The sequence below is a fragment of the Electrophorus electricus genome, chromosome 19, assembly GCF_041902795.1.
Source record: "Electrophorus electricus isolate QZ-2024a chromosome 19, ASM4190279v1, whole genome shotgun sequence".
Taxonomy (NCBI): Eukaryota; Metazoa; Chordata; class Actinopteri; order Gymnotiformes; family Gymnotidae; genus Electrophorus; species Electrophorus electricus.
In genome coordinates this window covers 6,195,922-6,318,837 of record NC_137515.1, presented here as the reverse complement: position 1 = coordinate 6,318,837, position 122,916 = coordinate 6,195,922, and the positions used below count along the sequence as shown (strand labels likewise).

Below are 122,916 nucleotides of genomic sequence, written 5' to 3'. Positions count from 1 at the left end.
TATTCTCGGGTCAGGCAAAAACAGACACTTGCGGATAGCAGGTTGGTTTAATCATTGTTCAGGGGTTGTGCAATAATCCAGTGTGATGACAAAAAGGGAAGTTAAAGGGATAATCCAAATAATAGAGATCTTAACAGTCCAAGTCAGAAACCAGAAGAGCAATCACAATATAACCAGGCAGACAATCCAAAAGGGGCAGGCCAAATACAACAACGAGGAATACTAAGAAAAGGTACAGTACACAAAAAGACAATCCAGAATAATGGTCAGTATGCTTCTAGAGACTATTGGCAATACTTTGCAAAGACTTAGAGTTAAAAACAGTTTTATATAATCCAATAATCAGGACATACAGGTGAATTCAATATTCTGGAGACACTGATCCGATTGGACGCCTCCGTTTGGTTGAGTCATTGACTGGGTGATGAATGGGTTGCTGGGTATTGTAGTCTGTCAGGGGATTTGGCCTTATGACAGAAAGGCTATCACTCTTTGGTGGTAGTAGAACTGTTTTGGCAATATGGGTAAATTTAGAAGAATATGTAACCATACTTTCTCTGAATTAAATAGACATTTAAATATAATTACAAATACAAGGACTGCAATATAGATTTATTAAAAACCAGTGCAGTAGGAGCTTTTCAAACTTGAGCTGGTGATGGCTAAGGGCCACCATTTAATTGGCAGTGGAATTTGTCAGCCCTGGAGTTCCCCTGCCCGGTGCATTTGCAGTTTTTCACTAGTGATAACCCCTGTTTTATCTGGCAGTCAAGTGCCATAATAAACTTCTGAATAACATGTATCTAGAAAAACATTTTGCACAATGCTTATTAAGATGTTTAAATATATTACTAATTGCCTATAATGTAATGATTCAAGTAAACTAGTTCAATCAAGTATTTATAAATGTAGTAAAAGTGAGTGTCTACACCAAAGCGCTTAAAAAAATACAAAAGTCTCTTTTTCTTTGGTTAGGGAGTGTTGGAATGTGTGAGCAGTGAAATACCGTAAAATCGCGCATGTGGGCGCATTTGGCTTTAAAGTGCAGATGATTTGACCGTGAATCGGTAAAACACAGATAGCTTGGCCTTTTCAGGTACTGGACTGATATGAAGCTCATTTTGAGGAAAAAATACATGCAGGTATGCTTATTTATAGTTGTCAATTAGTCTTGAAAATTCACCGTAGATATTTTTTTTTTTTTGAAACACTGAAAATAAAACAATACAAATATATAATGTTTGTTTATTTTGGTTTTTGCATACATTTGATTCAACAGAATTGGTACTTTACCAGTCTAATGTACGAAAAATTCTTGTCATAAACATTAATGTTCGTTGATCTTCGCATGTTTTCATGTATCGTTTTCGTTTTATAAGTCATTTACATTTACGGCATTAAGAGCAGACGCTCCTATCCAGAGCGACTTACAAAAGTGCTTTGTCATTTACTTATAGAATACATCCTAGTAGAGTAGGTTAGAGTCCAATATCTAGAATACTGTAGAAATACAGGGATCAGTGCTGATGCCTAGAAGTACAAAATACATAAGCTCTATCTTAGACAATGATAAGTGCAATAAACAATAAGTACTAGAGTTTGTTAGTCAACATCAGTGTAATAAACAATACAATAAGTACTACTTTCAGCCGGGTCAGTGCTCATATAAATATTCCATGAATATATGGGTCTTCAGTCTGCGTTTGAAGACTGCAAGGGACTCTGCTGTCTGGACAGCAAGCGGAAGTTCATTCCACCATCTACGAGCCAGGAGAGAGAATAGTCTTGATGCTTGGCTTCCATGAGACTTGAAGCATGGTATTGCAAGCCAAGCCGTACTTGAGGTTTGAATTAATCAAAGTACAGATTAGGCTTTGACCATTGAACTCATGTATGGAGAGGCTGGTCCATTTTTGACTTTGTAGCTTTTAAATTTGACGTGTGCAGCTACTGGAAGCCTCAGTTTTAGAGCAGACAGTGTTAATGCAAACGTTTGCTTTAGCTGCAGACTTTGCTTGTGGAGCTACATGAACACAGTGAGGACTACATGAACGAAAGACAAATTATTCAGATCACTTATTTTTTATTTCAGTTTACATACGGGCTGGTAGTTCTGTTGAAATGTAACGGTTTTAAATCGTATTTATAGCATCTGATGTCCAATATCAAATAGGCCCACTGCCTATGGTAGTATAACTTATTTTGCAAATTATAACAGTGGTCCTGGAATACAAAAGCCTGAATGATGGAAACTCTGCCTGAGGGTGGCAGTTATTAAATGCATAGTAATATAAACAAGAGCTGTGTACACCCTGCTTTCGGTATTTTAAAATGAATGTTAACCACTGGAACAAGAGAAGCTGAAATCTCCTAGCACTTAAACGCCTGCAGTCCTATCTGGGGCTGCCAGGTATGCATCCAGATCCTCCCTGGCACTAATACCATAGACTGTCCTTTGGCACCACCTGCAACTCATAATACCCTTATGACACAAACATGCCGTTGGTATCAGTATGTTGCCATGTGGGGTTTACAAAACCTTGCCATACTGGCACATAGTGGCTCATGGTTTACTTTTTATTTGCATGAAAATTATATGATGCAAAGCATTGACCTGTTATCAGGATGTTTACAATAAAAGTTTTCTCTCCTCTTTGCAAGTACCTACATCTTTGTTGCCTACAGGCTACAAGTAAAATTACTGAATGTTTAGCAATTTAATCCAAAAACATGCCAATGATGCATGCTGTTTATACACTTAAAATGTAAGCACCACTGTCACAATATCAGATTTTATTCCATAGACAGGACAGACTACAAACAGTTTACAATATCATTTTCATGCACTCAGACAAAGCAGTCTTTCAAATGAAACTCACGAGGTATTACATATTTTACTGCGGCACACTGATTCAAGGAAGGATAGCAGGAGAACACCCAAAATCCATGGCACATACAAATAAAATTAAACAATGGTGAATGTACATAACAAATAAATACTGTATTTATGAAATAAGTAAACATTATTCTGTTAATTAAGTGCAACATAAAAGTTTACATTTACACAATGAAACTCTTTCATAAAACTGTCCCAACAATGTTCAGCCAATAACCAAAGTACAAAGCCAGGTGAGCAATACAGAACGTGTAGAAAGTTTTTTTGTTTGTTTGTTTTCAAACCAACTAAACAAATAGTAATATTGCTCACTGAATTTTTAAAACCTTTAAAAGATGTATACAGCCCCAACATTTGCAAGTATTACTGAACATATGGCTTCTCTACATTATGATCTATGAAAAGGACAATCACAGGGTAGAACAAAATCATAGCATCTTGGTGGTAATACTTGTAACATTAAGAGGAACCACTGATGTTAGCTGGCACATTTGCCAGTCAGTGAGATTAGGTCATAAAGAATTTACATGCAGAGATTTTTTTTTTTTTTTTCCAAATCTAAGACAGCAGTGCTAAAATTAGTGTTGCTTTCCAGCATACACTGTAGTCCAGATTTTATGATTGGCAACACATCCACTCTGTCCACAAAAGGACTAAAGGTTTCCTCTAGTAAACTAATTAGTCACAATGTTATTTTACACATAAGGCAGCACATCTTATTACTGCAGTGTTGCAACAATTTTCACAACAATCTTTACATTACGGTTTGGCTACAATGACATAATGACCAAAAGCAGAGAAACAGAAGCATGAAATACAGGATCAAGACTGAGAGGTCCAGGTGTGAGTAGCACAGGTTGAGAAATCTGAGGGGGGGGATTGAGAGAAGCGGTGTTGAGACCAGGAGAAGAGAGGCTCAGTGCTTGGAGTCTCGAGGATAGAACTCTGCCAGCATGTTCTGTGGAATTCTCTTCAGCATCTCTTTGGGGAAGATTCGCATGAGCTGCCAGCCGATGTCTAGAGTTTCATACACACTTCGGTTCTCATATGCACCTGCAGACCAAAGCAGCATAGTGACAGCCATACATCAGATGACAGCACTGATTAATTTTACATTACCTGTGCCATAATACACACAAATACAGCACTATGCAAAAGTTTTAGGCCACCCAAGAAATACGAAGCTTATCATCATCATGACAGCAAGTATTTTTGGATGTGAAACACTATATAGTCTAATTCATTAAACTCTAATGTGATGGACATTTATTGGAAATAAACAATACAAATTAAAAAGTAACAACAATTAGATCATTGACATTTTATGGTTAGAAGACAAAGTTTATTTCCCCCAAACATCTCCTTGAACTCTTTGAAGACAACCCTTACCTACAGATAAAAACAAAAACAAATCCCTCACAGACTGGGCAGAACAGATCCTAGCTTTCAACATACCAACATGCCAGAAGATGGGTAAGATTACCTGAAACAGCTTTTAAACATAATTTCCTTGAATGGTCTGAGATATTTAAACAATACTGTTCTTTATCACAGAATCTCATCAGAAGGTCTCTCACATGCTTATGCCACTTACCTTGAGATATGAAGTTCTTCTCAAACTTCTGGAGAAACTCCAGGTACAGTAGGTCGTCGGCAGTCAGGGCCTCCTCACCTACCACAGCCTTCATGGCTTGCACATCTTTCCCAATGGCATAGCAGGCGTACTGGCAATAAAGGAGTATCATATGGCCTTAGCATTGTTCTACAGCATGTCTCCCATGTAAAAGAGTATCATACAGCCATACCATTTTTCTACAGCATCTCTCCCATGTAAAGGAGTATCATATGGCCTGGCCTTAGCATTGGTGTACAGCATCTCTCCTGTGTTGCCCTGGGCTGTTTTAAGCAATTTATTTTTAGAAAACTGCAGCACTTCATCTTTACATACTGAAAACTATTACTGCTTTTAGGCAAAGGTTGCTGTGAAAGCCAAATGTCTCTTGGACTGTACTGTTCTGTGATAAAAAACTTCAATGCAGTTCAGCTTTACTGAACATTTAGAAAACAAGGAGTCGGCCTGTCAGGTTATTCTGCATGTGTACACCGCATATATAGAAAAGTAAGTGTGTGCATGGTTTTGGACAGAGGGTCTTTAGAGAAAGGTTTGGATAAGTCCAGGTTAAGCTGGACTCCTTATGTGGCTTTGTCGGCAGAAGTTAGTAAGCACTGTGAAACTGACTGCAGCAGCTTTAAAAGGGAAGTTCAACCAAAATGCAAAAATAATCTGACAGTTATTAAATATATTGTGGATGTTTTCTAGTTGTGTTTAACAGTTTTTGTATCACTATAAAGTTAAGATTTGTATTTAACCATTTTTTGTTTGGCAAAGGAAGATCAATTTATATTTCTATGCATGCTAACTGGCTTGTTAATGTTAATTTTTTTAAATCTTAAAAAAAAAAAAGTAATACATTAAAAAACAATTTTCTTTGCAGCAAATTGTGTGATTGGAACAAGCTCACTGGTGGCATCGGCAACATAAAGGAGTGTCACTGTAGGTTGAGTAAATTTTCCATCAAGAACAAAATTAATTTTCACCTGGTCCCATTAAGAGAGCTTTGTGGAAATTATATCTAAAAACAATATGACCCCCTGAAAAGTGGTCAAACTGATATGGCATGACAACTCCACGTTTAAAGTGACCCATAATCAGAATTCACCTCATAGTCATACTCTTCAGCAAATCTAAATATTTATATGAATATTTTTTGCCTAGCAACTTGGTGAATATTATTTACTGTGTAAGCACAACACATCGAGGAAGCAGCATGAATATAGTAACTAAAGTGCAAAACTGCTAATGTTTTTGCTAAATTTCTGACAAGATAATTAGCTTCAAGATGTATTTGTGTCCCAAGACATGTGTATAACTTCTGTAATAAGCTTTTTTTTTTTTAATTAACCTTAAAAATGTATTTAAGTAATTGATGTAAATACTGTCTGAGGTGCTGAGAAATCATGCAATACATAATTAGAAGGTCTCAAATGTGAAATAAGTCAATGTGAAAAAGTTGAACTTTGTTTTTGTTCCCCTACAAACTTAAAGTAGCATTAAACAATGGAAGAAAAATATGACAAAATAATTCTAATAGAAACTGTGTCTACAGTACTAAACATTTAAAACATTTAAAAGCCTGTAGTCCAGGCTTGAAGTCTTGCTGCCACAAAACTCACCAGCTGGTTGGACACATCCGAGTGGTCCTTTCTCGTCATCCCCTCACCAATGGCTGACTTCATGAGTCGAGAGAGAGAAGGTAGAACATTGATGGGGGGGTAAATCTGCACACAGAACACTTTATATTAGCACATAATAGTGATCATTCATCTATGAAATAAATGAGCATGTGGCCCAAATTGTGGCATCTTGAAACATCATGAGAGATCATGGATGTATACCTAGTTGAGGGACATGGCCGTGGTTTCCATGGGGAATAAACCACAACTTTATCCAAGGGATCTGTCCCCATGACTGCTGGCCAAAAGGCTAACGTAAGTTGCTTTGGCTAAATGCTTCAAGCACCTACAAATGTAACAGGTGTTGACACTGACCTGTCTGTTGTGAAGCTGTCTATCAACATAGATCTGTCCCTCTGTGATGTAACCAGTCAAATCAGGAATAGGATGTGTAATATCTGTGGGAAGATGTAAAAGAGCTCACATTTTAAATTAGACTCCTTTACTGTCACTGCACAGAGTACATTGAAATTGAGTACCAATACTGATGGTGAACTCACACATAGCAAGCAACAATTAAAAACAGAAACAACTGTTCAAGTGTCCAATTCAAATTTTAAATAAATAAATAAATAAATAAATAAATAAATAAATAATATATATATATATATATATATACACACACACACACATAAAAATAAATACATCTATCTATGATAGATAGATAGATAGATAGATAGATAGATATAGATTTTTATATCTATCTATCTATCTATCTATCTATCTATCTATCTATGAGAGAGAGAGAGAAAGGTGTTTAGGAATGTATAAATAATATATAGGTCTTATTGAAACATTTCTAAAATATAACTATAAGCTGTGCAGATAATCACAGGTCCCAAACTGTCAGAATCCATATTTGCGGTGCCAGTTCTTGAATGGCCCTGGGGTTGAAGCGGTTATTAAGTCCATTTGTCCATATATGATATGATGGGCATTTAGTGTCTGCCAGAGAACAGCAGGTCAGATAAAAAGAGTGTTTACAGGGAAAACAGATTTAACATTGCATTATACATATTACATTGCATTATACAATAAGCCAAACTTGATTAATAACATAAAACATAAGGGAGTATAGAGATTCTGTGTCCTTTCAGAATGATTTGTGTACAGAGCAGATCTATGTATGTATGTATGTATGTATGTATGTATGTACACACATATATGCATACAGAGCAGATACAGATGCAGATGTATGTATGTATACATACATACACACACAGCTCTGGAAAAAAAAATGAGACCGCTACAATTTTTTCTTATTTCGGCTTCTCCATATGTACAGCAGCCATTCCATTCAAGTGTTTGTTCTTCACAGACACACCTCATTCTACTTAATGAGATGCTGAATAGGTGATCACCTTTACAAAATCCTATTCTAACATGCAACAGTATAAAAACCATTGCTGCTGCCATCACTATTCTCTTGTTATAGAACCAGCTGGATGGGGAAAAGCAGTGCTAGGACTACCCAAAAAGTAAATGTAGTCAAACTACCGCTACAGATCATGACAAGCGTTGAAAAGAATGGTTCAATTGTAGTTTTACTCTCAGATGGATACAGTGAGCATCAGGTTGCTTCCATCTTGCAAATTTCAAAAACTATGGCTCATAAGAACAAGGTTAAGCAGCAAACACAGGGGCCAACAGCAGCTACAGACTGGCAGAGGTCGAAAACGATCGCCACCTCATTTGAATGTCACTTAACAACCGTAAGATGACGTCAAGTGACCTACAAAAAAAATGGCATGTGTAATTCACCCCAGCTGCTGCAACAAGGACAGTTTGAAACAGGCTTCTAGAGGCAGGGCTGAAGTCGTGCAAAACTAGAAAAAAGCCCTTCATCAATGAGAAGCAAAGAAGAGTCAGACTGAAGTTTGCAAAAGACCATAGAGGACTGGAGTAAGGTCATCTTCTCTGATGAGTGCAATTTTCAGCTTTGTCCAACACCTGGTCATGTAATGGTTAGACGGAGACCTGGAGAGGCCTACAAGCCACCCACTGTGTCTCGCACCCACTGTGAAATTTGGTGCAGGATCGGGGATGATCTGGGGTTGTTTCAGCAAGGCTGGAATCAGGCAGATTTGTCTTTGTGAAGGATGCATGAATCAAGCCACTTACAAAACTGTGCTGGAAGAAAACTTCCTTCTTCTCTGAAAAATGTTCCCCAACTCTGATGACTGTTTTTTTTCAACAGGACAATGCTTCATGTCACACAGCCAGACCTGAACCCCACTGAAAACCTCTAGAATGTGATCAAGAGGAAGATGGATGGTCACAAGCCATCAAACAAAGCCGAGCTCCTGGAATTTGTGGCAGGAGTGGCGTAAAGATACCCAACAGCAATGTGAAAGACTGGTGGAAAGCATGCCAAGACGCATAAAAGCTGTGATTATAAATCAGGGTCATTCCACCAAATATTGATTTCTTGACTCGTCATAAGTTGAAATATTAGTACTGTGTTGTTTATAAATGAATATGAGCTTGGTTTCTTTGCATTATTTGTCGTCTGAAATTTCTGTAACTGTTTTATTATTTTCATAAAAAAACATGCTCTGTAAAAATGTGAGTTCTGTTTGATTGTTAGACATTCTCCAGAGGGTGCCTCAATAATGCTTGTTAACACTGACCTGCAATAAAGGACGGGACCAGCTCTTCTCTTTGACTAATTCTGAAGTCTGCATCTTTATTTTCTATTTGAATGTTTAACTTTAAAACTAGCTGACTGGGGACTTAGGAACAACAGTGGGATGTGTCTTATAACATGTTGGCTGCTCGGCTGATGCAGCAAGAGCTGAATAAGTTCCCCACAAAGGGAAGTGAGCACCTGATGATCTCCTGGGTGGTGTTGATGACCCTCTGAAGGGCTCTCCTGTTCACTGTGCAGCTGCTGTACTAGTACATCAGCACATGCTCAATACAGCAGCTTCAGGACAGTATTCTTGTACTTCATCACACTCCTAATAAAGCAACTGGAATACCATGCAAAGACATTACACCAGCATACACTTGATAGAGCAGCTGGTGTACCACACAGATACAGTATGTCAGCACATACAGTGGGACAAGGACAACACCAGCTTCTCTTGTAGGTTGTTTTTCCTGAGAATCCTCAGAAGTAGAGTAGCTGCTGTGGGGTTAATGGGGTTAATGGTGCAGGAGAGGTCTTTGTGATGTACACACACCCCCGGAATCTGAATGTAGGAACTCTTTCCACACAGACTCCGTTGATATGTAGTGGACCAGGGTCTGTCCTGTTCTTCCAGATGTCTAAGTGCATTTTCAAAGGCAGTCCTCAAGTACTGCTGTGAATGCGAACAGATGGGGAGAGCATGGGCTGTGCTGGCTCACCGTCGTTGGGCATAGTGAGGATGGGGATCTGGGTAATGGAGCCATTGCGGCCCTCCACACGCCCAGCTCGCTCATAGATCGTGGCCAGATCGGTGTACATGTAGCCCGGGAAACCTCGGCGGCCTGGAACTTCCTCTCTGGCTGCCGACACCTTTGAAGTTGGTTAAAATTATGTTTACAAATCACAGAGTTTTATACATATTTCTAACCCATGATGTATGACTGACATAAATGACTAGTCAATGATGGATGCAGTATTTTTTGTTTTATCTGAAACTTTAAGAAATGGGATGAGAAAAATAATAAATCCTGGGCATGAGACAGAACAAAGATATCATCAATGACTGAAGCCCTTCAATCTTCATGTTATACCTAGGATTGAGATTAGGATTATATTTCGGATTGTTTTGATGTTTATGGTGGTGGTCTGGATTAGAATTGGGATTGTGTTTATGGTGAGGATCAGTGCAAGGCAGGGTAGATAATTTGTTTAAGATTATCAATGTGGTTCATGTTGCAGTTCAAATTGGAGTTACTTCCAGTAGCAATGATTGACTCCCCACACCTCTCTTAAAGCCTCTGCGTAGGAGCTCATGTCCGTCAGGATTACCAGCACGTGTTTCTCACACTGATAGGCCAGGAATTCTGCAGCGGTCAGGGCCAGGCGAGGGGTGATGATGCGTTCAATCCTGCACATTAATCCCAGTTTATAGTGCACTCACTTTTGAACATCAAGGCCATCATTAAAAACAGTATGAAAAAAACACCAAAAGGATTTTTGAAGACTGAACCCATTATTATGACTATAGTAATATCTGAACAGATTCTGACTGAAATATTGGAAAACCTCCATATGTGTTTCAGAGAGCACTTACGTGGGGTCATTGGCCAGATTCAGGAACAGGCACACATTGTCCATGGAACCATTCTCCTCAAAGTCAGATTTAAAAAATCTAGCTGTCTCCATGTTGACCTAAACACCAATTTAAGCAGTTAGAAAGAGTCTAATCTTCTAATCACACTGTAAAAACAGCATTTTAGGATGAATGTGACCCTCTATTTAAGTTTTCCCTCACCCCCATGGCTGCAAACACAATGGCGAAGTTATCTTCATTGTAGTCCATCACATCTTTGGACTTCTTTACTAGGCCAGCCTGACGGCAGATCTGGGCAGCAATCTGAATTTACAAGCAGATTCACAAATATATCTCTGGTGCTTTAGACCTTTGGAGTGTCAAACTGCAGATAGGGTAGAACTGTATACTATATTGTTTCTACTCAGCTCATTATCAAATAAGGTGACAGAGAAGGGAAACAATTTAATTATGCAGTGTTGTGCCAATGAAGGGCAGATGAATTATAGAAGAACTACTGTAAACTGGACATCAATAAAAGGCAAAGTTTGGAAAGGATGAGGAACTTTTCTGATTTAACCCAGATTCTAGTTTTCTTTTGATTCTTATGGTAATAAAGATGCTCAAAAATAAACACTGTGAATAAGACCTCATTATGAGGGAGACCAGCTGCAGAGAAAATGGGTATTTTCTGTCCCCTGGCAATGCTGTTCATGCCATCGATGGCAGAGATGCCTGTCTGGATCATCTCCTCAGGGTAGATACGACACTGTGGGTTGATGGGTTGGCCTAGAAAAAGCAAGAACATAATTTGGAGAACAAAAATAGGTATATTTCAACACTGAAAATGCAGAGTAAACAAAAATATAAATATAAATTTCTCAGCTGGAGGCTGAACATCACTCATTCTGATATCTTCTGATAGAAATTTTAGTTTGCATTTGCTGTTCTATATATTGTCCATACAGCTGTGAGTTTCAAAACTATTTATATCAAAATCACCAGTGCTGAATTAACATATACAGTAAAGTGTTCATTATATTCATTTGGACACGTCACTATCAGAGGTATTTCAACACATGGGATTTTGCAGGGAAGTCCACAAAGTACAATGACCAATCATATCTTCTCAATGGACCTGCTCTTTAAGTGCTCATTAATCTACAAAAACTGAATAAACATCTCAAATTGAAGATAAAACAGGCTTTGTGTTTACCCATGATGTCTAAATAGTCCTCTGCCAAAACAGCAGGACCCCGATCAATCGGCTTCCCTGAGCCATTGAAGACACGACCTGAGAACATATAGGGTTTGAACAAAATCTTATTTTTCAATTATTTTATGTAACAGCTATGATGATTGACTATTTTATTGTTCTTACCAAGCATATCCTCCGACACCGGTGTACGCAAAATGTCCCCTGTAAATTCACAGCATGTCTTCTTTGCATCAATGCCTGATGTTCCCTCAAACACCTAAACCATGTTAAATTAAACATAAGATGACGACTTACATCATGTACAAGCAGTTTCAGTGCTGGATTACCCATATGCTGCAAAGCTCCATAGCACTCTCTGATGCTCCTATATCAAGTCAACAAGGACTTGAAAATTAGCTGGATAGTTGATTAAGCCATATTGTAATGAACTAAACTGCATCGGTGTAAAGACAGAAAACATACAGATCATGAAACATACATTAACACCACAGGTTAAATGTAGGTTATTCATCACCTGGACTACAGCTTTGGAGCCAGTGACCTCCAATACCTGCCCGCTACGTTTGGTGCCATCAGGAAGGGTAAGGTGGACAATCTCAGCATACCTGGGAAACTTCAGCAGGTAAACGACTATCATTATCAAAAGACCAACTTTTAACATTACTTTTCATATACAATTAATTCTGACTGCTCAATAACTGAACTGAAATCAACTACAAGCATGTAGACTAGCACCAATTGCTGGCCCCGCAGATGTAGCATAAAAATGCCACATGGCCCATATACCATCAAAATTATATGAAGTCATTCAATCAGTTCAGACATGAGATATATTCTAGTGGTGAAAGCCATGTTACTATCATCATCACTGTGAAGCAGAGAGCAGAGCAGGGTACTTAGAATAGCAATTTAATCATAACTTTTACCACTTTTCCACCAACAAAGTGCTGATGCTTATGCCACAGCTGACAGTTCCTGCAAACTAGTGAACCTTTTAAAGCAGTGGAAGTGTGGGTCTGTTCTTAAAAGCCCAATATTTACATATTTGGATGTGTTCACGCCATCATCCAGAAACAGAAGTTGTAATACTTTGTATAAACTACACAGCCGTATCACAAGTAATGAGTTTGTTTCTTGTATGGACCACTGATGATTCATTATTGCTGTATTTGCTGCAGTTCTTGTGCTTTTAGTTGTACATTGCAGTAAGGCGGGTAGAGGTAAACAACTTTACAAAGCGATACTAGGATCACACCCTTCAGCCACTTGCATCACAGGTTCGTTGGTTTCACACCAGCAATATAATGGTGCAAGAACGATAAGATTTTTCTGGCTGAGAACCTGTGATTTTGCAGTGGAAAGGCGCAAGACTATTTGGGATTTTGGCAACAGCATCATGCCAGTGGAAAAGTGCTATCTGAGTACTAGCGGAATTGCATTATTTCTAATGCATAAGTGCTTTAAAGCAAGTTGGACCAATGCATCAACTTGGAGAAATGTTTCTCAGCCCAGTTCTAGATAGAGCATAAATGCAGACCATCTGACGGACTATCCCAGCCATTAAGAATACTGAGTAGCCTTGTAAGAGGATAGCAGGGTGTGGGATCAAACAGAGTGAGATATAGGTGGTATTTATGCAAATGATGGGCATTTTCCCAAAAGTCCACTGACAGAGGGGCATCATGCCATAAGCAGACAAAAAATAAATTATATTTCAAAGGAAACTACCAAAGAAAAAATAAATTATCATTGAAAAACAAAACAAAACAATACAAATAACCCAAAGAAATGTAGCTCAACATGCATTCCAATTATAGCAGTACATCAGCGCTTATCTACCAGCTACCTCAGAGTGCTTCTTATATATACTCTTTGCCCCTTGGACCAGTCCATTTACAGATAATATTATCGTAATATTTCCCCCATATTGTCCAAGATAAAAGGTGTGTCATTTAAAACATTTTCCAGTTATACAAAATTTTCTTATTAAAATAAATATACACATATCCAAATATATAGAGCCGTTAACCAAGATATTGTGCTCCTTATTCTGCTTGGGAAATTACCTGATCTAACCTGGTCCACATTATCACTCTGGCTGTACTGTCTGTCAGCATGGAAGGGGAAGGAGTCCCGTTACAAGCCTGTAAAGGTGTGCTGCGGGCTGGGGTTGAGCGTATATGGTCTGGTAGGTCCCAAGAACCAGACTGAGAAACATGGAGTAAGGATGCTGATATGTAATAAGATACAACACCATTGCACAATACCTTTACTTGGTCCAAAATCACCAGTGGGCCATTGACACCAGACACTGTTTTATACGCTGTGGACACAAAATGCCAGTAAGTTCACAGTGAACACCCCCACCGCTTATTTGGTTCCAGTGTTACATCAAAATCAATGACCAGTGAATTGTGTGACCATCGCGAATGTTTTTCAGTAAATTTAGAGACTTTTCTTGTGCACAAGCTGTTTCAGCAGACTGTGCAAACTTATTAGTTAGTTTTCATAAGTTCTTGTTTCTCATGCTGTTTCAACGTGAGTATCATTTGAGGTGTCTTGTTATCCTGCTTTATACCTTACATTTCATTGAATACCATTTTATGGCAAATGGAATTCAAAATGATAAGCTTCACATGGAGAAATCTGCAATAGCATGTTATGTTTAGAAAAACAATCCAAATCTTTTTAGAGGACTCATCCTCCTTTCACTTTTTTAGACAAAATTACATTTATGAATACCATTTTGAACAGCTTGTCAGAAAATGTGACCCCGAGGAAGATTACAAAAAATAACAACGAAACACTAACCAAATCTTTTCAGATGATGTACCATCACTTTACTTTATCAGCCAAAAAGACTTACCTGACAATAAACATGCTTACATGAGTGTACAGAACAGCCTTGGCAAAGTGCTCACCATTTTTGACAAGAGAAAAGTATAATTTGACTTTAGTTACAAGTTAAACTTATAATTTTGTATATATACAAACAGTCAAGAGGGGTTAGAATATGTGATCCCAATACAACATATCAATGATACATAAACACAGATGAGTCAAAGCATTACATTCTTACTGGACCTTGCTTAATGGTGAGAACTCAATGCAATGCACATATCTATCTCCTGGGTTTCAACACCACTATAAAACACTTGGTCAAGGAGGGAAGGAAGGCTGCAGGAGTAACACACAGAGCTTTTTAAATTTACCAAAAGAAAACCAAAACAAAAAACAAGCCCAAGATAAAAGATCAACTTTTCTTAATCTTCTTATCAGCAAAGATAATTCACATTGTAGCCAGGCTCTCCATGTGTGTTCTCAGACTGAGGTAGCCTAAAGAAGGGAGAGTTTGAAAAGGCTACCTTCAACTAGACAGAGGTGTGACCAATTTTAACTACCCACTGGTTCACCTGATTTCTCTCTCCACCCTGCAGATGACGCTCGGTCTCACCCTGCTGCAACATCACATATTCTAACATTAGCTGACAGAAATAGTGACCCCTGTGACACCTTGTCTATACACCTGCGTCACAAATGCTTTTTTGGCTCAAGAAGTGAAGAGATGTCAGGTCATCAAAATTATTTGTTGAGTGTTTTAATATTATTTATTGTAATCTTTCTGCAGGTCACATGTTGACCCATGAGCCTAGGCTATTCCGTATACTCCTGTCATGAACTCCTTTTAGGATGAAAAAGTGAAAGGACAGTAAGTTGTGTAAAAAGATCTGATCGTTGTTTTGCGTTTGATAGCTGGTATTACAGTGGGCTCACATATTCAGATGAATGTCAGAAATAGCGAGCCCAGTGCCATGGCTGTTTGAACTCGTCATTAATTATTTTTTGTGAATGTGAAAAGATTTAGTCAATGTTTCAACACAGATATCTGGTGTACAAGTCCACCAATGTTTCCTTTCTTAATGCTTTTCTTCGACAGTCTCAGATTTCGGTGTAACCAGATCCAATCCGTTCTGTGTCCTTAAATTAGTGAGCTAACAGACTCTAAACCCCATCGAAATGCAGTCGTACCGATTTGCATGTCTGATTGTGACTTACTGAATCAACACCAATGTTAATACCAATGTTATTGCAGTAGCCCAATAATGGCATAATAATAAACCACGAGGATGAACATATCAGTAACTCCTAAACGTAAATTAAGAAAATGCTTAAAAAAAACCAGCAAACATATATTCTTAGCAGACGTGTCATTTATTAGCTAGCTAGGCTTACAGTGCCGCTCATGAAGATAGATTACTGTGGTTTTGTGTTTTACTGGGATTATTCGCAAAAGCAGAGTCTCGCAGCTTTCACCATGTATTCTGCTAGTTGTACTAAACAGAAGTGTGGAGTGTGGTAGCTAGCTACCTTAACATGATTACTTGTCTTGACGCTTTATCTGATCTACTAGCTAGTGAAATGGCTGAGGTGCATAATCTCGGATGAGGTTCGATACCCATCTTCTCCCGCTAGCTACAGAGCTGTCAGATTAGTAAAGGACAGTCTTCTGGGGCACATATGAACGTCACATAGCAGCTGCTCACAATTATACGTAAATCCATACAAACGTCAACAGGACAGTTAGCTAGTTAACCTAGCTACTTACTAAATCGCAGCTAAATTGGCTTCCAAGCAAGCTATCTAGCTATTTAGTTATGTAACCAGATGATGCTCTTAGGTTTACCTGCGTCCTCATGTTGTCATTCATTCATTCATTCATTCATTCACTCACTCACTCATCACCGATAGCTAGCTTGCTAGTGTTTATCGGGTCGCTTGTTTCCCACTGTAGCTATCTTAGCTGCTTGGCTGGCTAGCCAGCTGGCTGGCTACACGTTTTTGTAATAAATTCGCTACTCACTTAGTCTCGGTTGAGAGATGTAGTCACGACTCACGGCAAATGCATGCTCTCGAGCAGCAGGAGTCTTGTGCCCACTGACAGCCGATGAAATTTCACTTACGGCTCCACTAACCATTCCTCGGAGAGCCTTCATGATTAGCTAGCGTTAGATAGCTACGCTGGCAGACAGCAAGCAAGTCGTGACACTTCTGCGCATGCCCAGTCGTGCCTGACTTTCTTACCCTTCCCCTAAACTAGAGACAGTTTTCAGGCACCATTTAGTGGAGCCAAAGTATTAGAAGCAGATTTAATTGACCTTAACAATATTTTATGCACACATTTTAGAAGACAGACAAAATATTCAAATTTAAATTTCATACGCGTTAAAAATAGGTTCAGGAGTTTATTGTCATATGTACTGTACATAGTTACATTGCACACTGAAATGCTTACTTTGCTTATCCTCCAGACACCAGCAAGAAAATCAAGGAAAATAGAAACAGAAAATCTAGGTAATACACATCTAAACAACAAACTATATATACAACAAATGATAAATAAAAAAGGCACCTGTACAGAGTTAAACAGTTACTAGTCTATAGTGTGCAAAAAGGCAAGGAGCAGCATTCATAGGTGTAATACTGCAATGTGGTGTGTGAAGAATTGTGTTCAATGAGTAGAGTATGTATGTGCATGTGAGGAGTGAAGAGTGCAGTTCAGTGAGTAGTGTGTGAGCCTCAGTATTGAACAGCTTAGAGCTGTGGGAAGGTAAAGTGGTTCACAAGCCTGACTGCCGGTGGGTATAAGCTGTTCGCCAGTCTTGTTGTCCTGGCCTTCACACTTATATAGTGCTTGCCTGATGGTAGAAGAGAGAGAAGAGATAGTTTTTGGGGTGTGCTGTCCCTGATGATGATGTGGGCCCTCCTGATGACCCTGGTATGGTAAATGCCCTGTAGTGCAGGGAACACTGTTCCAGAATAAGCAATGCAGGTTTTATTACCTGCTGGATTGCTTCCCTGTCCTGAGCAGTACAGTTTCTATACCAGACTATAATGGTGCATCATCAGTGGATGAGTTTTGATGATATGCAAACTGCAGGGGGTCTAAAGTGTCTTGACTATTCTTTCAAAGCACTTCATCACAATCAGAGTGAATGCAATGGGACAACAGTTATTTAGGCAGGTCACTGTGATTTGCTTTGGGAGGGGTACAATGGTGGGGGTCTTGAAGCTAGAATGAAGGTAAATCATAAATCATAGTAATAAAAAAATCCCACCACTACACAACCCATGTAGTGGAACAGTGATCAAAGAGGTGGTTCTTAGATGCATGAGTTACTATGAACTGTATTCATTATTGTTTACAACCCTGGAAAAATGGCCACATCTACTCTCTAGAGAATAAACAGGTGCATAACTGGAAATGCCTGCCTTAATGCTGACCAGTTCAACAGAGATTTAAAGGTGCAATAATCAGGATTGATGAAGCACTATTTCTAGGGGTGAAGTAATTGGACACAATAACACTGGAACATTTTTTTTTTTTTTACTTTTGGCATCTGCCCTCCATTTCTGCCCATGAACACAGTGATGTACAGTGGCCAGCAGAGATCATTAAGTTTTCTACCATCACCAAAATTGCCATGAGTTCACTTTTGACATTGACATAGGCCATTTGAATTATTTTATTTTAAAAAGTTGTTAGCAAAAGTTAACTGTGTGGTAGCTATTATCTCAAGGAGGAGTGCTTGTATACAGAAGCCTATATAAATGACAAGCATCAGGTGAGGACTACAATGCTGGTCTATCAACAAGCAAGAATTGATTTATAATATTTGGCAAGTTATGTTGGCATACCATTACATTTCTAGAATTAGAAACCCATAAAGATTTATCTACTCAATTTATGTAAAGTCACTTGATACAGATCACATTTACATAACTGTCCAGGAGGAATGTTGCTAAATGTATGTCCTGTGTTCATCCCCTTTGCATGCGATAAAGCATATTAGGGTTTTACTAATTTAATTACGTTTCTTGTCATGAATTGTTTTGGCAGCATGGCATGTTTTTTTGTTTTTTTTGCCCACAGTACTTGTTTAAATAATAAAAATAAAAATTACCCTCAACTTCTACCTCATAGCAACCACCTGGAACATAATAGCATCCACTTTGCTCCACCAACAATCTTTGATCTGACAGCAAATGGTTAGCAACTACCCAGTAACAACGTAGTAACCATCTCGCACACCATAGCAACCACTAAGCAATGGGATAGCAGGTACCTGGGATACCTTTTTGTTTAACTTTTAAGTATCAACATCAGCTTTAATCATTTTAATAACAATGAGATGATGTTACATTTATACAGCAATTCATTTTACATTACTTATGTGTTGTCAACATTAAAACAGCCAGCCAGCCATTTATTCATTTCTAGCTGCTTTGTCAAGTTAATTCACAAACTTTGCCTTTCAAGTTATTATATTTATTATTATTATTATTAGATTATTATTCTTACTTTTGCAGGAATACACACATTAAGTAAATGTCTTCTATTAGTGCATTTTATAAGTTATTCTGGTTTCTTTTGTACAGTTTATAGATTATTACACATCAGAAATATCTGATTCTGACTGCAGATATGGAGTCTCTTCCCTAAAGATGGGACTGTGGTTTTCCTGTGATTCTTATCCAGTTGTTTGAAGTTACTCTTCTGTTTAGTTCATTCATTCATTGGTTATTCCAGTATTGTGACAACTATTATTTACTGACTTTTTTAGTCCAGCTAATAATTAATTTAGTAAATAGATTGGACTTGCTCTTTTGTCAATTATGACAAATGTTTACTGTTAATGTGGACAAAGCAGTTACAAAAACCATCACTATCAGTTATACCATGTATGACTATGTACATAACAAATAAACTTTGAAGTAAATATTTCAATATTGCAGATGCCAATTCACTTCAGAAATTATGGTACCTTTTCTTATATTAACTAAATGTTCATTTCTAAAGCATTTTAATGGAAGGTATTCCTTTCACATGTCTGCTCCTTTAGGGGTGTAATTAATATGGAATATGGTCCAGACAATTCTTTTGGAGTCTATCACCACACTACTTTTAATTCATGCTTGACTAGACACTAGACCTTGTAAAGCCTCCAACGTGATTTAAATCTTTTTACCTAGTGACTGTATATAATACATTGGAGTCAAATTAATAAGGATTAGCTATGTGCTAGGTCTTTGCTGCTCATTTCACTCATTGGTCCTCCACCAGATCTCTTCATCCCCAGACCTCAAATGACTGCTGATAAACAGTATATGGCCCATAACGTGCAGGTACTGTATTCAAGGTTGGGAGTACCCTACACCCTGGTACCTTTATTTACAACTATGGGTCTTTTCTGTAGATTTTGTGTGATGTTACTCAGAACACACACAAATGTCTTTGAAAGCACACTACTGAATGAAAAATGTGAATGATGTACTTTCTTAGAGTATCAGTTGAGGCAGTTGTGTTAATCATGTCTTTGCTGACTAAGATCTTATATAAAATAATTATTTACCAGTTGACCACTAAATGTACATTCAGAAAAACAATATAATACCCCAATTTCTCTTTGCGAAATTATTATTGTAGGGAAAACAGCTACATTTTCACAGCAGTTCTGCACTCTGTAACACTCAACCATGAAAACTGATCATATTTCAAAACTTTAACTTCAGTCAGAATTAAAAATGGGGAAACAACCAAAATCCTTAACAGCACACCATACCATACAGAGTTCATCCACACTGAATCCATAAACAACTGACATAGGCACTGAATCTGTACGTGAAGTTCAATCTGTAGGTGATATGACCTGCAAGTCTGTGTCACACAATATGTCCATATTTGCTGTCAGATTTGATGTATGATTGGGTGATGTAGCTGGTGCTGCTGGAAGGTGACTGCTTTTTGTGGGTTTGGCTCATCTGGCTATAGGCCACTCCGGAGCTTGGCCCACGGCTGGTTGAGCGGTTGTTTGGAGCTGGAGCATCCTCCCTAAAGGACATGGCAAACACACTGCATCACTTATCTAGAAAACAGTATAGCTCAGTATAACAGCAGCTTTGCACTGCAGGATTTAAGATTTCCTACACTGTAAACAATTTTTGCATTTTCTACTATTAATTACTATGTTTGTTTGAGTGAGTATAGTACTTTAGTATTATCGTAGTAAAGTAGTAAAGTACTATAGTATAGTAAATGTGATTTACAGTTTTATACAGGATCCTGTGTGGCATTATGAGAAAATATTTACAGTAGCGGCACACTACAGTATACAAGGTCATACTGCATGGCTACTGTAACATCACTGTGAGAATATAGCAGTAATACAGCAAACAATACAGTATTATCAGCTTTACATATAAAACCAAGGTACCAAATGTGTTGTTCTGAAACAGCAATGAATGCTTGTCTCTACTCGTCAATAATATTTGTTTTTCCCCCATTCCCTTGTCTTTCCATAATTTAGTTTTTTCAAACTTCTAAAGTGATCAAAAATTAATATTAGTGAACTAGGGCAAGTTTAAACTTAAAATGTAACAAGGGGTGGCTAATTTGTTTAATGTTAGTTGGGTAGCTACCTAGTCTGCTAACTGACCCAGTATCCTGCTGTCTATGTAGTAGAATACTAACCTTTTCTGATAATTCATATTGCAAACTGTTGCATCTTAATTTTACTTACATGTGAACATTTTAAACAGATTTTCTTTGGGCTGTGACTGATATCCCTCTAGATGTTTCACCTTTCATGCGTAAAAACCAGAATCAAAGACAATAGCTGAGCTAACGTTATCGTAGCAACTGCCTAGCTAGTTAGTAGATAAGAATAAACACATTTTATTGCATTCTTTTGTTAAGAACTTTGACTCTTTAAAATGGTATTACATGTATCTTATAAATTAAGAAATAAAATAGTTAAAATAGCGGGACAATTGTAAAATTGCAGTAATGGCCAAAAATGATTAACATTGGCCACTCCTGTAAAAATACAGTTTTACTGTATTTTTACAGGAGTGGCCAATGTTAATCATCAAATACAGCACAAGAATATCACTGTAAACAAACATTAATGTACAGTGTTGTAAATACTAATTACAGTACAGTGCAACACTGCTGCCTATTAGTTACTTTTAATTTAAAGGTTGTTTTTTTTTTGTTACAGTGCATGTTCTGTGACCTTCAAATATAAGAGCTAGAAACTCCTACATAACCAAAAGATAGAAATCTCACACCTACACATGAACAAGGATTAGAATTACAAGGTGTCAAATTTGTCTTTCTTGTAAAATGTCTGCCACCCCAGTACATCCTATACAACATTGCTGATACCTGATATCATTGGAAAGCTCTCGCTCATACTGTTTTCTTTCCCATCTGAAGACAATGAGCCATATGACAATGAGAATGATTATAATGAGCAGCAGACATCCAGACACAGTGCCAGCGATGACCCCAGCCCTGTTAGGAGCTACACACACACACACACAGACACACACACATACACACAGACACACATACCCATACACACACACACACACACACACACACACACACACACACACACATAGTGAGAGCAAGAGAGACAGAATATAAACACTTGCTGTATAAGTAATAGTTTATGTTGTGGGTGCTTGCACACTTACACTTTATAACTTGCAAATTGACTCTACAGTACTGTTTCCCAACAGCATTGGCTACCTCACATGAGTAGGTACCAGCCCAATCCATAGAATAATTGTAGATTAAGAGCTCCCCCAGGAAAGAGTCTGAAATTAAAGTTTGCAATTAAATTTATGAATTATGAATAGTTATTGTGAATTCAGAATTTTAATTTAATTTTAATTATCTGGAAATCAAATTATTTCTGATAAAAAGCACATTTTCATATAATAAGCAAGTCATATACTACTGATGCTAATTCTAACAATTGCATCTAAATTATTTCTTCTGCAGCAGTAACCTGCAACTATTCACAAAGATGTAGTAGTCTCCTGTTACGCCACTAGAGGTCGCACTCACTTGGATTAACAGAGGGAGGAAGGGGTCCACCGCTCTCTCTTTTCCACACATACTGAAGAGGTGCAGATCCCTCATCAGACTTGCAATGAAGTGACACAGGCTTACCCACTGCCTCATTTCCTTCCACCCAACACTTGGGCACTGATGGTCTCTCTGACAGAATAGCCACATGGAAACTTAAGATATGTAAACAGAGCCAGCCTGCAAAACTCAAACATTCAAAATTAAATTAAATTAAAAAGCACTGTAGTACCACATTTATTTTAAATTTAGTAACTTTCTAAATTTTCTAAACATTCTCTAACAGAGCTCGCCTATAGGGTAGAGACTAACCAACTAATAACCTGGTGCAGCCAAATTAACCTGCAGCTCAACACTTTAAACAGTGGAGATGATTGTTGACTTCAAAACTACACAGCCCCTCCCACCCCTGTCACTCTGGGTGACTGCCCAGTTGTCACTGTGGAATCTTCCCGCTTTTTGGGCAGACTGCAGCGCATCATCGGCTCTACTGACAGGGTGACTGGCTGCAACCTACCATCCCTCCAGAACACTGAGGTGAGCAGGCGTGATCATGACTGACCCCTCACACCCTGGACATAACATCTTCAAAACACTTCCCTCCAGCAAGAGGTTGAGGTCTGTTCTGACCAAAACCTCTTGCCACAAAGTCCCCCCCCCCCCAACTCTATTAAGCCTCATCAATAAGACCCGTGTCCCCCACTGACAAACTCATTGTACTGTGACTATATTGCACATCTTTTATCTATTACATAGCACATTTGTTAGCACATTTACAAGGCATATTATTAGGCATATAGCGAACCCTGCTGATCTAATTGAGTCCTAACTGAATAGTATAGTATCCCTCAATTGTGATTTCCTGAAAGATTCTTTGCTAGAGCGAGTCTCTTGTGCAAAAAGAACATTTAAAGAACAAAAAGGTAACAGACTTTAAAAAGAACAGGTGCTGTAGAATCTACAGGCAGAAAAAAAACAAACAAAAAACAGAAAAACGTCTCCCTTAAGGGATAAGAGACTGAAATACATCCCTGTAATGGAGCGTATTCTGCACTTTCCAACACCCCATTAACTTTTTAAAATCTGCTTCTAGTGACCAAACCCCGACAGCACGGCTTTTCTTCTCTCTCTCGTTGTACACATGGCCGTAGTGCTTCTCATTTCCAACCAGTCCTTTACTCAAATCCACTCAAATGCAGACAGCGAAATCTTTGGATAGTGTCCCAATTTCATTCTTGTGGGTTCACTCTGTAAACTGGATGATTATCTACCATGTATGGTAAGCTTCTTTTTTACCAATTGGGTTCACCGGTGGGTGCAGCCTATTCCATGTTCCATGGTACACCTGGCACCATCTTGCAGAGCAAACTGCTTTACTTCTCTTGTAGATGTCTTCATACCATTTTTCTTTCCAGTGTTTAATACAAAAGTTCAAATGCCTTTTGGTATGCTCATATTCTGCAGATCTCACTCAGCTCAATTATTGTTCTTTCAAGCCTTGATATTGAGCCATGCCCTGTCTTGTTTGCACTGATTCAGTTCTTGATAGATTTCAGATTATACATACCCCATTTCCAGAAAAGTTGGGACACTTTTTAAAAATGCAATAAAAAGTAAAATCCATAGTTTGTTAATTCACTTGAACCTTTACTTAAAAGACAAATGGACAAAGAAAATATTTTCAGTATTTTCACTGCAAACTTAATTCTATTTCTTAAATAGAATTTTTAAAAAAGCATCTGTATCAATGTTACCTTCACATATTTGTAGATCACCCATATCAAAGATGCTAGTTTTTGAACTTTTCGTTTGCACCGACAGTCTGGATGGTCTTTTTCATCTTTGGCACATAGAATCTGACATCTCTTTTCACCCCAAAGCAAGCTGAAACGTGGACTCGTTTGACCACAGAATGTTTCCACTGTCTCTCAGTCCATCTCAGATGACTTCTGACCCAGAGAACTATGCAGTATATCTGCGCAAATTTAATATATGGCTTCCTTTTTGTATAATGCAGTTACTGATTGCATTTCTTGATGTAGCAGTGGACTGTGTTAAGTGAATGCTTTTCCGAAGTACTCCCAAGCCCACATGGCTATTGTCCATCATGGTAGCATGATGGTTTCTCAAACAGTACTGCCTGAGAGCTCAATGGTCACACACATTCTGCAGTGGTTTCCACCCTTGACCTTTACACACAGAGATTTCCCCTTACTTTTTTTATGATATTATCAACTCTAGATGGTGAAAGACCGAAATATTTGCAATCTTGTGCCACGAAATGTTGTCTTTGACAACTGACAATTTTCTGGCACAGAGTGGTGACCCACAACCCATCCTTGAAAAGACTAAGCCTTTGGTAGATGCTCCTTTTATATTCAATTTTGATGACCTCACCTGTTACTCAACCCTTCCAGAACAGTGTTACTTGTATAACCTTTAGTCTCTGTTACAACTTTTTTGGAGTGTGTTGCAGGCTTCACATTGTATTGGTTTTTTTTGTTTGTTTGTTTTTAAATCTACAAAATACAAGTAGGTTTGTCAGTGAAAACACCAAAATGTTTCTGTACCCTTATCGGTGAAATAACAGTTCAAGCGATAAATTATAGTTTTTCTTTTTTTTGTTGCGTTTTTAGAAAGTGTCCCAACTTTTCTGGAAATGGTGTTTGTAGAATAGCATTGTTCCATCTTCTTTGAGAGCAGTTCTATGTTTTCTTCCTGCTCATTACATCGCTTGATGAGTGAAATTGTTTCTAAAACGATGGTGTTCAAAACCTCCTCTTCTTCCTGCTCAGAATTAAGGAGTATCTGGTGGAGTGTCTGTATCGCCAACCTCTAAGTCGCTTACTGCTGACATGCATCACCTCCATAACCACAGCAGTCATGTTCCTTTATATTTTTGGATGAGAGGAAAGATTTGGGTTTCTTCTTTATGAAAAAGATGTCAGCTAAAGAGAAGAGTCTGACAAGACTTTTGAGCATTGAAAAGGTTAAACAAAATTTGGAACCTAGCCACTAGAGCTCAGAGTACCATCTTCATCCCATCTTGCATGGTCCTTAAAGGCACTGTAGTTATTATTTTAAATCTGTGAAAGATTTTTCACAATTTAAAATAGCTGCAGTGCCTTTAAGGACCATGCAAGGGGGAAGAGATTATATATTCCAGTTACCTTCCCATTTTCCCCGTTAAACGATATTAAAAGGAGCATTTTGAATTTTCTGTTTGCTCTATCGCCTTTTAGCGTTCTTCTTTGTGGGCGTGGACTGCAACATATTGACTGACAGCCTCAGTGTCAAACGTAACCGCCCAGTTAGTCAGTATAAAGCAGGCTGCGAACTTGAAGTTTAGGGCTGGGAGGAGTCTCAGTCAACAGCGGAATCAATGCTGTGTTTAAACAGAGGCATATCAAATTATCTAGTTAAATTAGAGGACGCCACCGTTCATATTTAAGAATGTATTTAGCGTGCATTTACTACAATTCATTTTTACATTAAAGTCATTAGCTAACATTAGCTAGCTAGCTATCTTATTTTTCTGGTTAACCAGGTCTAGCTAACAGGCTTTGACTATAAAGGACGGGAGCTAAACGTGGGTAAGTCAGTGAATATTGGCAGTTTCAAAAATGTCAGTGTATCGGATTATATAACGCTCTAAAAATAACTAGCTCAGCTAAATTACATAAAATTAGCTAACTGTAGCCGGCACGTTATATTTTCATTGTTAGCTAGATTAGTGTCAAATGAAAACAATGATTGCTATGTAAAAATAAAGACTTAGACCATCCACATTGCAACCACTAACTGTCGGGAAAGCTTTCAGCTCTGGAACTGCGCTGAGCCCAGTTTTTAAACGAATATGCAGTAAAATGTTAACTGCAAACTCTTGTATTGGGTGTCACTTCAACCCCAGAAAGAAATTTGAGACGTCTCTTTTTCTGGAATAAAATGTAGAGAACAACCTTCTGCTTGGACGCAAATCAGCATTTGCATACTTTTATCATCTCTGTGTATACTGGAGTAGAGCCATGCAGAGTGAGTCAAGTGCGGCAGGGTCAGTGGATGACTGATATTCATAACTAGCTAATGTAGCTAAGGCAGTGCTAATGTTATTTAAATTAGCTGTTGCTGCTAAGGAGCTACTCCTACGGAATGAGGCCAAACATCCTCTTTGTCGCTGAAATGGGTTTTTGCAGGGTGGCTGAACACATTTGTATAATCGCTTAACCCGCTTCGTAATTTGAGATTTGACTTTCCGTTCCAGCGGCCTCTACAGAGAAAAACGTTACTCAGGTTGAAGCTCAGATAAACGTGTCACTGATAAGTAACTCGAAAATAACCGCAATGGTAAATTTGCAACTCTTTGATAGGCTAAAAATCCGATGAATCAGTTTGTCTGGAAGCAGAAAATGGAGATCTTCGATCCATGACGAATGTTTGTAAAATATGATGTATCTTCTTAATACAATTCTGTAGCATTACAAAGAGATACTAAAGAAAGGTCTAACAATCCGAGGAACTTTGTAAAACTTGCTGAGCAGCTTACAAGTTGAGTAACTTGTTCTATTGTGTGGTCAGTGTTTTTCCACCACCACAACCCCCTTCCCCCCAAAACAAAGCAACACAACAAAACCAAACAAACAAAAAACCCAACTGTACAAAGTACAAAACTGACAGGTCCTGTTAGTACCCGATTAATTAAAGTCCTTCATTTACAAGAAAATCTTTCAACAATTTTGTTGTGCACTCACATGTATAGAATTACATTTTCTGCACTCCTAAAGCATACAAACCAACAAACAAAAAGCACTACATTACCCATAACCACAAGTGACAGTTTCTGCATATCCACGCCAGGAGCTTTCTTCACTTTGCACTGGTATGTTCCAGCATGAGTAACTGTCACAGAACCAATGACGAGAGATGCGTCACCCTGAACTGGGTCGCTGGCCAAAAAGTCCACAGCATTCATGAATGATGGGTCACCGTGGAAATATTTATGGCTACCTGAGTAAGATATGATCTGGAAGAAAAAAAGACATACTATTGCATCAAAATTCTGTGCTACTTCAAATCTCTACTACTGAATATTAGTAATGTATATTGCATAATCTTTAAAAAAAAAAAATTCTGAGTATGCAACGAAAGTGTAAGATTCCCCCCTAAAATGTTTAATTTCTGCCATTTTGTTAAATGCCTTGTGTCCTTTTGTGCTTACATCAAATTGCAAAGACAAGAAAATGATTACAACAGATTTTTTAGATTATTTTTCAATTCGAGTGTGACATTACATTTACCCTTTCAAAAAAAAGAAAAGAAAAGGTATTTACAGCAAAATCCTAATTTTCCCCACATTCCAAATTTTCTCGCGTGAACCACCAAAGAGGCGCTTGCCTGGAGCCACCCAAACTGAATATTGTTAAGTTTTCCCTCTACTCACCACCTGGTCTTTCCTGGTAGTGTCTGGACAGACCAGTACCCACTCAATGTCCAGTTCTCCCATGTCTTCAGGATCAGGTGAGTAGATGCAGTTCAGTGTTGCCTGTTCCCCTTGGGCCACCTGCAAAGTTTGAGGCCCACTGGAGGTCACCGTCATTGCCAGAGTTACATCTGCACACCATGAATAAAGACATGGTTCAATTTCAAACATAAACTTAATGCTGTGTCTACAAGGCCTCCGGGTATAAGAATGTGCTTAAAGGACTGGCTCTCTGTTGTTTACATAAATGTGTGCATCAGGATTTAAAATAAAAAGAAGATAATGTGTTTATTGTAGGCTCTTTTTTGATGCAAGGCCTGAAGGGTTTCAGAGCCTCATTCTATTCTCTCTCTGCAAAGTAAAACCAGGTTCTATTCAAAATTTCAATCTAAGAATACATGTTTACTTATTGAACAAAATCATTTTCTCACAGAAAACAGAGGTCAGAGTCAATGGACGTGGGCTTAGCCAAAGTACTAATAAAATGAACAGCTTTTGCTAGTAACACTAATATCATTTAAAACCCACAGACACGTGCATGAGGAAATTAAGGATAGAGACTGCTGGGAATGTACCTGTACTGAGATATACAGTTACTGCATACAAGAAGGCAAAAGAGGACCTTGGAGAAAACCATGTGTAGTTAATGCTGAGCCTTCCTAGATATCTGTGCAAGATAAAAAAGTGAGAGAGAGAGAGAGAGAGAAATAGAATGAACAGAACATTTGGTAGCTACAAAAATTTCTGTGATGCTTGGGTGTTCTTTTTCCTTAGACTTCATCCCACTCAATCTCTTGGGGAACAGTTATTCCTGAGAAACTGAACAACAGAATAAAGAGATCATGTTCAAGTGTTCATTTTCCAGCATTACCCAGAGACACAGTGAGTCAGCATGCACTGATAATTAGACAAAAGGCCTGTCCAAGCACATTTCCATCAAGATGGAGAGCTCACATTAGCATGACAACCAAGCATCAAAACATACTTAGAACAGAATCTCACAAGAAGACTCCATCTACAGGGTGACTTGGCAGTTCAGGTGTTAAGAGCAATTGTCTAGCTATGAAGACATTTTACTGAGATGTGTCAGGTAACTATGTGCTGAGCATCAGAAGTGCACTTCTACATTGTGTTTTGTGGGTGGCAGTAAAACTATACACACATGCACACAAACATCACCCATATGCAGATACAATTTTATCCAATCGGCAAACATATGTAAAGAGACACCCAGAAAACAGAAACTAACCACAAAAGAGAGAGATCAGTATATCTGGGTGGAGTGAAAAAACAAGTTACCTGTTCATGTTCACAAAGATTTGATTTGAAGCCATTTTGTATAAAACCAAACCTTCTGCGTCCTGCAGTGACACATCAAAATCATTCAGTCAAATTTCACTATATTCTCCGAGCTGTAGTTACAACATGCAGAGTCTCTGTGGATCTGTGTAAACTAAGCTTCTTAGGCATCACACAATTAAACAGCAGAAAAGAAAAAGGTTTGGGCTCCTTTTAAACAAGTTGCCTATGTCTCCAAGCTTCATTGCAGATTATGTTACACACAAATGATTTATTGAGGGAACGTGGGTAGCTATAGTTCTTGAACAGGTGTGATACAAAACATGAGTGCATTTTTTTTAATATATATATTTCTAACACGGAAGTAAAGTATCATAAATAAGGATACTCACTGTACAGTTCTCATGGGTATCGCTGCTATAGACAAACAGACCTCCAAATACTTTGGCTGGATGCAGGAGCAACGTGCCACCTGTAGCTTAGGACGGAAATAGTACCATGACGATAGGCTTTGCTTTTCTAAGACAGGTCTCAGGTGACTAACTCCACCCAGGCAGCACAAAGGTAAGAAAACATCAAAGACAAACTATTAGATGCCCAACACATGAACAATAGGAATTTAAAATAGGAATGATGAGTTTTTCAGTTGTAGAAATGTAGAAAAAACTACATTTCGAGACGGTACACTTTCCGTAATTTGATATTACACAGTTACTCTTGCTCGTGAAGCCGACTATCGCGCTGCTGAAAATACGTGATTCCCTCCACAAAACCACCAATTCCATAAAGGTGGGCAGGCCTAAGCGAATGTCTGTCGGCTTACAGTCTTTAATAGTTATTGTTCAACACACGAATGTAGGAGTTCAAATAGAACGAGGACAAACAGATAACGCCTACCACAGGCTAGTCGAACTTTGCCCTCTAGTTTGTGGCGTTAGCAGCAAAGCATTTAGAGAAATTTGCAGAAAGCTCGCCTGAAGACTACCTTTGGTACACACACCCAGCAGCCGCTTTAGCGATGTCCGAGGAGAGCTGTGATGTTGTTGTAGTTGGCGCGGGGCTGTCAGGGTTCAGTGCGGCTCATCTTCTGAAGAAGAGACAGGAGCAGTGGAAAGTGTTAGTTTTGGAGGGCAAAGGTGTGGTCACTCGAGTATTTTTTGTGAAATATCTGTTTACGTGATATAATGGCGATATGCATGTTTAATACTCATGTTTTTAATCATCGGTAGGCCGCGTAGGAGGACGAACCTTAACGCAGCATCTCCCCGCCGCCCACGGCGAGGACATGTGGGACATGGGAGGTCAGTGGGTGAGCAGGTGAATTGAAATAATCGGCGGTAGCTCACACTACCCTACAAGAACTGGTTCGCTCTATACCTTTGTTTCAAATTAACAAAGACTTTACTTATATATTTTTACTTATATTTTATAATTTTCTACATTTTTATAGTAACTGAGAACCGGAGCACTGGCTCCTCAGCTGGCATTTCAGCGTTCATTCAGTGTTGAATCATCGTTTTGTTTAGATTTTGAAAAGTGAATCAAGGTTGTTTCAACGTCTTAAGATAATACTTTATTGATCCCGAAGGAAATCGCAGCATCACGGTACTGTTCAAATTGTACAAGATAAGGCATGCATTAATCAGAATAAATTAGGGCAGGGTTGAAGATGTGAGTTGTCGGAGTACAAAAATGCAGGGTTGTAGAAATGAGTTACAAACTACAAACGTGCAGTACACATGAACCAGCGGCTAGATGAGAGAAACCTTCACTTTCCGTGAATCACACCAAAATAATTTTAAATGTAGTTTATATTGAATAGGAGTATTAGAGAACATGCTGTCTTTCACCATCACTGTCCTCTTTTGACCTCTTCTTTCTTCAGTTCACAGACTCATGTTATGGAGCTCATACGAGAGCTTGGCTTGGAGGTCTCCCGACAATTCACAGAGGGCAAGAAGATTCACCACATGGGTGGAGCTAATGCTAAAATCAGAACCTACACCTCCAGCATCCCCTCCTTCTCCTTTCTGGCCCTGCTGGACTTCATCCAGTTCCTCTGGAAAGTAATTGAATGCAATTACTTTAGTGTCTCTCTATCTCATGGGGTCATGCTTCACAGATGGCATTAATTTCATATGGGGGAGATGTCAAGCTCTATTCCTTTCTGTAAGAACCAAGACTGTCCTATGAGCAGTGGTGCATTTCAGTATATCTTAACTCTGACACTCAGGTGTACTAATACAAAAACATGAATCAGGAATAGCTGAAATGGCTATCCCTGGATTAGGTCTACATATTATTCTAGAGTTTTACTGCTATAGTGTTTCAAAATGCCATACTTAATGAAATGAATCCCACTTCTTGCTTTTGCCAGTGTGTTTATCCATGCCAGTGTGTTTAAACAATGTTTTATTATGCAATGTATTCTGTTCATCAGATTGAACGTCTGTGTAAGACAGTATCTGTGGAGGATCCTATGACGACACCCAATGCCCAGCAGCTCGACAGCATGACCCTCCAGTCCTTCATGGACAGGAACATCTGGACCACAGGCAAGCCACCAGCTCTAAAGCAGGCAGTGGACAGGAGTGTGAGATCACTCAAGATAACATGGAGGGGAAGGAAAAATGCACATGGTTGTCAAGTTATCTGTAAATTTAGAAAAGTCATGAAAGCTGCTTCCTTTGTGCAGCACAAAGGCATTTATTGCTCAGTACATTTTTTTTCTTTGGCATGAAAGGAAGTATGGTGCCCCCACACTGTGCTGCCTAAAGGGATGTGTGCTCTTAGTGTGCACTGCAGAAACAGGCAAAAGCTGTGGGTTTTACATATGCTGCTGAAAAATGAGGATAGGAAAAAGCAGTGTTGCATTTATTTAAAAAGTATAAAATATTATACACAGGATAAGATGTAAAATATCCTGTGCCAGTCCATTAGAACTTCACATGACAAGCTCTTCTTAGGGGTCATCAGGTAGGCACCTCTGTTTTTTGGAGTTTTACTGAATGAATCCCACAACACCTCCAGAAGGCTCAGCAGTGAGATCTGGTGTCTCAGCCCCACCCTCCTCCCAGGTTACTTTTAATCCAGGCTGCACCTATTTAAGCATAAACCTAAACTGGCCTCCATGGTGCATAAGGCCAGACCCAGCCCTATTAACACCGCATGCTCAGTGCCACCAGTTTCATATGGGCTTTACACTCCTAAGTGCACACAACTGTGCTGACCGCACACAGCCAGTCACTTCCTAAAAATCCATCTTGGCCTCTCCAGGGACTAAGGCCATGCACAGCTGCACTGGCACCGTTAATGTGTACTCAATACCACCAGTTCCACATGGATTTTACCTAATGCATCACCAAGATTTCCACTTTGCTGCAGATCCATATTGACCTCCTTGGTGACTAAAAACATTGGCACCATTAATGCATGGTCAGTGCTACCAGTTCCTCCCCCACCTACCCAGACCTCCATGTTCAGCCACCTCAGCCATTCCACCTTTTATAGTCCATGTCCCCAGCTAATCTCTGCTCTCCTTGTCCACACCTACTTCTAATAATGCCTTCACAGCCATCTAGTTTACAGCCTCTAAAACTGAAATGCACAATCAAGGATGTGGCAGACTTGGGAACAAACCCTTATCTCTACTGGTCTAACACCCATCTCTCCTATTCTTATATGCACTTGGCACCCTTGTTTTCTCACCTCAGCCACCAAATCTGTTTACATCAGATATGTATACGGCGTCAGCATAGGTAACGCAATACACTGGTATACAGTAGTTGTTTTTTTTGTTTTGTTTTGTTTTTTACCTGCATCCACTAGCAACTTCCAGTCTTGTGCTTCACCCCATCTACTGATATTCATAGCCTGCACTTGCTGACCTATATGTTGCCCCAGTGTTAGATTTGTGACTCTAATAACTTTATCACAACTAGGCAGCGTGTTAAGCTCTATGCATTTACTATCAAATAAACACACTAATATGCTAAGCACTAAGCTACCTGTCTCCATGTACATTGTCCCTGTGACAAACTAACCTTACATGTTGAGAAAATATGCATCCTTGCCCACCTAAGATTATCATTTATCTTCTCTAACCACCATTTGGTACATGGCACAGTAGTTGTCAGTGTTGTCATGGCATCCATGTATGCCCTAATTGGAGGGATCCACGAACCATCCAGCAGCGTCTCCCCACCTACAACCCACTTAGAAGCTCTAATTATCACCTACATCACCATCATAAACACTTGCGATGGAATAGTACAACCAGCCATTATTCAATTGTGACCAGTTTCCAATTGTTGCCAGGATGTAACATACTCTCCTGTATTAAAACTAAACTTAATATCTTCAAAATAAGCTATAACCAGCCTAGTAATTTTGTCTGGTCCCTGGAAGAATCCAAATATTTTGTGCAAATAAGCGGTTATGTGGCACTGAACCAAATGCTTTAGCTAAATCTAAGAAAACCACATGTAGGTCCCTACCCTCTTTCCTTGCTGGCTGGATCTGATGCCAGATCATACTAATATGCTTCAAACAACCTGCAAACCCTGCCTTTTGTACTGACATGTCAATTCATTTATGCTTTCAAGTATGTGTCCAGTCTCTCTGCTATCATATTAAAAACATAACCCTCCACATTAAGAAGACTTATAGGCTGAAACTCTTCTATACCCACAGAATCTTTCTCTTGTGGAATAAGGATACACCCTGCTCTGCTCTGTTCTTTTGGAATAATAACCTTTTCCCAAATTGCAATCATCGTCTTCCACAAAAACTTCAAGACCTCAGATGCATTTTTTGTACACCCAATATGCACTTGATTAGGCGCTGGGGCAGAATCTGTCTTTGCAAAATGCACCACATCTTGAACCTTACTCCTTTTTGGTGGGCTAACATCCATCTGCCACTCTTTCACCTACTGGTGGAATATCTAGAGGCAACTCCAGCTCCTTTGCTTTGCTGTTAATGGTATACACATCATAAAAATGCTCCTCCAATTCTCCTTTTCCAGCTTTTAAACTCCCAAATTTCTGCTTACTAAAAAGGTCATCACATCATTGAAAGGGTTCTTAAAGAAAGCTGCCCTGGCATGCTCCTCCCTTCCTTTTCCTCACATCCTCTGCTCTCCTCAACACCACCAGCCTCCCTTCAGCTCTTTCTGCAGTGTATTAAGACCCTCCCTTTCACTGCTTTCTAAGAGACCTTAGCTCCTGAGTGAGTCGTCTTCCACCCCTGCTCCCTGCACACTCATGGGGTATTGCATTTATGTTTCATCATAGGGTCGATGGGTTGCAAATGATGTTTTAAATAAATATTAGTTGATTTTATGGTTTTTGTGCATTCATATTGGCCCTTCTTCAGCAATTCTGCATAGAAATGTGCACAAGTTTGAATGACCTATGAAGTGTTCCAGGACTGATTTTATGAAATTCATATGACGAATGTTGATGAATCAAATCAAATTTAATTTATTTATATAGTGCTTTTTACAACAGATGGTGCCACAAAGCAACTTTACAAATGTCCAAGTCTGGCTATAGCTGCATGAAAACAAGCGCCAGAGCCTCATTTAAGTATCATTTTCAAACACATTATTTCAAACACATAAGTATTATTATTAAACACACCCTACTTCATCCTGTTGTAGTGCTAGTAAGCCAATAAAATGCAAGCATTAAGAAGATTATGATTAAGATGAACCTACAGAAGAAAATGAATCCATTTGTTAACAAGGCAAAGTTAGAGGTGTCTCATTATCTAATATATACTCAAATTTACACACTCCATCCAGACATGTTTGGATGGTTTAAATACACCAAGGATGATATTGATGAATAAAAGACTTTTGGTAAAGTTTGTGTGTGTTGTTTTATGATCAGATTTGATCATACACAGATTTTATGAATAAGGGACTGTGTGTGTGTGTGTGTGTGTGTGTGTGTGTGTGTGTGTGTGTGTGTGTGTGTGTGTGTGTGTGTGTGTGTGTGTGTGTGTGTGTGTGTGTGTGTGTGTGTGTGTGTGTGTGTGTGTGTGTGTGTGCCCCACCTGCAGAGCTAATAGAGGAGATTGGCCTTTGCAGCCGCTCTGTGTTTGGGGTGGAGCCTTCGCAGCTGTCCTTCCTCTATTTCCTAATGTACTCCACTTCAGCAGGGGGCATCATGCGCCTGCTAGAGAGCACGCCGGGATCTGCTCAAGAATTCAAGGTCAAGGTGTGTGTGTGTGTGTCTCTTGGTTAAGCTAGATGGGACTTTTTAGAAGTGTATTTCATTGAGCTATGTTTGCCTATTAGGTAAATAATTTAAGACTGACTAATAGCAGAAGTCAGCAACATTTCTATTGGACAGTCTTCACGTTTGGTCTTGCCAAATTGATGAGAAATCCTGATTTTGGAAATGTCTTGAAGATGAGTGGCAGATATTAATTTTTAAACAAAATATTTGTGATGTAAACATTTCCAATGATATGAATCAAGCACAATACAAATGAAGCTGAAATCATATTTGGTAAGTTATACAGGGAGTTGCCATAAAATATTTAGGTGCACCTTAAGCAAATTTGTTGTACTCAGCTGAGGCTTAAAATCACTTTAAACGATTCTAACACTAATCAGAGATAATGGGTTTTAAATGGCAGATGATGTATATGTCATACAGACAAAACTGATGAGGTGGGAGAATGCATTAGCCATATTAGTTTTCCCAATACCACTAAATACTCACGTCATATGCCCCTATTTTGTAAGGAGATATTGAGGCTGTGTGTGTGTGTGTGTTTCTGTTTCTGTTTCTGTTTTCCCAGAAGCAGCTGTGAGCTCTTATGATGTGTGGAGGCGTTCTCTGGCATTTCTGTTTCTGTTTGTATGCAGGTGTTCGATGTAATGCTTGTTTTTGTCCACAGGGGGGCACTCAGCAGCTGTCGGAGAGGCTTGCAGAGCAGGTCGGAAAGCACAGTGTGCGTCTAGGCTCGGCTGTGACGGCCATATGGCAGGTAACAACTCCATCAGCGAGGGATGTTGAAAGTACTCACATGAGACAGATAGTTCTGAACTGGGAACAAATTGCTCTGTGTAAGTTTCTATTTGAATGGGGATTTTAGAACAACTAGAGATGCTTTAGCAAAACTGGACATGCTCCTTTTCTTCTATTCATTTATAAATTTTCTCTCTTTCTCTCTGATAGTGTGAGAGAGAGGATGAGAACTTGTCAGAAGTTCTTATGATCTTTATACATTTGGACTGGCTATATTGTGTAACTGTTATGCAACTCCTGCTGAAGATTTGGTGACGTAAAATCTTGAGATCTTCTAAATCCCCTTAATTAATGCTAGACAGAGATGTAACAGCCTTTGTCCTTCTCCATAATAAGGCAGCGTGGATTCAGAGTATTGGAGCTTTTGCCACTGATATCTGGCTAGTTTTCTGGTTTCTCTTCTTAGAGGAAAGTTAAGCTTCGTTGAGCAATCCGTTAGCAAGCATCTTCCTCTCTGTTCTCTGTCTTCTGTCTGTGCATGAATGTAACCTCCTCTTTCTTAATTACTAGTACTTTACAGGGTTTGACAGAGAAGAGGGTGGTCTTAAACAAAAGTTGTCCTCCTTATGTTTGATTAGTGGCCATAACCATACTTTGAGGGGGAGTAGAGTGGCAGGGTTTGCAATGTAGAACAGCCACAAAGAGGTTCTACCTACCCAGGCATATTAATGACCTTACCACCACTATCAGCTTGATGTCTGAGTGGACTAATTAAGTGTGTGTGTGTGTGTGTGTGCATGTGTGTGCACACATGCATATGATGCCTCAACTTTGATTCTCTTTAGGAAGCTTCCCTTGCCGGCAATGAATCGTGTTCAGAATCAGTGAACTGAAAATGTAAGTTTGTTTCTTGCAGAATGAAGACCATGTGGAGGTGAAAACTGCCACAAGCACAATCAACTGCAAGGCTGTGATTGTTACCTGCCCTCCTCACATGGCAGGTTTGTGTGTGTAGTTATATATGTGTATATATTTGTGTTTGTTGCATTTACTTTGATACACACTCCAGGTAGTCTCCTTGCTCACAGAGGCATTGCCACCTGTCCAACTGATTGTCAGCTGTGTTGGTTTCAGGGTGAGGTTTGGAGGCCAGCAGATTGCTCTTAAGGAATTGACATATGGATTTTCTCATGTGATGGAGCTGTGGTTAACAGTCTCCAAAGCAGAGGCAAGCCAACAGCTGTCAGCTGCCTTAAAAATCACAGGATCTGCTGAGATTCAGACACCTGTCAAAATAGAGGGATAAATAATAGAGGCAGCACTGCTTAGAGTCATTGTATGACTCGCTATGTAAAATGCCACTTTTTCCATAAGCTGGAGGAAAGTGGAAAGATGTGTTTTTGAATCTTACTTATTTACAATGCAAGCCATGCAAACAAGTGAAAAAGAAGTTTCATTCTGAATATGCACAGTACACACAGTATGCCACACATCTACACCAGCTGCAGGCCAACAGCCCATATGTTGATTTGTGTCTTGTCTTCTTGAACTCCAGCTTATTAGTAATACTGTTGTACTGATTTTGCTTCACCTTACTAATTCTACAGAGGGGAAAACCACGTTTCCAAATGTTCCACTTTAGATGTTCTCAGGACATAATCTCCTTATTGTCTGCAGCATTTCCAGCCTGGAGCAGACACGTCAGTAAGCAGCCTCAGCTAGCAGAAGACATATATGGAGATAATGATGGGAGTCCTCTGCTATGGCTGCTCTAGAACGAACAGCAACCAAAAAAACCTGACAAATTACAGCTCACCTCTGTTGTCACTTATTCAAGGGTCTTTTTCCCTATTTTTTTTGTAAAGTACACTTACAGCGTTTAACAGATACTCTTGATGAGAATGCCTTACAAAAGTAATTTAATTGTGTCCTTATGCTATATCCTTATCCTTGTATCCTCAGCACAAATAGGTTAGAGTCCACAAATGCCCTAAATCTAGACTGCAAGAGTCAAGTGTCAATGCAACAACCTATAATAAGAGCTACAGTATGATGCTATAAAATACAACACAATTCAAGCCTAATCACTAAACAGGGTATAAGTGAAAATATAACATCATCTTAAAAGTGCCTGATTAGGCTTAATTAAGGTGCTTTTCAAAGTGATTGGGATTTGACAGTTACCAACAAGTAGAAGGGAACAGTTAAATTTTTGGCCTTGTAGACAAGCTTCAGAGATTTAGAATGTTTAAAAGGAAAAGCCTGCTTGTGGCATGATCTGAAAATGACAGCTGGTCATCCACAATTACACCACTGTTTCTTGCATTCTCAGATGGAATGACCAATGAGTTCTCAAAAGAGATGCCAAGATGAATGCAAAGACCTGTTGCTCTATGGAATTGTATCAGAGTATCAGCTAGGTCTTGCTGAGATTCAGTTTCAGATGGTGGGCTGCCATCCATGATGAGACATCAGTCAAACATGCTTAGGTGCAACTAGATTTAGAGGATTTGTTGAGCATCAATGCTGTAAAAATTCATATGAGGAGATTATATCATACAAGGAAATTGTAGCAGTTCCTACGAGGAGAATCCATACAAGGAGATAACATCACCAAGGGTATGAGTATAGACAGAAAAGAGAAGAGGATCCAGAACTGAGCCTCAAGGAACACTGGTGGAGAGTCTACATAGAGGGGATGTGGATTTTTTGGTTATAAATTTAAATCCTTATTCGTGTGAAATTCTTTGCAACTGCTTTAACACATGCATTTGTAATCCAGTCCACAGGGAGCCTGATCCTGTCCAGGTTTTGTTTTTGTTCCTGATCAGGTAACCAAGGGCTACAGCGCAGCTTTGCCAAGGCATGTTGGGTCTGAAACAGACCAAAATCATATTATGATTAGGGGTCCTTGTGGATTATATTGAGAACTTCTGCCTGTTTATCAACATCTCTACTTGCATTTTGTCCCTGTTTCCACTTATCTGTGACATGCATCCCAGACCGGGGAGCTCTGGGGTGTTTACTCTGCTCCATCCATCTTTTATAATGACTAGTGTCTGCTTCTGCCCTCTTCTCCTACATCCAGCTTTGCCTGACTGGCTTGTTAAACCATAGCAAGTTTAAATCATACCAGGTGATGTTTCTGTCAAGGAACTATGCTTCTCTATGTTTAGTTTTTACAGGCATTAAGGACTTGATACCTGGACATGTGTTACATCTATTCAGTGTTGATTCACCACTGAAAATCTCTTAGTCCATGTTTAGGTGTATTCTTGGTCTAGGAAATATATTTTGCTTGATTGAGTACTTTATATGCTCTTGTGCTGTGCCCTTCCTCAAAGTTTACCTTAACACGCAGTAAAATACAGTAAGTGAAGTAGATACAGTCTGTGTGTGTTTAAGCAGTGGTCTAAAGTACTTGCAGGTGTCCATACAGACACACTTGTCACAGCAGGCTGTGTGTGTCAGAACTGGTTGGTACAGGCAGGAGATGTGGGTATGTTTTCTTTCACTCTTTGTGAAATGTGTGCTGGCTGCATTCTCTGGGCTGCAATATGAGAGTGGGTGTTCAGCTAGCTTCGATTCTTTTTGTGTGTTTCTTGGATCGGTGAGGACCACGTAGGTGATTAGGCAGGAGGCCGTGAGTGTGTGTGTGTGTGTGTGTGTGTGTGTGTGTGTGTGTGTGTGTGTGTGTGTGTGTGTGTGCCTGTGTGTAAACCAGCTAATGCCTCCGTGCTTGGCTGTTCGGGGGTGGGGTGAGAGGCTTTGTGGTGTGTGGGTATGTGCTTTCCTGAATGTTCCCGTTTGGGCTATATTTAGCCAGCTTTCCCCTTTTGCTTCCCCAAGCTGCTTTACCTGGCGGCACTGGATCTGCAGCTGTGTGCGATTGGAACTGGTCAGCAGCCGAGTTCACCACGGTTGCTACTGCCACCCCTGCTCTCAACTGGAGCGAAGGAACATCATTAATGACAGCCAGCGAGAGCTTCCCCACAGAAATGCCACTGAGAGTTTTTACTTAAGGTGCTCTTTATACTGTGAGAGGATAGTTAAGCATTGCATTAGCATCTGTTTTTCTGCCACAAACTATTTCAAATGATTTTTCTTCACCTGCAGAGGGCTGGGCAAATATCTAATCAATGCTGAGCTTTAAATAGCACTTTATTAAATTGGTCTTCTTGCCACACATTAAACCATCTTCTCAAGCCATGGGCTTTCAGTACAAACCTAGGCATAAAAGCCCTGAATGTCAGACATTACAGGATTGAGACACTGGGGCTGATTACAGTATGGGCAATTTTTGGGTCATTAAGTAAGTAGCTGCTCTTGTAGTTTTCTTACATCTGTATGAGGAATAGTGTTTTTTATGTGAGGGTGAAGCATTTGTCATGTTTCCCCATGGATTGTTCCCTAAAGGACAATCGAGAGGAGTCCTGAAAAAACGTTGATGATGCTTCTGCTCCATTAGCCCAGAGCAATGTAAGCTCAGCCTATCCTGCTGTGCTCTGTCGCCTTGGTAACCTCCGTGATGAAGATGACTAACGGGGATAGAGCGTGAAATGCAGAACACGGTGGATGTGAAAGCGGACGTGGTGGGGGTGGGGTGTGGTGTTGCGAGACGGGCAGTGTCAGCATGAGGCTGCAGCTTCTGTGGCGCAGGAAAACGGCATGTCCGCATGTGGTTGTAGGCGAGCTGGCATAGAAGATGAGTCGCAGTGCTAAGACAAGCAGGCAGGCAGCCTCTGACACTCACCAGCACAGATATGATTGAATACCAAGCAGAACGCGATCACTTTCGGTCCATGTAAGATTTGCATCCTCCACCTTTTACTAATTCTGGCTAAATTAGAATTAAACTAGAATCTCTTGCTTAGTCTGTGAGGTCACAGTGTAGAAACTACATTTTCTTTTTTTTCTTTCTTTATTTTTTTTAAAGTACTAAGATTTTAGAATCAATGGAACATAGAAACAACATGGAAAGGCTTGCAATGTTACCATGGCCTAAAAGATTTGAGAGAGAGTGGGGATCATGCGTTAATGTAGTTTGGATGTAATGCTAAACAGTGTTCCATGTACAATTTGCAAGCAAACTATTTATTCTTGGTCCAGACAGAAGAACATAATTAGTTACATCCGCTTCATATCATGCATTTTTCCTCTCGCTTCCGCGAGAGTGGCATACGTGTTGTTTGAACGGGTTGGAAATGTACATATATTATATGAAGCACAAGTTAACAGATGCAATTAGAGTACATTTTTCTCTTCCAAGCATGCTAAATGCATATGAATGCATATCTTCATGCATATATCCAATCTGTTTTGAATATAATATAAAGCAAGTATTCCATTCATAAAATAATAATGTGTACATACCTTAATCACTACATTGTGTATATAGCAAGGATCTATTTGTTTACAATGCATGATTATTTGTAAATAGTTATATTTTGACTCCTTGGAGATGCTGTTGTTTTGACAGCTGTCTGGATAACCAAAATGTAGAGGACATTATGTGGTACCTCTGATTGATTTAAGGTACATTTAGTGGCAGGCCAAAAGCAACTTGAGATTACTTCTGCTCTTTCATAGATCAGCCAGGGATGTGGTCCTGGATCTCTCTGAAGTTGGTATAATATATCTGAAACAAATGTCAGCTTTCCAGACATATTGCTTCCTGTTTGTCTGCTTATACCTGTGGAGGCACGTGTGTTTCATTTGGGGAGGCGTCTGGACCACGTGTGTTTCCCTTGAGAGGAGCCTGGATCACACGTACATGGCTTTCTCTCCCTCAAGAAAAAGGAGAACCTGACTGGAGAGTTAACACTGTATGCTGAGAATATGTCAACTCATAATTACATATTATTTCCATTTTACATATTTCCATATATTTTTTTAAATAAATAAAGCTCTGCCATTTCACCTGTGCTGAGCTATAAGGGTGTGCGTGTGTGAGTGAGGGCGAAGCACCCACTTTCTCAGCTGCCAGTGCTGCTGTACATAAAGTTATTGAATGGATGTGCCTTAATTATGGCTTTTAAGAAACTATACAAAGAAGTAGTGTTAAATCATAGGGATTCTTTATAGATTGGTAATTTCGTGGAGAGCTAGTCACTTGGAGCATTCGATCCAATTTGCTAGAGTGCTGTTGGATTAGAAAGGACGGGGACTTGGATCGATAAAATGGGTTGATCAAAGTGCTATGAGTTATCTTTTCCAAGGGGTCTCTGTATCCTTATGTTTCTGTTCTCTTTTTGAATTTTCTTCATTTTTAACCTTTATCTGTTTGTTCATCTTAGTCTCTGCATGTTTTCTGTTTCCCCTTCTAGCAATATATATATATATATATATATATATATATATATATATATATATATATATATATATATATATATATATATATATATATATATATATATATAAAAACTTTCTCTCTGATACTTACCGCAGCCTTGGTGGTTAAGAGAGAGATGGTTTCATCTTGGTTTGGTTGGTCTGTTTATTTTTCTGAGAATCTCAGTTTTCCTCTTTGATTGTGCCCTCAATGCACCTGCTGTCGCAAAGATGAAATTTCATCTTTTCACTCACACTCTTAAATATTTAAATGCTGAATGTTGATGTTGCTAACTGGGAAGCTTAAATTTCTCATCACCACCACACCCCAATACCCTCACCATGCCCCTCCTCATACCTTCACGGTGCCTGACAGTGACCTCCTTTACCCTCTGCAGCTAAAATCTATTACAAGCCAGCCCTGCCCATGGAACGCCAGCATCTTACCCAGTGCATGCCTGTTGGTCATATGACCAAGTTTATCATCACTTATCCTACTGTAAGTAACATGTACACGTACAAATATACAGTCTCCCATACCGCTTCCCCTTTCATGACATATTTTCCCTCATGTCATCTTCTTGCTCAACCTTTTCATTGCTGTCTCTGCTTGCTTCTTCATTCCCACTCTTCTCTTCTTTGTCCCTTTCTCTCCCTTTCGTCTACACCCGTCATCAGTCGGTCCAGCCTGTCTTAATTCCTCGTTCTCTCCCGTCACTCTTCCCTGTCTCTTTGTAATAATCTTATATGATGGTTCTCACTGGCTATTACTCACATTCAATATTGCCATTTTTGGGCCAAGTACTAAACACACTATAAGCATTGCAGATGTTACTAGTGTGCCTGTGCACTATATGTAAACTATTTTATAATAGTATAGTTTTTATAGTTTGATTACATCAGTCTTCATCAAAACTCAATTTTGAACATTTATGAGGCATGTGTATGAATGTTTGCCTAAGAATTAAAAATGCCTTTTTAATCCTCAGGTAAGTTTGGTAAACATTTAAACTTAACAAAATCTATACCTTCCAGATATATAAACTGCTTTAAATGGGTCAAAAAGACAACACATGAGAATTAAATTTGCCTGCAGCAAGCTTCAGTAAAAAATATTTATATTGCTTAAGTTTAACTATCAAATCAATGTTCTAACAAAGTTAGAAAACATTTGTTCAATGTGCTCAAGAAACATTGGTACAGGGATGTTTTGTGAAGCATAAATGCTTAGGTTTATGCAAACTAATGACTTATGTGTACAATAAAAGACAATTACTGATATGTAATTGATATGTGTACTCACTTTAATAGATAACACCACTTACAATTAATAGATCCATCTGCTATAGGTGCATTTTATTTGTTTGCATTTATAGACTGGAGCCCATGTGTTGTCGTCAATCCTCTACCCTACTGGTCATTGTCTCAGCACAGTAATGACATTAGAATGGTAGTGGGTGTTCTCCTGGAGTGTGTGTGTGTATATATATATATGGATATGTTGATAGAGTTTGTACAGTGAATATCACTGCTGTATTAAGAGTTGTCTGCAACTGAAAAATACCTATCCAACAGTGGTCTCATGCTCAGAACCTGACCATTGAAGAGTTAGAGAATAGCTAATAACATAAACTGTGCATGACAACAGATTGGCTACAATCTCTTAATGTAGGAACCTACATGCTGTTTTTAATAAAGTGGTGTGCGTGTGCGTGTGTGTGTGTGTGTGAATTTTTTGTTGTGATGCAGGCCTTTTGGAAACGGAAGGGATTCTCAGGGGAGATTGTCGCACGCCCCTCTGAGGATTGCCCTTTTGGGGTCACCTTCGACGCCACCAGTCACCAAGGGAGTGCAGCGCTGGTGGGGTTTATAGCCGGAGCACAGGGCTCTTCCTGGAATAGCCGGGAGGTGAGAGGCTAAAGAAGAATGAAATAAAGAGGAGGTGAAGAAGTCTGACTGTATGTGTGAGTAAAGGAGAGAGAGACAGCCATTGGTTTTAACAGAGCCCTGAACAACTACTGTGTGAGAGACATTGGAGGCTTAGAAGCATCTGTCCTAACGACTGCTACCTGCAACATGACGTGTTTCGAGCAATTGAAGGATATCACACAGTGAGATATGAAGGTTATGTGGTTGTAGTATTCATGTTTGAACCTCTTATAATGGTTGATTTTCAGTACTTTAAATGTGTTCTTTAGACAAGTTGATCGGTTGCATCTTAGTCATTATCATTATCATTGGAAAAGCACTAAGGCCTCTGAATGTTTTATGAATGAATGTGATTATGCTTCATCTGTCACTTATTGCTCACACACACAGTGTGTAGCACCATACTGTTCAGAAGCAGATGATCCCATCTACGTGGGCTCTTTTGAGGGTAAATGTTGGATAAACATGCTGTCTTCCTGCAGCATGCCAACAAAACAATCCATTATACATGTCTCTTTCCTTGTATCTGGCTCTGTCCTCCTGCTCTCTTATTTAAAATTTAGCAGCAAAATTAAGTTTTATGTCAGACAAGCCCATTTGCTCGTTATGGCTCACATGACATTTCAGACCTGTGTCCCTTTTCCTAATGTTTGGGGATCTTTTATAAGGATCTCCATCATACAGTGCGTGGAGAGATGCTTGCTTTGGATCCCACCCCCATTCCACGCCACCCATCCTCACTCACCCTTCCTGGCTCCTCCTTAGTACTCTTCTGATCATGTCTGACTGTGCATCTAGCTCCAGTTAGCCTCTGAGCTAAAGCTTGGAACACAGCATGCTTCAGCTGTGATCACTGGAATTTCACAGTCTGATAATGTCAGACTTATGTTGTACTACTGCAGCAGCAGGTGCGAAGCCTGATTTTGTTGACATCATTGGTGAGGGGGTGGAAGTTATCTTCACTGATCAGTCGGGACCCCAGCGCTCAGAAGTGCATTTTTATTCAGACGGCCTCTCCACAATTTTTTTCCCTTCCACTCTGATACCAGCACACCCCTATCACAAATTGCTGTACAGAGATACCTAAAAATGAGTGTTCTATTCTTGCTTTTGTTCAGCTGGTGGAGAGGAAAGATGCTGTCATTGCTAGCTTGGTGAAGTACCTGGGCCTTGAGGCAGCCTCCTACATTCACTACGAGGAGAAAGTAAGTGGTGAATTTGGCTTGTTGCACCACTTGTAAGTGGTAAATTTGACAGTTTGAGTCATCACCCACTCTACAGGGTCACGATCTGTCTTTAAACCCCATTTTCTCAATGCCTGTATTAATCGGTAGACTGTGATACTGCCCTGAACGTTTATTTGACAAAAGTCCTCTTGGGATCCATTTAAAACAAGCTTTAATGCTTGGGTCAAAGCTTTAGCTACCCAACTCCATGATAAATGCATGGACTAACTTTTCTGCATTATGTGAGGAGAGTATGTTCCTAATCTTTGCAATCTTCCTGAGGTGGAGAGAGGCAGTCCTAGAAAAATTATTTACAAGAGCTTCGAATAAGAGACTGGGATCCATAATCACTCCAAGATCTTTAACTGTTAGAGAAAATGTGATTGGGAGACCATTGAGGTTCATTGAGTAATTAGAGAGCGAGGACCTAGTTGTCTATGCACCTAATAGAAGAATCTCTGTTTTGTCAGGATTAAGTGAGAGAAAGTCTTATCATCCAGGGCCTGATGTCCTCAATAATACTAATTTGAGATATGTCCTCTGGTTTGGCTGAGACATATAGCTGAGTATCATCAGCGTCGCAGTGGAAACTAGCACAGTGTTTAGTATAATGTATAATTTGTGTTGGGGAGGACTGAGATTATCAGATTAGCCATGTGGCTGTGCAAAGCTTTGCTAGGCCTGCCTCTGATATGCCTGAGCCTCATGAATGTCTCAGCACGTGAAATCACTCTGTGGTGCAAGTTTATCATCTCCAGTGTGAAGTCGGGAGGAGAGAAAGATCCTGTTAAAGACAGCCAGAGTTCGTCACCTCACTGCAAACACCCTGTGGTCTCTGTCTGCGCTTGAAATTTGCCAGGACTGTCAGGAAGCAATGGAGCTGGTGCTGCCTTCATCTCTAACATGACAAAACTGTGGTGAATAATGTAAAAACTGAAAAAAAGGAAAGGTCTTTAAAAAGATATTGTGTACCTGAATGTGTACCACTGCCCATCTGAGGCAAATGATTATTTATTCCTATGAGAATTTAAAAAATTAAAAAACTCCAGGACAAGAACATAAACAATAAACCAAATCATTCTGTCAACTTTATTTTTGGGATTTACAACAACATTTTCAAATTTTTACATTGTCTAAAGAGGAGTGTATATAATATAAAAGTACTTTTTGTGGGTCAAATGCATATATTTGTATCTCAAATAGGTTATACAACTCTAGATTATTTCTGTGTATCTAGCGGTAGCCATGGAGATGACTAGGCCTATTCATTTGTTTGTTAATGAACTTGATCTTTCTCTGGCACAGAAAAAGTATGATGACCAAGTCATGTGCTTATGTTGGGACTGGCATACTTTAATTGTGAGGCATTTATCTGATGTTTGAACTATGGCTCAAAATAAGTAAAATAACATTTACTTGTGTGTGTTTTGTAGAGTTCCATAGTGTTTCTGAAATGTATTAGGTGGAGGGCAGGCATGAACTATAAAGTTGGAAGGCTGTCAGAATTCTTATCTGCAACTTGGAAGCACTGTTTTGAGAGAACGTTCACATTCAGTACCTCTTCTTTCCTGGTGAACATGACAACCAGACACAACTAAGTTTGCTACATTAGTTTTGGTGCAGTAGCAGTAATATTACATTTAACAATTCATTTTTGAGGTAAATTTTTGTCAGTCATGCACTCTGCAGAGAAGAGGTATATTTGTGGCATTTAGCTGATACTTTTATCCAAAGCAACTTACAATTATTTCTGAATACAACTTGAGCAATTGACAGTTAAGGGCCTTGCTCAGGGAGCCTATAGTGGCAACTTAGCAGTGGTTGGGTTTGAACTATAAATCTTCCAATTACAAGTCAAGTGCTTTAACCGCTGCGCTACCACTGTCAAAGTTGCTCAGGTTTGGAAATCAAAAGTCCCCATAGTTTTGTTCCAAATGCCTGAATTTATAAATTAATTTAAATCTTTTATAAATGAATTTAAATGAATTTTATAAATGAATTTAAATCAACAGGTATTAATTAGCCAAGTCAACTGGATAATGCAGAATCCTGGCAGGACTTTATGAATCTGAAATTCTTTACACACCTCTGCTGCGGAATTCTTTGCTTTTAAATTTGAATGCCTGAGGCAAATTTGTAGACTTACCTAAGCAATGAAATACATAGCCATAGAATGTCCAGATGGTTTTCTGTATGATAAATCAGATCAGAATAAGAGTGCATAACTGTCTACTGGGCCATTCACTGCCAAATCATTGCAGCATCACATTCCAAATCTATAAACTGTTGAATAAAGAAGTGACATTAAAAATGTGACACTAGTATAATTTTTAGCAAACTTCATTATTCATCTTCCTAAATATATAGAATTTCAGTTCATAATCTTTGATCAGTATGAACAGTAGGAAGAGCAAATTAATTAGAAATCTCATTAGAATGTCACATTAGACACAGAGTATCTCCATATAGCTGAGGAAGTAACCTCATCAGAAATGCATTTGCTAAGACCCACACAGGAGGAATCAGATTTTAATGAAAGGATTTCTGCAGTGTTACGTGGCAACTCTGCTCTTGTCTGTTTGGAAGGAATGCACAGATAGTCTTCTGCCATTACTCAAAGAAGCACAAATTCACATAATTTTTTAGAGCTAAATTGTATGTAACATTGTCATTACATTCTTAATTGGTCTAAATAGAATCAATCAGAATCTCATCTTATGTGGTTAATTAAAATTCTGAAATGTGTACAAATGGATTGTCTACAAGAGCTAAAGATGATAACCTGTCTAATAAGGTTCCATTTTCTTTAATATGTTGCCTACCTAAAGAGCTTCTTGTATAAGCTGTGGGAGGAAACAGCTCTTTAGTTGTGACATACCCATGACTTAACTGTTATTTTACCAGTTAGTTGTCTCTGACTGTGTTTCATGTAGAAGTGAAACCCTCAGTTCTGAAAAAGCAGTTGTTGACACTCTGGGACAATAAATCAGTTCAACTCTTATTCTGGTGTGCAGAAGTCAGGTAGTTGTTAAACAGTCTGCTATTGTCTCTATTTCAGAGGCCAATAGCTGAGCTCAAAGTGTTTAATACGAGCCCACTGAAGAGGCAACACAGAACTAACAATAAGTGTCTGTCAGTAATGTGTATACAGATAAAACATGTATCAGCAGACATACACAGCTGATGGCCCTCTGGATTTTCACCAATCTGTAGGTTCTAATTGTTTACAGATAAAAATTAGAAAGCAGCTTTACTGTAAAAGTGCCTAGGTATCAATTGTCATACTCTAATTAAAGTGCACAAATGAAAGTACTCTTAACAGACTCATAATTTGTTAATTATGTATGAGGCTAGATGTTTACTGGAATCTTAAATAATTATGATGTGTTCATTCCCAGTAAATCTTATATTTGTTATAACATTACAAGCATATTAAAGCCTTATAAATAAAGGAAACATGTTACTATGGAACGCCAAAGAAAAACAAATCCTACAGTCCTTGCAGACATATCACATAAAGAAAAATCACAGAGTGCAATCATACCTCCCTTGAAGTTAACTGTTAATGTTCAGTACTCCATTCTCTCAGATCTTTGCAGTAGTATGAACAGGAATGGCTGTTTGGCTTTTTCCAAGATAAAGGCACTCATAATTTTTCTACCATGTGGGTAATGAATCAGTGTGAATGGTGCTGTGCTGTAAAGTAATCTAGTGTCAGGTGTCAAGTCCACTGAAGAGATCTTGGATAGTAGTGTAGGTGCAGGAATGTTGTTGTCGCTGAAGGTTTTCCAGTTGTGTTGCACCCTCCTATCAAATCAAACAGCTCAACGTAAATCCCAATATTGTAATACCTGATTTCTTTTTCAAAAAAGGAGCTTCAGTTTAAAAGGAGACCATACAGACTGTGCACCCAGTTTAGCTATCTTATGAAGGCCAGATTAGAGGTCATAATACAGAATAGTTTAGCATGTTTTGATTCTTTCTTTGCTTAGACTCTGCCCAAGTTCTCATTCCAGGTTAGCACCTATGTTTTGCATTCACCTTTTTATATACATTCCTATACATATTCACCCGGTGTTGTGTTTATGGTGCTTGTGTATTGTTGGCTACATTAGTGTGCGTTGTTATTGTTGTATTATACACCTGTTTCCCATTAAACGCACTTAACCCTTACGTATGTGTGCGTTTTGCTGACTCTACATTAGTGTACTAGTTGTTCACATCCCTGCTTAGACCAAAGCATACCAGTGACTGCGTAACACCAGCAGCACGAGAGTGTGAGGTATAATTTCATATAAACCTAGCAACATGTCAGTGTGAGGTATGGTTTTATATAAACAATTCAGACAGATCACAGTAGAAATCTCACTGCAGTCTAATTATTTTAGGTTCATTATTAGATTTATTCAAGGTACAGAATGGAATTGATCTTTTGTGTAACTTATCTGAGTGCTTGTGTGTGTGTTGTGATGGCTGCAGGACTGGTCCAAAGAGGAGTACAGTGGAGGATGTCCTGTGAATGTCATGGTACCAGGCATGCTAACATACTACCATGCGGGGCTCCGAAAGCCTTGTGGCAGGTATAGCAAAGCACTGTTATAACCAAGCAAAAACAAACTCTCCTATATCTCTCTTTAATTATAGGGCATACCCATTCTCAGCTTTGGGCATGACCTCTGACCCTCTCTCTGCCTTCACTTGTTAGCACAGGGCATACATGAGTGTGCATTTGGAATAATAAGTGTTATTTAAGGAGCAAGGAGTGTGCGTGCATGTGCACATGCACACATGCTGTGTTTACCTAATCCTGTACAAGGCCTCAAAACAATGAACCAGAGGTCAACGGGAATGCTTCCACATGGAAAGATGTCAAATAACCCATTTGTAATGGGATCCGTTAGGTGATTGTCATGATTGAACCTGCAGCTATGAAGGAAGCAGAGAGGGAGGGGCAGCCATTTGGGTGGGTGGAGGTATGGGTAATCCATTTCCTTAATAGAATTAAATTCTCAGGGGAGGAGAATGTTCTCATCAAATGAAAGAAGGTTAAGGATGTAAAAGCTCCCCGCTCTGGCTGCACTGTGTTTACCTACTGAGAGGAACTGGTAATCTGTCCTTGACCTGTTTATGGACGTTTGAGGTAGGCTGCCACAAGAAGCAAATGGAGCTCTTCAAACACATTGAATCTCCTTCCACAATGCTCCAAATGTCACATATTCTTAATAGATGCAAATAATTAAAACAAACAGCCTAGAGGATGAATCAAAGAGAAAGATTCTGTATCGTGGTGCTCATCTGGTGTTTGATGTAACCCAGAGGAACGGAGCCCACTCAAATCCACATATAGCTAGACCAAAGGTGAAAGCCAGTATAGGTACTAAAAGATTTATTTAAAAAAAGTCAAACTCACGCCTGGGGTGGTTCAGGCACAGCTAAGTCTGACACATCCATAAAGCCCAAAGAATAAATAACAAGTATGGAAAGCCTTAGAACCAAAATAATAATAAAAACAAAATGCTACAGCAAGTCGTTTTTGATTTATGTGGCCAGTCTTGCCGTCTGTGTTCATGTTGTTTACATATTTTATAGATCAAGTCTTGGTCATTTTGTCTGGCTCAGTGAACAGTATGAATATAAACATGTTAATAATTCTGCAGTATGACACTGAACTTGTGCAGCGCCAGCATATACGTTACCATTGCATACTGCTGAAAACCTTTAATAAAAGATGGAATTACATATTCAGAGTAGGTTGGCATTAAAGTGGCTTCATAGTGCTTTATCTTCCTCTTATACTGATGAGCATTTCTGAAACTGAGAAATTGAAAACTGCAAGCTATTTTTCCACTTTGACAGACACTTGAATATAGTCAACGCAAAGCAATTGTATTAAACTATATACTGACATCTCTCATATGCACTGAAAGTTGTTTTGAATGATGTTTAACATATATGAATGTGATGATTGGGAAATAGAGCCCTAAGTCCTCCCTTCTCCACCTCCAGGATTTATTGGGCTGGGACGGAGACAGCTACCCAGTGGTGCGGGTACCTCAGCGGGGCAGTTCAGGCTGGCCAGCGAGCTGCCGTGGAGGTCTTGGCGGCGGAGTGTCCCTCTGTGCTTTCTGAGAGTGAACTCCAGAAAGTGAGGGCGGACATGAATCGGGCTCCTCAGGCATTGCAGCACTTAACTGGAGTGTCAAGCCACAGAGCTTCCCACTTCCGACTCTTCCTGTATCTGGCTGTGATGGTGCTTACAGTGGGGAGTGTCTTGTGGCTTGTGCCAGAATATGGCCAGTATTGATCGGCTGGGTTTTGTTTCTAATTCATAGGCAGAACTGAGGAATAGTGGGATCTTGAGAGACACATTAGCTTTCCTTTTGTACCCCACAAGTGCCTATTATCATTAAATTCATAATCTGATTTTAAAGTATATCTTAAAAGATAACATTTTTGAGCAGTGTCTCCCCTTCCATTTTAAGAAGCTGTTTTTTAATTGTTGCATTAGTACAAACTTTGTACTATTTGAAGTTGTATTTGGCAAAAGACCCTACATTTGATGTGATTTGTGTTTCTTTATGAGCACAAAAACCCAACCTTGGATGTCAGATTGAAAGCAGCTGCAATCTGCTAAAGTCTGTTTTAGTGTGAAGTGAAGTCTTTTGTATCTCCCTTAGCCCTGTGGCCCTCAATGTACTTAACTTGGAAAACAGAAGAGTAGTTCTGAGTTCTGGGCTGAATTTGCTTGGCAACTCTGCCTTTGTGACTTTGGTGTAGGCATTGAGAGAAAAGAATCTCCAAATGGTGGAAAAGCTTAAGCCCTGCTCTCGTTTGTTTTAGAAACTTTCAACTAAGCCCATCACTCAGACTCTGGAAAGAAGCCACCTGTCCTGTATGGTACTTCCACCCACACACATACTGTTACACATATGCACCCACACACATGCGTAGTGTCCATGCTTTGATGAAGGTGTGATGAATGAGCCACTTCCTCGACCTTAACGTGCCTGTGAAAGTGATTTAATCATGAGCTTGTGATTACAGCATTGATGAAGAGACTTGCAGTCATATGCAGGCACTCTCCCAGGAATCTCTAACCCACTCAGCCCTCCAAGCATGGAACAGCCGGAGCCGGCCTTGCTGCACCATATTCATTTTTATCAGCAGTTTCCAGTGGATCAATCCTTCATCCCACTGCTCTTGTGGTTTGGTTCTATCCCATCAAGATGAAATTTTACCAGTGACATTTCTCTGTAAGCAGTTCAGTACATAAGGGTGTTTTTTTGGGGGAAGACCACACAGGCCACACTTTCCTCCACCAACTCTGGATAAGGACCCACAGTAAAAGTGGGCATCTGCTGATCAGGAATCCAATGTTTCCATTCCATTTGCTAATTAACTCCGTTTTCTGTCTACCAGCCATGTTTTCATCTAGTGCTTTTCCACAGCGTAGATTCGTATTTATTTATCCCACAAAACCAACCATGATTATCTCTTAAGGAAAGCTTTTTTCTTTTTCCTGAATGCCAAACAACAATTCCCACAATGCCAAGCAACAATTCCAAGACGCTGACTGCTTATCCATGACAGGCATTGTTGGCTTCTTGATGTTTAAACAGCTGTTTGACTATCTTTAGATTATCTTTGTCCATGCCAGATTATTAGGACCCCCCTCTAGACATGTGCCTGAAATAATGGACCAGTCTGGACTGGTCACAGTTGGGGATTTCATGCGTGATGATATGCAGTGGTCTGTAAGATTAAAAGTCACATATTTACTTAGGCCTGTAGCACCCTTACTGTCACACTATGTGGTTACATTGAAGCAGAATTTCCACCTTTAACATAGAGTGATCTGGCTGATTTAATTAATGATACCGAAGCAGTTAATTTACCCGAAACACCTTTTGAGTTTATCCAAAGTCTATAGAACTGGAAATGGCTCAGATCATGTTTTATAACTCATAATAACAGTTTGTTCATGTTTAGTCTGCAGAAATGACCAGAGGACCACTATCATCCTAACAAAATAAATAAATAAATAAACAAAAAACAAATTGGGGCAGCCACAAGTTTGTTTGGGTAAATAATTTAATCCACAGCTTTAATGTTTTCCATTCCATCTGGTATTCTCACCTGTGCCATCTGCTCAACCTATGAGACCTCATGAGTAGTTTTATGGATGTAATGTGGCACAGTTTTGCACGTTTAACAGGCCCTTGGTGTTGTCTGAACATAGACTACATACTGCAAACATAATTTTGACAGGATAAAGCAATATCACAGCAACTGCCTATTAAATACAAGTCATTTCCTTTTGCAGTCCTGTATTTTTTATGTGCCTGGTTCACCACTAAGGGCAGTAAATAGGCAATTGCTGTATTTTATAATACAGTGTTTTGGAATCCAGGTTTGTTATGATAAGTGGAATGTCAGTCAAGGGTTGTGCTATTGGAAGTGCTGTTGTGTCATGCTTTGGAATCCTTCGAACCTTTGACCTGTTTTGTTGTTGATGAAATGAAATATACAGATGTAGTCCAATTTTTCTCCCTTCTGATCCCACTTCCATCTGTCAAAATTGCAGCGAAGTACACAAGGTTTCCAGAGAAACAGGACATTTCAGACAAATGTTCATCAGCTGTGTAAGCTTCTGAAGATCTAGGAGGTGGATCTAGTTTATATTAGAAAAAGTAGATATTTGAATCATAATATTCATTCCATGGGGTTCTAAAGTTATGGATCAATTCTTTTTTGTTTGTTTTCTAACTTTATTGCTGCCATAGTAACAACTTCAAAACAAACGGTTATCTCATTAATGCAGTGTCCATTAAAGTGCCTTGCCACTGGAAATGACAGATCATCAATTCTGATGAGCCGAAGGTGTTCAATGAAATGATCACCAAGCCTTCTCTTGGTTTCTCCAATGTAAAGCTGATTACCACTTGCAACACATACAGTATAGACAACTCCCACTGTAATGAATGAGTAGGAATGAGTGATGACTCGGATAATTGATCCTTTCATGCTAGTTATTGTAGTGGCTTTGTTAATAAATTGACAGGGTGCACATAGAGGGAGGTTGCAGGCTACAGTACAGCAACTATCATCCAAATGATAATTTATCTATCTTAACAATATCTTTGATGTTTTTGTCCTGTTTATTGAAAATTAGTGTAGGATCCTGTAAAGGGGATTATGATCTGCATGATCCTGGAGGATCCTGAAGCTTTTAAGGTTAATGCCATGTTGTGCTGTATTCCATGTAAAATACAGAGCTGAAGTCCAAGGAAGTGTCTGTGAGTCTTCTTGATTAAATTGTACCAAAGCATACATCAGGACAAGGATATCAAATAATATGTGTTTCTAGGACCACAGCAGCCTTAATCATTTTTGGAAGAAGCATGACACAATTCTCCTACAGTAAGCTGCCTGGCCCACTTGGGCATCTGGACTAGACAGACCTTGGTTGGGGAGGTAAAAAAGAAGCCAAAGCATACACGAAAAGTAAAAAGGATTATCTTGTCCATTGAAACAATAATGGACTTTGGTCATTATGTGTTGCACAGCACTTTATGTTGCCCATACCATCCCTACCGTGAAACATGGTGGCAGCACCATACTATGGGGACAAGACAGGGAGACTGGTAACAACTGAGGGACAGATGAATGCAGCTAAATACAGGAACATTCTCCAGAGCACAGGCAAACTCAGACTAGGGTGACAGTTCACCTCTCAGCATGACAAAGACCTGAAGCATACAGCCAAAACAACACTGGAGAAGCTTCAGGGCAAGGCATTGTGTGGCCCAGCCAAAGTCCAGGCTTAAAACCCATCAAACATCCATGGATATAGCTGAGGATGGCAGTTCACAGATGCTTTCTCTCCAGTCTGACAAAGCTTGAGAGGTTCTGCCATAAAGAATGGGAGAAACTGCCCAAATCCAAGTGTGCAGCAGTTGTAGAGACATCCAAGAGGACTTTCAGCTGTATTTTGCTGTTAAAAAGAGCATCTATAAAACGTAGAATAAATATGCTGTATACTTTTGCGCATAAGAGATTTAAATTGATTTTTTATTAATTTTGAAACTAAAACTCCGAGATTAAAGCAGGCCCCCTTAATTTTAATACTCTGAATCTACTGTATATATAAGTAACTTGTCAGACACCTTTGTGACAAGTTGATGCAAATGCAGAAAACCACAGTGGTAATAGATATAGCAGTCACAAGTGATGGAAATATTTAAAGGAAGGAATATGAAAGATGGAAAAATACCAGGGACTGAAAGAGGAAATGGAGAGAATGTGAAAGGTTAACACTACTTTGTCCTAGTGGTGATGGGGACACTTGGGGCTGTAACTCCAAAGCTGGATAAGTCATTCCAGCAGATCCCAGAAATGAGGACATCAAGTTCAGTTTAGAACAGTGCACTCCTAGAACTATTGCACTGCACCCTCAAACTCAGGCATCTGGTAGAAGGCCAAAATGTGAGGAGTAAAGCTATGACCCTACACATCTGTCTCTTATATAATACTTTCCTGTCCCACTCTTCCAGTGTGTGGTCATCTTTTTTCCAACACAGTTGCATTTTCTAGCAGAGGCTCTAATAGCAGAGGTCATGCTCTAATTTGCGATCTCTTGTGTGTACTGCAGTAAGAGATGTAGAGAAACAGAATGTTTTGGACAGAGGTCCTCCAATAGCTAGTTTCTCTTACACATAAATAAGAATGATAAATAAGAATGATCTTTTCTTTCATGGAAGAAAACACACATACACACACACACAAAGAAATAGCCCAAAATGGTCTAAAACCAAAAAGAATGTTTCAAACTTGCCATTTATTTATTTGATTGCCTTCATTTCTTGATCATTTTGCAATCTAATTGCCTAGAGATTTGTGAGAGGACAGACTGTATACTTAGCAAAATGTCAGAAATTGTGAAAGAGAGAGAGCACAAGTCATTAATGAATGATTCAAGCGGAGTGCTTAGGTCAAACAATGCACTCACTGATTAGCAGTGGCTATAAAGAAAGCTGTGTTTAAAAAATAACCCAGAGCTAGAATAACGTCTAGATTTGTCATCTAGACCTAATAGCTGACAGGTTTATGCTCAAGAAATATTGGATGATGAATAGTCAGAGTCATTCTGCAAATGTTGGCTTGCTCTTTTTCTAAAAATAAAGAGAAACATTAGCTACATCAAGCACTGATTATGAAATGCATGCGTAAGACCTGTGCTAGGACATTTCATCTTGAGTGTGTGTTCATCAATCTGGCTCTCGCCTGCTCTCACGTGCTACTCACAGCTGTTCTCTCTGTTTTTGCCTCCACCACAGCAACAAATGTAATTTACCAGAAGCTCGCATAAACTTGGTCAACACACAGTGTGACAAAGTTGACATTATTTTGACACCATTATGACAGAATACACAATAAAACTGAGCACTTGTTTTATAAATGTATTTTATATCCTATTGTAATTAAAAACATTATACATGTGGTAAAGCTGTAGAGGTGCCATGCTGGTTTGGTAAGAAATGTGATTTAATCAAAACAGCCTAGAAAAAAATGAAAAGAAAACCCACATATTAAAGCACTGCAATAATACATACTATAAAAATAAGCCTGTTATATATTAATGAATGGGTTTCAACCTAAGGCTGCATGTAGGTGTGAGAATTGGCCGTACAAATTTATTTACTGTATCACAGTTATAGAATGATTGGTTCAATGGTTCAAGTAAAGCTGTAAATGAATTGCAAAAGTATTTGTAGAATATGACAGCAAGAGTCCCAGTTGGTTATTTTGGTGGGACTCCACCCATTTGTATCATGCAATGAACAATACAGTAGGACTACATCATGACTATATCTAGGTTTACATGCATTTTGGTGATAACCATGCACTAGAGTAATAGAGCTACGTCTACTAATCTGGTAATTATAATTAAGTCTTTCATGAGCTGAGCCTGATGTGTAAAAGTAAGGAAAGGGTTGTTTTTTTATTCCTGACAGTATATGCCTTATTTTTATACATCAAAAAAATCCTCTCACTAAATCTACTTAATGGGGGAAAAACATCCAGAAGCTATTTTTTTTTTTTCTGTGGAGTCACTTTTATACTGTGAATTAATTCCCGCTGTTTTTGCCTTTAAGTTCTGCCATCAGTTGAACTGCCGAATAGCTTGTGTTGGAAGAAACAATGTAATATTATTAGAATGTGTCATTGAATTCTTGGAGCAAAATAAATAAGAAGATAATAAGACTTCAAATGTTTATATTGATTCCGAATGCCTGCCATTCATTCATCCATGCTATAATTCATTCATACACTCATGCATGAAGACTCCAGGACAACATTAGAAATCCACATCTTATCCTCTTAACTCCAACTTCTCCTCAGTGCCTCCATTTGGATACTCACAAAGGAAAGATGAGGTTAAGTATTACTGGAGAATTTATTTAATACAGACAAGACCCTTTCTTTTCAGTGCTACTTACTAAACAACCAGAGAGTTGTGGATTTGGTCTCAAATCCCATTGGCCTTGTGTGGATTTGGTCTTGGGTCCCAGTGGCTTTGTGTGCGAAGGCTATGGAGATCTGGTCCCACCCACTGCTTTAATAGAGTAAGTTATTTCAGGAGGGCATCTCTGTATGTTTCGCTCACTGAATATATTTCATTAATTAATCTTTAAAATTTTCTTTTGGATACAGTTATGGCAGTCGTTTTTTGTTTTTTGTTTTTTATCTTGAAGCTGTTTCACTTAAAATTTGCAATACAAAATAATACAAAATTCTAAGCACTTTTCCTCACTCACTCACTCACTCACTCACTCTTTAGCCTGATTGAGTAGTTTCTAACCGGGGGTTCCTATATCATTGTTAAATTTATGATTTATTTAATGATTGCCTTTAATGATCTTCAGTAATATACATTGTTTAATTTTACATGTAACTCTAATTTTACCTGTATTTCTCTATATTTTCTTGTTGTTGGTAGAAATTCATTAAAACTCATCAATACTCATTTCCATTTGACAAATGTATTTTTCTCACCATTGATTCTGACAGAATTCTCATTATAAAACAACAAATTGCCATTGTACAATACAGTTCATAGCAAAATTTAATTATTAAATTAGAAGTGCTTGAATAGAAATGGCAAAGTTTTAGTGACAAGCTAAGCTTATGGTAAAATCTCAAGCAAATACATACGCACACACACACACACACACACACACACACAAATATTCTAAGCCCTCATATACACAAATACATTTCATAAAATAAACAGAAAATACAAACAATATACCATATATGTCATCATAAACAGCGTTGACATCCTAACATCATGCACATCTTTTATCACTCCTCCCAAACATACGTGAGTATATACAGGGACGCACGATGGTTTCGCAGAGTCAGTGTTTAAAGCATCCATGTTTAAGACCTCTGTTAATGCTGAGCCAGTAGCTAGAAGGTTATGTAAACAATAAACTAACCTCAAATTACACTGCACATACAGAGAGAGAAATGCAGAAAATAAACAGACCTCAATGTTAGGAAATCTAGTTTAGGCAGCAAAGATAAGGGGCTTACACAAAGTCATTTGGAGAATGAATAGCTCTGATACACAAGAGCATTAAATAACAAGATAAGTCTAGAAATGGGATAAAGGTAACATTTGACTTGCCAAGTCAGTGGTTGTCTCCCAGATGCAGCTTCATGTTGGAGATCATTTCATTATATCCACAGCACTTCAATTCCTCTGTTGTTTAGAATGTTTTGTTGTCCACAGATTTAGTATAGAATTGTTCATTGTGTTCCTGTGTGATCACTCACCAAACAAGACTTGGGAAAAGACTAAGAGCTGTCTATACAAAACGCCGAAAAAAAGTGATGCATCTAGAACAAAACTGTGTAAGAAAAAATGCACATTATGGGCCACTGAAACCATCCCTGCTGTCTTTCAGCTCTCCTTTTCGCATGTCCATGGTGGAAAAGTTTCCACATGTGACAGCAAGGCAAATAATAAGAAAGAAAATGGCACCGTGGGCCATGAGCTGATGCAATGGAGAGAATGTAATTAGGAACCCTGTTGCCTGTTCATAATTCATTGGAGATTAAAACATTCTGGCTATAGAATGGGTGGGATGTCTCCAATCCAGGCTCGAGGAAGTGGTCTGGGACACATGTATTCATTCTGGAAAAATAAACAAAGATAATATAGTTAGCTTAATGCACTCCAGGGTTATTCCCAACAGAATTTGTATAGTGAACAGTTCATTATAGTAGGGTTAATTACAAATGGCATAACAGTGTCATAATATTACAGGCATAACAAAGGCAAAATGTGCATGCTTGCCCATGTGTTAAATAAAACAGAGTGACTCAGGAACAGCACTGATAATACAGCCAGTGGACTGTCACAAGTGAAATGAACTCCCTGAAATGAACAGTACAATCACATGCTTGTCTGCGATTGCTCATGAGATATTAAGTAAAATCAGGGTGAATAAATTAAACTCTTCTATATGGAGTGTGTGACCTTGTCTTTGTGAGTTCTTTATCTTAAATGGATTGAATAAGGTCCCCTGAATACTAATTTGTGATATGCACAGAATGATTTCTATCTTGGTTTCCCTTGAGTGCAATAAAAAAATTCTTGATTGTAGAAAGTACTAAAAATGCAATTTTGCTGCTATTCTAAAATTACTGATGTAAGACATTTTTTTCTTGCAGGAATTGCTGTAATTTTGTAAAAAGAAAAAAATATGATCAATCTGTACTTTGCCTTTTAGTGTATGATGTTGTATTTTTGCACAGTCCTCATAATCTACACCTACAATGAAACCCTACTCGTTCTTTATAGGCAAACAGAAAACCAAGGTTAGATGCCAGTGCTCTGCTGCTTCAGTACATCAGTGCAATTATAAATTCCTGTATACTCCCTGATAGTTGTGTATGACATTTTGCTCCCTAACCATGGAAATATCAGAGTTTAATCAGAGTTTAATTAAATAGGACACTCCATTGTCTCTCCTATCATTAAATTTTGAGCTTCGCTCTTTTGACTTGAGTGAAGTGGCAGTACCTTGGGGGTGTTATCCTGGTAAATCATTTTAATAGTGCTGCAACTTACATAGCACAAAATAAATTCTACTTTTAATAGTGTTGGAACTCAAATAAAATTCTCCAAAGAAAAAGCTACCATCAGCATTTTTCTAAACTGGATTAATAATTCTGGTGAAAGTGAAAGCTCTTAAAACCATGCTTGTGAACGGGAAAAAAACGACCCAGACAGGGTTTATTCATTTTTAATCAAACAGGATGCCTGAATGTTCCTCTCATTCTGAGATCACTGCTACTATTCAGATGTACATGACACACACAGCTGTTTTGCCATGGGTGGACAGTCAAAAAATACATATAAATACCTTTTAAAAATACTAATTATTTCTATTTCAGTGTTTCCAGCACTTTCTAATTCCAGGCCACTACATTTCTTCATTCATCTTCTAAACCTGCTTAAAGCAATTCAGGGTTTTTCTTCAATTCAGGCATTCGGGTAACTTCTCTAGTTCCTTGTGATTCTAGAAAAAACTTTTTTTTTTTTAATTTGTAAAATTTTTTATACTGAAGCCAATCAGATACAGCAGCATCTCTTTCTTTGATGTGCTGCACATATAGCTGTTGGATGGAAGAGTCGCTAAAGAGAGCTGTTAGATATTACAAGAACTGTTGGTTTGCTACAACACATCAGTCATTTTTTATTTATTAAGATCTGTACACCCAGTGAGTCATATTAGTTAGTTAAAATTGGTAAATAAAACCAAAAAGGCAACATATCTAATTAAAAATATTAGTACATATATTACATACAGCCTATTTTACATATTTACTAAAATACTTTATAACAATGTTATGACCATAATAAATCACAGCACCTTTAATGTAACGGGCCTGTCAAAAATCAGATGCTTGCAGATAAATGATATGGCTTTATTGCAGGACCACACAGTCGAACAGATCAGAAAACTCAAGTAATGGAGTAGCTCGGATGTGGAGAACACAGTCCGAATAAAAAAAAACAGAAAGACTATCCAAAATCCAGGCAAAAGAATCCAACAGGGGCAGGCAGAAATCAGAATCAAGATATACAAAGTCAGGGTTCAAGATATACAAAGTCAGGGTTTGGGTGACGAAATGCCTGCTGGGTGTAGTAGTGTGATGAAGAATTGGGTGATATGACATTTAATATATAAGAAGCAATAATATTTATACAATAATATTTTTACAAATATTTTAATATTTGAAAAGCAAGTTCTTATTATGTGCAAATTTTATTGAAGTAATATTTTATTTTAAAAGTATGTATGTTTCTATTTCTGCTCAAGCACAGGATTTGTGTTTACTGTATTCTATACAAAGCAGTACATTAGTGTTTAAAATAAACAGAAAAAGCCAGATTAGATTCAGAATTTTGGAAAAATTAATGGAACATGGAATTCATGGAAACATGGAAAAGTCAGGCTTCTTCCTTAATACTTTTTCATGCCACCTGGCTTTTACACACTTCAAATTTTTAGTGATAAAAATGCTAAAAAAAACTGTTTGCTTCTCTTTATCATATTCTTATATGCAGTTTACAGAATTCAAAATTTGACCCATATATAGCCCACTGCCACTCAGTCCCATACATAACCTTCATTTTCATACATACTGGTTAAACACCCACCAAGACTGGGAAGAACACTGCATATAAAGGTAAAACAACCAGAAATTAATTGGCAAGCCCAGTGATGAGTTTTGGAAGCAACCGCCACAGGTTAAACCTTGGTCAAGTGTGTCATCTCATCAAACACAAATCTGAGCATTGCGCAAACCCAAATTAGCAATAAGGAGGAAAACCTGAAAAGGGGCTTGTCACAGTATGGCCCTTCCCCCCTCAAACGTGTGTGTATTGCCATGCCCTTTCCTGTCGTTCACCTGATACTTGTTGTGTGTAATTGTCATGCGTGTATATAAGTCTCATGTCATATCGTCAAAGCTGTCTGTTTGAGCCAAGTAGTGTGTTAATGTGTGTTTTTTGAGTCGTGAGTGTTAAATCTACATTAAAATGTATGTCTTTGTTTGACGTGCCTTGTCCCTGCATCCTCTTTAACGTTACAGAAACACTGACCTACCAAGGATGCCTGGGAAAGGCAATAAGAAGAAGGGGAATCCCTCCTCTCTGACTGACGTCAAAAGCTCAGAGGGTGACGAGCTTCCAGCACCTAAGGCATGCTGCCCAGGAGCAAGCAGGCTGCCGCGGGTGGCTAGCAGGGAGGCATCGTCGTCAGAGGAGGACACTCCTCCGCCTAAGGCAAAGAGCCCCAGAGTGCATGCGCCTACACCTAAGACTTGTGGAGACAAAAAGGCAGCGGCACCAGTGCCTGCAACGGAACCGGACAACACAGCCGGTGCGCTTCCCGACGCACATGCGCCGAAACCAGGACAGTCGCTGCTACCTAAGGTGGCGAGGGACACTCCCTGCCAGGCTGGTTGGCCTCCGACCCAGCTGACAACTGGAGGACTGGCTGGGGTTCCTTCCCCTTTCTCTGGACTATTTAATGTATGTGGTGTTGTTCATGTGCCTCTCCCCGTCACCGTGCCTGTCCCTATTACACTAAATGTACCGGTCACTTTGTTCCCCTTTGTGTCTGTGCCCATGCCCGTTAGTGTGTGAGTCCCTGTGTCTGTCATTCTCTTGGTCCCTGTCCTTCCCCCCGCTGCCCTGCTCGCGCTGGCCCATGGCGGGTTGTCCAGTCCTCCAACGTTGCCTTTTGGCGTTGGTCTCGGGGCCGCAGCCTGATTGGCTGGTGCGCCGGGAGTCGGGCCCTTGAGGAGGGCTCTGTCACGATACAGCCCCTCCCCCCTCAAACGTGTGTGTATTGCCACGCCCTCTCATGCCGTTCACCTGATCCTTGTTGTGTGTAACTGTCATGCGTGTATATAAGTCTCGTGTCGTATCGTCAAAGCTGTCGGTGTTTGAACCTAGTAGTGTGTTAATGTGTGTTTTGAGTCGTGAGTGTTAAATCTACATTAAAACATATGTCTTTGTTTAATGTGCCTCATCCCCGCATCCTCTTTAACCCTTCAACGTTACAGGGCTGTATGACTGACTATTGCAGACAAACATCACATAGAAGGCTAACAAATTAGAGTGCTCAGAACCATGTACATTATAGATGACATGACTAATTAATGGAGTAAGGGGTTTGGCACATTCCATGCATTCAATTACCACAAACAGAGGCAACACAAAACGCTATGAGCAAAGCTTAATAATGGCTTTTCAGTTCATCCCTCATATGGAGAATAACATGATTAACCAAAAATAGGTATTTGTTATATCATTTTTACAAGCAAGAAAATAGGGCTGACCTTTATTTTGCCGAGCTGTCAGTAGTACTGTTATTTCCACCACTGTGAGGTTTAATTACCTGGATAAACCATGGAGGATTTAGTTTACGCCATGTAAGGAGTATACAGAAGCTAAGGGGCGACATATGTCATGCTAAACTTGTTGGTAAGTCCCAGCTATGTCTTTTCTGTGGCCCAGGGCTTCAATTATGTCATTGTGTCTGACAAACAGGAGCCATGCTTCTAAGTGGCCTTTACTCCTCTGTGAAATGCAAGTGGCAGACAGAAAATATGATATTTGGAACCTTTTAATGAGATATTATTTTGGTGGCTTTGAATTAAACATGTTGGAGGGTTGTGTTTGACAAGAGAGAATTGCATAGAGGACTGATAAACATATAGATGAAGAGGTAGAAATAGAGGATGAGAAGAGACAGAGGGGGAAGGATGGACATGTTTTGGCATGAGTGCTCTGAGATGGTATTCTGTGTTTCACTCTATATGACAAATCATACTGAGTCTCCAGAATTCGCAACTCTGCCTCTTTCCCTCTCTCTCCCTCCTTCATTCTCCTTATGTGCTACATTTGAAAGGGGCTTGTTTGAAGCTATTGACAATATTTGCTGTTTGTTTGTTTCTGCATTATTCAGGTGCTTACTGCTTGGGCATCAGTGTATCTGGTAGCATTATTCACCATAAGTCAAATATTGCTTAGCTTTATTTCCTGATATTCTGGACCATGTTAAATACATCAAACATTTGTCATGGTAATTAATTGTCATGGTAGGCCAATCATCTAGCAGGAGGGACATGCCCACTGTTGCACAGAACCACACCAATCACCCATTTATTAAACATACCTGTTCCTTGTTTCCCCTCTCTTATTTAAGGCCACAGGTTCCTGAAGTCACTGCTGCACATTACTGGACTCTGGAGCAACATACTGCTCCCACACCCTTTCATTTTCTTTGTCAAAGCATGGCAGCTTGTTTGCTCATGCCAGACTCTACAACAGTTCAGAGACTAACAAGACAAGAGGACAACTTTCTACATTTATAGAATTTAGCTGACACTTTTATCCAAAGTGACTTACAATTATGACTGAGTGCAACTTGAGCAATTGAGCGTTAAAGGCCTTGCACAGGGGCACAACAGTGGCAATCTGGCAGTGGTGGGACTTGAATCAGCAGCCTTCCAATTACAAGGCAAGTACCTTAACCTCTAAGCTACCACTGCCTTCTAGAGGTTATGCAACCTGCTCATGCTACAGGGACCAGGCCTCAGGCCTCAGCATGACCTAATGCTGGGGCTCAGGAGATTGGACTTGTAAGCGATGTGCCAGTAAACAGAAGTGTGGTAAAAGGGCAGGAGTCCATGCTAGGATAAAAGATACCCCTAGCTGACCTGCTCTACCATCCATTCTCCCAGTGTCTGCTTCCTGGACAATAACCTAATCTACATCTGACTCCAGCGCAACACTCAGCATGAGTTTAGATACTGTTGCATTTTTATTTTCACAGAAATTAGTTTCAGTGTACATCTCCCCCCCAGCAATATCACTAAAGAGGTGCTCTATGAGCGCTAGGGCTATTAGTGAACTGCAGAATACATACTTGGACAGACTGTTTATTGTAATGCAAATCTGAGTTGGATCTTGTTTACACATCTGCGGTGCATTGCACGCAGAGCCCTGCCCCGAAGTCAGCGACTATGTGATGCTAATACCAGATTGTCATATACTTGTCACACTGCTTGTCAGATCTTCAAGCCAGTTCTGAAACAGGTGAGAATCTGGCCAGCAGGAGCCATCCATGCCATCCAGGATTGTTTTAAGCACACTGCCTGGGGCACGTTAGGAAAGCTGCAACTGATATGACTCTATCAACCTGGAGGAGTATACTGCATCAGTGACTGGCTACATCAGCAAGTGAATTATTTCAGCAAGTGAATTACGACATTACTGTCTCCAAGATCATCATCACATACCCCAACCAGGAGCTGTGGATGACTGTCGAGGGGTGTATGCTGTTGAAGACTCATGACTCAGCCGTCAGCACAGGTGACAACGTGTCATTGAGAACAGCAAGGGCAAAACTATCCCAGGTCATCAGGGATGCATAGAGCACACATGCTCAGCGAAACTTCCAGGCCTCCCACAACACACAGAGCATGTGGCAGGGCATTTGGGCATTACATGCCTGACCAGGCCTACCTGCCTGACCAAGGTCCGTAGCACTCATGCCAATCATCATGAAGTGCTGCAAGAGACAAGTGATGAGGCACATCAAAATGCAGCTGTGCCCCTTACTGAATTCCCGACGGTTCATGTATCATCCCAAATGATCAAGTGCTACCACTCTCATCTGGCTCTTACCCATCTGGACGAAAAGCACACATACATGAGAATGTTGTTCATAGACTTCAGTTCAGAATTCAACACCATCATTCAGCACCATAATTCCTCAGCATCTAATTGAAAATTTGAGACTGCTGGACCTGAACACTTCCCTCTGTACTTACAGGTGGTGGTTAGCGTTCTAACACCAAGTTGGAACGACCCCTCTTTTAAGTGTTGTAGTGAAGAGAGTTTACAAATTATTCCCCTGATCCCCTGATACTCTGACCTGGTCAAAAGAGGGGCTCTCTTACCCTCCCAGGCCACTGACCAAACCTAGGCCACACTGGTGTCTTGAAGCTGAGCAATAAAGTCATAAATGATCTAGCTATCAAGATGGCCTGGCTCTCCCCTCTCTTTAGCGGTCATAAATTGACAGATGGGAAGGTGAAAAGCTTACCAGCCTGGTTATATTGTAAGAAACTGAGACCATAAATTACATTAGGCTCAAATCCCTACTAGCGCAAATAATTTTTCTCATTCCACAGATTCACAAAGTAACAATTTACCATTTAATTTACTATAATAATCTATGTCAAATTATATTCAACCAGTAATTTTTTTCCATAAACCAAGTCAATAACCTCTCGCTAAGCGGCTATGAATACTCAAATCCAGGCTATCTTAGTTTACTATATTTTAATTTTGATATCATTGCTTCTTTTGTTATTAGCATACTATTTACTTTTCATTAGTGTGTATTCATTGGAATTTACCCATCACGGCTTATATTGAACACACATGTCTGGTTGAGACCAGAAATCTAATACACACCCACTCTTACTTTGGAAAGGTCTGCTTGCGAAAGACTATTTGGCTTTCAATTGAGCCAGCTCCAAAGGTCCAATTCCTCAGTATAAGAACTCTAGTTCTAGTTTGCGTGGGCCAGGGAGACTCCTTTGCACAGTATTCCTTTTTTGTTTTGAAGGTTTTAATTTATTTTGCCATGTGAGGTCTCAATGCATTTTCTAAAAGCCTCCAGCCATTTCAAACTGATCTGAAATCACATTTTGCAGGGTTCTGTAGAAAAGAAGCAATAGAGGATCAAAGGATCTCCCTTCTCTCTCTCTCTCTCTCTCTGTGCATGTGCGTGTGCGTGTGTGTGTGTGTGTGTGTGTGTGTGTGTGTGTTTGTGTAGGGGCGAGAAGAGAGAGATCATGACATGCAGGGGTGGAATATTTGTCAGTGGACTGCTTAAGCTGTTGCCTGCGTATATGTAACATGGGTGTTTGCAGACCATAATTAAGAGATGTCCAGCCCCAAATGTCCAATTCCTCGGTCTAAGAACCCTAGTTCTAGTTTGTGTGGGCTAGGGAGACTCCTTTGCACAGTATTCCTTTTTTGTTTTGAAGATTTTAATTTATTTTTGCCATGTGAGGTCTCAGTGCCTTTTCTGAAAGCCTCCAGCCATTTCAAACTGATCTGAAGTCACATTTTGCAGGATTCTGCAGAAAAGAAGCAAAATAGGAACAAAGGATCTCCCCTCTCTCCCTCTCTTTCTCTCTCTCTCTCTCTCTCTCTCTCTGTGCATGTGTGTGTGTGTTTGTGTAGGGGAGAGAAGAGAGAGATCATGACATGCAGGGGTGGAATATTTGTCAGTGGACTGCTTAAGCTGTTGTCTGCATATATGTAACATGGGTGTTTGCAGACCATAATTAAGAGATGTGCGCCTCCACACATTCATATCTGCCTGCCTCTGAGCATCATATTTGAATAATTTAAACATTTGCCTAGAGAGAATGAGATGGGGTGTGCTGAGGACAGCATAGTCCTGAGCAGAACATCCCTTAAGACATTAATCAAACCTTCACCATGGTTAGCTTACAGAAGTACGTAGCCATAATTTGCAAAAAGCAGTAAGATATGTATTGTTAATGCTAGCAGACTTTAGGCAATATTTCTCCAAATCATAGCTGTGCTGCTGATTTATGCCTTTATAAGAAATATCTCCTTTGCAGTATCAATGTTTTCTTGATTCTGCTATGAGAAATCCAGGAAGTAGTACTTCTAGGGAAAAGTGATCCTCTTTGTAATGTATATCACTTCATGAGTACCTCTTATCAGACCTTATATCACCTTGGTGATAAGGGGTAAAGGTAGTAAATATTAATAGGGTCTGTAATCTGCAGTGATATTCAGATTGGGGTGGTTGAACAAGTGGTTGAAATGATATAGCACATTAAGATGACTGAATCTGAGGCTCAGTATATTAAGGGATAGCAGAGAAACATAGTGCTGATAATGTGTCTCACTAAGTGAGGCTAGCTGGAAAACTGAACAAGATAAGCAGCTCAAAAACATGCTGTACAGTACTGTACATTTCTATAGTACCACTTGCTCTTTGTACTTCATGGTCAGATTTTAAAAGAATAACTCTTCAGTATATGCGGATACAAAATGAAGGCTTTGACGCTTGCAGTCATGACACTGTAGTGACACATTCATGCGTACTGTCTTTGGCCCTTATGCCAGAAGCAGACTACACAATATACATGATATTTTTGTCTTTCACAATGGTCAATATAGTTAGATTAGGTATTCATAGAGATAGTGGTAGGGAGCATGGGCATAACTTTATTTTGCAAAGGGCACTAGAACGCAGACCTGGTGTTGCATTCAATCAGCTGCACCTCAAATTTGCATCCCCCTTTAAGAAATCAAGTACTCAGGCATGGCGAAATCAGCGCTGGGACTGAAAAGAAGAGGTTAACGAAACAGTTGTATGGATGCATTTGTCAAGCCAATATAGGAACTATGAGCACTAGGGCTCCTGAGCGGCACAACAGAAAAGCATTCGCCAATCATTGGCAAATCGCAAGTTGATCTCAGGTGATGCCACAACCATCTCGGAGCCAGGGAAAGCAAGCTTGACTGTGCTTTCAGGCAGGGAGGGGTGGCTTATGCATTCTCCCTTTTCAATTATAGCCACACTGGCCAATGAGCCATGGCTTGAAAAGATGTGGAGATTGGCTGAATTTGCCCTGGAGGAAGCATGTAATAGCTCTTGCCATCTCTACTTGGCACCTGTCACATGACAGAGGAGGTTTACCTGATAGGTGGGAATTGGATATGACTAAAATTAAGAAGAAAATCGGGCATCCAAAAATCCCGAAATAGAATATACAAAAAAGTATTTGCACCATGGCAGTAAAATTGTCTATTTATTTTTTAATGTAAAAAATGTTTTGTTTTGTTTCATGAAATGTCAGTTTGCTGTTTTTTTGCTGTTTATTATCACTGCATCGTGTAACAAATTATAAGCATGAACACTAATTATGTCATTCGAAACATATTTCATTTTAAAAAACTAAACAAGCATATTAATACTCAAATTATTATTGAATGAGTGAAGCAAAGACTTATACACGAAACACTAATATTTTCAGAGTACACTTTCAAAATGTGGTGAGGACAAAGTAAGCCATTTCAGAAGGTAGTGGGGGCATGTCCCCAGTGTAAATTAAGCATATGGTCAGGAGATTGCTGGCATCACTACATATTTGACACCAACCAAGCACCATTTTCGTCCCTGTACGGGTCAAGAAATTATTAATCATGGCTACAGAAGCGCTGTGTGAGGCTGGGGGGGGGGGGGGGGGGTTGTTTTTAGTAAAAAAAAAAAAAGAAGAAACGATTTGTGGTCCGAGTCCTGGGTGTCACAAAGAAACAATGAAGTAACAAGAATATTACACAAATGCAGTTAGCTATCAGGTTCGCTGTATGTAAACTGAAGGATTCGTTGAGGAAAAAAATATTAGGTTTTGGAATTTGTATAGGCTACTCTAACATGTTGATCAGTTGGTCTGGTTTCACAATTGTTATAACTGAAATCAATTACAACAGCAGTATCCCTCTTTAGGCTTGTTCCAGATGAGATGCACCTCGCCTGGGTGGTCAGCGCCAGTAGCCCACTGCTGCTGGAGAAGAGGACAGTGGGGATTTTACCTGCCGTGACCTTACGTGACCTGGCAGCTGTATATAATACAAACAAATATACAATCTTTTCCCTGAAGAATATACATTTAAATCTCGCATGTGGGCATAATATCTAAATATCTAAATACATACTAAATATTTTTAATAGCCTGCATGCTGTATTAACTACAGTTTGTAGGTACATGTTTGTCAGTGGATATTCTAGCCAATGCAGATTAAGCTATGGTTTTCATTGTCACGCACTAATTTGCAGCATACAGTATGTACACAGATATCATGCAAGACCTCAGAGATCGCTGTAGTCAGAATGAAAGATGTCACTGAGCACATCGGCTCATGGACATTTAGTCATATTAAGAATCAAGCTGATATTCAGAGCTTACTTAGCTTGCTGACCTTATACAATTTCTAGCACAGATTTTTTTCACCCTTGGTAGAAAATCTTTTGTAAAATTAAATTTTTAATGCTTGCATTGAGTGTTCTGAGGGGCACCCTTATTTCAGAATTATCTAGTTAACCAAGATAACCAGCTAAAGCCTGATGGACTGCCATCATTAGGTTTCATCCACCAGATGCAGATGGTAGTTAGAAAGGGTTATGCATCACAGGGGGGATTTTCCCTTCACTTTTCTAATAAGTGAAATATATGTGAGCTTGTGGTATAGCGTTAATGTAGTCATTTATTTTCTCTGCAGAAGCACACAAGTACAGCTTTGATGTGTGTGAGTGAGAGAGAGCGAGAGCAGGTCTGTGTGTGCATGTAGGAGAACTCAGAAAATGCATTTTGTGATGAGGAAAGGCTATTGAGGATAAAGGAGTCCAAAACCCTGAGGTACATTTGACAGATGTGTGTCAGGTTCCACTGTCTGTCCCTTTCCCACTCTTTTCTCTCTCTCTCCCTCTTCCCTCTCAGACAGTTGCTCAGACTCAAAGAGTTTCTCAGTCAAACACTATATCTTTCTTTTTGCCACTTATTTTTTTTTCCTCCCAAATCCCCAGTGAGACTGACTGGGGTTTTTCCTTATTTAGACCTGACAAGATGCCAGCTTCAGTCATTACCCTAGTAGACTGCTTAATCAGACTCCTTGTGCAAGACAGAACAGGGGAGTCACCTGGGGAGACAACAGTTGTTAAAGTATCACTGCCTACTATACCCTGTTCCAGTATGCCTATGTGTATGCAGCTCAGTTAGGATTCTTAGGACTGGATTCTTGAGGCAGGACATATTCGCAGAGTCTGGAGTAATTTATTAAGAATAACAGGGAAGTCCATGGTAAACAGGCAGAAGCCAAACAATCAAAATATGTAAAAACATATAGCAGAGAAACAAGAATGATATAAAACAACTAGACTAGACAATGAATCCTAGGAATACTTGGAAGCACACAGACATAACCAGGGTCAATGATTGATGCCTTAAAAGGCAAATAATATAGCCACAGGAACAGCACTAGAATAAGAAACATCTGATAACAATCAGTGGCAGAGAAAGAACAAACACAAAACCAGGAAGAAAAGCAAAACAAAGAAGCACATGGTGATTGTTGCCATGGGAACCACAATGCTAGAGGAGGTGAACTGTGACACTGACACTTCTGGGTGGGCCTCACAATCTATACGTAAGTATTAGTTTCTTTAATTTTGCTCTCCGGTGATGGCATGGTGTTCTATCCTTGATACTGTGACATTACAGAACAAGGCAAAGTTCTTGCACTGTCTGTTGAACTAGTTGTACTAGTATGTATTGTTTTTTCCCTCTTCAATACCTTATTTCAGCTTGAACATTTTATTGAGGTACACTGGTCTTTTGTTTTCTTTTACCAAATGCTTTATTATTAAACTTTGTTAATGTTTTACTCGTGTGTGTCTGTTACATAAGATCTAACAGTTAAGAAAAGTGTTCCATTGAATTTGAGCAATCAAAATTTCAATCAGACAATCAGAAAATAATCATTTCTATGGTTGCAATTTCTATTGTTACTTCATTTTAACCATCAAGTGTCTCATTCTAAGGCTATTTTGTCCTGTTGCACTGGTGCCATATTTATTATCAATAATACTAATTTCTAACATATTAATTAATAGTTATTAATTTAAGATAAATTAACAAATGTCTTAATATGGGGTTCATATGCTAGTGATGAATCAAATAAGATGTGAATCTATTTACATGTCAAAAACTACACCCCAAAACTGGTCCACTGGATTCAGATCTGATAACTTGGCAGGCCAGTGAGTTCAACTAAACTTATTGTCATGGTCATGGAGCTTTGTGAGAAGATACATTGCTACACTGGAAACAGCCATAATAAGTGGCAATAAAGAAATGCACATGTTACTGTTAGTCAGCCTGTGTGCCAAGTAAACATTTCCAACACCATTAAAACACCACCTATCATGCAGTCTCCCCAGTTCATGACTGCAACTCCTGTCTTCCCTGGCACAACCTCACCATATCCTCATCACCGAATCAATAATGGCACCTGTGTCTTATCTTTGATACGCTATATATGTTCTTCTGTTCCGTTTAATCCCTGCGATGTAGTGCTGCTGTTCTTGAGCGAGTCCCCTGTGTATATTCTGACTGTTTGTTACTGACTGGTTATGTTTCCCCAGTGCTTCCTTATTCACCTGTTCCTTTGCATTTGTCTGCCTCCTTCGATTGTCTTCTGGCTTGTACCCTGGATTGGTTTATCTCCGTGATTCTGTTTGTCCCCCTTGGATTTGATCACCTTTCTGCTCTGGCTTTGACCCTTGCCTGTTTTGCTTTGATGCTTGATTACTCAGCTGTAAATTAAAACTATTTTATCTGCAAGCATCTCACCTGTTCGAATAAGTCACACCACCATCACCCTGAACTGTTGACAAAAGGCAGGCTGATTATATAGATTCAGTTTATGCCAAATACTCAACCTAGCACCTGTATGTCACTGCAAAAATTTAAATTCATCAGACCAGGCAACCTATTTGCAATCTTGACCATGGTTGTTGGCCATCCTCTTCTGACCTCTCTCATGAACAAGGAATTTCTGCCTTCATAGCTGCTGCTTATTGGATATTTTCAGCATTCTGTGTAAACCATAGAGACTGTTGTATGTGAAAAGTCCAGGAGACCAACAGTTTTTGAAATACTCTACCTGTCTGACTCCAACAAGCACCCCACATTTTCCCCCATCCTGATATTTAATGTTTAATTTACTAAAGCTCTTGAACTATAACAGAGCATAAGTATGTGTGCCATGGGTGCTGCACACCAGACATGCCTCCAGAAAGCAGTAAATTGTTTGTAAAACAGTACCTTGCTGTTTTACATTTAATAAATAAGTTATGCATAATGTCTGTCATTTTCACTTCTATTTTATCTCTTTAAAAGTAAATGGCATTATGCATTTTACATGGAATTATGCAGCTCATTGTCAAGAGCAAATCAAAGTACATCTGAAACATTCAACATGTCTAACCATTAGCCGACATGTCTAACCATGAGCCATAACTGTGTAATATTAAGTGCTACAGCACATCTCAGTTCAGGGTGTAGAGAACTAAAAATGGAAAGGAAATAAAGAATTTAATTTAATAAGACCATTCTAACTCCTTGTTATCACATAAAATATTTATATACATGTGTATACCTGTATACTTGTGTGATGTGCAATGTTTCTGCATAGGTGCAGGTATGTATCCAGTGTCAGAATGCATATCTTGGCACAAAATGCGCTTTTACCACATCAAATTCCACATGCCAGTCAAACTGTTACTTTAGTTTTTCTTGGTGATGTTGATGGCAATTAGTCTGCTATTTTGTATAAATACACTCCTTTTTCTAGCTGGGAGATTGCACTGAGCCATATCATTACATTTGCTTATAACCACTTTCAAACCAGAATTCTTCATAACCATCTCTAACTTCCACAGACATGAGAATAGAGTGACTGACAGCCTATTGTGCTCTAATACAAACTCTTCAATGATGGAAGAAAAAGGTTTTCCTTTCATACAAGGTCATGACATGTAAAACTGGCACACAGATTACTGTGCACATTCGGTAAAAAAAATTAAAAAGATAAATACACTAGTTATGGGCTTATGCTAAATGTAATCCATCTCTGCTTTAAATATTTCACATTATGGAAGGGGATGACAGGAATCTTTTACTTCCTCCCCAATGGGTCATTAAAATCAATACATTATTAGTCCCCTTCTAAGATTATAATAATGAACCATTTTCAGATTTTTACATTATTTTTACTCCAACAAAAGCTAAATCAAGTATTCTGAAGTATGATAACAATCCAACCTTTAACTACCAACAGGAAGCCTCAACCTGACCGAACCTGATAAGGTGCAAGTACAGCAGTCATTGCTACCAATGTTGGCAACCATATTAAGATTATATTTTATCATTATAGATAAAATGTTTGATAGTGTCTGTGCTCATGTGTTAAATTAATTGCTCTAAACCAAACACAACAAAATAATGAACTGAAAATCTTCATGAGTCCAAAAGAAACAAGTAAAATATGCTGCAATTAATTTGGTTAAGGAACCATTGACTCCTGTTTCTCCATCTATTTTTTTTTTCCATTTTCTAATGCATAATTCCCCAGTTTGAAAAGATGAGATTAAAGATGTCTGACAGTCAAATTATTGTGTAACTTAAATGGAGTCAAAGGTGCTTATCCTTGCACTATTGAATAAAAATGGCATACACAATGAAGAGTTTTACCTCTGCTGTCCAGAGCTGTTTCATTTGCTTTCATTTGATTGATTTTAGGCTGTCTTTCACATTGTCATACCTCACATTCCCTGGAGCCCGATATGGTACAGGTGCAAGTACTAGTCCCATTGGCTAGCACATCCATGGCTTCTGGTGTGGCAGCAGGATTGTAGCTCATGTAATATTCCTGCATCTGCGAGCTCAGGTTCTGCTCTGGCTCAGGGCTCTTTTTCCGACGCTTTCGTCCTACGACCGAATGCTGCTGCAGCAACCTGGTTGCACCAGTATACCGTCTGCAAGAGACATAGACCACCGTCAAAATGAGCGATGTTGAAAAGAAAAGCGCCACACCGCCCACTATGACCTTGTGGAATGATAAGTTCTCCTGTTCAGGGGATAGAGTCACGAGCAGGCTGTTAGAAGGTGGAGGTGTGCCTCGGGTGTCAGTGTCAGTGAAGCTGGGGATGGTAGGGTGAGGAAGGGGTTGAGGTAGGTGTGGTGAGAGTGGTGCTTTAGAGGCAGGTGGAGGCAAGGGTGGGGGAGCAGTGGTGGAAGGCAAGGTTGGCTCAGGTTCACTTCCCATGGTTGGCACCAGACTGTGAACAGAAACTTGTGTTTGAGGGATGATTTCAAAATCTTCACAGTATATGTAATTTCTTGTTGCCTCCAAAACTTTTTCCCCTTGAAGATGTTTGGGGCTGCTACAAATTATGCTTGTGTCTTTAGTTCCATGGAAATTCCTTAGCCAGGCTACAAGAGAACAAATGCCTGGTCCACAGTTCCACATATTACCAGCTAGGTTGATAGTAGTCAAGGAAAGCCAAGCTGCCACAGTCTCATGAGACACATTTGCCAGTTTATTAGACTCCAAGTTAAGAACCTGAAGGTTTGGTAGGCACTGAAAAACCACAGGATCCAGACTCTGGATCTCATTACCAGAGAGGTCCAGCTTCTGCAGAGTATGCCAAATCCATGGGAGGCCTTGGTTAACCACTCGAATACGATTCCACTGGAGATACAGCCCCCGTAGGTTTGCGAGGCGTGGAAAGAGAAAGAAGTTGATTCTAGAGAACTGATTATGCTCCAGATGCAGTTCCATAAGCCGGGATAAACCGAGAAATGTGGTACGTGTGAGAACATGCAGTCGATTATACCCCAGGTCTAGAAATTCCAAGCTCCTGCACTCTATAAATGCTCGTAATGGAATCACTGTGAGTCCATTGGCACGCAAATGCAGATTCTGGAGCTTGCGAAGGCTGTGGAACTGGCCTGGCTGTAGTTCCTGGAGTTTATTGTATGAGAGATCCAGGCTCCGGAGGTTCGGCACACCATGAAAAGTTGAGTTATGCAGTTGTGAAATCTTGTTGGTGCTTAAGATCAACTCCTTCAGCCGCCGTATGCCTTGGAAAGCTCGACTGTCCACAATAGATATCTGATTGTGGTCCAGGTACAGCCATAGGAGCTGGTTAAGGTGAGCAAACTGGTAGGGGAGCATTGAGTGCAGGTCATTGTTGCGTAGAGACAAACCTTGGCAAGTCACTGAAATGTTCTCTGGGACATCCATGAACGATGCTGAGTCACAGTGGACAATTTTACCCTCGCAGCGGCAGCTGTTGGGACAAGTTTTCTCTCCAGAACAGGTCAATAGGAGAAAGGAGGTGAGGAGCAGAAGGAGATATGCTAATCTCTTAATGCAAGTTACAGAACCTGTGGAGAGAAAACAGCATGGTTAAAGGCTTGACATATATCAAAGTTCATCTAGCCTCATTAAGGCTATCTATCTATCTATATATATCTATATATATATATATATATATATATATATATATATATATATATATATATATATATATATATACACACACACACACACACACACACACACACACACACTCTGTGACATTATGGAACTTTTGTGAAGAGCAATAATTAAAGTGTGTGGTTCTGACTTTAATTTGTTAATATAAGAAGTCTATGCCTAAAGAAAGATCAAAGTTAAGAGTAGACAATCCCACTTCTATAATTTCATTAATAGCAAAGCTTTTGACCTTTTGGAGAGACATGTTTCTTACGTTCTCCAGATGTTATAATGAAGATGTCATACTGTGCAGTACTGAGAACCTATACTGGCTTCCCAGCATTATCCAAAAAAGCTTTTCTGGAAGGTGGCCCTGTGGCCATGATATACTTCTATATGTCGCTGTACTTTAGCATACCTGATTCATCTCACAAAATGCAACTATGTTATAAGCTGAACCTTGTGTTTTTACACATTTTGTTAACATATAATTTCTGCAATGTTTTAAATGCTATTGATAAACATAATGTAGGCATCAATTTGAATCATATTAGGCATATCAACCTAATGTGAGATTAGTAAGTGATTCAACAGGCACCTAAAGGATGTCTTACAATTTCGCCATACTTCATTGATAATTCTTTGTCATTCTGTTTCATAAAAAGTGATTGGTAGATGTGAAGCACTATATCAACTTATTGTGATTTTTTGTCCCATTACCTTAACCTAATAGCTACTAGTTTGCCACATACTGTGCAATTCATGCCAAAGAAAGCAATTTGTTTTATTGGGGAAACAGCATAGATGCTAGAGCAATACTGAAAAAAACAAAAACAAAAGCACTTTTAAATCATCACATATAGTACAACCCAGTTGTTTACGTACTATACTGATTCTATTGTACAGCACCATGGCTATAAATGATGCTGGGACAGCAAGGATAGGAGTCATTCAAGCATATGATGCAAGTTACACAGTCATCAGTTTGCCTAAACTGTAGTCCCAATGGTACTGTTAACACATTTCCATAAGAGGCTGGAGGCAAAAGTTAGAAACTGCCACATTCGTTATGACCATCCTGACCCTCTAATACATTAACAATATTCTGACAGGTCATGGAAAATAATTCTTCACTATAGTAATCAGATGTCTTCCTCAGCCATTGCGATTAACATGCATTAACCCAAAATATATGTGTTTAAACATATGGCAATAAAAATCATTACAGTGGCCATTACATGCCCTCTGAGACCATTTGAAATAAAACAGAAATTGGCTAGGAGACATTTCTCAGCCATGACATTTGAAAGTCTGGGGCAAGGCACAAGTGGTGAACTTTATTTACTCAGAAAAATGAGATTATAAAGCAAAAGGGCTTCAACAGGAGCAGGACTGGCAAAGTCTCTAACGGGAAGGTAGAGACCATCAGTTCAAAGCACTGGACTAGGGGCCCTTTTTGGGATTCAATAGAGGGCCGATGATTAAATAAATGATGGACAGCTGAAAGAGATGAATCAGTAAACCATGATTGGGATGGGGAAAGTGAATACTTGCTGTGATTGGTGTGAGTGGTATGTGAGCGCTGGCTCAGTACCAGCCATGGCATGACATCAACACTGCAAATACAAAGACTGTTGGTGGTTAAAACTGATTGAGAATCCATATGGCATGTGATTCTGCTTTTGAATGAAAACCGTTGTAAGTGATGATAATATCCCTGATATAAAAGGCCATGCACTGTAAGAGGCTCTGGCTCTCTGACGAGCCCAGTACGAGCAGGTTGTTTATGGTGACAGAATTCACAAAATGAATCACCAAAGTGATTAAAAGTTTAGTGAAACAAAGCTGGGAAACTGTTGTCAATACACAGAAATATAGATACATACAGTGCAGTCTCATACACATACACACAGACACACACAGATGCCCTCTAACAGTACCTGCCCAATAGCATACATCACCTATACACTCATAGCCATGGAGCCAAAAATGCACCTCCAAAGGAATGCCTTACATGTAATGCTCCCATGCACCTTACACACCACAGCTAAATAGGCACCTAATGCACTATTAACACTGTTAAATTTATTCTAAAACACACAACCAAGCAGATATGATTTCCTGCTGCGCTTAATGCCCCAAACATCATTATTAAACTTAATAGTGGAGGAAATTCAGCCTGTATAGTCAACATACATTTGCTTTTCCAGCCCCCCCTCACAACCACACACAGTGTACAGAGCACCCATGGTGAGCTCATTTTGAAACCACTGATCTGAGACCTGTAACAGCCTGTTTTCAAAGATGGTGAGGTTGCTGGCAGCCCAGGCGAACTCAGTTGCCGCCTCTCCTTTGGCGCTCTGACAAGCTGATATTTCATTTGAATGCTACAGTGTGTCTTCTGAGGACAGCGATGCCAGGACACCAATAGAACCTGCAGAGAGAAATTTAACAAAATTGAATTTTCTTATCTTGACTCTTGATTTTCCACAAGAGTATGCTAAGATTTCAGATTTCAGATCTAAAACCTATTAATATGCATTCACTATTACAATTTCATTTCTCTTCGTGTATTGAATATGGCTGCATATCAATGTTTGATGAAGGAATTTGTGGTAACTACCTTAAAGCTCCTTTTTAATTTTAATAGAAATTAGTTCTAGTCTGCTGAATCACCTATTCTCCCAGAAGGTTGCATTTGCTTTTGCTTTTTGTTAATGAGAAATTCACGTCGTCTCCCCAAGGCTCTGCTGAAACTGGATGATATCTGTACTGCTGAATATTGTATCGCATATAGCATGTATAGCATGTATAGCATTGAATAACATGCGCTGCTTCCTTTCTTACTGGGTCATTTGTGTTTGTAAACATTTCTCTGGTAGACTCTTAAATAAATGGTACAGGTATGTATAGATAACTGAGAAGTAGTGAAGTGGTCATTAATTATTGGACTTTATTGTTTATGTTGGCAACATTTATTCATGTTTTTCTTGCATTTGTATTACTTTTTTTTACTTGTACTTAGTGGCTCTTTAGGCATTAGGTGATTCAAGGTCCTCAAACTAATCTTCTCCCACAGTAGGTTTAAAAGTCTCTTTAAAGTATCTTTAGAGCATAGTTTAAGTTATTATGCCAGTATGGATTTGTGTGCATGGCTTTTATGTATGTGTGTGTGTGTATTTGTATGTGTGTGTGTGTGTGTGTGTGTGTGTGTGTGTGTGTGTGTGTGTGTGTGTGTGTGTGTGTGTTTGTGTATGCAATTATGTGTGTTTATGTTTATGTTTAAACATAAACATTTTTTACATTTGTCATTGTTCCCCATTGAGTTATGTCTGCAAAGGTCTCCAAACTAAAAATATTCAGCAATCCATTGATCTTGTGGTCAGAAAGTGACTGATGAAAAATCCAGACAATCTGGTTTTTCAGTTCCCTGTCCTCAGTCTGGCAAAAAGCCTGGATAGACACCTTTTTGTCATCGTTCTGTAGTGATCTGGTAGTTCAAGTCAAGTAAAGTTTATTTATATAGCACTTTTTACAACAGATGTTATCACAAAGTAGCTTTACTAATGTCTGAGTCCAAGCCCCCAGTGAGCAAGCCAAAGACGATAGTGGCAAAGAAAAACTCCCTAGAGCATGAGGAATACACCTTGAGAGAAACCAAGACTCAAATAATCTTGACCCATCCTCCTCTGGCTGACAACAGTCACCACAATAGTAACAATATTCCTTTCCACTGATCAATATTATTTTAGTATTTCACTGGGTCACATACATGTCAAAGCAAATACCTTATATTTCATTGGTTTAACAGATCTCCTCATACCTCACTAGCTAACCGCTGAATACACTTTGAAATGCAGCGATGTGAATATACCAAAAAGAAAGATGACTTCACAGTTCTCAGTTGTCAGCACATTCTTTCCTATCAAAGAGTAGGAAATATTAATTTTATGCCTTCCGTACACTGTGCCAGACTGCAAGTAGGTGCCAGATTTGGTGACTGAAATCTTAATTTATATAAATATTTCTAGATCAGATTGGTCAGCTCTGTTAACTAGATAGATTGTGAAGTCTTTTTATGGTTATGGAAATCCTAGGTTACAGTTTGGGGTGTTGTATTTTCCTGTCCTGTGTCCTATGTCTTGTACATATTCCCTCATATATCCTCCTTTTGGGAGTGTGATTTCCTTCATTTATGGTTTAATAATGTGGTCACCCTATGAAGAATGGCAACAGAAACTGTTCATGGCAGTACAAAGGCTGTAGTTTCTAACTGCACACCAATAAGGTATTTCTAATAAATGCATTGTTGCTGAGATATATGACACCAGGACATATATGTCTGCAAATGTATTTTCTGAACACTGTAAAGCTTGCTTTATAGGATTTTAGTTTATCGCAAAAACAACTCACTTCTGACAAACCTAATGATGGCCACTGTTGATGTGTGCTAGCCTTCAGTCAGCCTGAGCCCACAACAAAAAACCCACAATAACATCTTCGAGAGATTCACAGTAGGTCCAATGGAATCATTATGTTTACAAAATGACACAATGTTCACTCACACGCACACAAAAAGTGTAATTTTTGGAACAATCACATTTACAAATAGGTCATACTGTCAACCTCAAGTTAAGTGTGCTTTCTGTTATCTTGTAAACTTTCTTTAATTAACTGCACTCTACCATTCCTGCTAAAATCATATCTATGTGCCCATGGGCTTATTTCTCTGTAAGTGAAAGGATTGTAAGAGTCTTTAAGGCTTGCTATAAAACTGTACCACTTCCCATAAGCTTTAGAAAGTCCTTTCACTTACAGTGAAATAAGACCATGTGCTTTGTGGTGCTAAAGTATATTATCAATGCAAGACTGTCAGCCTAGCTCATAAATTATGTGGCTCTAGTGAAACTGCATTATTGAAATGAAGAACCTCCTGCACACTTAAAAGCCATTATTTAACACTCATTTATCCTGGAACTGGGTGTCATAATAAAGCAAGCATAAAGCAAGCAAGACAAAATGAGGTATTCTTGATAAACTGTAATTCATGCCATAACAGCTGTGATAAAATTGACTGTGCACAGGCATATAGCATGTGCTGAAAATATTGAAAACCATTGGTGGTATGACGATGAAACAAATTGTTTTGTAGGAAAGGGCTGTTAAATTAGTCACAAAGTAAATTAGTCTTGCACTTAAGGTGTTCACTTAATGGACTTAATTAATATTGTTATTACTAAATTTTAATTTCACAACTTAAAATGTTTTGTTTGTCAGTGATGTTTTGTATATACAAGAGAGAGAGGGAGAGACCCTCTGAAGTGAAACAAGACAGTGAAAACTCAATTATGGAATATGTGAGCACTTCTGAAAGGCATACAGAGCTGGGCAGTCCTGTATTTGTGAGTGCATGGATATAGAATGAACACTGTTGCTTAGCCTGTAGATTTTTGTATTCTAGATCTTGCCAGTCATGCTCATAATATTGGTAATGTAACGCTACCTTTAAGTCAAATGATCATATTGCTGGTACTGTATCATTTATATTAGCTCAGTGTATCAAAAGATGGTATTGTATCTTGCAGCCTAGGTCATATGAACAAATCTAAAGTGTTGCAAAGTGCACACACTCCAATGTAATTAACATATAAACAATCATGCTGATCATGTCGTTGTCTGTTGTCTGTGTGTGTGTGTGTGTGTGTGTGTGTGTGTGTGTGTGTGTGTGTGTGTGTGTGTGTGTGTGTGTGTGTGTGTGTGTGTGTGTGTATGTGTGTGTGTGTGACATGGCAGTGCTCAGGAATGCAACAGCTGTTACTTACACATGGGATTTTACTTAAGTTACTTAGTCAAGTCAGTGAGTCAGTTTGTTTGTTTAGAATACTGGAATACTGCTGTCCAGTTTTGTTGTTAGGCTGTATTGTGAAATTCAGAATCCATTTGAGCATCAGTAAGTTCTCAGTTCAACCACAGACGAAACCTAAATCGTGGGTTATTGGTGGCATAAATTGACATTGGCATAAATTTACATAAAATATCATTGCATGTATCACAAATGTATTTTTTAAAGCAAAATAAGGGATAAGCTAGAGTAGCTCAATTGACAAATGCACTGACCGACGAAGGATGCCTGAGAAAGGTAAAAAGAGGAAGGGAAAGAAGGGAAGTAAACTGGGTCCTACGGAAACCAGCCAGACTATGAGAACTGGCACTCTGAGGTGGACTCCGCTGGGTCCTATGACCCCTACATGGACTATTCTGAGGGCTATGCTGAGTATGCAGAGAGAGCGGAGTACAGCAACATCAGTCTGTGGTCGGACTTGGGGTCCGATTAGGGGGAGGATCCACCGATGGAGGTGGAGGAGGTCCTCCATGGGGATTCTCTCGCGGACAGTGATGTTCACTTTGTCATCTCTGGCAACGACGAGCCTCCGGCATGTACGATACTGCCCAAGGCTCCACCCAGGAGGTTTCGGCTAGGCACAAGCAAGCCAGCAAGCGCAAAACTAGAGGCGACCTCGTCCGAGGAGGAAACTCCCTCTACTAGGGCATACAACCCCAGAACTCGTGTGCCTGTACCTAAGCCCCGTAGAGGAAAGGGGGAGGCGACATCTGTGCCCACCCCAGAGACTGGCAAAGTAACTGGTTTGCCTCCTGAAATGGGTGCGCGGAAGTCACTGCTCCCCAAATTGGCGAGGGGTGATCCTCCACAGGCTGGTAGGATTCAAGCCCCACCAACGACTGGGGGACAGGCCGGGGCTCCTGCCGGCATGCCTGGACTCTTTAACAGTCGTTTATGTAATTTTGTACCTGTCCCTGTCACTGTGTCCGTGCTCGGTCCTCTGGCTTCGCCATTTGGCGTTGGCTTTAGGGCCGTAGCCTGATAGGTGGGCGTGCTAGGAGTCGCACCATTGAGGAGGGGCTCTGTCACGATACGGCCCCTCCTTCCAAGTGTCTCCCTGTGTGTTTGTGTGTGTGTGTGTATGTTTGTCCGTGTGGCCACCTCCCCCATGTGTCACACTTGTTTGTAATTGCTTGTCATTTACGTATGTATATAAACGCCTATGGTTCTGTTGTCGGTGTTCGATGTTACGTTAGCTTCATTGCTGCATCGTATTTGGTTTCTGTGTGAATAAACGTATGTTTGTTAAATGTAACTCATCCCCACATCCTGTTTAGCCTCCTTACGTTACAGAATGCACAAATGAGCTTAATAAATTAGATTAATGACTATCAGCACCCATTGTCAAAAGAAGGCAGAAGAGCAGTTTAAATAAATGAGTTCCTGTGATGATTTCTGTGTGAAGAAACCAAACAAATATCTTCTGAACCATGTGGAGAAAATATTCTGTAGGATGCTTGTAAATTCTCAGGGAATGGATTCAACCATATACAGCCCTTACCTTCTCCAGTGGAAGCAGTGTTTCCTGTTTCCTGTTTATAGACTCATACTGTCTATACTCCTTTTAAGTGTGTTCTTTGTAAACTCCAGTCACTAATTTTTCAATGTTTACTATATTGCTTTTTTCCAAATACTGACCAAGATTGTATTTTCCAAATATTGTTCAGTATACTGATTTTGTTCAGAGTCAATTATTCTCTGTTCTATAATCAACTGTTAACAGTTTTCCAACCTTGGACCATAGTATTGTGGATCTGTTAATTAAGTGTAGGTGTATGAATCCTACCTTCCTGAGCTAGTCATTACAGGACATTTTAATTTTAATGAATTTCCAATCAGCATAATATGTACTTTTAATATCATGATGATGATGATAATAATAATAATAATAATAATAATAACAATAATAATAATAATAATAGTACCTATGACAAATACAGCTGGCTGAGGCTGTGTTAACATATCTAAGTCAACAGTGATCTTACTGATGATGAGACAACAGGGAATTACAGTGAAGACATACTGATACTAATAATAATACAAAACATAACAAAGCAAAAAATCTTTTTAATAAGAAGGTAAACAAAAAGGAGCTGGCCCAAACTAATGTGACTGCTCTATTAGCTATTCAGAGAACGATTTAGAAAGTAAGTGCCTATTTGGGGATGAAGAAATACTATTCACTCCAGCCATTACTGATTAGGAGTTTCAAACCCCAATTAACACAGAGTACACCACTACTGTTACACCAAAACACTCACTAGTCACAGAACACATGCCCTGTGCATGTTTTACTCTCTGGTCTTTCTTCTTATCCCTGCCCACGTAAAGTGACTATGCACAAGCTGAGATAATAATAAAATATCTAATAAATTAAGTTGAGATCATAACATGAGAATTCTGTCTTAGACTAATATTTTGTGGTGCAACTCTAGCTTCCTAAGGCAATCATTTAATCTGTGAATTCAGAGAAGGAGACAGCACCTAATTATCATTTCTTCATCCCAAAAGTATTCTTCTGTAGTCTATTTGGAACCCCAGTCTAGCGCTGATGCTTAAGTTTATGCATGTTTTATATTGGGGAGGAAACTAAACTACACATTTGTAGTTCTCTAAGGCCAGGTCTGGAGATATCTGCACGGAGAACCTGGTGACATGCAGCAGACTCAGGTGTACACATTTTTACTCATGTGTTCACTACTATAATGATAGTAGTAGAATTTCGTGAGCATTTCTAGAGCCTCAAGGACACATTAAAAGAAAACAGCAAGACACATTGTAAAATCATGAGACAAATTACACCAACAAAACAGCCACATTGAAAAATGGAAAAATAATTGAGAGGAAATAATGAAGTGGAAAGCTAGGGTGCTATGAGCATGCCCAGACAAACTGATGAGTTTTCAAGCAATGTTTAAACTGGTCTAATGATTTCAAGGATCTTATATGTGTGAGGAGGAGAATACTTCAAAGACAATGTGCCTTGCAGCGGAAAGCAGGAGATCCCCAATGTGGATAAATGAAAACAGGAAGTGATGAGAAGATGACCAGAAGAGGAATGCAGGGATTGTGGCATGGTAGGTAAGAACGATAGGAAAAGACATCTGAAAAGTAAGAGGAGGCCTCTGTCTGCCCTGACGGTGAGAAGAATCCTGCAGCCTTGATGAAGCAATAATAAAAGCGTAACCAAACTAAGAATTACTTCTGCACCAGACCAAGTAGTACTGTAGTAGACAAAGGGACTGTAGATTGAATCTTGAGAATGAGGCTACGTACTGATGCTGATGCTTATCTCACACAGCATAACAAGAAGTGATTGGAAGTCAAAGCTTTAGACCATTTCCAGATCTACCTGCTAATAATTGACCTGGCTAGCATGTGATTACACAAGTTTGCAATGGTCTGAGTGCCAGACAGACCTAGGCAGTCTAATTAGCTATCAACAGCATGCCAGGGGCAAAGACTCTGTGTTGATTTCCTAGTGTGGTTCAAATGGATGAGCAGAGCCTGAAGCCAAAGGCAGGATTACTCCTGCAGGTGAGAACCCCCAGATGGACTGTAAACAGAAGGCCAAGCAGTAATTGGCTAGAGCGTATCTGAGTGGATATGAAAATGTCATCTTTCAAATTGTCACATTCCAAAATATGAACAGAATATATAATAATGTCACCCTATTCACACAATTCACACAAAGAGAAATAACGGAACATAAACACCTTTTATCCTTACATATCTTGCGTCTGTGCTCACCAATGTTAAGCGTGAACAAATAAGACGCCTTATAGCCTCTTTAGCCTCTTCTCTTTAAAAAGAGAAAGAAAAAAAATCACAATGTTCCAAATTCTCTTTTGCTCACGACCAAGCAATATGCCACCCACACCTGAACCAACGACCAGTCGCATGAGCTTGGGACAGTAACTGAGAATATTGCAGCAGTTCAACAACGAGCAACAGAAATCGGTGTGCAAGCGTTATGTAAGATTTGATTTTAAGAAGCATTTCGGAATTTTTGAAGCAGGTAAATACCATTAGTTTTTGATACCGATCATTTCCAACTACATTCAAATGAATCTCCATCAACCCAGAACATGGCTCAGACTACTCACCCATATCAAGTCGCGCAACTGACAGGACTACCCCGTATAGACGCCGCTGTCCGGTTGTTGGTAATTACTGCACAGCACGTTAGTCTTTCCAGAATTCTGTCCGCCGCGAAAACGCGCGATGGCGAGAGGCTCCGCTTGGCAAGGTTTAGGGATGCGCGCGCTTGTAGCCTGCCTCAGTTCGCGCGATAAATCGCAGAGCTAAAAGCATTCTCGGTGCAGATTTCTTTTCTGTCTCGAAGCATTTTTAAACTGCCAAAAGCTGAGTCCAAATATAACAGAAACCCGTATGAATATTGGCGCGCTGACCATTGTTATCTACTGTCTCAAAACTCAGCAGGATAAATTGTTCGCTTTAAAGCAGCAGTGACATCTATTAAAGAATAACATATAAAGAGACAAAAAGTTGCAGCAGTCTCCTGCAGTAGTCGGTGATTATTATCATTTCGTTTCCGTTCAGTGTTGTTCACGCAGAGCATCTGGCGCTGTTGTATAAAACCAATAAATAACGTTAACTAAAGGCTGCGTCGTCGGTTTGCTGCGTGACACTGTACCCTGTCTGATGTAGGGCCAGGCGTCCTTGCAGTTCAAATCTTGCGAAAAGGTCCGCTTTCTGACTACCTTTATTCAGAGGGAATGGAGAGAATGTCACTCTGCGATGATGGCTGTTGCGCACTCGCGACCCGAAGACCTCTGAGTATGAAGTGACTCCGGGCTAACGGTACAAAGATTTTCAGACAATAGTTACATTTCCATTTCAGGTGTTTTTCAGGGGGGGAAGGGGTCGTTCAACTTTAGCGGATAAATTATCTGTCAAAACGCGAGATTTTGCAAAAAGCTATACTGTAACCGTTTTTGTTGTGGAAAATAACAGATTTACGCATAAATGTTGTGCCATGTGACAGGATTTACCTAACACGTGCTTTTGTTTAAAAAACACACAAATAGCTTATAGTTGGACTGTGGAGGAGACGAGAATGTTTCTCAGTCTCGTACGTCAAATTCACTTAAGGTCCATTCTTAATGGGCAATGAATACTACCAAATTTTAACAATTTCACAGAGATGGCAAGTAAAGGCTATCAAAAGCCTGGCACATTCTGCGCTGTAAATAGGAAGGGTACAAACAGCGGTATAATTCTGAAACAACCACAATACTCAGTTAAATTAAAAAAAGACTTTGATTCATGTATAGTTACACAGTAGTTAGCTACTGATGTAAAAATGTTTACCAACACATACTGGTTCTGAGACGAACATACTGCTGTATTTGTCCATTTAAGTTCATGCCGTTCATGCCAATAGTTTAGTTTTACGGCCGTCTTATTTGGATATTAATTTGTGCTGATAAGATGCCACATAATATTATGCACTGGGGAATATTTAGGAGCTGTCTGAGTCTGTCCACCTTGTTTTGTGACCCTTATAAGTTGTTACAGGAAGCTTTAAAAAGCCGAACATATACAGTTTGCTACATACATGAAATTAGAGATACAAACATGTCAAACCTAACATTTTTAGTTGGCAAATTAAAACCTATGCGAACATAAGAGGCACTAAGGGCTAACAGTTAACCTGCTTTACCTACTTCGACCACAAGGTGAACGATTCAGTTCGGTGGACTCAATGAATAGATGCAATGAGACTCGAAAGCTGGTCATCGTAAAGGTATAGTACACGAGTCAGTACCACATGCAGTGTCTCCACGGTGGCTGCATTGGTCCCGGGGCAGATGACCTCCATACTCCAGGGTTGAATCAACATCACATTGGATAGGTGCGACAGTTGTTCGAGCTGGAAAATAAAAAATAAGCACATGTATGTTGGAGTGTAACAAGCATAATATAACTACTCTGGCAGAGACTCTGGCAGGCCTAACATGATAACTAAAAAAGGGAAGATCCAAAATGTAGACAGATCTGAGGGGCTCCCTGAGATATCAACACCCTGGATAGGTGGTAAATATTGTAACTTGTTGGAGAATGTCATATGCTACTCTTTTTAAGATGTCATTTGAGTGATGTCACATGCTTGTTTATGGTTTTCACCATGTAGAGTTGTTACCACGCTATATAGTAAAGTCTATAAACAGACATTGCTCAATGTCACTTTGAAGAGCATAGTATATGATATTCCTCAGAAAATGTCAAATACATTTTAAATTAATTCAGGAACAACATGTGAATGTTCAGAACCAGATAAAGTTCAGTCTATCCTGAGAAAGTGTTACTGAATTTGGTACATTAATCCACCAATGACTTTACACAAATTTCTTCTCTTCACGTACAAAAGAATGCCAGTTTGTGACAGATATATAGTTGATAATTCTGAAGAAAAATAGTAACTCTTCTTTGAACACTCATCTAATACAAAAACCATAAACCTAGTTAACTAAAAGGGTTGCTTTGGTCAAAATGGATTAAATGATCTACCATTCATTTCTGTTTGGATAGAACCATCTTACAATTAAATTTAATTATTAGGATTCTAATCATCTTATAGTTAATTTTAATAAAAAATGAATGACTAAACAATTTGAATCATTATAACTTTATGATGGCCAGCTTTCATTTCTCATTGCCTTTGTTTCTCGAGTCTATTGAAATTAATCAGCCCCATTTTGGTCAAATCTGGTAGAGCATACTAACTGTAATCCATTAGCTCCTGCATCATTGAATAAGTTTTGTTCTGCCATTTTTTTTTCTTCTCTTATCGTCTTTGTAGGTTAAAGGGAAAAAACTTCACAGAGTAGCTAATGGCTAACAGTTATCATGCTAATGGACAACTGTTAGCATGCTAAGTGTTAGTCAAGACTTTTTTTTATATGTTACCTTTTTTGAGAGAGAAAACAATTTTGAGGGAGATCTTATATTTTTTTTCATAACCCTTAATGGCAGCTAGAAAGAAAAATTGAGGGAGGAGACAAAATTGTGGACAAATTTTGTCTCCAGAGCACACTTTAAAAAAATGTATGTTACCTTTCCTGTTTCCGTAGGGGCATATCCTTAGGATGGTGAATACATGGGGTAGCCATGTTAGCCAGAAGGATGATTTGGTACAGAGTGCACACACACGCACACACATACACGCACGCTCACAGAAATACTTAGGATGAAAAGACTGCAAAGCACAAATGGGATGATCAATTATTCTTCCTTTTTTGACAAAAAAAGGAGCACATATTTGATCTGAAAAACATGCAGAAAATTGATGATCTTACACAAAGATGAAAATGAACCTTTCTGAAGTGAAACTTGTACTTATCAGATCCGTTATCAAATTAGTGCATATGAAATGTTTTTACTGTATACAATACGTGCCCTCCAAGGACAGCACAGTGTATATTGACACTATGATTTTAAGCATTTACATGTCATTATTAATAAAGTATGACACTGTATTCAGCCTGTAATTCTAACAGATAAAATAATCTTAAATTGTGGTGGTCAAATTATGTTTGTCAAGGCCTCCACTTACTTAATTCATTTACAGCATTTGTAGGAATGTCTGATACTTAAGTGAAATGTCAGTTAACTTAAGTTAAATGTCAGTATTTTATTGAGACTAGATAGATAGATAGATAGATAGATAGATAGATAGATAGATAGATAGATAGATAGATAGATAGATAGATAGATAGATAGATAGATAGATAGATAGATAGATAGATAGATAGATAGATAGATAGATGGTTGTGAAGAGTGTTAGTAATTATTTTATTTATTATACAGAATTGACATGTAGATGTAGTTTCCCCAAAAGCAAGGAATCTCCAAAAAGCTCAGAGCAAATACTCAAAGCAATATTCACTTGCTGTGTAATTTATAATGGCCCATGCTACAATGATTCTGTCATGCTCACTTCATCAGTCTGCTGCTATTATGGTTGCATGTGTAGTTATCTGATTGGTGAGTAAAGAGCTGCACATTTATATTTGAAAAATTCTTGTCCTTTTTCCAAAGAAAATTATACAGTGGTGCTGGAATGTGAGACTTATCCCAGAGGAGCTGCTGCCTTTTGTCGGGTTAATTGTAGGTTGCTGTTCCCCACCTGCACAATGAAAGACATTGAGATGGAACAGTCTATTGTGCAAGATCCCCCAGCAAAAATCTCACCTGTTCTGAAAACACACAGAAAATGCAAACAGCAGAAAATCATGTAAGAAGTAACTACAATGGCCATTTACATTTTTTTATGAATTGCACAAACATCATACCATGCAACTATGAGAGAAAGTATATAGATGTATCTAGTGAGGATGTGGTGATGTTTGTATGATGTTTTCTAAGAGAGCTAAGTGAAGAAATTATATATATATATATATACTAAGAGAAACATGGCTAACATCTCTACTTCCATAAATTTTGGAGGGTCATTCTGCACAGTTCCAATCCCAGTCTAACATAAGTGATAGCAATGTCTTGTTGTTCCTGAGAAGCATGAATGATTGTGCAAGACTAGGGATGGAACTATATTTGCCTGACACTTTTATCCAAAGCAACTTAGAATTATGACTGAGTACAACTTGAGCATTAAGGGCCTTGTGCAGGGGCCCAACAGTGGCAGGGCTTGAACCAGCAACCTTCCATGTACAAGTCAAGTACCTTAACCACTAAGCAACCACTGCCCCTACAAAACAGACGAAGACCTCAGAAATTACTCTACCTAAAGCAGAAAAGTACCATTCAGTCAAAAAGGACAGATCTAAAAACTCAGCACAGATAGAAGACAACCCACTCATATGTATATACACACAAAAATGCACTGGGGCGTGGTGTGAGGGGGTGGTTACACTGCTTGTCAGGGTGAGTAGGTGTGTATTCGCAGCCCCCTTCATAGTTTGGTCAGAATGTGCTAGAGATGATAATTGCATTCTGCTGTGGCTGTCTTATATATATTGAGCAACCAAACATAACACTCCCCTTCCTCACAGCATGCTAAGTGTAATAACAGAAGAATGACAGAAGAGAGAATAGGGGTGGGTCAAATCAAAGCTGAATCCATACTCATTCAGTAACACTGCTCACTTCAGCTGTATCCCAATAGAACAAGTTGCACTCATGAAACTCCATGTGAAGACATTTATCAGCTGTATTAATGCACCGAGTGAGCCAACAACTGACCTTTCAAAAGTGGAACCAGCTGTTTCCTAGTCTCCAAATGCTTGCGCTGGGGAAAACTACCTAACAAACTTCTAAAGGCCACTGCAGTCCTAAGATGATATGCCAGGCTGCTGATTTAGATTTCTATCTAAATCATGAATTTATTAGATTAATTTATCTGCAAATGAGTATTCCAAGTTGTTTGTTTGTTTGTTTTAAAATATCTCATTCTTTGATAACCTCCTCCTGGTTTGAGCAGGTCTCAGTGTGGAGATTAGGTCAGGCAACACTCTGCTTTAATGGACAAGGATTAAGCCATGTGCTGGAACTAGTTTTGGATAATGGAATACTTACTACTCTAGTATGAAATCCTATTATTCATATTGGGACTACCGGGAGAGCTACGGGGAGAATGAATGGAGTGAGGTGTATACCGACATCAGCCTCTGATCGGCGTATACAGACGTCAGCCTCCGATTGGACTCGAAGGTGGAGCGTGTGGAGAATCCATCGATGGAGGTGGAGGAGGTCCTCCATAGGGATTCTTCCTTGGTTGTGGAAACTGCGTCAGCAGATTCCGAGAGCGAAGAGCCTCCAGCACCCAAGGTACCACCCAATTCCCCGCCAAGAAGGCACCGCTCTGGGGCAAGCAGGTTGCCCCGTGTGGCTTCCAGAGATGCGTCTGAAGACACTCCCTCCCCGAAGTCACTCACTCCCCAGGGCTCAAGCGCCTACACCAAAGCCTTGTAGAGGCAAGAAGGCTGCATCACTACAGCCCACCCCTGAAACGGGCAAATCGGCTGGTGTGCTTCCTGACACACGGGCGCCCATGCTTGAGCAGCCGCTGCCACCTAAGCCGACAAAGGAAGATCCCGCCCAGCCTGGGCAGACTCCAACCCAGCCAACGACAGGAGGACTGGCTGGGGCTCCTGCTAACTTTCCTGGATTGTTTCATAATTCTTTATGTAGTCCTGTTCATATATCTGTCCCGATCACTGTACCTATCCCTGTCTCAATAACTGTGCCAGTTGCTTTGTCCCACTTTTTGTCTGTGCCTGTACCCATCAGTGTGTCCATCCTTGTGTCAGTTGTCATCTTGGTCCCTGTCATCCTCCCCTCTGTCCTGCTCACACTGGGTCCTCTGGCCTCACTTTTTAGCGTTGGTTTCGGGGACGTAGCCCAATAGGCTGTCACACCAGGAGTCTAGTCATTGGGGAGGTGCTCTTTCATGCTATGGCCCCTCCTCCCAGACGTATCCCAGTGTGTGTGTGTGTGTGTTTGTCCGTATGGCCACACCCTCCCCGTGTTTCACACCTGCTCTTCGTTTTGTATTGTTATTGTGCGTGTATAAGTCTCTTGTTTAATTGTGAATGTTGTCAGTGTTTAACCTTACGTGTGCCTGAGTGCTGCTTTGTGTAAATAAATGTGTAGTTCTATTTTCCACAACTCGTCCCCGCATCCTGCTTAGCCTCATTTCATCACAATAACAGAGAGCTAGTGCAGCCTCTTTGAATACTGGTTGCTGAATGCAGAATGCAGCAGCATGACTGGTCTTCAGTCGTCGAAGTTCACGCGTTACTCTGCTCCCTTAATTGGCTTCCAGTAGCTGTACACATCAGATTTAAAACCTTGATGCTTGCCTACCAAGCCAAAAATGGACCATCCCCTTCATACATGAGGTCAGTGGTCAAAGTCCGATACATACCTCAAATACTTTGAACCTCAATATGGCTTGGCTTGAAATACCGTGCTTCAGGTCTCATGGAAGATAAGCATTGAGACTATTTTCTGTCCTGGTTCCAAGATGGTGGAATGAACTTCCATTTGCTGTCTGGACAGCAGAGTCCCTTGCAGTCTTCAAATGCAGACTGAAGACCCATGTATTTAAATGACATTCGACCCCGTTCCTATATTGACTAACTAAATTAGTACTTATTGTAGGGTATTGTTTATTACACTGATGCTGTCTAACAAACTCTAGTACTTATTGTTTATTACACTTATGAGTGTTTAAGATAGACGTTATCAGCATTGATCCCTGTATTTCTACAGTATTCTAGATCATTGGTATATTGAACTCTAACCCACTGCACTGGCTAGGATGTATTCTATGTGTAAATGACAAAGCACTTTTGTAAGTCACTCTAGATAAGAGCGTCTGCTAAGTGCTGTAAATGTCATTGAAAATGCTGGAACAGTAGTAAAGTGGCATTTGTGTTTGCAGATATTAAAAGAGTGTTCTCCTACACTCATCCTGCACAAGTTATCTGGAAACCTGAGACCTCAGCACCATAGTGAAGTGGGTGCAGGCCACAATAAGGCCTCTGGATGGAAATTTAAAAGGAATTGCTTTTAAGAGTTATGCTGCCCTCCAGCCCTACTGCTCAGGACTCAACCTTCCACAATGCCCCTGGAAACTGGATCAGTATCTCCAGAAGATCAGTATCTCCAGAATACTGGTCTGTTTCACTTGTTAGCCTGTGTATTTAAACCTGTTCTTGTCACTTCCTTGTTGTGAGGTAGTATCAATGTTTACAGCATACTGAGTGTTGTTCCTGGATTACTTTTTCTGTGTACCAAACCCTGCCTGTATTTTGGATATTGTATATTTGAATGAGCCCCTGTGTACTACTGCATTTTTTCTGCTTTCAGATTTAGCTTGTCCCAGTCTACTCTTTGGACCCTCTCCCGTCTTCAGTTTACATCTTGTTGGATCACACCTGTTTTCAGGAAACCTGTTTTTATCTGCATGCATCTGTGTATTCCTGTCAAATTACAAGAACATAACCAAGTTACTCAAACACACACACACACACACACACACACACAAACTTGTCCAAGTCATTAAAGCATTTTGCAAAATGAAACTTAAATCTTTTGCAACTAAACACAAGCAGGACATTCACAGAGGAGCTCTAAATTACTTTTTATTTGTAGTTCCTATGAATTTTGTATACAAGTCAATGCATAATTAAACTCTATAAAACCTGACTGTAACTGAACTACAATCAATGCACCTAATTTGTTTTTTATGGCACAAGTGTGGCATTCTGAGATCCTGCTCGAGCAGTCCGTTTTCTCTTTGTGTACTCCTACTATTGCAGTTGCAAAGTTTGCTGTAAAGCTCACTCCAAACAGGCCTTTTAAACAAAATTGTCAATTTGTTAAATGGCTGCGTGTGCATAATTTTGTTGATTACTTGCTTGTGTACATGTCTTGAAACACCACTGATCCATTTTAGCTTCTTACTGAGATATTTACTGTTACAGAGGTTTAGGTCGTATTTTTGTGGAGTGTTATTCTAATATGACTCAGTAACTTCATTCAACTATATTCTGTTACATCACATTAAATCTGTCAATATGTTTTATGAATGTGGCCCTATATGCCCTGATTGGCATTTTTACAAAACTACAGATTTTCAGATGCTTTCAGGCATTTAAAAATGGTGTTCTAGAACAATGCAATGAAAACTTTATAATAATAATAATACAAATAATACAAATAATAATAATAATAATAATAATTGTTATTATTATTATTATTAGTAGTAGTAGTAGTAGTAGTAGTAGTGTTATGAATACTATTACTACTAATAATAATAATAAAAGAAGAATATACTGGATATATAAAACAGCTATCAAAAATGTTTACTGAATAATCTCAGGCCTTAGTTGTTAAGGGGGATGCATTAAGGGGGCTGAGTTCATTGTTTTATTATTATTAGTCATATCAGAAAATTTTATTTACTAACATATCATGATAATAGCCAAGGGTTATTCCTTGGCATATAGGTTTAAGTAGCTTGCCCAGATTCAACAGAAATCCTGGAAACTTCAACACTGTGGTCCGAGGCTCATTAAATGCTACCTGAGATAAAACCTACAATCTCATGTGGCCTACTGCCACATGGGATAAAATTTAAGGAATTTATTTTGCAAACACTTCAGTCCAAGCAACACTTCAGAAAACATGACCTTGGTAGTGATATAATACTCAAGACCTAGCAAGACCAAGACCAAAAATCTTCCCAACACCAAAGTATAACTGATTCTTGCTAAACAATTGCAGGCATTATAGAATTAGATGATTATGCATTTGTTGCTGTGGTAATTTGCAAATATTTCTACTAGATCTGTTTGGCCATGCATATGTGACGTACATTTGTTCACCACAAATCTTATCTAGTAATGAGTTTGCTGAACTGATGCAGATATGTTTCTGCTGTTACTTTTGTGTTTGATACATGATTTATTTTTTTAAATGTTTATGTCAGTTTTCTCCCAATTTCTCATCTCCTACTCCACCCACTAGCTAACTAAGTCACCTCCATCTTAGACACCACTAAACCGGTACGTAGGCTTACGCATGCTTCCTCCAATACACAAGTAGCCAGCCAGTCTTTTCAAACTGCCACCAGCACAACATCACTGGATGGCTTAACCTGCTTGGGGGAAAGCATGAACCACAGGCTCCATCTACACTGTCAAACAGACAGATTGAAGAATGGTGGGGAGGAAGAGGCTATCCACCCCATCCACAGAGTGGGACTAATTATGCTCTCTTGGACTCCCAGCCAAGGACAGTTGTGGAACCAGGGAGCCCCTATTATTTAATTTTGGTATACAGTGTGTTTAGTTTTGTCTTTTTTCTGGTAGCAGTTTTGACTTGGCCTAATTCATTATGGTGTCTGTCTCAGGGTCACCCCCTGTTGGTCTTGGTCTTGATTTGGTCACACCCAAGGTGGTCTGGAACACACAACTGGCCTTTGCTGCCAGATGCAATAAATGTCTATCGCCATGATGGGGTGATATGAGTCAGGGTCAGGCATTGCTCACAGTTTGGTTTTTCAGATTTTGTTTTTCCCCAAGGCTATGTAAAAATATAGTGCTGGATTAAAAACAAAAAATTAGGTTATGCTGCTAGCCTCCCACAATTCACTATTTTAGTTTTGTCTGGATATTTCCTGGAACACTGAACACTCCACTGTGATGAATCCTGCAAGTGAATGGTTACTTGGGCTCACACACAGTGACTGTTGTTGGAGGCTGCTCTCCAGAACTCAACCTGTTCTCTTTTCTGAAATGATGGAGCCACAAAGTGAGGGCAATGTTGGCTTATTTACCATCTTAAACCCTGATGGGATGCATCAGTCTGGGATCATGTTTTATACCACAGACTCTTTTATGGATTTCTCCCATTCAAGGCTTCACAGAAGGGTGGGGCTGGGTGGCTTTATACTGCGGTAAAATACAACCCACCACACATGCTACCTAAGAAAGCTTAGCCTCTTTCAGAAAGTAATTTGAGAAAAATTAACAGATATGTTCCTTGCTTCCCTTTTTTATAAGAGGATGGACTCCTGACAGTGGGAGCATTGTACCCATGGCAACAGACATTCAGCTTGCAAGGTTTGTGTAGGTAGGCTTGTTGAGCTTGGATAATTTATGTCCTTGCAGAGCTGTGGGAAAATTCTTCATAGGCATTCACCATCTTCCACTGCATCCCATTGGGAAGGAGGCTTATTGTTTTGTTATATTAATATATGGATCATGTTATGATTTAGTACTTGTAATATCCATAGTATATCTTAGCGAAGAGATGCAATTTGGATTCCTCATTCAACAGCATCTGTGTCCTTCGAATGCTTTCCAAGCATTTATTCACTTATTCACATGAACTGTATGCTAAAGTGAACCAGTGGCATTATATCATGGCCTGACTGATGTATTTTCCTCTTGCTGTGGCCATTAAAGAGTTCCACTGTGAGAAAAAGTCTGAGCTCATTTGGGAAATGGCTTTCTGTTTGATGTCTGGGTAATAACAACACCTTGCCTGCTGGCACTCTGACAAAAACAACTCTACTTTGCCCAGTTGACAATTAACACACAAGCCATTGACCTCTTGTTAAACATGATGCATTCCAACTCTCTGCTTTCCTACAGAGTACAGTAGCAGTATCTATTAGTGCCTCTAACATCCCAGAGAAGGGCATAATATAAAAGTTAGAAAAGAAGTGTAGAGTTAAAAAATTCATTTTGTTTGCTGCTGTGAGTAAATGTGCTCACTTATTTTGTCTTATACTGCAATGCTCTGTCAAGATTTGAAACTAACAAATCCTTACTTACAGTGCTGTTCTTGTGTTTCCATGGACTTGCTGAATAATTTGCAGCATTGTTTTTGCATGCATGATGCCACTGAACATACGTAGCTGTGAGTGCACTACAATAAATGAAAATGGACCCTAGGTCCTCATGGTAATCTCCTGTTAGGGCAGTCTCATTCTGCCCTTGAAACCAAGATAGCAGTGTTTAGAAACGTCTGGAATAAGGCTCTCTCACCTCTCAGAGGTAGTGCTTTCTTAGTACTTTTAAGGCAAATGGAAATCAATTTTAAAATATGCCTACTTTAACTGTAATTTATAAAGTAGCAATTTATAATATTTTAAGTGGTACAATCAGTCTAATATAAACATAAAATTACATTTACGATTCAGCATAAATCGTTTTTCATTCATTTTGCATTCATTCATGATTTCAACATCATTTAGAACCAACGGATATATAATTTCCGTCAGCACTAATGCATTCTCTAGGGTGGTAAAATAAATCTAAATTAATCTAACTAAATTAATCTGGATGGAAAATTGGTGACCCTCTACCACTCGCTATCCTATTTCATTTTCCAAACAGCACATTCTCTAAATTTAAGAGAAACAAGAAGGCATCATCATTTTCAGTGTGATTTTTTCTTAAACCCTATTCAGGCAGGATTCGTTTTACCTGTGAACGTGCGGTAACATAATTATTTCCTGCATTTTTCAGTGTCCAAATAATGCACATTCATTTTATGGACGGCTCACTCCGGCACCAATAAAGATTCTGGCACCATTTATCTACCAATTTACGACCAATAACCCCAAGTTATTTTAATCCTGTGCAGTAATTATTCCATCATATTTTGTAGAAAAATAGTTTTCACACTTTCTCTCAAGCTTAGAAGCGCTTGAGGAAGCTTATGCTTCCCAAAGGCCTTCAGAGGTGCTACACTTGATATATTTAGATAAACAATAATTCATGCATGTAGACTAGTAGCGTTCAAATCCAAGTTATTGTTACTGTAAGTGGTTTTCTGAAATATCAACATTTTGCATAGAAGATGTGGTAGGATTACAGGCAAGTGTGTAAGGAATTTAGACCAAATACAAGTTTAATTGTTCATAATGTCCCTAGAAAGGTCTTTAAAGGTAGATATTTATATATATAAACGAATCCCATCCAAATAGTAGAGGATAGTAAATGTTGACATGTTTCTCACCCTTCAAATGTTAGATCCACATTAAAAATCGAATTTCAAAAGTCCTGTAATAGTCTTGCATGAATAAATCTGTCATGGCACATCCCCCTTTTCCTGGAGTCCTCACTATGTTTGTTTGACATCTTCATTGCCACACCCATGTATATTTAAGGTCCTGTGTTGTTAGTCTTTGTCAGTGTTTGATCCGTACATGCTGCTTCTCAGCTGCCCTGTTAAGTTTTTGAGTTGCCTATTGTCCTGTTTTCTCTCTGTGTTGCTGTGCCTGTTTTTGATTTCCTTTTTTATGTTGAATAAATGTCTGTGTCTACATGAACACAGCTCATCTTTACATCCTGCCTCGCCTCCCAGTGTCACAAAATCTTACAACAAATTACCTTAAAATGAAGTTAAGCATAAAGTGTATTATGCAGCTGTTATTAAAATATATTTTAATATAAAATGAATACTCTTTCTCAGCTACAGTATTATGACGTGAAGAGTTTGTAAAGGTCATATGAATTATCACTTGTCACATTCTCTATGCTATTTTAAGCTAAATTCATTACTCTGAGTGTGTGTGTGTGTGTGTGTGTGTGTGTGAGATAGAGAGAGAAAGCGACAGAGAGAGAAATAGAGCGAGAGAAAGAGAGACAGAAAGAGAAAGAGAGATGGGTCATGGAGCTTTTGCAGCACCATGCCCATGCTGCTGCCTACGCTCTGAAACTTTAAAACAGAGGTTTGCTCAACATGTGTAAGACTCTCTCAAAGCACTCTCTCTCCTTATTTTTCTCATTTCAGCAACACACTTCTCCTTCACTTTTATTATACACCATGCTCTCTGCACGTGTGCCCAATGATTCCATAAAGAACACAAGGTCGACATACACTCAGTGTTCGATTTAAGCTGGTGTATAATTACAGGTGGTTTTACTAACATGTATACAACTGGTGTAATTCACATCGGGAGTGACCTAGGCCAAAACAATAAACAAAATCCACACTAAAGAGAAAAAAAAACCAAATTGACTAATCCTTTCCAGGAAAGCAACATACATAGGTCTACCCTAACTCCCTAACACCAAAAACCCACAGCCAACAAAAATGAAAATCATTCCCTACCACCAGTATCTAACGTCCAGCTGCTGGAGTCACAAGGGTAGAAGAAAAATCAGTGTCTCAACAGAAAACAAGATCATATACACTAATTGAAATACAAATCCCAATCACAATCTAACAACACAAAAAGCTTTCCCCAACACCCTTTCCATCCTTTGCAGCCTCTTAGGCTGTCTCTCAGTCTCTGCCTCCATCTCTCTTCCATCCTCAGGGAGGGGCTTGTATATAGTTGGGCCAGCTGTCCTATAGACCTGGTGAAGAACAGAGTGGAGTCGTGACAGTGGAAGGGGATAACCTGGCACCAGACCTGGATTATGCACGGAAACACACACACACACACACACACACACACACACACACACACTCACACACACACACACACACACACACACACTCTCTCTCACACACACACACACACACACACACACACACACAACACACACACACACACACTCTCTCTCTCACACACACACACACACACACACACACACACACACACACACACACACACACACTCTCTCTCTCACACACACACACACACACACACACACACACACACACACACACACTCTCTCTCACACACACACACACACACACACACACACACACACACACACTCATATAGATGTAATATCAGTCAACTCACTTTACATAAGCAGCCAAATGGATATCACTTTATAGACGAGCTAAAGAAAATATTCATAGCTGTCATTACAATGTCATGGCATTGTATACAGATTCATAAAAGCCTTATAAACAGCAAAATAGAAATCATGTAGGGACAATTAAAATGTCATTTTACCCTACAAAGTAACACCTCCTAATGTCACCAAAAATATGTCACTTGACATAGTTACTATGTCAACTTGTCACTGAAGTTCACAAAAGCAGAATTTGTGACAACTTATACTTGGTGGAATAAGCATTTTTAAATGTTTATGTATGTGCAAGTCAGTTGTCATGAAGGACTTGCGGGTGTCAGGTAGCCTTCAAAACTGCAGACTTCAATAAAGTTTTAGCAAATATTTGTATAATATAAGATGTGCAAGGTTGCTGGTTCAAGCCCCACCACTGTCAAGTTGCCACTGTTGGGCCCCTGAGCAAGTCATGCCACATACCTATCAATTGTAAAACTATAGAAACTGATCATTTTCTAGTGGTCTCTTATTTTTTTCTGGAGCTGCATATACTCATGACCATATTTGATTAGTACATGGCTTGACTATCACATATTTCTCATTATTAAATTATATGTTTGTAATACTCTACTGGACTAGTGTAACACTGCTGAGGTAATTTATCCTTGTTCCAAATGTTGGGCTCATATAATTGTAAAACTGTGCCTCTGAGTCTTCCCACAGGAAAAGAGCCATGTACAGTGGCTAACTGCCAAATCATGTACCTCACCATACTACAGCCTCACTCAGCGTGTCTCAGCCTGACTCAGCGTGTCTCAGCCTGACTCAGCGTGTCTCAGCCTGACTCAGCGTGTCTCAGCCTGACTCAGCATGTTAAAGCTTCATTGAACAGTCTCATCCTTGAGCAATACAGGTGCACACATATACTGACTTATGTGGATTCTGCGGAAAAACAAATTGACAGGGAGGCGCCAAGCAGCTCCTGCTCCCCCTGCTGTGATTGCGGAAGTGCAGGATCATTCAGTAAGATTGCTGTAGAGTTCCTAGGGCAGTTGGATGCCAACATTGGTCTAGATCTGCTCATCAGTGACAACACATTTAAGATGACACCAGTAAGGGTCTCAGTGCAGCCAGTAGATGGACTGATGCTGCCATATCCATCCAGCCACCCTATCTACTCCTGTAGATGCTGAAACAGCTCGCCTATCCTAGACCCACCAGATTATCTGCCCTAGACCTACCGGAGAAGCTGAGACTCTCACAAATATACAGTGCATAAGTTGACTGAACATAATGTAATAAACTGTTTATTAGCTGGGCTTCCCAAGTAGGATGGGTTCCCTGATGAGTCTGGGTCCTCCCAAGATTTCTTCTCCAATTCTAATTCTAATTCTAATTCTAATTTTTTGCCACAATCCCCTCTTGTTTGAACAGGACCCATACATTCGTAAAGGTGCTTTGTGATAATTTGTTGTAAAAAGCACTGTATAAATAAATTGACTTGACTGCTCACTGGCAACTTAAGGAATTCACTGGTGCCTCACCTGAGACCTCAAATCCTCTGGCTCATTTTGATTGCTTCCAGTTTAGTTCCATGATGAAGATGTCTTTGTTTCCTTCACTGTACTGACAGGGTTTATATTTATACCAACATCAGCAAATTCCAGGTGACTATATTCCTTAGGAATGTAGAGTTACAGCCATTGAATGAGTCTTCATTTCTGTGAGGGGAAATACATTTTAAGACACATTTTCATTCACATTTTCAAAACACCAGATATCCATGTTAACAAGGTAGGACTTAGTCCCTTCTTCCTTGGCCAGTTCTTCCTTGGTGTTTGCAGCCCCCCACAGCAGGTACTTGGTAAATTATTTGCCAGTATTAAATACTCTCCAGAGGAAATATAACCACTGCCTGAGATGTGGGCTGCTTACTTTTTAGTAACGTATCACCACAAAAACCAAAACAAATTAAGCAGCTTTTGATGCAGAGCTATTTTGTATGTTTCTATTACTTTTCTTCAATAGAAACAATGCTATTTTACAGAGTTTCAATGTGCTATTCACAGTGTATTTGAACTCAGTTTAACTTTAACTTTCTTGTCTTTTTAAGTTACTTCCATCAAATCTGGAAAGCAACACCTAAGTACAGTATGTCTCTACATAAACTATACATACTGTTTTTTCAGCAATCAATTTTAAATTCATCTGCACTTTACCTTTGTGTTGCCTTTCTTCTTTAAATCAATTGGTGGGTGTTATGGACAGATTTACTGTATTTATTTATTTAATTATATATGAATGAACAAGTATTGTGGAGATGTAATTGACTAATTATAAAACTGAAAAGGTAGGAGGTAGGTGTGCTGCTCTCTTTCACAGACAGGTCCCTAATCTGTTTGATTTGCTGCATGTTAAAGATTTTTAGGACAGCCATTATTTACTTGTGTCCAGCTTCCTTTACCATAAACACGATGAAGCATGAACTGGGTAGGCTACAGCACTAGGCAATTAATGTTACATTTCATTAAAAAAATTGATTGCATATGGGTTGTATGTTTCTTAAGGACTTAATGGGTACAGCCCCCAAGTAAAACTGCTATCTTGAGCTCTGAACAAAATAAACTTTGTTCTCCAATATTAAAACCATTGGCTTTGCTTGAACTACGTTATTTTCACATAATCAGTTTGGCATCAGATAAATAACAATAAAGCAGACTAGTACAGAAAGAACAAGTCTAGTTTTTCTGCTTTGAAAAGTCTGAAAAGGTCAACAACCCTTAGAGGAATAAACCTCTTCTGTTCAAAATGGTATGGGGTTGATATAGTCAGGATTTTTTATCCCCCACTATTATGGCCAGGGAAAAAATAATTAAAGAGATTCAAATCAAAAAGACAGTAATTACTGATATGCAAATTTTCAGTACAAGACAAGGTCACATGATTTGCAATGTGAATTGCTTAAATTCATAACCAGTAAGTGCTTGTGCCAAACATTCATAAGATAACATAAGATAAGATTCCTTTGTCCCCATGGCACAAATTCAAGTGATACAGAAGTTCCAGCACAGAATAAATATAGTTAAGGGTTGAATAAATAAAAAGATTAGAGTACAATTACAATAAAATCAAGTAAGAATAAAAACAATGGTGGCAATTACTATACTATACACAATTGCCAAAACGTGACACCTCAGCCAATAGTGATATGCACTGACTACAATAATAATAATAATAATAATAATAATAATAATAATAATATATATATATATATATATATATATATATATATATATATATATATATATATATATATATATATATATATATATAATAGTGTGCAGTTATAATATAACAGTAGTGTATATAGCTAGAGGAAAATATATATTTACAATAAATATATATATACATATATGTGTTATGTAATGATAAAAAAAAGTCTAGTGCTGTAGAAAGTTGGAGAAAGTGGCTGAAGTTATTTTATGAGGAGTGTGCTGGTTAGCATGAGGACAGACTCAACTCTTGTTAGATAATCTGATTACAGTGGGAACAAACAAACCTCGGAAACATTCCTTCCTACACTTGGGTGGAATTAATCTATGACTAATTGAACTTCCCAGCTGCCTCACTGAGAAGGTGAAAGGGATTGTCCAGAACTGCCCTGATTTTGTATTTCGTTCTCGCCTCACAAACTGTCTCCAGACTGCCCAGCTCAAGACCATCCACAGAGCTGCCATTCCTCACCATCCTATTCAGCCTGTTAGCTTCTCCTGCCTTGATTCCAACACCCCAACACACCACAGCAAAAAAGAGAACACGGGCTACCACAAATGGGTAGAATACCTTCAGGAGTTTTTTGCACAGTGAAAGACCTCAGCCTTCTCAGAAAGAACCTTTCCTGTAGAAGACATTAGAGTTATGTATCCAGTCTGGTTGGTTATTTATCTGTAGCCCAAGGTACTTGTAGGAGACCACCCTCTCCACTTCCACCCCTGAATAATAAATAAATGATTTGGTTTTACTGACGTTGAGTTTCAGATGATTTTTACTGCACCATGTGGTGAAGCTCTCAATCTAACCTCGATACTGCTCCTCATTGTCCTTGGTGATGCATTCAACAATGTAGGAGATTATTTCTGGAGATGGCAAGAACCAGAGTTGAAGCAGAAGTGTGATGTGTAGACAGTGATGAGGAATGGTGCTAGCACAGTTCCTTGGGGTGCACCGGTGTTACTGATCACAGAATCAGAGATACAGCCATCTAATCTGACATATTGTAGCCAACCTGTATTGGATCCCATTTGGTCATCTGTGAGAGAGAGAGATGGTATTTACAAACTGTCAAAATGATTTATTGCTTGATTTAATCTATTGATTTGACAGCTGTCAATCATCCCCCATCCTCCCTCCCATTGGCCAGTTCTCTAAGAAGTCACAGCTCCTCACAAGTCCTCCCCCTACCATGCAGGAAAAACCTTCTGACAAAAACTGATATAAGGCCCCTCACACCTCCCACTCCCCTCCCATTTGTTGATTCTCTAAGAAGTCACACCTCCTCCCAAGTCACCCCCCCCCACCATGCAGGAAAAACTTTCTGACAAAATTGATATAAGGTGTCGTCCCCCCCCCAAAAAAAAAACCCCAACTCTTCCCAGGATCAGAAATACACTAGGCCAGAAAGATCAAATTTTGCTGTGTTTTTTTCTTTCTCCCCAACCAACCAGGCCTGTGTATAAGAGGTTTCTTTAATAGAAAAATATTATTGTGATTAAAGAAAATTAATGTTTTCAGTCTCATACTGCACCAGTTTTTCTCCACTTTCTCTGTTTGTTCAGTATCCTCTCTGACACACACTCTGCAGTCAGGGGTCATTGACACACTCACTCTCTCTCTCTCTCTCTCTCTCTCTCTCTCTCTCTCTCTCTCTCTCTCTCTCTCTTTCTCACACACCTCCTCACATCTTATCTGCCAAATCTACTCAATCAGGGCAATAAGTAAACTTTTCACAAACAAATGTGTTTACTCTGTAAGTTTTATCACGCTAGGTTCTTGTCCGTTATCACACGTTGGGCCCTTAACATTTTTCAGTGCATTCCACATGTGAGAGTGGTGTTGGGGAGGGTGGATTGTAATTTACAGTTTTTATCCGAAAACCATTTCTTTTCTCCACCTACACTTCTTTCTTAAAGCCGTGTTTTACGGTACTTCACTCCTTTAGCTCACAGTCGTAATTGTAAGCGATACATCTGAAAACGTTTGTCAAGACCTCCGAACGAACATGGACATGGCTTAACCGTTTTCAACAGGTACGTTCTTTTGATCCATTCATGTTAAAACATATTAATATAAGTTATTAAAAAGGCTGACGTAGCTATTTATTTAGCTAATGGTTGAAATACTTTATCGTGCGTTGCATGATTTAACTCGGTGGGGCTTAGCGTTGTAATTAATTTCAGGTCTAGATAAAACATACATTTTAACAAACAATCATTACGTATTATTTACAAGCTATCATATCTATTCTTTTTGCGAGCTAGCTAGGAAAGGATATTGTCTGCTGATTATTTTTTATCAGTATGTAATATGACCATTGTGTTTTAGAGTACGTGAAACATTTTGATCAACTGAAACTCTTTTGATCAACGGCTATTCTTATTCTCATGGTTAGCTATATAGAAAAACTTTAACTTTGAAGTAGGTAATTCTATTTACTTAAATTAAGCATTAAATGATGTAACATTTATTTGTTCTGGTATAGAGGATACCATCATGACAATCTTGTGACGGCGGCGGGTGAATGGAAGCGAGAGGCAGGTCAGCAGAGAGGTAATCTTTATTCTCCATCAGTTATCCGCGATGGAAACACGGGACCTCAAATACATAGTGCAGAGAAGCTAGTCTTCCTCTAGACAATTAATTATGCGTGGTTCGACTTGACGTAGTCTCCTCGGATCTGGGGGTTAGAATAGAGCAGGGAGTGAATGTGAAATAGATGAAAGCAATTAGTAATCAGGGGATTGTGAACGGGGCAGGTGCGATGAGTAGTCCTTAGCAGGGGTGGGTGTGTCTCCCCTGCTAACTGGCTGACCAACCGTGACAAATCTTTTATGCTCACGGTCTATAATTCTGTTCCATGTATTTCTGTAGGTTCAGACGATCCCGAGTTCCTTGAATCTGTAGAAAGAATTGCTGACCAAGGTAATTGTGAACTTTTATACATTTAATTTTATGTGTTTTATTTATCATTTAATTATTTTCTTATTTTTTATCAGCAGATATAAGGACACAATATGATGAAACAGTTTATATACTGAATGAGTTAATACAAGGTATTACATTCCAGAGCGAGTCTAACATATCTTAAAATACCACATTTTGTCTAATAGTTTATGCAGTTGTCATAGAATGCTTGCCTCTCCTGAGTCACGTGGTTTGGCCTGCCATGTGCAGTGGGGGGGGGGGCTGTCTTGTTTGTAACCACACCTGCACACACCTGCACCTTGTTCGTCTCAGTGTTAAAGGGTGTTGGTTATTGTAGGCGCAGGGTGTTGGTTATTGTAGGCGTAACGTCTGAATGTAACATGTTTGTGTTATTCTTGTGTATCGTGTTTGTTTAACGTCAATCATTTCATGTCCATGTTTATCATTTGTAATACATGAGTGCCGTTGTCATTTATGTTAATAAATGTTCATCCCAGTAGGTGGAGTCTGTGTGTCCTGCCCCTCGCCCTACGACACTCGGGCCACCATGCGTTACAGCAGTGCGTTAATTTGTCACACAGAGGCAGAAGGGGTGAATCCCTCTACCGTCTTCCGCTATTCATCGAGCCCTCCGGCTGAGCTCACAATTTTTTCAAGGGGCCTCATACAACCGGTGACATCTTTAGAAACATATGCAGAGGTCACTGTGGCTTATAACATATGTCTAAATAACTCTAGGCCTGTTCAAGCTGTTCAACCACTAACCTGTAGGCCACCATCACCATGTAAGTATAATTTTAAAAGCATGATTATTAATCACATTTATACTAGAATAATTGAATAAAAAATAATTTCTAAGATGGTTCTAATGACGGGGATCAGGAGTTGAGCCTATTCGACTGGGAAGATGATTTAAGAGTGCCTCCCCCATCATGTGGGTGATCCAATAAAGAATTCTAACTAATTACTGAAAATAATTAAATTTTCCCACTCGATTCCTAAAAGCCGTTATCAATTGTGTTTAGTCAACAGTGACACGTCATACCAGGATCAGACACAGCAATCGGAAGTGGGAGAAGCAACACCCCCTGACGATCTTTCACAACGGGAACGTATGTTGACTGACCTATGTTATGAAAAAGAACTTCTGGATCAAGCATTTGCTAAACTGATCTCTACGCCTGTATACGGTCCTGGGTGCAGGTTTGGTTCTGCATTGTATGACGTGTTGAGATTTCTAAATCAGTGTACATCAGAAGGAATATTACTGTTACACATGCATACTGAATATACAGCATCATACTATGGCTCAGAAACATCAGAATAATAACCCACTAGGTAATGCTTCAAAAAAATCTGAAAACATACAGGTTAGTCAAAATGACATTTTCTATGAACTAAATCAAAGTTTAATAAATTAACAAAATAGTTTACACCAACAAGATTATTTGAACCAATATGTACTACACGCTGTAAATCACCAGAATGAAAGTCTAGCTTTAACATCAGAATCTGTTAGTCAAAATTAATATGACCTGCAGAGTCCTGAAAACACACAAATTAGTCAAAATGACATTTTTCTATGAACTGAAACAGTGCTTGGCTGTGTTAAATGAGAGGCCCTTAAGCGGTGAATGTACTCAACAGCCGGGTTCACAGAATTCTTCAACCAGTTTTGATAACGAAGAACAGAGTCCTAGAACGTATGAAACTGATGTAGAATTTCTCCCTTCAGATAATACTGAAAACCGTATGGAAACGGAACAAATGGGGTATGGGGTAGATCCTGACATTAGAATAATTCATAGAGAAAAGTTCAATAACACAGGAATTAGGAGGAGAGTTAATTTTGCATCACTGGGTAACGTTAACAGTTTTGCAGAATTTTACAGTTACGATCTAGAGGTTATAAACAGCATGATGGATACCGTTAATGAAATAGCTGGTTCGAGCTGTAAATTTTCTAGGTCAAGGTCCTAATCTGAATGTTTCATCACAACTTCAGTTGGTCAACAGGGCCATGGAACTAGATTCTTTTCTAACCACGCTCGAGAAAGCTATGCAGAGCAATCTTGAGATCCTGGCAAGTGATAGTATGGAACTGGTGATTCAGATAGTGTACCCCCCCAAAGGCGGTGTTAGGAATAAACTAGCACACCTCTTCAGATCATATGTTTTCTGAAAGAAGATGAGACATCTGTATATTTTTACAACACTGACAGCAATCTATGTTTTGCCTTATGTGTCGCACAGCTTTTGAATCCTCAGGAAACACCCCAATACATTGAAAATGTTGCTAGTTAGATGCAGTAGGGTGTAGGATTATCTGATAATGCTGCAGTTAGTTTTAATGATATAAACCGATTTGAGAAGTTATTGAATTGTAAACTAGTTGTGTTCTATCAGATGTTCAACAAAAGTAGTTACTCTTTTTTTTAAACTAGCAGGACAGCCCATGAGAAAACCATTTTCTTATTCTTACATGACAACCATTACTACGGTGTTAAAAATATTGAGGGTATTCTCGGGTTTCAATACGTCTGTCATTTTTGTTACAATGGTTTCACAAGTATGAGAAAACACAAATGCGAGTATTACTATAACATGTATCTTGATCCAGAATGTTATAGTTATACTCAGAATATGTTGCAGTGTTCAGATTGTCTAAGACCGTATAGGCCAGATTACTGCTATTAAAAACATAAATAAGAGATGCGAAACTTGTTGGGTGATACATATTCGTTATGCAAAATAGGATTCTACTGCCCCAAATGCAGAATGTTAGAACATCTGAGTCCCTTTAGCACAGATAAAAAAGAACATAAATGTGCTCAGCCTCGGTGCAAAGTTTGTAGTGAAAAAATAGAATTGGAGGTCAAACGCGAATGTTTCATACAACCGTTACAGGTAGAGATGAACATTACATATTTTATGATATAGAGTCCAGACAGGAAATGGGCATACATATAGCTAATTTTATATACTGCATGTGGTTTATTGAGGTTGTGTGGACGGCTGAAGGGAATGGGTGCATCAAAGCCTTTTTAAAAATATTCCATCATAGAAAATTCGAAATTTCACTGCGAGTTATACTGTGTATGACTATGTATGTGACGAATAAACCAAACTTGAAACTTGATACACATTTTAGCACATAATGCAAGGGGTTATGGTTATTATCTGGTGAAAGAAGGGGTTACTCCTACTATCATAGCACAAGGGGGGGAAATTTTGTGCTTTGAAGACACCGCTTATCAACAGAGATTTATAGACAGTCTCTCATTCCTACCTTTGAAACTTAGCACCATTACAAAACCATGGGGTTTACAGATGCTAAAAAAGGAACATTCCCCCACTTCTACAACACCCTAGAGAATCAGAACTATGTGGTGTTGTGTCCTCAGCCTGAGTTTTATGGTGTGGATACCATGAAGCCCAAAGAGAGGCAAAATGGTCACTGATGACTTCAGAAAAGAGATTAAAGAATACTGCTGTAACGATTTTGAAAACAGGGTGTAAAATTTTCAGAAGTGAGATTCTGAGAGACACAGGCATTGACGGGTTCAAGTCGATTACCATAGCATCCATATGCATGAAAATATTCTGCACCATGTTCCTGTCCGAAAAAACTTTGGCCATCCCTCCCCTAGATAATTACATCAACTGTCAGAAATCTTTCTCGATGCTGTCTATTCAATGGCTCGAGTACATCTCAGACAAACAGAACATACCCATTCAACATGCACTTAACATTGGGGAAGCCAAGATCAGAAATTATTTTGTAGATGGTTACTTTGATGATGGTAAAATGCACAAAGCGTTCGAGTTTCTTGGCTGCTTTTATCACGGATGTGATATGTGCTTTCCATCATGCACGCCACACCCTTTAAGTTAAGCCTCAGAAACCTTCGGAGACATTCGTCAGAACAGTCTTAATAAAATTCAGATGCTGCAGTGTATTCACAAATTGTCTGTCACCATCATGTGGGAACATAAATGGAATGACATGAAAAAGAATGATGAAGATGTGAAAAGGTTTCTCAAAACCTTTGACTTTCCAGATGCTCTGTTTGGAGGTCGTACCAATGCCCTACAGCTCTATTACACAGCTCGACCTGGTGAAAGAATCGATTACAACGACTTCACCTCCCTCTCCCCTTATGTGAATAAGGTAAAAATGTACCCCATAGGTCACCCTGTTATCCTTTATCATGACTTTGGGTTGTTGGAAAACTACTTCGGCATCATCAAGATAAAGGTTTTACCTCCCAGGGTGTTGTGGGCCCCTGTTCTTCCCTACCGGGTAAAGAAGATACTCTTGTTCCCTCTCTGTAGAACCTGTGCTGAACAACAACAGCATAGCTGTGATCATGGGGATGATGAGAGGGCCCTGACAGGTGCTCGGTGCAGCGTGGAGCTGATGACGGCCCTGCAGAAGGGGTACAGTGTGATGAAAGTATTTGAGATTTGGCACTTTCCTAACAGAAGAAATTAGCTGTTTTCAGAATACATTAAAATGTTTTTGAAAACCAAACAAGAGAGCTCAGGTTATCCTTCCTGGGTGGCTGATGAAACCACAAAAAAGGAGTACATTCAAAAATATGAGGAGAACGAAGGGGTTAAGCTGGAGGAAGAGAAAATTTCAGTCAACCTGGCCAAGAGGTCTGTAGCTAAACTCACGATGAATTCTTTGTGGGGTAAGATGTGTCAAAAACCAGACAGGTCAATCACGATTTTGATCAGAGATCCTGATGAGTTTTTAGAGTACATGTTCTCAAACCTGTATGATGTAAGTCATTTCTCTTTTCAGAACGACGAGGTGGCAATGGTGCAGTGGCGTCAGAGGGACATTAGGTGCTATAAACTGGGGTACGCTAACATTTTCATAGGTATTTGTATGACCACGTACGCTAGGCTCGAGCTGTACAATTTGTTAGATCATTTACAAGACCATTGCTTGTACACAGACACAGATAGCATCATCTTCAAAAGTCATCAAGGTGATTGGATACCGCCTTTGGGCGATTACCTGGGGGTCTTACAAGTGAGTTGGACTGTGATGACGAGGTTGTAGAATTTGTCAGCTCAGGACCTAAAGCATACAGGTATAGGCTCTCAAAGGTAAAACAACAATGAAAACCAAGGGTATCACTTCAAACTATTGAAATGCTAAACTTGTAAACCTGAAATCTCTGACAGAACTGCTTAACGAATGTGTGAAAAACAGTGATCAGACTAGAGTACTTACGACCACCCACAATAAAACCATGAGAGATAAAAAGGGTTTTCTCTTGAAAAACAAATCACAAATGAAAAGATTCAGGATTGTTTATGACAAACATGTTTTGTTGCCCGATTTCAGGACTCTGCCATACGGGTAATAAGAATCTGATTGTATATAGAATTTGTATTTTTTAGTGTTATTGTCTGTAACTCATTGTTTTGATGCTAGAACGCAAGTACCATTTTCATATATCATTTGTGGTCCTAGCAATAGCAGAAAATCTTTTTTCATCAAAACATTACTTGAAAATTGTAATGAGACGTTGTCTAAAGTTCCTGATAACATTGTATGGTGTTATACGTGTTGGCAACTTCTATATGATGAGTTGATGAACAAAATAAACATTAATTTTGTTCAGAGAATACCAGAATCTTTGTGATGATGAACTGTTTCCCCTTAGCAAGACTAACCTTCTAATTCTAGACGATTTGATGAATAACACCAGAACACATAATTATATAACACATAATCATATAACACATAATTTGTATATGGGAGGGTGTCTCCTTAGACATTCAGAAACGGTAAAATATTCATCCGTAAGGTTCTGCTCGTACCCTTTCTCAAACTGTCTTTTTAATTGTGAAATTCTGATGGTATCACAGACTCAAAACTTCAATCTTTTTTCCACCTTTTTCGGTTTAAACAACCCATACAAGGTTTTAAACACCTTGAAGGAATTTCCTTCGATCACTTCAATGGGTTTCATTTTAATGCTGCTGTGATAGCTGTTGTTATAAGTATGAACCAAGTCCTGTACCACATCGATGTATTTTCTCGTATTGATGGCTGTGAAGTATCTCCACATTCTGGTTTTCTACATCCTGTTGAACCATTCACACACTGATGCTTTTTGTCCCATCCCGGTAGTAAAGTGATTGACATTATGTTTTTTCATTCATGTTTTGAAACTTTTATTAAAAAATTCTTTCCTTTCATCAGTCTGAAGTTTTTTAGGAACTCTGCCTTCTTTTAGAATCAAAACTAAGCCAAGGGCAACAGTGGCAAGGAAAACTCCCTAGAGCATGAAGAAGAAACCTTGAAAGGAAACAAGAATCAAATGGGGGGCCCATCCTCCTCTAGCCAACAATGGTAACCACAATTGTAAAAATTTTAACAGAAAAATAAATAGATAATAATAAAGCAAAAAAATAAGCTATTAATGTCTAGTCTGGTTTTCTAGAAGTCCTAGTATTGTCCTGATGGTGTGCACGTGTCTAAATTCCATTCCGCAAGAGAACGTCCCTCAAGGGCAGTGGGGAAGTAGTTGGCAGGGGTGGAGGCATGGTGGGCTACAGCAGGGGACTTCAAACGGTAGTGGGAATAGCCATGGCAGCTAAGACAGGTTGAGGCTCAGTAACATCATGACATGAGGGGTAGGTCTATCTTGGCAGAAAGATATTATTAGGCAGTTTTATAACATCCCAGTTTACCATAACTCTCAATGCAAATGGACCCCCAGATCTACACCTACACCTAAAATGGGAAGTAGTTAATAAATTGCCTGACTGTAAAGATAGGTTTTCAGAAAGGTTTAAATATTGAGACTGTGTCTGAGTCTCGAACATTCCCATAGTATGGGAACTTTATAAGAAAAGGCAATGGCCCCTGCGGTAGATTTTCTTATTCTTGGTACTAGTAAAGAGCCTGCAACTTTTGATCTAAGCAGTCGTGGTGGGTCATAATGCACTAGGAGTTCAGTTGGGAACTGTGGGGCAAGAGCATTTAGTGCTTTGTAGGTCATTAGAAGTATTTTCTAAACAATGCTAAATTTAGCTGGAAGCCAATGTATAGTAGATAAGATGGGAGTGATGTGATCAAATTTTCTAGTTCTAGTAAGAACTCTGGCTGCTGCATTTTGAACTAGCTGGAGCTTGTTTAGGCACTTCATGGTACAGCCACATAATAAGGCATTACAGTAATCCAATTCAAGTGATAAATGCATGGACTATCTTTTTGCATCATGTGAGGAGAGTATGTTCCTAATCTTTAAAATGTTCTTGAGGTGGAGAAAGGTGGTCCTAAAAATATTATTTACATGAGCTTTGAATGAGAGACTGGGATCCATAATTACTCCAAGATCTTTAACTGTTAGAGATGTTATTGGGAGACCATTGAGGTTCATTGACTAATTAGAGAATGAGGACCTAGTTGTCTCTGGGCCTAAAAGAAACACCTCTGTTTTGTCAGGATTAAGTGAGAGAAATTTTCTTATCATCCATGCTCTGATGTCCTTTATGTATTCCTGAATAATACTAAGTTGATATATGTCCTCTGGTTTGGCTGAGACATATAACTGAGTATCATCAGCGTAGCAGTGGACACTAGAACAGTGTTTAAGTATAATGTCACCTATATGATGTTCAGACAGACAGACAGACAGACAGACAGAGAGTGAGTGAGTGAGTGAGTGAGTGACCGGCTAGATAAGAAGGGCTATTCCCCAAATCCCAACATTTTTGATAAATGGAAGGTTTAAGATCAGCCTGTAGTTTGACATCTGACATGTGTCGAGGTTCGATTTTTTGATAAGTAGTCTGATTACTGCTAATTTGAATGATTTAGGAATTTAGCCAATGTTCAAGGAGTTTATTAAATTTGGTAAAGGTTCAATTACTTCAGGTAGGATTTCCTTAAGAAAGCATGTGGGCAGTGAATCTAGTAAGCAAGTGCAGGATTTTGAGCACAAGATCAGCACTAAGTCCTGGCTCTTGCATAGGTGTAAAGGATTCTAGAGTCCCTTTTGGCTTGGTTGTTCTGATCTCTAAAGAGCTGCCCGATGACATATTAATACTCTTAATGTTATCTCTAATGTGCTTAATTTTCTCATTAAAGACAATTTCTCATTAAATGACTACTTTGTGATGTTGTAATCTGAGCATTAGAGTCTCCTCCAGTGCTGTATAAAGTCCACAGGTACAAGGTTCAAGTTAGACCCACAGGTACTCTCCTTCAGCGCCACAGTTAGGCACACAGGTACTCTCCTCCAGTGCTATATAAACTCCATATGTGCGTTCTCGTCTCTTTCCCTCCCTTCCACTGCCAGTTTCATTTTCCTGCTTTGGTGGACCTTCATCCAAAAGGAGGTTCACACACCGAAAACATCTGCAAAAAATACAAAAATTGCTCAATAAAACTAACCAAACTTTTATCATGTATAAGTGTAAGGCCATAGGGGTATCATCTGTTTGAGCAAAAAGGTTTCTTTTTTTTAAAGGTGTGTATCTGTGTCTGTGGATGTATCATCCTTACCTAACACACAAATCCTAAGGGAGTGTTTCATGTTTCTCTGTGGGCCAGCATGATCACTGGAGCTAATTCAGACTTACAAAAATCTTTCTTATACTCATTATTCATTACTCAAATCCATTTCTTTTTATTATTCTGTTAGTCACAGACTCATAAGAATCAGATTACCTAAGGGGAGTGATTGCTACAAAAGATTGTGATTTCTACAATTCTGTGTGACTGTTAGATTTTCCTGTAAGTGATATCCCTTTCCTAAAAAATGGCCAAAAACCATAACACAGAAAGAACATTTATATTAATAATAATTAATTGTTTCTCTGACACAAAAATCACAGACACTCATAAATTGCATGGGTATTGTAAGTGGATTAGAAGAATGTTTGTCCAGTAAAGCACTCTCACTTATGATCTTCAGAGTAGTTGTTACAAACAGAAGATGTTATTTATAATCTTGATGACAAATTTTAATCTAACTGTGTACATGCTTTGCAGTTAAGCAAGTAGTCAGGAGCCGAATACATAGTCTGTTGCTCTTTAAAACACTTCCAACATGTCAGTTTTGGTTTGAAGACAGAGTCCTCGAGCTGAGGGGATGACCCCAGGAGTGGATCATAAATAAGAAAAATAATAAAGATTCAAAAAGGGCTTGCACCCTGCCCTAGTGGTGAGGACCCAGAATTGTACGCTTTGCCACTGGTCACAACCCAGTCAGTACCCAACCTGACCAGCTCACAGTTACTCACCGTTTACACACATAGATCAATTACCCACCTATTAGTGTTATCACTGTCACCTGTCTCTCCGTTTTAAAGGTCACAGGTCTTCGTTCAAGATATTCCGCATTAGCCTGTTACCAGGCTAAAACTGAACCTGAAGCTTACTCTGTAAAAGACATTACTCTTTCTTTTCCTCTATCCTTTGACCATTTTCTTAATAAAATATGTTCTGTTAGCACTTGCACCTCCCTCCCTAACTCACTCACCTTCAGTCATGTCAAATATGTAGATGCATGTAGATTGTAGCCTTTAGTTTTTGTTAGTTTCCTCATTTTGTTTGATGCCATTCCTAATGCAGAGCACAGAATGTAATAAGGGCTCTTAATTTTGTAATTACCTCTTAATTTTGTTAACCTTTAGTCACCTTGAATACAAACAGTGGAAATAAGTAGTCTGTAAACATCACTGATCATTACTGTCATGGGCAATGAACATGCAAAAAAGAGAAAGAAAAGGTGAGTTTCTCACTGAAGATTTAATGGAACAAAATAAACGTACAAACAAAAATGAAACAAACCCAAAGTAACATCAATAATTGACAAAGTTGTTGAAATGAAAAGGAGTTTTAAAGAAAAAATAGACATAATGACACACAGATGGCATGGCGAATAAAGTGGAAACACACCATTTCTGCAGGCGTAGCACCAAAAAACAAAACAGAACACACATGGAAACAAAACACATAAAACAAACAAAACAAAAACACAAACAAAAGCCACATGGTTGCTACTGCCACCAAGGCGAGGATGCTGGTTGCTGGGGGAACCATCACACAATGCTCCACTGATTTTCAATATTTTAGTGAATACAGTCTCATCTTCTACAAATTAGCACTTTTTGTTATGTTTGTTAAATAGAAAAGACCTTGTCTTAAGTGAGGTCTTTAATGCTTTCTCTTGGTAATCATGTCATTTATTTGTGTGAGCAGTACTCTTGTATAATCTTTTTAACTTGCTGGGGATTAAAAATTCAGACACTGGAATGCTTAAAATTTATGAAGTAGTTCATTCTTCAGAGGTCATGCACAGCTTGTGTGTGAGTGGACAACATAACAACATGGCACTCACTAAAGTCATAGTATTGTCACTGCCACTCCCACCGCTAACACACTGCAGTGTTGTTTTCCTTGCTCTTTAGCCATTTCTTTTACTACATTAACCAGTGTCACGATTAATCCCTCCCAGCTTCCATGTTCCATGTTTTCCCTGTATTGTGTATTTTAGTTCCATGCCGTAGTTTCGTTTTCTCTGCCCCTCGTTTGATTTTCCACAGCTGTACTTCATTTCTAGACTTGTTAAGTCCATGTATTTAAACCCTGCTGTGTGGCCTCTGTCTTGGGTGTTTATTGTGTTTGATTGGTGTAATGTCTGAATGCTTTTGAAAGCTTGTCTCCATACCCCCTAAGTTTGCACTCTGTTTTTCTAAGCCTCCGAGTTTACAGCTACGATTCTGGATTTGCCCTTAATAAATCTTGCTTTTCTCCGCACATGCGTCTGTCTCCTTACCGCTCACCGTTACAACCAGCTGCATCTTTTTCATAATCTGCCTATTCTCAGAAATCCTGTTTTGTGAAGCACTCTCCTTGTCTCTAGTTACATAGTCAAAACCTAAAGACTAAACCTCAAAGTTATTTATATATCAGTTAGTTCAAATTTCTGAATAGTACAGAGTACTCTATACTATTCAGAAATTTGAACTAACTGATTTGAGGAGTTTTCAGGAGATTGTGTAGTATATTGTTCCTTTTTGTGTTAAAAAATTATTCAGAAAATCTGAATAAGTCTTCTAGTGTTCACATCATTGCTGCGATGGCAGGTTAAATACTTTCTTGTAAACCTGATGGTTATCTAAATGTATAACTTGTTGGCAGCTGCACCTGAAAGGAGTCTAATGGCTTGTTTAGCTTTGAGCAATCTGGTTATTATTGTAGTCATGAAATGTGATTTAATCTGAAATGTAGCTAAATGTAACATTGAGTGGTAAGTAGGCGGACGCATGTGCGGAGAAGAGCGAGATTTATTTGGGGCAAATCCAGAGTCATAGAGCCAATACGGAGAGTCCGAGGATATGTGATTAAACAAACACACAAGTACATGATGGTAAACAGGGGAATCAGGCTATAACAAAAGATGCTAGGAAAATTTGGGGCTAAGAAACACGAAGGCTAGGATACACGGAATACAAACCAACATTCAATTCAACCTAACAACTACAGTGAACATACACATTCAAATAAACATAAACGCATGGATTCAAGGAAACAATGAACAGCCAAGACACAGAGAACAACGAAACGAGGGACGAAGAAAATGAAACTTGGAACTAAATGGAACTAAAATACACAAGATAGGGAAAACATGGAACACGGAAGATGGGAGGGACTGATCGTGACATTAAATCTGTGTACAGTTCTCTTTTGCTTGCACAGATCTTGAATTATTACGGTGTGGCAATCAGTATATAGCACTCATATTTGTACGTTTTTAATCAAGGTCCTATGTTTCCATATTCTCATTATAAAACAATTTCCACATTTGGGATGAATTGTACAGTAGAGGTTGCCAAGCCATGTTTTGATGGCAAAACATGTAAGCTGTTAGCATCTTAGAGAAATTAATTCTAGTCTCATAATACAGTACTGCTAAATGGTTTAATGGTTTCTTTAATTGAGAATGAAGGCAATGTAATAAGGAAATTATAGTTTTCAGACTACAGCTGAAAAACAGGAGTAAAAAAGAATAATACAGCATGTTTTCATGTTTATTTTCAGTTGAGTTGATTCAGTTGGTATTGTGTTCATGCATTTATTTGCTGTTGTTAAATGGTTATTTAATGTGATGCACAACAGACCTTGTTATAGTTTATATGTGGTATATATAAAATATTTATGTATCTGCAGGAAAGCAGTTATGGTTTCTTCCTCCTGGAATCGTAGTTCTCACAGCGATACCTTCACATGTCCTTTGTTTTCTGTTCTTGGTTTTGCTTTGGTTCTGTTTTGCTATGCCTCCATGTTTAATTCTCCACCCCTTACTGGTTTCTGCTGTGTCTTGTTATGTCTCATTACTGTTTGTAATTATGCCCTGTGTGTGGAACTCCTCATTGTTGGTTATTGCCAATCCTGCACTTGCAGCTTGCCTTCCAAACATTACAGAATACCGGACCTTCTCATGGATGCAATAGGAGGGCCTCGCTGGATTTCAACAGGTTTCATCTTCATCAGTTCGGACTTCACCCAAGGCTACAAAGAACGCTGGCTTTACCCCGGGTGAAGAGTATATGTTAAGTCTCTTTCTGTTCCAAGTGCTGGAAAGCCTTTGATTTTTCCTTTATGGATGGCAACTCCTAGTGAGTATGATGAGGGTAAGACAATACAGTGGAAGATTTATTATGCAATGCTGTCTATACATTCAGTACCTGACCTGCCCAAATCCTCCAGATATAGTCAAGGTACTGTTCATGAGAATATTCCTCAGGGGAGAAGCACTAGATTTGGCTGACCTCATTCTCAAGTTTAGAGCTCAGGAGACAAGGTCTGTGGAAGGATTCTTCCAGCTGCTTATAGCAAGATTTTCTGGGACATCACATCAACAGATTCTGGTTCTGCTCACACCTGTTCCTCCAACCCAACCGACTGGTGCTTGTCCACTTTACACTGGAGAGGAGGCTGTGTCCAGCATGCTCAGGGATGCACAGATCCCATTGGCAGTGCTGGACATGCTGGCAGCAGCAGTTACACCCCTGGACCTGCTACTGATTGAAGCAGTGCCCCTAGATCTGTTGCCTGCCATAGCTGTGCCTCGGGACCCCAGCGTGGAATGCACCCATCCTCTGCATCTACTGGACCTGCCACCACAGAAAGAAGCCACCCAGTCTGTTCCTGTTCCAGACCATTAAGGTGCTGCCCATGATTTGTTCAGCATGCTAGAGGGTGTTCAGGCAGTTGCTGTGACTTGGCACTTGTCAGACCTGGCGTCGCTTGTTAGTTACAACCTTTGTCAAGTGCAGCTCTCCAGTGGCTCTTATCACTGCAGCCAGAGATGAACTTGTTCTTGTTCCAGACGAGGAACATGAAGGCCTACTTCCAGAAACCAGCAAGGAACGAGATGGCTTGCCTCCAGACACAGGTGAGGAACATGCTGGCCAGCCTCCAGACTTTACTTGGGGATGCTCAGGCTGTATCTGGTGCACTTGGAGATGTTCAGACCACATCTGCAGCACCTCAGACATGCTGTCAGCTGTAGCTGTGCCTCATGACCTGCAGCTGACTGACAGTGCCTCCTGACCCACTGTTTGCAGCAGTTGCATTCCTGGGTCTGTCCTCTGCACCAGCTGCTCCCCCAGATCCATTGTCTGCAGCAGCTGTCTACACACCAGCCTTCAGCAGCTGCTGTCCCTGTCTCTGCCATGAGAGATGTTGCACAGCCAGTTTCTGTTCCCAGTGTGAGTAATGAGAGTCAGTCAGTTCCTGTCTTCAGCGTAGAGGGCACTGCCCTCCCTGTGCCATGTGCCAGGCCTGAACCCACACCATGTACTGGGCCAGTCCCAGTGGCCACATCTGATGCTCCCCTGTGATTTCAGTGAATGTCCTGTGGTTCCCCTGTAATCCCAGTGTCTGCACCGCAGGTCTCTAGGCCAACCACTGTGGTCTCCCTGTTGATCCTCTGGCCACTTGTGTTTCCTGTGGTACCTCCATTGGCCCTTCAACCTCCAGTGACCCTGCCCTCACCTTTAGGCCTTTATCATTGGCTGCTTTGCCACCACTTATGTCTGTTCCTTCTGTGATGCCTGCTTCTCTTCCTGCTTATTTTAGCCCCTGTTCACATGGTTGTCCCAATTCCTGTATCTTGCAGGTCCCATGCTGGCAACTCTTTCCCACTTGTTTCGGTTTCTAGCTTTCTTTTGGGTTCTTTTGTTGTTTCCTTCCTAGTTTCGTTGTCCACATACTTTGATTTTGGTTTGGTTATTCTGTTCCCTTGTTGGCTAAATGCTCCAGCTTATTGGTCTCACCTATTCCTGGCACTGTGCTTGTCTCTCTTGTTCCTTGGAACTGTTTTCACTGTGCCTCTGTTGCAGACGCTGTGCCCCTGAGCATGCCCATCTCTGTGCTGCTGTTTTGTAATTTTTCCTGTCTTTGGTTCTTCAGTCCTTAATCTATTTGGGGCTCCTGTGTCATTTCCAGTCCAGCATGCCATATTGTTGTTTCCCTCATCTCCCTATTCCCCTCCTAGGTCTGTGTCTGCTGTATGTTCCTTGTCATGTATCATCTCCTGTCCTGCTCCCGCTCCCCACTTTACCTCACTTCCAGTGCCAGCTCTACTGTCTTGCCCTGATTCCCACTCCTCACCTTGCCCCAGTTCCTGCTTCACCTATCGGCCAGTGACCTGCTTCTGCTCCCCACATTGAGGGGGAATTCTGTCACCGTTTCCTCCTCCTGGTTCATGGTTCCCACGGCAGCACCTTCATGTGTCCTTTGTTTTGGTATCTGTTCCTGGTTTTGCTTAGGCACTGTTTTGCCATGCCTCCTTGTTTAAATCCCTGCCCCTTATTTGTTTCTGGTGTCTTGTCTCATTACTGTGTGTATTTAAGCCCTGCATCTGGAACTCCTCACTGTCGGTTATTGTTGCTTTAGTTCTGGAGTCCTGCCTGTGCCATTGATGTTTTGGTAATCAGCCTTTGGTCATTTCTATCAATATATTTTCCTTGCCTTTTGCTTTGTCTTATTGTTTCCCTCATGCTTCGCATGTTAGCCTCTTTTAGAGCTCTTCCTCTTATAAAGAACTCCTGCACTTGCATCCTGTCTCTTGCCTCATCCCTGCTAAACATTACTGCAATAAGATTAAAGAAAAATAAAAAGCAATAAAATTATACTTCTTAGCCAGTCATTCTTCAAGAAACCATCTGGGTTATGATTTTATTTATGAAGTAAGTGTTCCTCCAAAGCAAAACCTGAGCCATGTCCATATATTCACTACCTAAACAATCTTCCATCCATCACATTCTATACTCCCTCAATCCTGGAACTACTAAAATAAAAAATACCCATATTCCTCCTCCATTCTATGTTTAAGTTATGTTTCTGGATTTCTCATGTGGAGATCTAATAGAGCGAGGTGAAAATCTTAGTTTTATAAATAGTCCCTTGCTTTTGTTGATTGGAGACAGTGGGGGTTGGTTGACAGAGAGCAAGAGTTTTGTTACTAAT

At 39.4% G+C, this 122,916-nt stretch overlaps 4 protein-coding genes across 15 annotated transcripts; 1 reads left to right on the top strand and 3 right to left on the bottom strand.

Moving 5' to 3' along the window:
- Nucleotides 1-2,776: 2,776 nt before the first annotated feature.
- On the bottom strand, nucleotides 2,777-16,662 carry atp6v1b2 (ATPase H+ transporting V1 subunit B2). Its single transcript, XM_027008374.3, has 14 exons — nucleotides 16,476-16,662; nucleotides 13,882-13,937; nucleotides 12,129-12,227; nucleotides 11,777-11,870; nucleotides 11,612-11,689; nucleotides 11,045-11,184; nucleotides 10,618-10,719; nucleotides 10,417-10,514; nucleotides 10,107-10,230; nucleotides 9,542-9,692; nucleotides 6,506-6,588; nucleotides 6,131-6,235; nucleotides 4,491-4,620; nucleotides 2,777-3,949 (listed from the first exon to the last, which is right to left on the bottom strand). Exons 1-14 carry the CDS (start codon nucleotides 16,606-16,608, stop codon nucleotides 3,813-3,815), a joined length of 1,530 nt encoding a protein of 509 aa, XP_026864175.1. The 5' UTR covers nucleotides 16,609-16,662; the 3' UTR covers nucleotides 2,777-3,812.
- Nucleotides 16,663-17,989: 1,327 nt separating this feature from the next.
- On the bottom strand, nucleotides 17,990-30,142 carry vsig8a (V-set and immunoglobulin domain containing 8a). 4 transcript variants are annotated; one of them, XM_081702479.1, is made up of 10 exons: nucleotides 29,718-30,142; nucleotides 29,326-29,387; nucleotides 28,602-28,693; nucleotides 27,988-28,157; nucleotides 27,555-27,570; nucleotides 27,366-27,446; nucleotides 22,530-22,682; nucleotides 22,154-22,276; nucleotides 21,840-21,978; nucleotides 17,990-20,504 (listed from the first exon to the last, which is right to left on the bottom strand). In XM_081702479.1, exons 2-10 carry the CDS (start codon nucleotides 29,358-29,360, stop codon nucleotides 20,336-20,338), a joined length of 978 nt encoding a protein of 325 aa, XP_081558605.1. In that variant the 5' UTR covers nucleotides 29,361-29,387; nucleotides 29,718-30,142; the 3' UTR covers nucleotides 17,990-20,335. The 4 variants fall into 4 exon arrangements, 3 of the variants coding, with proteins under 3 accessions (XP_081558605.1, XP_081558606.1, XP_026864085.1); XR_014118674.1 differs by adding an exon at nucleotides 21,193-21,253 and having other exon boundaries at nucleotides 20,366-20,504; nucleotides 27,366-27,570; nucleotides 29,718-30,138; XM_081702480.1 differs by having other exon boundaries at nucleotides 17,994-20,504; nucleotides 27,366-27,570; nucleotides 28,602-28,845; nucleotides 29,718-29,795.
- si:ch211-127i16.2 (putative flavin-containing monoamine oxidase A) lies at nucleotides 29,775-58,806 on the top strand. 8 transcript variants are annotated; one of them, XM_081702473.1, is made up of 13 exons: nucleotides 30,316-30,461; nucleotides 30,555-30,642; nucleotides 31,211-31,391; nucleotides 31,766-31,880; nucleotides 35,392-35,549; nucleotides 36,238-36,327; nucleotides 37,225-37,309; nucleotides 43,037-43,137; nucleotides 44,388-44,546; nucleotides 45,686-45,772; nucleotides 50,273-50,373; nucleotides 51,800-51,938; nucleotides 52,634-58,806. In XM_081702473.1, exons 1-13 carry the CDS (start codon nucleotides 30,344-30,346, stop codon nucleotides 52,742-52,744), a joined length of 1,533 nt encoding a protein of 510 aa, XP_081558599.1. In that variant the 5' UTR covers nucleotides 30,316-30,343; the 3' UTR covers nucleotides 52,745-58,806. The 8 variants fall into 8 exon arrangements, with proteins under 8 accessions (XP_081558603.1, XP_081558601.1, XP_081558600.1 ...); XM_081702477.1 differs by lacking the exon at nucleotides 30,316-30,461 and adding an exon at nucleotides 29,775-29,889 and having other exon boundaries at nucleotides 30,555-30,626; nucleotides 51,800-58,806; XM_081702475.1 differs by lacking the exon at nucleotides 30,316-30,461 and adding an exon at nucleotides 29,775-29,889 and having other exon boundaries at nucleotides 30,555-30,634; nucleotides 51,800-58,806.
- Nucleotides 58,807-58,851: 45 nt separating this feature from the next.
- On the bottom strand, nucleotides 58,852-87,831 carry lrrtm4l1 (leucine rich repeat transmembrane neuronal 4 like 1). Of its 2 annotated transcripts, none has more exons than XR_003410436.3 (3): nucleotides 87,054-87,831; nucleotides 75,257-76,954; nucleotides 58,852-59,996 (listed from the first exon to the last, which is right to left on the bottom strand). XR_003410436.3 is itself a non-coding variant. In XM_027007242.3 (3 exons), the coding sequence occupies exons 1-3, from the start codon at nucleotides 87,055-87,057 to the stop codon at nucleotides 59,931-59,933; spliced, it is 1,698 nt and encodes a 565-aa protein (XP_026863043.3). In that variant the 5' UTR covers nucleotides 87,058-87,831; the 3' UTR covers nucleotides 58,852-59,930. The 2 variants fall into 2 exon arrangements, 1 of the variants encoding a protein (XP_026863043.3); XM_027007242.3 differs by having other exon boundaries at nucleotides 75,327-76,954.
- Nucleotides 87,832-122,916: the final 35,085 nt, after the last annotated feature.

Excerpts from the sequence above, each read along its gene's own strand:
- atp6v1b2 (XM_027008374.3), bottom strand. The coding sequence starts at position 16,608 with ATGAAGGCTCTCCGAGGAATGGTTAGTGGAGCCGTAAGTGAAATTTCA. Across the intron at positions 11,871-12,128 it reads GCTCCAAAGCTGTAGTCCAG|GTGTTTGAGGGAACATCAGG; the intron begins GTGATGAATAAC and ends AACATGGTTTAG. Across the intron at positions 6,236-6,505 it reads GACAGCTTCACAACAGACAG|ATTTACCCCCCCATCAATGT; the intron begins GTCAGTGTCAAC and ends TTCTGTGTGCAG.
- vsig8a (XM_027008284.3), bottom strand. The coding sequence starts at position 29,360 with ATGGCTTCAAATCAAATCTTTGTGAACATGAACAG. Across the intron at positions 22,683-27,365 it reads ACTGTCACTTGTGGTTATGG|AGAGACCATCAGTGCCCAAG; the intron begins GTAATGTAGTGC and ends CTATTCTGTCAG. Across the intron at positions 22,277-22,529 it reads TCCTCCCTCTGTTAATCCAA|ACTCTTTCCTGGGGGAGCTC; the intron begins GTGAGTGCGACC and ends CTTTAATTTCAG.
- si:ch211-127i16.2 (XM_035535727.2), top strand. The coding sequence starts at position 30,344 with ATGTCCGAGGAGAGCTGTGATGTTGTTGTAGTTGGCGCGGGGCTGTCA. Across the intron at positions 30,643-31,210 it reads GGAGGTCAGTGGGTGAGCAG|TTCACAGACTCATGTTATGG; the intron begins GTGAATTGAAAT and ends TTCTTTCTTCAG. Across the intron at positions 31,392-31,765 it reads TCATCCAGTTCCTCTGGAAA|ATTGAACGTCTGTGTAAGAC; the intron begins GTAATTGAATGC and ends TCTGTTCATCAG.
- lrrtm4l1 (XM_027007242.3), bottom strand. Across the intron at positions 59,997-75,326 it reads CGGGCTCCAGGGAATGTGAG|AATGAATACATGTGTCCCAG; the intron begins GTATGACAATGT and ends TTATTTTTCCAG.